The 121,896-nt window shown below is 33.0% G+C and overlaps 9 protein-coding genes across 12 annotated transcripts; 4 read left to right on the top strand and 5 right to left on the bottom strand.

Annotated features, from left to right (window-relative positions):
• The first annotated feature begins 13,148 nt into the window (after nucleotides 1-13,148).
• On the top strand, nucleotides 13,149-14,038 carry LOC124533695 (eukaryotic translation initiation factor 1A, X-chromosomal). The gene has a single exon (XM_047109139.1). It carries the CDS (start codon nucleotides 13,253-13,255, stop codon nucleotides 13,697-13,699), a length of 447 nt encoding a protein of 148 aa, XP_046965095.1. The 5' UTR covers nucleotides 13,149-13,252; the 3' UTR covers nucleotides 13,700-14,038.
• Nucleotides 14,039-17,042: 3,004 nt separating this feature from the next.
• LOC124533419 (A-kinase anchor protein 1, mitochondrial) lies at nucleotides 17,043-25,638 on the top strand. 3 transcript variants are annotated; one of them, XM_047108658.1, is made up of 8 exons: nucleotides 17,043-17,216; nucleotides 18,073-18,929; nucleotides 19,028-19,268; nucleotides 19,345-19,484; nucleotides 20,998-21,175; nucleotides 22,174-22,392; nucleotides 22,820-22,953; nucleotides 23,999-25,638. In XM_047108658.1, the coding sequence occupies exons 2-8, from the start codon at nucleotides 18,099-18,101 to the stop codon at nucleotides 24,068-24,070; spliced, it is 1,815 nt and encodes a 604-aa protein (XP_046964614.1). In that variant the 5' UTR covers nucleotides 17,043-17,216; nucleotides 18,073-18,098; the 3' UTR covers nucleotides 24,071-25,638. The 3 variants fall into 3 exon arrangements, with proteins under 3 accessions (XP_046964614.1, XP_046964616.1, XP_046964615.1); XM_047108660.1 differs by having other exon boundaries at nucleotides 17,044-17,216; nucleotides 21,004-21,175; XM_047108659.1 differs by lacking the exon at nucleotides 17,043-17,216 and adding an exon at nucleotides 17,235-17,792.
• A 3,060-nt stretch (nucleotides 25,639-28,698) lies between these two features.
• On the bottom strand, nucleotides 28,699-49,523 carry LOC124533330 (NADPH--cytochrome P450 reductase). Of its 2 annotated transcripts, XM_047108534.1 has the most exons (12): nucleotides 49,161-49,523; nucleotides 36,505-36,691; nucleotides 36,284-36,430; nucleotides 33,819-33,943; nucleotides 33,477-33,671; nucleotides 32,604-32,731; nucleotides 32,286-32,527; nucleotides 32,009-32,206; nucleotides 31,763-31,926; nucleotides 30,391-30,565; nucleotides 29,847-30,004; nucleotides 28,699-29,687 (listed from the first exon to the last, which is right to left on the bottom strand). In XM_047108534.1, the coding sequence occupies exons 1-12, from the start codon at nucleotides 49,343-49,345 to the stop codon at nucleotides 29,543-29,545; spliced, it is 2,049 nt and encodes a 682-aa protein (XP_046964490.1). In that variant the 5' UTR covers nucleotides 49,346-49,523; the 3' UTR covers nucleotides 28,699-29,542. The 2 variants fall into 2 exon arrangements, with proteins under 2 accessions (XP_046964490.1, XP_046964491.1); XM_047108535.1 differs by lacking the exons at nucleotides 36,284-36,430; nucleotides 36,505-36,691; nucleotides 49,161-49,523 and adding an exon at nucleotides 34,144-34,440.
• A 5,716-nt stretch (nucleotides 49,524-55,239) lies between these two features.
• Nucleotides 55,240-57,896, bottom strand: LOC124533697 (60S ribosomal protein L23a). The gene is made up of 5 exons (XM_047109143.1): nucleotides 57,775-57,896; nucleotides 56,894-57,318; nucleotides 56,305-56,432; nucleotides 55,699-55,875; nucleotides 55,240-55,366 (listed from the first exon to the last, which is right to left on the bottom strand). The coding sequence occupies exons 1-5, from the start codon at nucleotides 57,803-57,805 to the stop codon at nucleotides 55,282-55,284; spliced, it is 846 nt and encodes a 281-aa protein (XP_046965099.1). The 5' UTR covers nucleotides 57,806-57,896; the 3' UTR covers nucleotides 55,240-55,281.
• A 2,687-nt stretch (nucleotides 57,897-60,583) lies between these two features.
• Nucleotides 60,584-63,581, bottom strand: LOC124533582 (serine/threonine-protein kinase PLK4). Its single transcript, XM_047108955.1, has 3 exons — nucleotides 63,348-63,581; nucleotides 63,132-63,224; nucleotides 60,584-63,049 (listed from the first exon to the last, which is right to left on the bottom strand). The coding sequence occupies exon 3, from the start codon at nucleotides 62,950-62,952 to the stop codon at nucleotides 60,943-60,945; it is 2,010 nt and encodes a 669-aa protein (XP_046964911.1). The 5' UTR covers nucleotides 62,953-63,049; nucleotides 63,132-63,224; nucleotides 63,348-63,581; the 3' UTR covers nucleotides 60,584-60,942.
• A 942-nt stretch (nucleotides 63,582-64,523) lies between these two features.
• LOC124533458 (protein phosphatase Slingshot) lies at nucleotides 64,524-79,673 on the top strand. The gene is given in 9 exon segments (XM_047108742.1): nucleotides 64,524-64,869; nucleotides 65,796-65,857; nucleotides 72,802-72,973; nucleotides 73,616-73,779; nucleotides 74,379-74,444; nucleotides 74,968-75,162; nucleotides 77,126-77,395; nucleotides 77,478-79,395; nucleotides 79,397-79,673. Coding segments are annotated over 9 exon segments (2,937 nt in total). The 5' UTR covers nucleotides 64,524-64,815; the 3' UTR covers nucleotides 79,433-79,673.
• An 11-nt stretch (nucleotides 79,674-79,684) lies between these two features.
• On the bottom strand, nucleotides 79,685-83,789 carry LOC124533459 (uncharacterized WD repeat-containing protein alr3466-like). Its single transcript, XM_047108743.1, has 6 exons — nucleotides 83,506-83,789; nucleotides 83,192-83,415; nucleotides 82,925-83,114; nucleotides 82,616-82,817; nucleotides 81,193-81,390; nucleotides 79,685-79,934 (listed from the first exon to the last, which is right to left on the bottom strand). The coding sequence occupies exons 1-6, from the start codon at nucleotides 83,721-83,723 to the stop codon at nucleotides 79,761-79,763; spliced, it is 1,206 nt and encodes a 401-aa protein (XP_046964699.1). The 5' UTR covers nucleotides 83,724-83,789; the 3' UTR covers nucleotides 79,685-79,760.
• Nucleotides 83,790-87,617: 3,828 nt separating this feature from the next.
• Nucleotides 87,618-92,051, bottom strand: LOC124533503 (TAR DNA-binding protein 43-like). The gene has a single exon (XM_047108837.1). The coding sequence runs from the start codon at nucleotides 91,875-91,877 to the stop codon at nucleotides 90,642-90,644; it is 1,236 nt and encodes a 411-aa protein (XP_046964793.1). The 5' UTR covers nucleotides 91,878-92,051; the 3' UTR covers nucleotides 87,618-90,641.
• A 787-nt stretch (nucleotides 92,052-92,838) lies between these two features.
• Nucleotides 92,839-117,077, top strand: LOC124533420 (telomerase-binding protein EST1A). Its single transcript, XM_047108661.1, has 24 exons — nucleotides 92,839-94,210; nucleotides 95,187-95,329; nucleotides 95,548-95,708; nucleotides 96,533-96,802; nucleotides 96,891-97,017; nucleotides 97,119-97,402; nucleotides 97,885-98,019; nucleotides 98,116-98,222; nucleotides 98,664-98,832; nucleotides 101,153-101,642; nucleotides 101,722-101,832; nucleotides 102,721-102,882; nucleotides 103,501-103,562; nucleotides 104,535-104,686; nucleotides 108,454-108,614; nucleotides 108,941-109,014; nucleotides 109,092-109,189; nucleotides 110,087-110,249; nucleotides 111,730-111,847; nucleotides 112,949-113,119; nucleotides 113,520-113,673; nucleotides 114,267-114,572; nucleotides 115,106-115,245; nucleotides 115,843-117,077. Exons 1-24 carry the CDS (start codon nucleotides 93,157-93,159, stop codon nucleotides 115,882-115,884), a joined length of 4,854 nt encoding a protein of 1,617 aa, XP_046964617.1. The 5' UTR covers nucleotides 92,839-93,156; the 3' UTR covers nucleotides 115,885-117,077.
• Nucleotides 117,078-121,896: the final 4,819 nt, after the last annotated feature.

Here is a 121,896-nt window from a genome sequence, read left to right as displayed (position 1 = left end):
CGACTATTTTTCTTTAATTTAGATTATCGTAAGACATCATTTTCTTTAACTTCAATAAATTTCAATTAACGATTTTCACCAAATATTGTTATAAAGATTTAAGTAACTATAATTTCATAGTGTCTAACTTTGTCTATTGTTTTATTTAACATAATTATCAAAAAATAAAAACTTTATATTTTCAAATTTTTAATGAATAGATAATTTTAACTTTATCTGCGATCAGTTAATATTTTAAGATGATTAATTATAAATTTTCGTCATTTTATATCACCACGCCGCCAAATTTCGGTGGGTAAAAATAGATATAGGAAATTTGGCATGTTTTTTTTTTTTTTTTTTTATGGCATAGGTGGCAAACGAGCAGGAGGCTCACCTGATGGAAAGCGACTACCACCGCCCATGGACACCTGCAACACCAGGGGACTTGCAGGTGCGTTGCCGGCCTTTCAAAAAGGAGTACGCTCTTTTCTTGAAGGTTCCCATGTCGTATCGGTTCGGAAAAACCGCCGGCGAAAGCTGGTTCCACAAAGTGGTTGTGCGAGGCAAAAAATGTCTGAGAAATCGCGCTGTTGTGGATTTTCGGACATCAAGGTGGTGCGGGTGAAACTTAGAATTTTGGCGAGATGTCCGAAGGTGAAATTCAGCAGCCGGGATTAATCCGAACAATTCCTCGGAACATTCCCCGTGGAAAATTCGGTAGAAGATGCAGAGTGATCCGACATCTCTACGCAAAGCCAAAGGATCAAGGAGATCGGAAAGAGCTTGATCGTCGATAACTCGAGCCGCTCTACGTTGGATGCGGTCAAATGGAAGGAGCTGGTACTGGGGAGCACCCGCCCAGAGGTGAGAGCAGTACTCCATGTGAGGCCGAATTTGCGCCTTGTAAAGTTTAAAGCGATGGGCCGACGTGAAATACTGCCTCGCCTTGCTGAGCACGCCCAGCTTTTTTGAAGCCAATTTGGCTTTGCCTTCCAATTGACCGCGGAACTGAACGAGGCTCGAAATATCAACGCCAAGTATTCCGATACTACCTGTAGCGGCTATCGGAATGTTCTCAAATCGTGGAGATACGACAAATGGTGTTTTTTTAGCGGTTAACGCGCAAACTTGCGTCTTTTTGGGGTTGAAATGGACTAGATTTAGCCGGCCCCAATTCGAGACTTCGTTTAATGAAGACTCGATTTCAGACACAAGTTTGTTCCGGTTCTCTTCGACGTTTTCCCGAGAAATATTAGAGCGGCCGGTGTATAAGGTGTCAACGGTACTGTCGTCTGCATAGCAATGAATGTTCCCGATTTGCAACAAATCATTGATATGCAGAAGAAACAGAGTGGGTGATAGAACGCAGCCTTGTGGAACACCAGCATTGACGTATTTTAAGTCAGAGCATGCACCGTCGACAACGACCTTGATGCTCCGATCTGCCAAAAAGCTGGTAATCCAATTGCATAATTTCCCGGGAAGCCCATAGGAAGGAAGCTTCGAAAGAAGCGCTTTGTGCCATACACGATCGAAGGCCTTCGCTATGTCCAAGCTGGCTGCTAATGCCTCCCCCTTGCTCTCAACTGCTTCAGCCCACCTGTGAGTAAGGTAAACTAGAAGATCACCGGCTGAGCGACCCCGACGGAAACCGTACTGGCGGTCACTAATCAGCTGATTCTCCTCTAGGTACCGCAGGAGCTGGCAGTTAATAAGGGACTCCATTACCTTGGAGAGCAAGGAGGTGATGGCTATAGGCCTATAATTGGACGGGTCTGAGCGGTTGCCTTTTTTAGGGATCGGATGCACCAAAGCTGTCTTCCAGGAATTCGGGACGACGCCTAATGTGTAGGATTGCCGGAAAAGACGCGTTAAGACCGGTGCCAACTCGGGAGCACATGTCCGTAGCACGATTGGAGGGATACCATCGGGTCCGCTCGACTTATGAATGTCCAAGGAAAGAAGTGCTTTACGAACTGCACTTTGCCGGAATTTAACCTCCGGCATCGTGGTATCACACCGCGGAATTGTTGGTGGAGACTTTCCTTGGTCATCCAGAGTCGAGTTCGACGCGAAGAGAGAGCCTAAAAGATCAGCTTTCTCTTTCGCGGTATGGGCCAATGACTCACCGTCTCTGTGCAGAGATGAAAAAGATGGCTGACAGAAATTCCCTAAGACAGCCTTAGCGAGAGACCAGAACGCTCGTGTTCCTGAAGGGAGACGCACCAGTCTCTCGCCAATTCTGCCAATGTACTCCGTCTTCGCCCTAGCAATCACGTTTTTGAGGGACCTAGAGGCAGAGTTGTATTCCTTTTTAAATGCGCTGGTATTTACATCACGAGACGCAGATGCATTAGCCCAGGTTTGATAGCGTTCCCACTTTCGGCGTGATGCCGTTTTGCAGAAGCGACCAAACCAAGGCTGGGACTTGCCACCGATGGGTACTGCAGAGTAAGGAATGAATAGTTCCATACCCTGAAGCACCACATCGGCAACAGAGTCAGCAGCAGCGTTCGGATCATCCGGCGAGAAACAAATCTGCCCCCATGGGTAAGATGCAAAAAAAGACCGCATCCCATCCCAATCTGCTGACTTGTAGTGCCATACTCGGCGGCACCCAACAAAGCGAGGCCGTGAGTACCGCACAACCGGCACTGTACTCCGGACGAGACAGTGGTCCGACGAGCCCAGAGGGGGATCGACGGTAACCTGATAGCCATCCGGATGCGAAGTCAGCAGAAGGTCCAACAGGGAAGGTGTATGATCCTCCACATCCGGTATTCGCGTTGGTATTTTCACAATATGTTCCATTCAACATATTGTGAAGATTCACATAAATTATAACTAAGTCAGAATTTCCAATTACGCAAACGTAAATCTATATATATTTATTATTACTTAAAAGTAAGTTCCTTAACTTCCTTAAAGTTAAAAGAAATGCTCGTTTAAAAACTGACGGCAAATATATTTATAAATTCAATGACGTAGTATGTACATAGCAAAAATAAAACATTTTTTTCATTTGCAATACAATATACTCAAGATATGCTAACGTGTAAACTAAATAATTATTATGTACAGCGTGTATAGAGGAGCCCGGGAGAGGCTGCGCGTGTCAAGGCCGCGTCCCCGACCGTGACCGCCGTTAGCCCCCTCCCCGCGCCCCTGGCCCTCTGCCCCGCTAATCGCTGTTATCGCTAGGTTGTTTATGTATTCTAAAATTTAAATTACATTTGTTTAAAAAAATATGATGTAACAATATTAATATTTGTATTGTACGTTGATTATACTCGTGAAAATAATTAAATGATTTTACGCGGCTCTTTCACTGTAATATACTAGATTTACATATTATATGAACTTTTCATGTGTGTGTGTATATATATTAAGAGACTCCTAAGCGGTGGCACTGATTTCGATGTTTTTTTGTTTATATTTGATTGGACCGGGCTGGTTAATGGTTTAGATTGATCATGTAAGTGAATGGTAATACCACCGGGAAGTGATAAAAATTTCATTTAACCTGGACAAACGAAGAATAAATAACCTCTCTTCTAAACCACTTAATATATATTGGTGCTGAAAATGAGCGATAAACGCAGAAAAATTGTATGTATAACATGTAAATATTTTATACAAAACTTGAACTATAACTATATATTTTATACAAAATACTGTTTTCGTAAGCTTACACGGGTTACACTTTCCCCAGGTGTTGCAGATTTCCAATTTCCATGGGCGGTGGTGATCACTTTCCATCAGGTGAATTCATTCATCAGGTCTCGTTTACCCCCTATAACATAAACAACAAAAAAGTAATCATTAAACGTTAGCAGATATAACAAAATACCACTGTACTAGAAAATTGTACATCTTAAATCTTTCTTCATCTTTCACTTTTTTCTTTATCTTTCACCCAGTAGCACGGGTTTGCACCTAGTACAGGGGCCCTTGCAACTTGTCCTTACTTTTATGTGATCATCATTTTTAAGTGATGTCATCTAATTGACATACATACTATTTTGACGTAAACTATAAATTTTTTGCGAAGTTATTTCTATAATAGGGGATTCTGTTTAACATTAAGTCTAACTCTTTATTCATAAATCACAACCGTGCAAAGCTGGAGAGGATCACTATTATTTTATAATTAAGGAACAAAACTAGAGCTAGTAACTAGGCTACATAAATACCGACACATCTCAAAACTTAATTAACTTTGATGGAATCAATGTACGTTTTCGTTATTATTTATGAAATATGGACGCGACAAATAACGCAAGTTAACAAAGGGACAACACGTTTCCATGAAATAGAATAACTTATCGAAAACAAGGTTCGATCCATGACAAACAATGGGATTATATTGATACGTTTCGGTTTCAATGTACAAGGACTGCTGGGAGATATATTATAACGGGACACAGTTCAATAACGTAAACGCCTACGTTACCGATACACGTGCCATGTTGTTCAGTCAACAGGGTGAAGGTCACACGTCTCATTTTCTACCAAAGTAATCACCCTGAAATACGAACCCAGGTCATCGAACTCAATGAAAATCTTCCAGGGTATCCGACCTTGACCTTTCTTCGCGCAAGCGCCGTTCTCTTGGTACCCTGACCTTGTTACGAAATAATAGGCCTATATATTACCTATCTACTCTATTTATTGAATGGTCCCAAATTATCTTAGAACACATTCAAAGAGACATCATTAAGTATTTTTTTGTCTTTATTACAGAGCTGATTGTATTTAATTTACGAAGTCACTGGAGGATAATACAACCTGTCACTATAAGATTAGAGATATAGAGCAATCAAAATCCAAAACAATTGCTTGAACTACTCATTTTTGTCATTGTCAAATTAGAAGTCACTATATTTTTACAAATAATTTGATTTCAATGCTTCTTTAGAAACCAGGATACGATGTATATTTTCTTCTACCCTTCGTATTAATAGCTCGCTACCGATGAGATCCAGTATTAGTATCTCGAATATGGTCAAAACAAATCATTACATTTATTTTTTCTATAAAATAAAGTAGCAATTGGGAGAAAATTTGTCTTGTTATACTTCCGTGGCTAAGAAAGGAAGTAAATTCGAGAAATTCCCTCTCTCCTGAGTGTTGGTACAGGGTCGGCTCGCAGTATCATTGGACTATGGGAGTGGAGAAATAGAGATTACATTTGGTTACTCTCGCACTTGTGAACTTAATATATTATGATCCATACGGAATCAAAGAAGTAATATAAAGGAAGGACAATATTTACTGCGTTGATACTGAATCCTTGACAGCGTGTACGCTAATGCTACAACTTAAGCATACACGCGGTCAAGGATTCAGAGAAGGGCATAAGGTTCCAAACACCGAATATCCCGCCTCTCATAAGCGGACAAATGCGTAGGCTATATATTTAAGTAGGCTATATATACTATAACGCCCAAACGAGATTTAGGCATCGAATTACTATGTTGAATATGAACAGCTCCATTAATCCAATGAATTGATTGCAAATATCTAGTCAGAATGGAACTATAATATTTCACAATACAAATTAAGAAAGTCCAAATAAAAATAGTACTAATAGGATACTTGTCCTATTAATCATGTCATTATTATAAAATGGATCAATCTTAGATATTGGAAGATTATAAAAATATATCATAACCAGTTTGTTGGAAGAGATTTTTGATGAGACTTACTCAAAAATCCGATACGAATATGTTTGTGCATTAAAAAGAGCTAAGTCAGTCAGTGTAGTCGGTATTAATTAAAGACCAATTCGAATCTGTACGAGCACCCTTCAATTTTCGGGGGCTCGATTTTGTTTTCATTTAGATCGGAACAATACGCCGTGCTAGTCATGGTTAATGGTTTGGTGCGTTACGTACACTAATCCTTATTTTAATCACTCAGCTTAATAACTCTGTGAATAATTACTCCACATACCCTTAATAATAAGTCGGCGGTATAATATTTGTTGCCTACTTTATGCTTAATGAGTAATATTAAAATGATAAAACATATTTTGAACCTTCTTTATTTAACATGTCGTAAACATTTTCCTTCGAGTTCGAGATGTATATGAATCTAGGTGGTTATTAAAAATTAATGGTGCACGTTAATTGACTGGCTGACTGAACTACTAATTTTTTTTTTTAATTCTTTACGTAACAACTTCCTGCTTCTAATTTTTAATAGATATCAGTGGAAACTTGATTGGTTTGTGCATTTTTTTATTGTTTTTTCATATTAATATTCTATTGTACTGCTTTGTTTCCCGAAAATAAATATACAAATTTTCCAACCAACGAACGATAATAGCTCAGTTGTCGCGAGAAATTCGGTAATTTTTTTTCTGTAAAAATTCGGTAAATAAAAAGCTGATCAAATACGAGTATAAGGAAATCATCTTTACTTACTATACGTATATATGTACCTAATATTGAACTTAACTAAGCGTTTATAATAAGTTATAAATGCTGCCAATGGAGAATTGGCAGACCGGTGTTTGCGCAGGGGTCAAATTTCAGGGGTGCATGTCAGTCACCTCCTTGTGGTGCACCCTGGGCAACGGGGCCGGCTTGAGCTTGTTCGTCGGCCACGGCTAAGACTGGCGGGAGGTATGCCGCGAGGCTGCTCCTGGTACGTTCTTGGTTGGCGTCAGGGCGGACGATGTAAGTGGCCTCGTTGGCTAGGAGGGAGTGGGAGGGCTCGCTACTCGAGCCTCCCAGGTGTTTTACACCGGCGGTCAGCGGCGGAGCCTACCATCTTTTCCGCCGCAGGGCGTCAGCTTCGTTGACGCCCAACCTCCAGTGGCGGACTCGGTGTTACGAACTCTCCGTAACACGAGCACGTGGAGGATGAGGAGGAAAGCTGATGAGGAGAGATGAGAGGAAAGGTCGCGGTTGCATGTTCTGGGCGATCCTGTTGCCTTACCACTCGGCGGCATGGTGGAAACCCGAGGATGGTTTTAGGGGGTAGGACAGGGCCTTCAGCCCTGGCACGGGGCCCTTATGGCCCCGGTTGAGTCCCACATACCCGTCCCGGTCCCCCCGGCTGGGCGGGAGGCGTAAATGCCTTTCCTCCTCGTAAAACAAAGAAAAAAAAGGGTCAAAATTCAACTACAATAATTATTTAAAATTAGAAAATATGAATTTGATGGTGTGGAAAAAAAAATTTTTACCCTTATTTCATTATTTTAGATATATGTATCTATAATTTTTTTTTACCCTTATTTCATTATCATAGATATATCTAAAATAATGAAATAAGGGTAAAAAAAAATTTATAGACATTTAAAAGTAGGTATTTAAATGACGATATAAAGTTACCAAAAACATTTATACATTTGTCGATATTTGTCGTCTTTTATTTCAGTATTTTTTTAAGATAGATAGATAGATAGATGTTTAAATTAATATTTATTAAATCAACATAGTTTCATTATTCATTCTTCATTTACATTAGAGCACGCTGTTCTTTTTTATGCGTTTTCGTTACAATTTTTCAATCCCACCCGCTTCCTACTTTTAAACCAGTGTCGCGAACAAATTGCAGAATACATGAGCAATATTTTGAACTAAACTAATATACATTTTGTCCAATTTAAATAAACAAAAAATTGTTACAATAGATATAATAGAGATATACTATATATCTTTTAAAATAGACATATTTGTACTCACTCATTAACACTTAGAACATCAACAATCTCACAAAACAAACCTATCGCTTGAAGACCTACATTTTTCTATCTTTGCAAAAAAAATACTGTTTTTATAATATATAAATAACCAGAAACAATAGCTCACTATAATGTGAAGGTCCCAAATAGTTGATTATAATCAGCATTTCTTGCATGTTTCCGAAAAAGAAAGAAACAACCCTTATAATATTAGTATGATTTGCAAGCATAGATAGGCACGAAGGTAAACAAAAGTGGTATCAAATCATTTAATCTTCATAGATTCTAGAACAATTTCGGTCAAGCGATAGGGATCCGAAATCTTTAAACGTTAGGAATTAAGTAAAGTTATAAAAGTAAGGGTCTGATGTTTTATCTTTTTACTCGTCAAAGACGAAAAACCTACAAACGGAATACCTTATTGTCTTCATTAAATTGAGCATTTCTACAAAGGATATAATAACTTGTCTGCTCATTTGACGTCTCGCTAATTTGAGTAGGTAAAATAAGTATTCAGTAGCATAGAACGTAGGTGGACGAGCGCAGGCCGCTGCAGGGGAAGCGAGCATTAACCCTTCCTGCAGTTCATTCGCCGTCTGGCCTCACCCCTGTAGTCCACCCACGCTCGCCCCTTGCCGACCCAACTGCACGCTTATACTGCAACCTATCACTAAAGCTACATACAAATATTACCATTAGCCGAAAGTAAGCAAAATTATTTCTTGAAAAGTTAAGACAATGTTCGAAACAAGGCAAATATATTTTTTATCAAAATTCAATTATCTTACCTTATAAACATTGAGATATGTAATTCTTTTATTTTCATTTATATTTGGTACAAAAATATTAAAGGGGTGATTGTTCTATTTGTTCTTCTGTCCAACGGTCTTGCTGTCCCGTAATTCATCCTTATATCAACGGAAAATCGTGGTGATTTTCCGTACGTTAGGTAACAAGGACAGGACAAATTTATTTGAAATTCTAAAATAAAAATACGTATTTGTTTAATTAGTTATGTTATCAACGTTTTTGTTTCATTTTATCAAAATATTGGAACATTTTGTCATTAAATACACACAGACTTTTTAAGGACTAGAGTCATATTTATTCAATTAGATTTTATCCCACAACAAAATTTTATAAAGTATTAATTTGAACAGAATTATAAAATAACATACAAAAATACCATACTTGCTCTTAATTAAAATTCATGTCTTCTCAAAAAGACCAAATATATTTTGGAATTTATTGAAATGTTAAACAATTCCAAAAAAAATAACTTATTAAACTACCGTAAAAGTAGTTTTAAATAAAAAGATACCGCTTACAGAAAAGTATGAAAATTATACACTATCTTTATATTTATAATCTGACTTGTATGTAGTTTACATTTTTAATACCAACTTAATAAAACATACATTTAATAACAATAATCGTATGTATAAAAAAAAACGGTCAGTGGAATCCTCCTTCCATTACTCAAATAACTGTATTACTGAATAATAACGAGAGGCATAGCGCGCCACCGCACCGGTGTGTAATGGTAAAAAAGAGGTTAAAAATTTTCAAGGCGTTCATAGTTTAAACAGTTTTGTAGTACATAAAAACTCTTTTCATCACACCCTTTTGTGAACATTTAAATTTTTTATTGATATACATAGTATACATAGTATAATTGCATAAATAGAAGCGACTCTACTAGTCGCGGTCGTGTCGGCCAAGAAAGCTCTAAAGCTATCTCATAATCGTATTAATTTAACCGTCCGTTTGCTGCTCTTTATCTTTAGTAGAGCTATAAAAATTCTTCTGTCATAAAAAATAAACATTTAATAAATGAAAATATATTTTTGATGAAGAATAAGACAATTAAATTTCAGTCAAACGTGGAGAGGCGAGATTGCGCCATCGAGAGTCAATAAATTTATACCTACTGTGCTATACCTATCTTACTGAAAGACTTTCGATATAAGCGATAGAATATTAAAAAAAAATATTAAACAAGTAAAACAATCTTGTGGTATGCGTAATATTATATATAACCCCTTCTCTTTTAAATTTAGTATACTTAACAAATATGTAAATACTAAAATACTAGTCCAAGTTGCAAAGTGTAATATTTTTATTTGCGTAAAACTTTTAAAATTATTGTATGATTAATGTTGATAAAGATGAAGTTACTTCGTTTCAACACACATTACTTGAAGTTAGAGGAAAGTAAGTGAACGCCGCGTGTGCTGCATTAATAATGATTATATTAATAACTACGTAAAAAAAATGCAAATGCAGTTTAACCTTTAAACTATCAAAACCGGTTATCACATTATTGAAACATAAAACAAAATCTCTAAAACTATTTCCTAGCAAACAAAAATTTTATTTTATCTATGAAAGCACATCAATAAAATAAAATTGAAATGATTCAAACCGGGTCAGCTGTTTCAATGAAAGCGGTAGACACACAATAAAAGATAGAAAGAAGCAAAAAGTTGGTAAACGAGAAAATTACTTCCTAGGGCAAAGTATATGCGCAATGCAAGATTAGATAAATAAATAAATTAAATGCAGCTGCGTTTCTTGTTTTTATTTAGGATATGTATATGGTTATATAAATAATTTGCTAGCTTGTCCAAAAGGTAAAGTAAGTAAAAGTAAGAAAAAAAAATTATAACCTTAAATTGCAGGAATTGTAATATATTTTATCATTTTTATTCTATCTTAAGCAGCTCTCTGATCTAACCTAACAAAAATGGCTTGTAATTCTCAACTTCAAGTTGAACCCCACGCTCTCATCAGCCGGTGAAATTTTCAGAACTTCTGCTGGAAGTTAGGTGGAATATGATTCATGAAGTTGAATTATAATACAAAATCGTAAATTGAATTGATAAAAATGTATCATCGAGTATAATTATATACCTAAATATATCAATAAATGTTTATAAGTAAGAAGAGCACAGCAACAGCACTTTTGGATAGGCTATTTATAAAATTATAAATTATTTTTTGTCTAACAAGGCTTAGGAACAGTAAAACGGCAAGTTGCAAAAGTCACACAAAAGGCAAAATTAGTCTTCTAAAAGTTTCGTTAATGTTCAAAACGATATTTTATGAAACTCATAGTGAATTTCATAGATTATTCAAGCTCTCGACCAATTTGACGTCGAATGTTGTTTATTTAGCTTTTTTCCTAGTATGGTTTGAATAGAGTATATTGCAACAACTGAGCAATTCGATTACACACTGCTTACTATATTTCTTATTTTAAGCTTTGTCTATTTAAGAGTTGGCTAAGGCATAACTAATTACCAGTAATTAGAGCAATTTCACTGTGTCGCATACTATTTTATTATACATTTTTATACTGACAAATAGCTTTACTATGTACAAAATCATTCACCAAAAGGCTTAAAATACCTAATTCCTCTTACATAATATTTCAAAGTACCAATTTGGTCATAGATCCTCCGACAGTTAAAGATCCAAAGTACGCAGCGGATGTCAGCGATGTCCCGCACTAGGCTGACCCTAGTGCGGGATATCGCTGTACATCCTACAAGGCGACAACAGTCCTACCGTGCTTTCCGCCTTTGCGCTTTCGTGCAGTTTGCCTGTAGAAGGTAAGAATTCTAAATAGCTACTTAGTTTACTTCCACATCCAGGGTATTCTTCTGATTGTTTACATTACGTGAACAAAAATATTGAGCTATTTTTGTGATTGGTGAAACGCACTGTCATTACATTTTTGAATAACTATAATAGTATGCATTATGCAATAACATAACCTAAGAGTATGTGCGACTCGCTGGCGCTGTAGGGACCTACTAAAAAACCAACGGTACCCTATTTTCGAAGGACGTCGCAGGACGTCGAGATACCTGTGACACTGTGACGTCTCAGCGTTAGGCCCCATTCTGCGGAGTTTCAAATCCTAAGGGGTTTTTAGGCTACGAAAGCCCTTAGTCCCAGTAATACTTGTGGCGAGAGGAAAAAGATATGCATAGCACAGACCAGAGTCGGATTTAAAGGTGTGGAGGCCCCGGGGCCACAAAGCAGTGAGGGCCCTAGACAAACAGAAGCGTGAACACCCTAATAATTATATTATTATGAATTAATTAGTTTATTTTATGTTCAATCAGTAAGCTATGAATTGTTTCGTATTTGTATCGGTAACTTTTAAAATATTAAATGGTAACATTATTATAATTTGACTATATCTCAGTATTTGTTAACTTGCTGAAAACTGTGGCCCCCTCTCATGTGGAGGCCCCCTCTCATGTGGAGGCCTCAGGGCAGTTGCCCCGGTTGCCCTCCCCTAAATACGGCCCTGGCACAGACGCCTTCACCCCGATCTCCTTCGGCGAAGATGGTCAATAATAGGTCTCATATCACTCCACGGCCTCCTTTTGCGACATGATGAAATGAAAATGTTCCTTAAGATTTATAAATTTAGATATCGCATATGAAATGACGATTCAAAAGTGCTTGTAAAAGCCTACTTGAATAAAGTTTATTTAAATTTTGATTTTTTGATTTTGATTTTGCTATAGGCCGTTTAAAGGGACATGCTAATACTCGTCACAGGAAAATAAAATTAAAGAGAGAAAGTTTGATAGACACCTTCAAAAAAGGGTATTCTCAAAAAAGTCTGTTAATCAAATTTAATAATGTAAATTAATAAACAGTATAAAAGTTACATAAGTTTAAGTAATTATTAAAAAACAACAAAAATACGTCAACGAGACTAGACGCTAAGCACACTCTCTCGTATGTCGTTCGTGTTGCCATAATATTAGGTATTAAGTACGGCGGTAACAGACGCGACATGCAACATTCGAAGAATAGACTTTTTACACTAGTCACCATAATAATATGCTAAAGCTGGTCTATATAACTGTTTACGATTCATTGTTTGTCATTTAAATCTAATCACTAGACATTATTGATATCAATACATAGACAAGTTAAGTTAAAATACATATTAGGTTAGAGATGAAAATGTGTGATAAAATTAACTCTCGCATTTTTTAATTTTAAATAAAAATGTTTATCGTTTTTACTAATCAGAAGAACAAATAGATTTTATATTATACTTTTTTTAAATACAATTTTAAAGTTACATTTACGACTTATTTAAAAAAAAGCTAACAAACGTTCGAGTCGGAATAAAAATTACAATTTAATTACCCATAAACCCGGTATATACCATACTTATATAAAACAAACTAAATAAAACATTTTAAAAGTACTGTAATGACTCTACCGTTTAGGAAGCAATTTTTGTTGTAATTAATTTAAAAAATTAACGTAAAGATTTATGTAATAGGCCTTAAAGTTACTATTTATAAACACACTACACTACTTCTTCATTTAAATTTATAAAGATTAAAACATTTTAAGTATTTTTTAATCTGTTTCATGACGACCATGTTTTACAACAGAACGCAATCATGAATCAACAAATGATTGCTGTTTAATCTGTATTTAAGACTGACAGACCTGACAGCTAGGTCAGTCAACATAGAACTTATGAGATTTTCGTAGTCTTAATTGTATATGTTTGTACTCAAGATTATATAAATTATGCCGAAAAATAAAGGAAAAGGTGGTAAAAACAGGAGGAGGGGAAAGAACGAAAATGAAACAGAAAAACGTGAGTTAGTCTTTAAAGAAGACGGACAGGAATACGCCCAAGTCACAAAGATGCTCGGTAATGGCCGCTTAGAGGCCATGTGCTTTGATGGCATAAAACGTCTATGCCACATCAGAGGAAAGTTAAGAAAAAAAGTCTGGATAAACCAGGGAGATATCATATTAATTGGTTTACGAGATTATCAAGACGCAAAAGCGGATGTCATCCTCAAATATACCCCCGACGAGGCGAGGAATCTGAAAACGTATGGAGAATTCCCTGAAACTGTACGCATCAATGAGACTGTAGTGTATTCTGTTGATGGTCTGGATGAAGATATTGAATTTGGAGATGAAGTAAGCTCAGAAGACGAAGCTGACACTGTTGATAATATATAAGTAATTTTTATATGTCTTAACATACAGTAAGTCAATGTAAATTTATTTTCCGTTATGAATAAACTGAATTTGTGATTTTGATATTTGTTCTCAAAATTACATGTAGTCGTACACCTTAAGAAATGTCTAGATTATTTAGACACCCAGTATTGTCATAAATTTAAAAGTAAAAAAAAAACAACAATTAAAATAATACAATTATTTATTAAAACAAAATGTAAAAAAATATCTCTACATCATAGCAAAATAATAGATATGTTGCACAACATTCCTTGATCCATTAAGTCACCTTTGTCACATAAAATTGTAAGGAATGTATATAATAAATTAATAAATGTAGACATCTGTTTTTATTTGATTATATATATATAATACAACAGTTAGATTATTCACAGAGGTTGTTAAACTTGATAAATATAAGACATTAATATTTACTATTTAATGGTACTGTAATGTACTATATTTGACAGTGTTAAAATAATTGGCTAAGTTTACCAAATTCCACTAGTTTAGCTTTTTGGTAGAAGTGATTTCGTTTTTATTATAGCAACTAACAAACAGCCTTTACTATATCATATACCAAGCTAACTATCATTGCCCCTGTATCTTTTGAACTTCCCAAATGTGCTGTGTTATTGATGATAAATTTATTTAGATTTTTGAGATTTTAATAAGGGACCATGTATGGTACTCATAATGAAATCCAAAAATGATTCATGTATTATACACTTTGCTTTTTCTCAAATGTGTATTTATTTCGTCACTGAAACCTTTCAAAGAACATACATAGACGCAATGGTATAGCTTTTTTAGGAAAAAGGGGAATAGTACACAATATATGAAATAATCACAAAGCTATTGCTTTAAGGAACTTATTCCTTCCGACTAAAAACATTTAATATTTAAGTTTTATTTTATTGCTATTTATTACTGACTTAATCAATGCATGTGGTTAATTCGATTTAATTAGACATTATTATACTATAAATCAAATTAAAGAATAAATAATTGGTATAATTATTATAAGTCTTCTATGACTATAAAATATTAGTATTAATTTATTATTTATATATCATATGTTTGTTTCAATTTACCAGGAAACATTAAGTGTATCAGTTGTTAAATGTGTTTTTGTAACGGCAGTCACTTCTTTCATACAAATATGATTAAGTTACAATAACTACAATGCATTTTTGTTGGCCCACTGGCAATTGACACATTCTGGCATCTTAATGCCTCATTTAATGATGCCAAATTGATAATTATATGACTGCAATTATCAAGGTCTTGCATCAAAACCTCAGATTAAATTTTGAAATTTCAATTCATAATTTTTTTTGTATAAATTTTCTGTTATAGCGTGAAGTTGAAAAATTTATTTAGTTTACACTCTTTAGTTTACTAACCTCCCAATGCCACATAAAACCGTTGTGGCCTGAATCGATTAATCAAGAAGTTCCACGGCTCCTTTCCATTTCCTAGCGGAAATGTAAGTTCTCAAGGTATTCTCAGGCATAGATTATCCAATAGGATGGGGATGCATCTGCCTATGGTTCTGTTTGTTATAAGATTATTGATGCCACATTCTCCTGTCCTTTAAACAGGGTGATGGTGTAACTTCAAAATATAGTAAAAAACATGTTAGTTATGAATTTGAGAAAGATATGCTTAATTCCAAAAAATATATAGAGAAAATACCATTCACGAGTATGAATTTAAAATAGTACCTTAAGCTACTTTTACGTTATCATTAAAATTAACTATTTTTTTTGCAATACAAAAAAAAATTAAGGTATTTTTTAAGCTCCAAGGTGTAAAGCATTATGAACTAGTAAGCGATCGCCACCTTCGACAGCCGACGACACAGCTTACGAGAATTTGTCACAAGAATTGTGATTTCTATTTGGTAAGTACTGGAACTTAAATAATTAAATCGAAAAAAATAACTGTTTATTTTACCTACGCTATCAAAAATGTGCAGTAGTATGTATTTACTATTCGAGTTACCGAATTCCAATTGTAAGAGTATTAGTTTTCACTGAAAATTTGGAAATCAAAAGGTTTATAAAATAACAAAACTATAGAATATTTTCGAAAGTAAAATATAGATTATGAGATTTGTTAAAAATTAAAATACACGTAGAAATATACTTCAATATTTTTATTGTATCCCATAAAAGCGTATTATTAATTTATTATATTGAAATTAAGTAATTTAGTCTGTATATCACGTGACCTAAAACAGTAGGCGTAATGGTATGGCGTCAGATAGGCAAAAACTATCATTTCAATATCTGACGCTTTGATAAGCAACTTTTCTAGAGTTTTAATGCTAATATTTGAACATTTCACTCTAACGATAATTCATTATTACCCAAAGTTCACCAAATATTAAGTACTGTTAACGTTAAATGAGTGCCGTGCAATGATATTCTAATATTTTATTTACTAGAACATCTTGGTGCCATGTATGTATAATTGTATAACACATACACAACTGTTGTTTTTATCAATATGACGTCGCCAAAATGACTGACAGCATTTTTGCGGGATAAGAAAGGTCTGAAATTTAATTTTATTGACATTTAATTTAATTTATGTGACAAGAAAACAATATTTTGCCGAAATATATTTTTATAGAACATAATATATGATACTTATATACTGTGGAGGCAATGATCGCACTTCATTCACCAAAATAAATATTTTAAATGCACCTTAAATTATTATTTTTTGAAGAGTATAAATAAATATTATAAAAATCCTTTTTTTACTATAAGTTACTAACAAAATATAATATGTACATACGCAATAAACTAGTTATATTGGTTGTTATTACAAAATGATTTGTTTAAATAAAATTGAATAAATCAATCTTTTAACACATTTTTAATATCATAACAATATATATCTTATTTTACATAAGAGTGAAATGATAATTACCGTTTTCTTTAAATTCTTTATATAGCATTTTTTAAGTAATAAGGTTATTTGAAACCTCCTAACCATAAATTTGTTTTCACTTATGCCTTATTTATAAATTTTGAATAATAATTAAATATAAATCTTGATTATTTTCCTTATTAATTCACTGTTTTAGTCACAAATCATTCGATAGACAGGGATTTTTACAAAGACTCACGCAACAGTTTTAATCGAAATATCATGTATAATATTTAAATTCCCTAACATTTTACTACCTCTAACTTTCATAATATTTTATGGTGTTTATCGAAAGTGGATAGGTAGCATTATTATTTTTCGCTTAAGTGTTACATGTTATAAAAAATGTATTAAACGATATAATATAGTTGTGAATAATTTTGGAAGGTTGCCAGCCTGCCACCGCCATATTGAATTTTGTTGTGCTTCGGTAGAAAACATTGTGAGCACGTGGATTGTTGGTATTTTAGTTATTGAGCGAAATTTGTTAGTAGTATATATCAGTTAACTTGTATTTTGCTCATTTTGGATTTCTTATTTAAGAAGTGTTTATATTCGCACTTGGATTAATAAAGTAAGTACTTAAACTTCCTTGTTGCCGGTAACAATTCCAGATTTGGATCACAGGGTCGGTTCCGGACTAGGTCATACAAATAAATTCAATTATATTTCAATATTAAAAGGAATAATTGGCGATATCTATATTTTTTAAAATTTATCCCGCGTAGACAGATTTTTGGCATACAAAAAATTGCGTAACCTTTCATTTTATAATTCAGTACTAAATGCTTACGTGTTGTCCGTGAAGGTTTCCACACTGCTCGTGACCCTCACGGGGCAACGTAACATGTTTTCATTAAAAAAAACTACTGGCACATGGTTGTTAGCTACAAAGCATGGTTGAGAAAGTAATGTATACGTGTCTCGTTACTGTCACGCAGAGATTGATAGGACAACTTTTACATTTATAGACCATGCGTGCTTTTATTTCCGTATGGCATTGGCCGGCTTGAGAATTTGGTGCAGTTTATTGTATATCTCTAAATAATCCTGAGTGAAGTGTGTTAATCAATTTGCATTTATATTACATTTGTTTTGTGTACACAACATTGGCTACAAAACAATAACTCAAGGCTTTCAAAACATAATGGTTATAACTTATTTAAGTTCCTTTATATAAATTTATATATAAGTAAGTCATGTTGTCTTATCTATTATCACCTTTTGGTCACAATCTCGGGTTAGTAAGTTGTTATCAGTGTATAAAAAAAATGAGGACAACAACACAAACATTTAACTGATTTTTATGACATAGTTAAAGTTTCATTCTATTCCATTTCTATTTGTAAAATTTTTATAATTTAGGTTCAATAAAATCAATAATAATTAAATGAATTTAAAGAAAATTAAGCAATGAAATTTTGTTATAGTTTGCTGGTAAAAGTGGCTTATTACAATGGCACCTTGTCGTCAGCTACTTATGTGGTCAGTCCCATCAATAGCTGTTTTATTGGGAATTTTTTGGTTCAAGAAAAAGAGGGAGTACGCAAAATCTGACCCCGGTGGAAGAGAAAGGATAAAAAGCTTAAGAGATGAATTAGCTGAGGCTTTAAATGCTGAAGCTGAAATAATTAAATCCTCCCCAATATGCAAAATTGAACGTTCCCTCATAAAGTCTTCACCTATAGATATTATTCCGAATGGCAGTGGATCCCAAAGATCCTCTCCACTTGAAATGACTGATGAAGAAGTGGATCTAGAGATCGAAAAAATTATTAAAAAGAAATCTCTAGAAAAAGAGAAGAAGATGTCATTAACTTCAGATAAAAAAGTAGAAGACCTTAGTCTCAGAAATGATTGCATTATTGTCAAAGATTCTCAATCTAACCTCTATGCTTCATTTAAAACTGAAATAAGCAACAACATTATTGATAATGTTAGTACTCAAAGCTCCAATGATGGTGATGCTAATTATTTAACAGAAGATGTGTCTATTTATTCCGAGAATAACACTTCACAGCCAGGTAGTGTAATATCAGTAGCTGCAGTATCTGATAATAATGGAACTGAGGAGAAAGTAGCTGACAATGAAGACTTACATGTTAATGAAAGTAATGATAATGTAGCTGAAGAATCTAGTAATTGTAATGAACCTAGTGAAAGTGCTAATAGGTTCTCAGTACCACAAAACAGAAGAATTTCAGAAAGAGATTCAGCTAATCACAGTCCCGTTGATCCAATGCTAGCTAGTCCATCTATGTGTCACTTCTCAGACAGTCATAGTGAGGTAATTGAGACTATATTTTAAAGTAACATCATTATTACGAATAATATTGATTAAATATATCTAACAGGTATTATATTAAATATCTTTTTATGTTTTAGGGTTCAAGTGATAGTGGAAAAGGATGTTCTGAAGCAGCCAGTCCACCTCCTGCAAATATTAACATAGTCACTTCCGAGACTGGGTTGAGAATACACCAATTTATAATCCCACAAACTTTGGTTGGTCTATTAATAGGAAAATATGGTTCATTTGTAACTAAAATTAAAGCAAAAACTGGTGCAACAGTTTATGTAAGAAGGCACCCAGATTTAGTTAAACAAAAAATTTGTGCAGTTGAAGGTATGTTGCGAGTCATTTAAAATACAAAAATTTTTAAAATTGTAGCAATATTATTAATTTATTTTTTCTCCTATAGGTACTGAACCTGAAATTGAAGCAGCTTTAGAAATGATAAAAGAAAAATTCCCTGAAAAGAGGTTCCCAAACTTTACTACCCAAGAAATTAGTGCTGAATTATATCAAAGACTGACTCCTTTAGTACCAGAATTTCTTCAAGTAAGTTGACCAAAGATTTTATTGGATATTTACAGCATTTATGGAAGATATTATTTATTCTTTTTTTCAGTTTCAGTGATTATCTGATTATCTATAAATAGTGTAAAAACATTCTCATTACAATTTAAAAAAAGCATTTCTAGTTTTTTGTGTTATAATAAACTACTTAATTCATACATATCATAAATAAGCATTCTAACTTACTAAGAAAATGATTATTTTATTTTTTAGTTTAGTTTGATAATTATGATTAAATTAATAAATGAAAGTTTATCATCACATCAGTATATATGAAACTCAATTTTATAACAGAATTAGTTACTCTTTCTAATTACAAAAGGTTGTTAATTTCAAAACTTGTGTGTATGATTGTAAATTGTATGATTCAAAAACATACACACAGATCTAAAAATGTAGTCATTGAAAAATGTATCTATCATCTATCTGCTTATTAAATCTTTATATTTTAAAGGTCTTTGTCTTGGTTTTAAAGGTAAAATGCAAACAAAATAAGTTTGCTTAAGCTTTGTTAGCTAGTGTAAAGTGACTAAAAAGCAAACTCATTTTTTCATTTTATATTCAGTTTCCTTTAGCCTGCCACTATGTGGTATCATGTGACTTAAATTATATTTGTAAGAGCTTAAAACATTAGAAATTGATGACCCTTAATCCATAACAGATCTGGAAATTTGTGCGTTAATATGTCCAAATTGAATTACAAAATAAGCTTGCTTATTGGCACAAATTTATATAAACATGAATACTTAATATCAAGCTTCTGTTATCCAATGTTTTCAATGTCATCATAATATAAAATAGTATTTTATATTATGCATTTTATACTACTTTCTATTATTATTAATGTTCAAGTGTAATGAGCTTATTTATTTAACAATTTGTTATTTCATTTAAATAATATTATAATTTCGAAATAGTACAGTTTCTTGTTTTAATAATAAAAATAATATTTTTAAAATAAAATTGTAAAAAATATAAGACATTAACATATTAAATTTGATTAATGTAGTCATAACCATTCAATGTTTTCGAACCTCTTATGAAAATAAATTCGCTGCTTCTATCCTTGACGGGTTAACCTTGACACAATTTATAGTGATAAAAGTCACATAACTCAAAAAAGTTACACTGAATATCGTCCCATTTGCCCTGAATTCGGACGGGCACAAATAAGAGAATAATTCGCGTTCGGTCGTTTTCGTATATTCACTATAATTATAGCACCAAAATGATTTTTGGAATCTATCCAGTTATTTACTTTTAATACATATTTAACATTTAAACTTTTTTACATGCCTGGACGACTGCTTGTAAACTTTTGGCGCAAATTATTAAAATAACCCTTAGATATTTTTCATTCGAAAGTAGACTTAAGATTGGTTCTCAAAAACGAATATATGTAAATTATATACTATATAGGAACATAAAAGATTTTACAAATGTACATTTTATTGGTGTTATATAGTTAGCGAACATTGTATGCTAAAAATATTAGTTGCAGCTCGTTGAGTCGGTGAACAATGACACAATAATGACGTGCCTGGTGAGCGCGGGGCACTTCTTCCTGCAGCAGCCACTGCACCCCACCTTCCCCTCGCTGCACGCACTGCACCGCCTCATGGCCGCCACTTACCAGAATCCGGACGTGCCGGCGTTGCCGCGGCCAGTGAAAGGTGAACTACTTACACTAACCTTTACATTAACGTATCCATGCCAATTATTATTAATTTGTTTTTTTGGTACTCATTTTATATGTTTAAAAAACATTTTTTTTTTTAAGTAGACGTTTGTTATTTATATTTAATGATAGCTCATTCTACTGCGAAAAATTTCACCAGTCGTTAAATTTTTATTTCTCATTGCGAAGCTACCGCGTATTTATATTAAAGTTTTCAATAACACTGTTAATTAACAAATAAAGTTATGTTTACCCAAAATATCTATCGTTCCTAAAGATAATCTCGTTTTTATTTTTTTTAATAAAATTGGGACATAATTTTATGATTAACTGAATTCCATGTTTTTATAAGATTTTAAAATGGTTCAAAGGCAAAACACCGTTATCTTTTATCGAGTTTGGCTTTAGGTCATTTATAGAGCAACTGTTAATTGAGCGAAGTTACGTTTTAAAATCATCAATATAGATAATGAGTTTTTACAACAATTATTTTATCCTTTTTAATGTTGTTATTTTTCTGTAATTCATCATTTATGTCATTGAACATATTAGGACGGAAAGAAAAATGTTTGTTTTAACTAATATCACTAAAGCAACTGTTATAAAATGAGTGATGATTTAAATGGTATATTCAGTTTAATTAATTATATTCAATAAAATCATTGCAATGTATTTTCATTATAATGTTCACTTGACCGAGACTTAGGTAAAGTAGCTTCCTTTTTATACTTTTGTAATAAAATCATAAAAGTAATTTTTGTTTGTTTTTATGTCGACTGTAAAATCTGGATGTAATGACCCAATTCTAAAAAAATATAACTTGTAGAAAGCTATGTTAATCCTGAGTGCTATATGTGTATGAATTATATAATCATTTTTATTAATAACTGGCACTCATTCTACTCATTACACTTGTGTTAAATGTAGTATACAATATCATCAAAATCATATGAATTTAGCTGGTAATAATAAGGAATGTTTTATTTTTAATAGAGGGTTCTATCTGCGCTGCACCAACTGAAAACAACTGGTACCGCGCCCAAATCATATCTACGTCGGAGGAGAATGACACATCTGTAGTGAAGTTGGTTGACTTTGGCGGCTACCTCACCGTTGACAATGACCAGCTCAAGCAGATTCGTTCAGACTTTATGACACTGCCCTTCCAGGCAACGGAGGCTCTACTAGCTTTTGTCAAACCTGCCAATGATGGTTAATTTCTCGTTAATTTTTGCTTTTCTCAATTCTTTTTTCTTAATGACATAAATCGAATATTATTTTTTTCATAATTGGACATCACTCATCGCTTGCCTATTTTATCTATCTTTTCATTTTTGTACATATTAAATATTTTATAGTCAAAGATCAGTCTATGCTTGTTCTAAAAGAAATCATATAATTAAATTTAAATTAACTCTAAATATATATCGTTTTACTTTTCCATTAAAGCTTTTAAACACATCATAACAAATATGCCATTAGAACAAAGAATTATTTTAACATAATTCGAAGTCATTAATTTGATAACTTGGATTACATTGCTATTAAATATAGCTATTAACTAAATATCGAAAGTATTTAATGCTTGTTTGTTGCGTTCTATTGCAAAAATTTTGAAAATCGAATGATCGATGTTCAGAGGCTGAATGGAGCGGCGAGGCGCTGCGCATCATGGCGGGTCTGACTGCGGGGCAGCTGCTGCACGCTCAGGTCGCCGGCTACGACGAGGCCGGCCTGCCACTCGTGCACCTCTACCTCACCCTCAACCCGCAGGTACGCGACGCATCTCTATCACATTTAAATTAACTAATAGTTTAATTTATTTTATATGTATGTATATATATATAATAATAATAATAATAAATACATATATCACCATGCAAAAAGCTGCCATCCTAAATACATGCCGTATTGTCCGTCGTTTTCTTCAGGATGAACCTACATCGAACGTATTGCCTAATTAAATGCATAAATAAGATCATTTACTTGGCTATGCCCGTAAACGATCTACAAAATACCAGCTCTCATGCTGAGAAAAACATATATGCAGAAAATAATAATAATAATAATAATCGTTTATTTCAGACCATAATTTACATAGATCCATATAGTGTTAGTAAAAATAAATTAAATTAAATTAATTAATCTTAATACCTAAATTGGTTAGTAAGTTCACAAAAGCAATTTTACTTAATTATTTATGTATAATTGTATCTATTTAAGTTGAATGTATATATAATTATATTATAGATAAAGTTATATATTAATGTATTTATTTGTATTTAGTGTGTAATATATTCATTTATCGTTAAGTTTACTTGAATTTTTATAATATAAAACTAATCGATATTGTACCTACACCATAAATATGTATTACAAATAATCTCCACTAGATTCAGGGTATCTGGAAGAGATCTCTTGTTAGAGATAAGTTATCCCTTTGTACACATCTTTCATTTATATAATTTTCTGTATACTCTGTTGTTGGTACATAACTAAATAAATACTACATTTTATGCATATTTAAAGTAAGTTTGTGGTCAATATATTTTATCTACTTAATTTACAAACATTAAAAAATGTTCCGTGTGAAATACTACTAAACAGATTACAATAATCTGTTAAGATTAGATTAAAATAATAATGATGTATGTTATAAAAACCTTTTCAATCTCTTGGATCCCTAAGTTACTCAACAAATATTATAATTTATCATTTTCTTACCAGAAAAAATACTATGTTGGTTATAAATTCAAATTGAAAATTGCGTGGTTTTATGATATTTCGATTACCTAACCGGTGCTATTTTTGTTTGCAGCAAGTAATATTTTTAAATCGAGAGTTGGTGGACCGCGGCCTGGCGGAGTGGGACATCCCACCGGACTCGTGAGCGCCGACCTCAGCCATCATGCCGACGAATAATATGAGATTGCATTTCTTTTCTCAAAGCCACTATATGGAGCCAACTCATCGGTAGGCGAGGAAAAGCGATCTTGCATTATGAGTCGCGTACATCTTACGTTCCTCGGTTGGATTGGCACTCGTCGAGTAAATTAAACTATTCTCCGTGATCTATCGCATCTTGTTGTGAACATTTATGAAATATAAACTTATTTCATACGTTATATTTATATTTTAGTGTTGACTCGTTTCGACTCAAGAATGATAACTATCGACTGCTGTATATCGTTACTAGTTCATATATCTGTGGACAGATTTATTTATGTCTAAACTCCCACAAATTACACTTAAAAGTATAATACGCTTATGAATGAACATTTTATAGTAACGACAAATACTGTCTCATAGGTAAATTAGTAGTTATTATTTGGCGCTTACGTAAGTTTATATTATTTTTGCGTTTTTAGAACATTTTGTTGTAATCTTATTAAGAGTTGGTCAGGATGCTCATTATAATACATAATAGCACTGCCATTTGCATTTTATTACAATTTGTATCATTGATTGATTCAATATTTCTATAGTAATTTTTCATGTGCGCAGTGCCAATGAAAATCATAAAAAATTGACCTGATTTTATGTCATATTGTCTCGTCGATTTCGCCTTGGATGGTGGCCTTTTAAGATAAAGGATTCCTAAAAATTTCAGTACTGAATTGTATATTTTAGTATATTAGTTGTCAATTAAAATATAAATGACTTTGTAAATTTTGAATAATCGATTGTGTGCGTAATAGTACGAAACAGTTGTTATTTGCATAAATTAGTTGACTGCGATTATTGTACACTTGTTTGTGCAAAGTTAGTATTAAATATAAATTATTGTTAAATATATTGTAAACTAAAAAGTACAATGTTGCATTGAATGTTTGTTTTCCGCCGCGTATATTTGGGGTAACTCAATGAGATTCAGAACTTCAATTTGTACAGATTAAGTGACCTTTGTTACGCAAATCTATTCACAAACAACCCGACGTACAAGTTTGCGTTACTTAATTTTATGATATTGCTGTTTGGGAGTAAATGGGTAAATTTTTATGTTGTAATGAGCATGTATTATATGAGCAATATTCCTGACTTAAATATAGTGGTAATGTACATAATAGAATGTTTAAGTAGTTACTAAAAGAAATTTGATATTTGTTTGAAAAATTAATTCAGTATTTTTTAAATGTCGGATAAATTAGGCGTTATAGTGATTTTATTTTGTATGCAATGGCATAGTGAACTTGGCTGGCTATTAATTAAGTTAGACGATTTTTTTAAATAGTTTACTGGCATCAAGCTTCATGCGATGTTGCTATAATCAAGACTTTAATTTCGAGTTGAAATTGTTCACTACCATAGTTCACAAATTGAATTGCTGATATCAGAGTGTGAATTGATAATAATGTTTGCTAGCTGGCTCTCCGTTTGCATTTTGTTGTCGTCCTTACTGTACTGTATATAAACTAATATATTTGCGGTTAAATCAATAAAATGTCGTTTTAAAAATAACATCATTTTATTTATATACCTCCAATGATCAGAGTCGGATTTAAAGGTCTGGAGGCCCTGGGGCCACAAAGCAGTGGAGGCCCTAGACCAACAGGAGCGTGGAGATCCTAAAAATTATATCATGCTTGAGCTTTTATTAATTTGAATCAGTAAGTATTTCTTGACTAGTATCGGTAACTTTTAAAATATTAAGTAGTAAGATTAATATAATTTGACTATATCTCGGTATTTGTAAACTCACTGAAAATTTTTGTGGCCCCCACTTATGTGGAGGCCCCAGGGCAGTTGCCCCGGTTGCCCTTCCCTAAATCCGGCCCTGCCAATCATATTATCCTATAACTTATAACTATAAAATAAGTAGTCATCCTTTCCGACTTCATTTATAGTAAGTATCTTTTTATGGGTGGCTTTCATCCAATGATAACATTCTCAAACCGATTCTCGAGTTTATTCAAATATATTGAAATATATATTTTCCGAAACTGACCGTTCGACTAGTAAAGTGGGAATCTATGAACGAGAAAATTTATTTTGCTAAAGATTAATACTTTAATCTTGCCCTCGGGAGGAAGACGTCCACTGCTGGACAAAGGCCTGCCTAAATATCTCTAAATAATAACAAAATCCGCCGTTGCTCTACACCAAGTGGTCTCCCGCGATCCTCACCAGAACGTCAGTCCACCTTATAGGGGGACCTTCTCGAGCTGCGTTATCCGATTCGTTCGCCACGGCCAACGGTACTACTAGCTGTTTACCCCGCCCACTGCCACTTCAGTTCTGCTATTCTTCGCGCGATTCTCAGCGTGACAGAGCCTTCTTATACGGGGCTTAGTAAGCGACCTCGTCTATTTTCCATAAGTCATTACTGGCAACATATTATAATACTTTATGACGGCATATATTCGGCATTGTGAAGAAAACTGATGTTGTCGCGTGATAGCATGCCGATATGCGTATCCATCAAACTGTTTGGAGTGTGTGGAGCTTTGGAGAATAGGCTCTAAACCTTAAAAAAACAAGGAAGTCCAAGACAGTGGCGGCGCAAGATCAAAAATGAATGTGCGCAAGGAACATTTTGTGAGGTCTTCAACACATACATCACTCCCACTGGAAGTTTTTGGATGTGCCAGTGCGTACCTTTTCAAATTTATAATTTATTTTCGGGTGTGAGGCGCGAGGCCCTTTACACCGCGAGGCCGTGGGCGATGGCCCACACCGCCCACGCCTTACGCCGCCACTGGTCCAAGACTATTAATATGACTTTTAGAGGCATTTTATACAAGTATGTAGAGACGGTCATGTTGTCTTTTAATAAAATAAGTAGATGAAGTAATTTTGAAATTATTTTGTAAAATAATGCATCGCATGACAACTGGTATTTTATAAAAAAATATGGAAAATTAATTAGCGATTGTTTTCTATTTTTATAATTTCTCAAACATTTACCATTGAGTAAGAATTATTAAAAAAAAAACAAAAGGAAAAGATTATTATAAATATGAATAACTTTAAAATAGAATACTACATAATACATTGGCGCGAATTTTCAACCGCTTGATTTATAATTTAAGCCCTTGAATGCATCATTGAATAAGATTAATATTGGTATATACTTTTTACTCTATATATTTTATAATATTTGCAAATTATTTTTATTAATGTAATTAATTAATAAGCTAGTCTTAAACAATTATTAAATTGGAGGTAAGTAGACGAGATGCCTCGTGTATTCGTAAAATATATTCAAAGCTTCGCCATGACTCTCAATAGCTTCATCCGCACTTACAATGATAAAAGTACCTACATAGTTGATCATTTCTGATGGACACCATATTGACGTTTTATAAAGAATAAGATTTATTAAACTGTACTATAGCATTACCAATTTTTAAAAGTAGAAACATTAGCGATTCCTTTTATTATAAGCCTATTTGTATACTTCTATCGTTAAGCAATATATTTATTTCACTTTTCTATAAATACTATTTTTGAGGGGTCGCTCAGCAATTAATGCTGGATTGGCACTTCTTCGACATTTATACGATGCGTGGAAGAAATCACATAATGTTATTGACAGTTTCTGTGATTTATCTAAAGCAATGATTTTGTAGAGCACGAAACGTATTTGTACAAGACAAAATTATTTTTTTCTGTGTTATTGGTAAAACTCTCGAGTAAATTGTTTCATACTTGAATCAAATAATTTAGCACTCATATTGTGATATTGCATTGACTACTGATGATACCTAATTAATTAATATATTACACGTCACTTTTTCATAATCTACACTAAAATCTGGTAGCACTTCAAATCCAACAAGGTCAATCCCAATATTACCTCTCCTCAGTAAATTATTTCAAAACTCAAACTCAAAACCATTGGTACTATGGTCCCGCAGACAAATTCTTGGACCTTTGTAGTATGCTTTGAAGATGCCTCCTAAGTTTTAAAATTAATGGAAATTAAACGATCACCGGGCAAAGTAAATATGCAAATAAAAGTTATCAAAAAATACCCGATGCGTTTATATCGCCGGTTCTTCTTAGGTCAGGGTATTTTTTTCGTACCGGTGGTAGTGTTTAATTTGATTATCACTAAGTGTGATGCTTCTATATTGATTAAAAGATTTTCAATATAATAAAACTGAAAAGTTTAACTCAAGTGGTATAAATAAAAATGCTTATAAATAGTTATATATAGATAGGTAGTGTTATTTTCGCATCTATAATTTTAGTATAGTTTTACAAATAAAAAGCCAAACACATCAAATGAAAACCTTTGACCAAACGATATTTATAATTGTTTTTTTTTGTTAACTCAGAACGAGGTTTTCGCCTTGATCGCTTACAAATTAACCAGGAACCTTGAAGAATTAATCCACTTCACGTATTTCAAGTAAAATAGTTTTAATTAACTTTCTTGTTGTTTTATAAATACGTTTGTTTCGAACCAATTCGAATTATAATTACTCATTTAAAATTGTAATTTATTCTTGTAGTTAATATGACCCGGTGACTTTTAATTTTATCGAATGTTATATATTAAAGGATAAAAAAAAATAAGTGTTACGAAATATTTAATAAATCGAATAATGCACTTTATATTTATATAAAATTAAAATATGTTTATTTCTCTTATATATCCCAGTCCACTTATATAATAAAACATATAGCTACTAACTCAAAACTACACACGACGATAACAAACGAAGCTAAACGCAAAAATAAGAAACAAGTTGCACATAAATTGTACTAAGAGTCAAACAAAACGTAATGATAAGTTTATTCCTGTACAATCAATCTATAATTATAGTTTCTTTATCTCTCCCTTTGTACATACATATTATTCATGTTTAAACTTTATTGTAAAACATGTTATACAAAATATAATTAAAGGGCTGACATATTTATATTTCGCGAAAGAGAAAAAAATCTTGATACAATTATTATGATTAAATTATCCAACGATCAAGACTATTTCAACTAGTTAAACGTACTTGCAATAGCAAAGCTACTTTATAGTCGAAATAAAATTAATTAACCCCAACAATCGTGTAATATAAATAGCTATTACATTGTTTGACGTACTATTTCAATTTAAAATAAATATGTATAAACACAGTTGACAACACGACATTTTCTTTACGATCATAGATATTAAACACTTTCTCGTGACTTTGTAGGACACTGACGAATACGTATAATACAATAAATTATTATTAGGTATTATAAATGAACCCTATTTGCTGACGGTATAATACACAAGATGCGATTTCGATAGTTTGAAACGCATAAATATTTTTCCGTCGACCCTCCCATTGCCTGGCTTCTAGAAAATACTTATTTCATTGTTCCATTTCTCATATTATTTAACTATTATTTTGTCGGTATCATCAATTGGTATTTAACTCCAAACATCCGACGAATATTTTTTCATAGATTCCAATTTCTTGATAAATTGTAGCGCTTCTGCTTCGGTCCGTTCTCCCTTTTCCATAATTGCCTTAATCACGATATTGCGGACATCGACTGCCATATTTTTAGCATCACTAAAAAGAAAACACCAATATATAAATGCGATAGAGAGGGGACTGATAAATAAATATAAACAGTACAGTAGCGATGTTTAACGTGAAGAGCTCTATGACCCTATTCAGATATGGAGCTACTCACGTTAACAAATAATACAATAATATTATCTTGCTCACCCGCATATATAGAAATGTCCATTTCTCTTTCCAAGAACATCCCAAATCTGGTCTAAATTGTTTTCTAATAGGTGCGTCACATACACTTTCTGAGCTTGATCACGAGAGAAAGCAGTATGTAAGATCACGTCTCCATTTTTCTCGTACTCTTCTAATTCCTGTAATAAAATTATAACATTTATTAGGAATATATTTATAAGTAGAGTCGAGATGGCCCAGTGGTTAGAACGCGTGCATCTTAACCGATTATTAACAAGCAAAGGCAAGCACCGCTGTTTCATGTGCTTAATTTGTCTTTATAGTTCATCTCGTGCTCAGCGGTGAAGGAAAACATCGTGAGGAAACCTGCATGTGACAAATTTCATAGAAATTCCGCCACATGTGTATTCCACCAATCCGCATTGGAAGAGCGTGATGGAATATGTTCCAAACATTCTCCTCAAAGGGAGAGGAGACCTTTAGCCCAGCAGTGGGAGTTTACAGGCTGTTGTTGTTGTATTTATAAGTATGCAATCATAATAATCGATGTGTTAATGATTCCGACCTCCTGATAGATGTAATCTTGATCGCGGTGTCGGCAGCCGAAGTATAGGATGGTGTCGCCGACGGGCTTGCCATTGGCTCGGGCGTGTGCGCGCTCCTGCAGGAACCCGCGGAACGGCGCCAGACCCGTGCCCGGACCCACCATCAGGATAGGCGTCTGGCATTGCAGCGGTAACCTGCCAAGTACAAATTACATGAAGACATTAAAAAGATAAAACGACCCCTAATAACCTAATAAGTAATAATAATAACCTAACCTAATATTTCGGTTCGCATTTTGCCGCCCATTAAACCTAATTCTGTACAGCAAAATACTATGTAAGTGAAACTGATGGTCAAATTTACATTAGACAGGACGAGTAACTTCAAGTAGTGACGTAGCAAGTCGGAATAAATAAATTTGTATAATTAATTCGTAACACACAAAAATTCGAGTAACTTCGATACGTTACCTGTTTTAACGGGAACTGCTATAAAAAATGTATGAAAAAAAAATTACGCAAACAAAATATCAAGCAAAGGTCGTTTGAGTATATTATCACGATTGATTTCTTAATACACATCCTTGCATTAGCGTTATTACATGTCGCAAGGTTGTTCCTTTAGCCGACGCTACGGTCGTTACGAGAATCATCGAACAAGGTCGTCAAGTTAACCGATATATAACTTTAATCTGAATATGATTAACTGTATGCTTTTCAACAAACCCGCTAAAACCACGTTTAATAGTTACGTAGATCCGTGACAACAGATTTTTTTTTTCAATACGCGTTACATACAAATTGTACCAAAGGTAAGAATACGTTGGATAACCTCATAATATCTAGACTTAATTTAACCAAATGCGGTCGTTATGCATACGGTGACCTCTATGATTATATTTCAATAACGACAACGCAAATGATTTTTACAATTTTATTCTCTTGACGGGTAATAACTATGAAAGATTGTCCATAAAAATATTTATGGTTGGTATAAATCTTTGGAGTAGGAAGTCTCTAGTAAGTATTAGAAATTAAAAACCTACTATGTTATGTGCGTACATAACGTTCGTACCTACTTTTTACACGATTTTTTATAACGTATAAAAGTTAAAAAAATAAAAATACAAAAACTTTTTACAAAACCAGACGCTGACCTCGATTTACATGCTTAGATTACTTATAACGATCATAAACAAGGTTACTTTGTATATAAATGTATATAACTATTTGAAGAAAAATATCAAAACCAAAATATTTATGTTAATTTAAAACAATGTATGTTACCTTCAGTTGCTTAGTTTTTTTATTCAAAATATTAAAGCCTAATTAGGACACAATAACTTAATGAAATAATTGTGTAATAAGTTTTATAAATTTTATTTTATTCACCTGAATTGGGACTTTCTTATGTAAACTGGAACTCTGGGGAATGGTTTTCCAGGCTCTGGTTTATTCTCTGCAAGCCAGGTAGTCGTAACTCCTTTGTTGACTCTACCAGTGGGAGTTTTGTACTTGACTACTACAGCTGTAACATGCACTGTGTCGGGATACATCTGCATAAGAAATTTAAGATAAAAATGTGACATTACTGAAAGAAAAATTGCAATTTATAATTTACAATAGTAAAGAAGCTACCTTTGGACTTGAAGAAATAGAATAATATCTTGGCTGAAGTCTGGGCAACAGTTCGCAAAGATGATCGAGGGGTGGTTTACACGATTTGACATCTTCCAATATGTGCACAATATTCCTGCATGCATCGACAACAAATGACTGGTACAAAGCTTTACCTTCTTGAGAATTTGTAGCCATTAACAACAAACGTTTCTTATCCTTTAACAGAAAAATATTCATTTTATTTATCACTTCAAATAAGTAATTAAATTTGAATAATCTGAGAAAAATCAATTACCTCTTCATCTGTACAATATTCAACAAGCTCTCTTAGGATATGGGTACGAGGCAATGCGGTTATTTCAATGTAGTGCGACAGTGCAGTGCGATAGGATGTTGGGCAGGGGAATGGATTTTTCTTTGTACTCTCATGGTCTGTATTGATAAGTGAGAACACTTCGTCTAGATTGGCACCGGTCAAGAGAGCCAGTCGATCAACTAAATTACTATCATTGATAGGATATACAGCCACGTGATCACCTGTAGATGAATCATTATGTGAGAAAAGCACAATAATACAACATAAACAATATTTGAAAGGATCCACAATATTTACCGGCTTCATATCGCATATTGGAATTGGATATATCTAATTCTATATGCAAACATGATCGATCACCACCTTTGTGTAATTCTCTGTTAACCTTAACTTGCGCTAAGAAAGGATTTTTAGCATCATATGGTCTGAAAATAAGGAGAAACTGATTTTTGTATTGTAAAAACAGATTTATTTATTATTATATAACCTGTGGGACACCTGAATGTTTGTGGTCATCACTATCAATAGACAGTGGTACTGTAAGAAATAGAAACCTTTCCACACCAATGCAATGCTTCAAAATCAAAATCAAAATAAACTTTATTCAAGTAGGCTTTTATAAGCACTTTTGAATCGTCATTTTACAATTAAGTGAAGCTACCACCGGTTCGGAAAGTAGATTCTACCGAGAAGAACCAGTAAGAAACTCAGTAGTTACTCTTTTTTAACATTTAAAAAATACAACGTCATGTTAATTAAATACAATTATTTCAATTAATGTATCCTGCTTGGAAGTCAACAGGTATTAACTCCACGCTTTTTTATCATCTATAAAATCTTGTATCGCTTCCCTTAGGAGCTAAGATGTTATGCCCCCTAATTTTGTTCTTTCAATTTAAACCAGAACACAACACCTAGCTAGGCAGGCCAACACAAGCTTGCACAAAACCCAAGCACCAAGCAAGTATAAGAAAAATTTTAAGACTAAAATTATAGTGGCATATAGTAAATTGTAAATCACATCAAAAAAGGGTTAAAACAATATATCATGGTGTTACAGGCAGCCAGCTAATGAATCTCATTTACAGTTTTACTTAAAAAGTCATAAAATCAATATTGGAAATTCTCAATACATTGGATAATTAAATATTTGTAGTATATAAAACTTACGGGCGTTGATTCTGTAGGGAGAGTAACCTTGCTATCTCTCCAGTGAATATTTCATTTGGCTTCAATTCTTCTGGTACATGTGTAACCAAGCGGAATTGACGAGTTAACTCTTCTTCTCCAGTGCTTTCAATATTGAATTTCTCACAAACCGATGGCCAGAATTTCTCCTTCCAGGTAATAAAGTCATCTTCAATGCTAAAATGTATACATTACATTATAAACCAATAATATATCCTAAAAATGAACAAATAGAATCTATTTCATGTCTATAATTTGCACGAAAAGTTGACATAACAACTGTTGATTTATTAATTTAGTAAAATTATATTTTATAATACACACTTTGCATCATCATCTCCAAGACCAATCTCATAGACTCTCGATGCTCCGAGTTCTTCAAGGCGCTTGTCTACATAAATAGCCACGGCATTGTAATGTTCATATGTCTTATTCCCAAGTCCAAAAACCTAAAATAGTAAAAAATAAAGCAATTATTGTTAACAAGTTTATGTTATAAATATTAAAATTAATAATGAATAATAATATATTTAAAAGTGTATAAGTAATATTATATTTACTTGTTCCGTTATATATTATATTACATATATAAAAGCAAGACCTGCAACAGAGGTTAGACGAATAACAGTTCAAAAACTAACTTTCATACCATGTATCGTAACTTTAGCAGTGGTGTCAATATTTGTTTTCTATACATAAACTTAGTGACATAGCGAGGTAAAATCTTTAAAGAAGGTGCAAGAGTAAAAATCATCATTAGAATACTATTAAAATTGGAGACGATTTCCTTAAAACTATTATCTTTTATGACATTCGTCCATATTAATTTTTAAAAGTATTAAACTTATTATGTAATTATACATGTCTTGGATATCATTGCCAAGCAAAATGGTGTTAACTATATTATAACCTAGAATAAACAATAGAATCACCAGTTGATTCTTATTCAACAATCAATGATTCAAAGAGTACACAATCAAACAAAAACTTACGTAAGACACTGTTCACTGTATGACGTATATGTAGGTGTCAACTGTCAACTTGACAACTTTGACATTTGACAAAGTTCAAGCGCCCGACGGCAGTCCGTCCGTCAAAATAGAACTTGTACAATATGTACAGCATATACATATTTGATTAAATCAATGTCACAGATAATTATTATACGACATTCGATATGGTTTGTTGACAATTCCTTATCGCACTTAGGACTGGTTTCAGTTTTTGTGAATGATTTTATAATATTATCTTTTTAATAATTTTAAATTTTAGTACCCTTACTTGGCGTTTTTTGTATATATATACTTTTCAATAAAGTTACCTTCTTAAATATTAAATACACTAACAAACACACGTGCGACTATCCACCGACGCGGCACATTGCGGTTTGCCCTTACTAGGTAATAGCTAATGTAAGTTTATTTGAATTCACAATCGGATCATCGATCAGATAACCATTGAACAAAAGAGACAACTATGTAGTCCTTAAAGTTACGAGTTTAAATATATTATATATTTTTTAATTTAGCGTTAACAAAAGTTTCCATCTTGGTTATTTTAATTGATTTTCTCAAGAAAAACGATCTGCATAAAAGGCATAATATTATAGGTATTTTAATTATTGTATCTTTATAATTAAACATTTAATTATTATTATATTTTATTAAACATTTATCTTGTTGGTCAATTTTGAAAAATTTTATGTAAAATAAGTAGCGAAAATGAAAAGGAGAATTTATAAAAATATAGATTTATTCGCGCAGGTTTGCATGTATTTTTATAGTCGTTTTTTACCGATCGAAATTTTGTATGTTTAAATAGGGATAAACAAAATGAAATAACAGCTATCAGTAACGTTACATGAAAGTATAAGTGATCGTAACCATAAGGAGGGACTAAGGGTAATAGTTCTTTTATTACATTTTAGGGCTCAAAAATTAATTATTATAGTGTGAGAAAAAAAACGAACTAAACACGTACTGAATGATCGAGAAGCCTCACAGTCTCAATCATTTTTCTCGTTCTATAGTTTTCATGGATCTAAGTAAATTTAAAACTGCAGCACATGAAGCATTTCAGCTATAGACAATAAAATACCAAGCGAAATATGACAGAAAACAAAAGTAATAGATACAGTAGAGTATGCACAACGCTAAAAGTGGAAATGGGCTTGACATCATTATTTACACACAACTATCACTGGAGAGAATTGTGATATAGATATATCCCATAGGAGACTTGGCATAAAAATGTCTTTAGGTATACTACTAACGTATACAGTTTTGAATTATATCAGTTACTTTGCGTTTTTTTTGTATTTAAACATTTAGTTATTATTATTAAATTTAATAAAGATAAAAACTTTTACGTTCATTAAAAAACTCTATACAGTATCATCTATGCACTTTTTATAAATGCAATAAAATTTTATCTTGTCAATAAATGAGAAAAAAATGGATTAATTTTGTAAGATCGCCTGCTCACATGTATCCCGTGATGATAACTTACAAATCTTCTAATTATATTATTTCACTTCGAAAATCAATTACCAGGAATTTTAAATACGCATTTATTTAAATTGATACGACATTTTTTTTGGATTTTCAAACTATTATATCTACTAATTTATTATTATTATTATTCTACTAACATGTCCGTGAGTTTTCTATAAAATCCACACAATTTCTTTGATTACACCTTTTTCTATTAAACTAAAATGTATTTCTATTATGTTACTGTTAATGTTTAAAGTATTAAATATGTTATATTTTATCTGTTTTTTGACTTACAGCATAATTTAAGCCTGATAGATCCTGATCAGTTTTTAACCACTCGATAAAGTCCATTGCATTATCAGTCGGATCTCCTTCGCCGTATGTTGCTAAGCAAAATACAGCAAGAGAATTTGGTATGTCCCTTAGTTTGGTTAGTTCTTCCTAAAAATAAAAAAATAAAATTAACTTATTTAATTTACTCACAAATTAATAATAATAGTAACTTCTATACAAACCATATCACATTCTTCGGGATCTGCAACCATGCCTTTCATTTTGTAACGTATACCCTCTTTGGCCAAGCGACCCGCAAACTCCTCTCCAGTACCAGTCTGGGAGCCATAAAACACTACTAAACTTCTTCCCGATGACTGTAGTTTCTTTATGAAAGAATTTTCTGTCACTTGTATGGAACCCGCGGGCCTAGAAAAAATTAGTTTATTAAAAAAAATCCAAAATTTTAAAGAAAAAAATAATTAATTAAATTATTATATAAAAGTAATCTCATAGGGTAGGCTACTTTGTTTGATAAAGTACATCAGAATGTAAATTTTCCTAATAAAAAGCTACAAAAAATTGATTTGTAAAAGAAATACGTTTTTTTACCATAGAATTAAATTAAATTTTAACCTTTTTTTATTCCCACAAAAACGCTGTCAGTCATTTCAGTGACGTCACATTGATAATAATAACAGTTGTATATGTAAGACTGACACTCATTCAACGTTAACGTTTTTTAGGAAAATAATGAATTACAATCGTTATCGTTGGCGTGTAATATACAAATACTAGCAATAAAACTCCAGAAAGGTTGTTTATCAAAGTGCGAAATGATATTTAACAAACAGTATTTACCTATCTGACGCCACGCCATGGCGGCTGGTGTTTTACGTCACGTAATGTACAGACTATGAATTACGACTTCTAATTTTAATATAATAAAATGGTAATGCATTTTTTTGATTCAAAATATTTATGTGTATTTCTGCATATATTTAACTTTTATTACATTTCGTAATTTATTTTTCATTAACGAAAATACGCCTTTACTTGGTGGTGGGCTTTGTGCAAGCCAAGTCTGGTAGGTACCACCCACTCAGTTATTCTACCGCCAAACAACAGTACTCAGTATTGTTGTGTTCCGGTTTAAAGGGTGAGTGAGCCAGTGTAACTACAGGCACAAGGGACATAATATCTTAGTTCCCAAGGTTAGTGGCGCATTGACGATTTAAAGAATAGTTAATATTTCTTCATTGTCTTTGGGTAATTGGGCAATGTTGACCACTTACTATCAGGTAGCCCATTTGTTCGTCCGCCACACTATACCATAAAAACAAATAATGAAAAAAAAGATAGAAAATAAATACGCTATTAGTAAATAGTTCTCTTTCTTATCATACATAACCTATTGTCTTGTGTTTTTGTTTTGAATTGTCTATTTTTCGAGGCTACTTTTACAGTGACGATGTTAAAATAGAAATTATTATCGAACCTACAGCATCTTTCAATGACAGGAGTGAAGACAGATAAATATCTTTGGACTTTGACATTGAATTGACTTGATTTAATTGGTCGAGAACTTAATCAACATTATCTATTAAGGATTTGTGAAAAAAAAGGAAAAATTTAATACCGACAAAATCTTATCGTAGATTTTAAAGTAAACTTAAAGTAGATATAAATAATTAAATCTAATAGTACTTTATTATTTAAATAAAGGTATGTCTCTACATAAAGTATATATTTTATTAGTATAATATATAGTTGTAAACCATATGGTTTTGCTTGCATTGAAATTATATAAACACATAGAAAATGTAAATCTAACAATGGTTTAGTTTACCTTTACTTTTTAAATTTTAATGGCTTACATATATAGGATTACAGCGTATATTCAATTGTGGTCCGTGTAGTGCATTTTACAATACGTGAATGAAAACAGTGTCCAAGTACGATTTAATTAAAGTCGTTTAAATTCCCTAGCTCTTAATTTATAAAATTAGATATTAATATCTTAAGTGTTGTCGTGTTTTAAAAAGGCATCATTTCCTCGTTGTTTTATCAATTGTGATAATATGAAGAGATTGCTAAATAGCCTTGACAAGTTAATAACATTCAAATTATGATTACGATTACGTGAATCGAGCGGTATTTATTAATAATACTCGTCAGGGAAAAAATTAAGCAACATTTTAAGTATAAAAAGCTTGAACCTGTGTACTTTATATACTGAATGATTTATTTATAGTTTTCGGAGTTAAATGTTCTTACTTTGGTTTGTTACACAGAATAGGTCCGTTCAAAAAAAATAATTATCAATGCTATTTGTCGGTTCACTCAGAAATGTCATGTCTGTGAGTTGAGTTGAGTTTGAACTTTCCAGGGCATGTAAATGGCTCCAGAAAAGTCTGCGAGACTGAATGCCTACTTAGTTCTACCCGTGCCGAATGAAAAACAGCTGATTTGAATTTAAAGTAAAAATCCTATATTTATATGCAACCATAAAAAGGAATAGTAATTCGGAATAAATAGACGCGTGCAATACAAAAAATACATTCGATATGCGAAATGAATTAATAGTTTTTTTTTTATGTTTTATTACGCCAACGACACGATAGCTAAAAAAAGGTGATGGTCAAAACGTGCTATTTTAAAGATGGCTGCTAACGTTGGGAAGGAACAAAAACTTGGATTTACCTATATTCAGAGCAACACCTCATAAATTCCTATTTAAAAACAAATGATTATCTACATGTGCAAAGATCGCAGTTTTTGCGCTATTTTGCCAAGGCTCTTTTTCAAATAGTATTAGGATGTATTTATTATGTAGATGAAGAATAATATAGAAAATACGTAAAACGAAAAAAAAAGGATTTATTGACTTAATATTGGAAGTAATGAACACACTCCGTATAATAGGATTCTTAGGTCTTATTAACTTATTAGATCTATTCACTCAAAGGCAACGAAGGTCCCACGTTAAATTAGGTAGTATGAGCGAGTGACCGTCGTGCTCACAATAAACCTCGTTGTGAATGAGATGATTATATAAAGACATAATAAAAATTAGATTATAATAAAAAAAAAACTGAGAATTCATTCTCATATTTCCGACCTACAAAATAATGAAATTTACATATTTTTAAAGTTTGGGTTTTACTGGCTACTATTAAATAAAATTAATGTTAATGTTTCCGAGTTAAAAATAATATTTTTTATTTATAATAATGAAGGTGACATTATTATTTTTTTAACTTTTTCCAATCTTAATCATCGGTCGGTCGTTCATCTTAATCATCTTAATCATCCAGCAACAATGAAAATGAATAATTTTTATAATTCTTATTTTAAATTATTACAAGAGTAAAACTCAATTTCGTGTAGAGTCATCGCTAAATTAGTGCCTACAACACCAACTACAACAATGCTTTAGTAATTTAATTCAAACAAAGTATGTATCATATTTGTCTTTACGAATATTTCGTCGAGGCAAAATATACCTAGAATTTATTTACTTTCGCACCTCACCATACCGGATCTAATTGAAGCCATCCAGGCACCTTTTCAAACATAAAAAAATCATCGAGATCTATCCAGCCGTTTAGACAGTAAAGTTACATATACACATACAGAAGATTTAAGCACGTAAAGATATATTTTTTTTTTCTCAAAAAAGTAGTCACCAGGGAAAAAAACCGCTTGATAGACGTCCATAAATATTAACTATTCCATACATAGCCAATGCGTCACCGATCATGGTAACTAAGATATCTGATGAGTGGTTGGTACCTAACCAGCTGCGAATATGCAAGTAACTAACTACTTACGATAATTTGAATTATTCTTATTATTACTGCTTATATAATTTAACTATCTAGGTTATTTAATATAGCTTAGGCTTTCTCTTAACCTTGGACGTACAAAAAATGTAATGTTAAGCATAAATTAAAAACAATAGTCATTACAACACCGCCCCATTGAAATTAAATGAATACATAGAAACTTAACATTTAGGTAACCTACATTTTATAAAAAAATAAAATAAAAAGTACGCTTATAATTGTTATGATAAATATATAGGTAAATAAATATAATTATAAAACATATAATTATTATTGAACGTGTTATAAATTAGTATTGCTCATTATCGAAAGGATATATGTTTTTTCTATATATTATAGAAATAAATGACTATAAAGAGTTGTTATTCTTTAATTAATAAGAATTGCATTTTTTGTACATATTTGCTTAAAATTTCTTATGCTGTCGAATTTCGAACTAGCATTTAGAAAAACGCAAGACGGCTGGCAGGAGCTGGATGCGAGTAGCCCAAGAACGATCTCAGTGGCGTGCAATGGAAGAGGCCTATGTCCAGCAGTGGACGGAAATGGGCTGATGGATGGATGGATGGATATAGAAAAAACGATAAACAAATATATTCTAATCTAATGATTTATTAATCTGATATATATCTAATCTGATGAATATTTGCAGTGGTTCTTCCTTATTTTTTCCACGGTGGCTGATATTTCTCAGGGCAATGTTTCAACGCATGTAGCGCCGCAAACTAGGGCACGTACTGATTCCCAGGGAACTAGTGTCAGTCCATCAGGTCTCTTGCATGATGATTCACGACTATTTGAGGGACTTGGTAAGAGTATATATATAGTGGCAATAAAAGACCGTGTATACACGACCAGTCAGAGTCCAGTCTGGCAAAGCACAGATTTCCAGACTGGACTGTATCTAGTCAGAGATCCATTGATCTGCAGAAATAATAATCGTTTAAAAGTATCCCAATTTTTTTGGTGAGTAACGTTAAGTTATGTTACGTTTGCTATTATAATATTTTGAACATTCACATCGTTTGATTGATCATATGGATGGAAATATCACAGAAAAAATCCAGCATGTGCCAACAGTTGGGGGACAATTTTACTAATAATTAAGTTTACAATTTAACGCAAACGGATCGAAACTAATTGTTGCCGTGTAGCAATTTTTCTTGGTAATTAAAATGAAGTGATATTAATTACACGTGAACGCAAGAATATGAACAAGCAGAAGCATTCATATCAATGAGAAATATCAAATTTTAACACAGTGACAGTCGGCTTTTAGTTGCGGTTTTTAATCGGTATAAAAAGGAGGAAACGAAGATTCTTTGTGGTCGACCTCGTCCTGGGTTTATTTCAAAAACAAGATCGATAGACGTTATTAGGTTTTTCTCTCAATATTATTTTTTTCTTAAGCCTTGGTGTATATATATATATATCTCCGGTTTTCAAGCAAAAATGTCTAATTGTATAAGATAGTAAGTAATACATGAAAATATATTTTATTTTCCATGGAATCCACATTATTTAACCAAGCATTTTAGGAAATTTATATTTGTATATGAATTTGAGTGAGCTTTCATTGTGCTTGTGCTTGTAGGGCATAATCTGGAGTCCCTATTTCGGCATCCGTCCAGCTATAACGTGTCTGAAAAAACATCCCTTATATCCAATTGACCACGGGTTAATATTGAATATAAAAAGATCTTGTAATTCAATTTTCACCCACTTCCGGTTCCTGCATACTTTGGAAATTTATTTACACGTGTTAAAAACATTACCTATTTATATTTTTTCCTTATTGCGGAAATGACGCACGAAGTGTAGATCATATACTTACAGCTATCGTTTTTTTTTATTTAATATGAGAATACAAGCAAATGGACTGATGGTATGATAAACTGTACACTCGATCGATAGAGGGTATTGCCAGTATAAACCATCCCTTGCACATTCAATAGAATCACTGGCTGACTTGGCTTGGCTTGGCTTGCTCCTTAAACTGGACAACAAATTTATTAACAAATTGTTATTCTATTAAATTGCAGTCGAATTAAAACGTAAACATTTCCGTTCAGCTTCAGTTCATGTTCCTATTCAACTAACACAACATGACATCGTATCAGATTTGTTTCGGTATAATATAGGGATCGTATTATAATATATTCGTTATAAATTATTAAAATTAGTCCAAAGTTGCGAATGAGATATGACTTATTTTGTAATAAATTGACGAAGTTGGATCGGACTAGAATCGGGAACGTACCTACGAACCGCTATATAATATAATTTGTAGAATTGGCCCCTTGTTTAGTGCGTACTACACAACGCCCAGCAAGCAATTCGTGAATTAAATGGTCACCAGTTGCTGGGCGGTAGCGGATGGTGATAACGTTTTATAAGGACGTTATCATTCATAAAATCAATAGTATGAAAATACTAATACAAAAATTATACGTTTACATCTGCAGTGTGTTCTGCTTTTTTATGCTGGTCTGAACAAAGTTTAAGCACGAGCTATCAATTTGAAACAATGAAAAAACAATTTGACGATAATTTTTTAATGGTCTTAAATTCATTTCTATGAGAGTAAGCATTATATTTTGCGGTCGATGTTGCGTAATAAAGAACATTTGGACTTAATACTTAATTATCAGTTATAATTGTTAATTGAAGGACCCAAAAACGTCTAAATGAGTAATAACTACTTAGGTCAAATAGTTGATCGTTAAAAATAGCACAGCAGTCGTAGAGGAGTGCAACAAATACAAATAAAGTATTTACAAATGATTATAACTGATAAGGAGTTCAGAGCTAAATTGTTTCGACAAAGTCATTTGACGACGAGTACTTATTTTAGCTGATTGCCTACAGTGCGTTCTTCGTTTTTAATTGAAACTCATTTATATCACCAAATGCGAATAGAGTAACTTTTCCTCAAAATACCAAAGTCGGTAAACCTAATGCTCAATAATCATTGAAAAGGCTATTAAGTATTATTGTCTTCAATATAAATTGCATAACGAAAAGAGCACTAAAGTTGCTACGTTAATATGTAATATCAACATTTTGCGTACATAGTCTACGATTTATCTTTCGTATGTGATAAGAATATGTTGAAATACAGCACAATTAAAATTTAATTATTAAGTTTTATACATTTGTAAGTCGTCTACATTTTAAAATCTTTCATGACTTTTTAATATACTTAGGTGTGTGTAAACGAATGGCCCATTTATTTACACATATATAGAAAGTAGTAGTAGTAGTTTTGTATTTCTAAGTAATTGTATTAATTTATATATAATCTTTGTATTTAAAGGTACATACTATAAAAACATAAGTAGGTAGGTACTTACGTAGGTTTTATATCATGTATTTATCATATAATTATAATTTATCAATGATTCATTAATTACTTAGTTAGTGTATTTTTTATTATTATTATATAAACTTTTCTCAGACATCTTTAAAAGTATATGTCACACTAGTCCGAACGCGCGGCATCACAAATGAGAATTTAGATTCTTGTATTAATTAGTAAATTATTACAATGTTCTTAAAAACTTTTTAATCTACAATATTAAGCGGTTTCGAAAATTATTTCGTATTACAAACAGAACAACGATAGTCAAATTATGAAATTAAACGGAGTAATTTAATTTTAAACTGTTATTTAAAAAAGATACCACTCACTTTTATGGACTTTATTAATTAAGTATGGTCATGATAAAATACTTTTTACTGGATATTAATTTAAAAACTAACAGAAAAGTAATTTGTCATATCTACCAAAGAAATACATATTTATAGGTACAACGAGGAAATTTGACAAACTAAAAGCAGTATATGTTTATATTTTATTTTTATATATACATATAGGTATATTTGTATCATTAATCAGACACATTTTTGATAAAGTAAATTCTTAAACATTAAATCAGTGGCTTTAGTGTATAAAAGTGTCGGTACAACGATGAGTTGACAAATAACATAAAAAGATAATTATGTATATATTCAATGTCAAAAAAATGCTATATTTTATTTTGTAAAATCTATACGCGTCAGGGGAAACGCATTAAACAAATGAATTTTTTATTCGTTGACATTAATTTAAAATTTTGTAACTCTCGGAATACAATATATTCATCAGACTCATACATAACTGCTAAAATATTTAACGTTATTTATATTATGAATGGTCAAATCAAAGATTTAAATCGTTAGATACGCCCTCAGCTTAAAAAACTGTGGAATAATTTTTACAATGCGTGTGTTGACAAGTCCCTTACGCACTCACACGAATGCGTGCGAAGTACGGTCAACAAATTCATCAAATTGTAAAATGTAAGAAATTAGGTTGTTAAAGGAAATAATTTGTAAAAATTACAAAAATGTATTTTTTGCAATTTTTACACGTTATTAAGAAACACTTTTCATTTTAACAAAAAAAAATATATAATTTTATTGTACTATAAAAAAATGTATTATAATTTTATTGTTATTGCATAATATTTATTCTCCATGAAATAAAATCAATTTATCATACTTTTGACTGTTTGTTCTCTTAACATTTTTATGAATATGATGAAGGCGTACATCAGCGTAGCATTTAATTACAGACTTTATTAATTGTATTTTATGGTTCCAAGTTGCTGGTTGTTCTAGCCAGAACAAAGTTGACTAAATTTCGTAGGTAACGTTCGTGTGTCTTGCGGAAATCTAAATAATAAAAACGTAATTTGAGAAAGGTATTTTCAATTATTTAAATTTTATTCCAGCACCAAATAAGTTACTCTTGATTGAACAACTGAACCATTTTTAATAAAACATCCATAATTTACTAAGCTTCTAGATTTCTAAGAGCAAAAATATATTTTGACGGATTAATATTACAAAATATATTACGGTGCAATTTAAAACATTGTTTGTAATATAATATTTATAAAACATAAAATGCCGACGCTACCACAGGATTGCCGCTGTTAATGTCCATTTATAGATGATCCCTTTCCAAGCCGCTTCCGTAGTACTTCCGTGTATCTAGTTATATTAGTTATTAGAATGGTACTGAGACAATAGTTTCATCTCTGTTAATTACATAAATTATGCCATACTACTGTCTCTGTCGCACAATTTCTTTCATTTCGTGGTCTTGTCGAACATCGGAATAAAATAAATTCAATATTAAAATAAATATAAATAGTTACGAGTGAAATGTTACACCCTGGGCTTTATTAATATTTCTTGAGTTGTGATTGCACTTTCGAAAGGCACATGACGGCATTTTGCGATTTTTTTTGGATTATAATTAGCGCATTAATTACAATGGATGACGTCTGACTGTCACTACGTATAAATGAACACTGATTGCGAATGAGTGAGCTGACTCATTTGAGTATTGACACATTTTATAGCGGTTATACTATGGCAGGGGCGCATCTAACGATTTAAATCTTTGGGTCAAATGACATGTCTATTAAAATAAATACTTAAGTAATTATTTCCGTTTTGAAATGACGAAACATGACGTCATTTTACACTCAACAGTTGAATATCGATAAAATCAACTTACTAGGTACATGTATAAATAGTCTCTTACACGTTCTTAATATATAATTAAATTGTCTATAGATACCTAGAACTTAAGCCGCGTGTAATGCCACTCATTGTCAGCAAAATTAAAACACAAAAAGGAAATCAGCACACATATAAAATAATAAAATTGCTTACATGAAACGTTTTTTAAATATTAATTTCGTATTAATTTAATAATGTATATGTTCTGTTCAGCTCACATTAAAAAAAAAAAAACAATTATATTTTATCTTCATCATCGTTTTTACAGTCTCTTTAATAATTCTCGAATCTTCTTTTAAAACATTGGTTTGATCATGATAAAGATTCCTTAGACCTACCCTTACCGACACAGGCGTTATTATAGTGCTCAATTTTCTGCGCAAGCATAATTTAACTTACAATTCCCTTACTCCAACAACTAATAATCCAATGAAGCGTGATCAGGGAACATAGTGGATTAGGAGAGCTATCCAAGGTACGACAACTAGCAAAACTTCAATCTCCTTTATTTTATGTCCGAAAAGCGCAATAGTTTTCACTAAACCTGGACCTCAGGACATAAGCCATATGGACGTAACCCTCTAGACTGTAAAATCTATAATAAATATTACAAATACAAAAGTACATTTAAACACGTTTTTTACATTTTTATTATAAGTGCAAACTTAGATTTGCGAGTGAATAAACTTGAACTACAAGAAGGAAAACGATTTGCTACTTTTTATTCATCGCCCTTTGAGAAGCCGAAATAGGAAATCGAGTGCTTATTCTTCTATTTTGAAGATGAAATAAGTATGTGTAAGCGGTTTGAGAATAGTTTGAAAATTTATATGTTTAATACAATGTACTGATTTGAACACTAATGTTTAGGCTTCAGGTACAAATAAAAAACAATAATTGCAAGGTTTTTTGTGGCTCCAAATTGTCAAATGGGGATCCATTTAGAGTGATACAATAAATGAAGTACCTATATATTCTTCCATTTTGAAAATAGGAATGCATAAATTATTTTGTTGTAGTATATTCGATATTTTATTTGGGTAATAACCGAAATGAAAATCGAATTGAACAAAATGCAACTATAAGATTTTTTTAACATATAAGTTAATTTTCTTTATAGCATTCAGTCATTTAAATTATATACTTATGAAGTACATTATATTAAATAAAACATAAAGATAAAAAATAATTACAATAGCAACAACACCTGAATAATAATAACGATAACTTGTTTTTGTTTATATAAATTTTGTCAATACTGGAATTTGATTTATTAAATGTCTGTAATATAAAATAACCGCTTTTTACTAAATGCATACGTATGTATGTGTGTATACGGTACATATACTAAAATGTTTTCTTTTCCGATTTTTGTGTGTCTCTTTGTTTCGAGTCATCTCTGGAACGCCTGGACTCATTTTGAGAGGACTTTCAGGATAAATAGTTCAATTATGCAAATAATAATAATAATGTAAAGCCGCAGGTTCAGCTTCTTAAACATAAGGGTCGTAAATATAAGCACACATTAGATATCCCGCAGCAAAGTGTCGTAGATATTGGGTAGCAAAGTATCTTGACACCTTTGTAAAAGTTTCACCCGTACATAAGCAATAGCAAGTTAATACAAATTAAAATTAACAAAAAGAATGATATGTTACTTACATAAAAAAAAAAAATTACTTAATATTTTTCAAAAAACGAAAATGTATATATCGATTTAGTTGCCTGACACACTTAAAATATTTTATCAATTACACTTATTTACTAAAAAAATTGAAATAATTGTAAAATTACAGTTCAATATCGGCGAAAGTACGTACTGTGTACTACTTCAGAGAATACAAAATACCTACATTTATTTTCCAATAAAATAATTACGATATACCTATACTTTTTGCTTTTGTTATTTTAATAACATTTATAATTTATAACATTGACGTCATGCTTGAAGATTCAATAAAATGTTTAAATATGTGAGGTTTATTTTAAAATAACATCTATTGAACATTTATAAGCTCATAAAATATTAATCAGTTTTGACTGAAGTATTTTTTGTATTTTGGACTTTCGTAATTCTACACACACATGGACAAACTCGTAATTATATACGTAATACGACTGCCACGTATACTAAGTACTAACAGCTTCTTTTGGCTTCACTTGCTTGTCCTTAGCGATTTATTTACCTTTTATCTGAACTTACAGTACAATACATTAGGAAAATACAATGTTTAAAATTACATATAATGTCACAATTGCACAAGTGACTTGCGAGATTTCAAACCAAAGAATAATAAAATATTTGTAAATTTTATTTTTATCTTTTAATAGATTATATAAGTATAGTAACCAGGCCTGCGGTTCAAAGCCTCCCTTGCTAATTGGTTCAATATGTCAAAAGAATTTACATACTGGGTTATATAAAAACTTATATTTAAGAGTTGGCGTTAGTGGAGTTACTTTTCATCGGAACTATCGGTTTCACAAGGGTAAAAATAATATGCGTTCTACCTATTTTAATCGCAACTATATATTTTTATAGCACAAATAGTAAAAAAAACTTACAAACTTACTAAACTACATACAGTATTTTATAAATTTATTTTTGCACTAAACATACTAATGTTCAAACATTTACTGCTTTTATTAAACATAATATGCAGTATGTATAAAAAATAGTAAAACTATTCGGAATATAAAATGTTTTTATGTTTATTATATCAAGGTTTAAAGAACATAAAATAATTTGATAATTTTCAATTTTTTTTTTGTATGTTTTATTTCATTCCATCATAATGATATAAAAATTTAATACGCAATTACGCAATATGTTGATTTCCATAAGGCCAATGACAAGAAGACGCAAATCGGTGGTATACATTCGCCTAATGTATTGGCCTAGCACGCTGGCGGAACGTGTACTGGAGGTTTAATCCGTTGTTTTATATATCTGTGGTCCATACTTCTGACGTGACGTATAAAAGTGAAGTCAAACAAAACATTTAAGTGTAAGTTTGTAACTACGTATTTACATAATTATAATATGTTATTCAACAATTAAATTTAATAGTCATAAAATTAAAACCCTTCTATTGATAAGTATATGTATAAAAGTGACAATATGGTATTAACATTGAAATCTAATAGTATTTCTAGAGAATTCACGTAATTTGCCTATGTTAATTATATAGTAAATTAGAGGCCTATATATAGTATCAACTCAGTAAAAATATTCCAATGCAAACTAGTTTTGGAATGAGATGTCATTGTAAATGTGATTATTCCTTTATACTACTTATTTTTATTTTAACAATCACAATAATATGTGTTCATATTTGGTAACAAATTTACACTATCAATGTAATTTAATATTGTGCAATGACCTTTTTTAGTTTATTTTTTTAACTAATGAACTTAAAGTTTTCAACTGTATTACTTATACTTAGATTGTTAAGTTCAAGGATAATAATACTTACTGAATAGCATAATTGCTGAGTAGTAAATCATCCTTTTTACTTTCTTTTCTGGAACTATAAAGCCACCACACAGCTGCACCAAATAAGATGACAAGCATGATTATGTCAAAAGTACTAAACAGTGAACCACCGACAGCGGCTGCTGCCGCTGCTTCTTTTATAATATCCTGGGTGTTATCTGACATGATGCAAATATTGTCTTAACAACTTTAAGCTACTTAACTACTTTTGCTTCTTAGTTTCAAGGCCACAAGTAAACGTTTAGTACTTAACGCGAAAACCTTCTTTAATTTATCACACCCATTCACACGAGTTCCTTGTGTCACTACTTAAATTATACTGATGTGATGGACGATGGTGACTATATTCACAGTCATCAGTCGGATCCGTGACCGAACAGCGTCGAGCGGAGTGAGCGAGAAAAGCGAGTCGGCTTAATAACGACGACGTACACGTAACCGATTGCCAGACGAACATAAACGATCGCAATTTTGCGTACGTGAGCTCGACTCGACTCTACATACGGGCCGAGTAACGAGTTTACCTTACCACACGTGTCAGTAATTTAATGCCCTCAAAGACATAATAATTTAAAAAAATAATACAATGACGATATTATTTTACTTGCAAATAATTATAATGGACAAGTATTATTGACAAATATTATTATTTAAAAATTTTCTTCACACAAAACTGATCTCTACCAAAAAATGTTACTTATTAGTTGATTCTCAAAAATAACACGATCGAGCAAATGTTTAACTGTTTTAGTACTTGTCTTATTTGTATAATTTAAGATATTTTTTTGCAATTATTACACGAATAATTACTATCCATTTTTTAATTTGTCTGTTTTCCAAGGCTTAGTTAGAATCCATGTAGTGGACAAACATAAGTTATGGGGTTCTTATATTTTTAGGTAAGCATAATATTATTCTCACATCGGTATAAACCGTGATTTTACTAGAATAGTATTTAAACAATGTTCATTTCAAGATATTTCAAATAGCTGCTATATCTTGTATGTAAGTAATATATGTAAATATATATTATATTACTGTAGGTATTAAAAAAAAATAATCAAATTATTTCAAAAATATCTTGGATTGATTTATTATTGTTATTGTTTAATCACTAGAAGTTTTGATTATCATAATTTTTTTCAGAACTCGGTGTATACTTTGTGGGACGGACAAGAAAATTAACATTTATATTAAATGCAATTACATAATTTTTCCGTACCTGTCTTAAGTAGCACCATTATTTGCGTGTTCCATGATAAAACTAACATTAAGTATATTTATATATTACCTCGACCTTGCAGGTTCTTTGTTTACGAAATGACCTATACTTAATTTTTTTTTCTAGGAGTCTGATAACTGATTACCTATTATTATTTAGGTAGTGCACTTGTTATCGTATCGTATTATTGTATTGCAGCTACAATTACTTGAAAACACTCGAAATAACTTCCTTTAGTAGATTATTAAAGTTGTCAGTTATAGATATTTAATTTAATACAATACACCTGTTACTCGTTTTATTGTAAGTTTTGGACAATATTCAATGTGCTCAGTATCCAACTTATTATATATTATTATTATTAGTATAAGTAGGGGCACAAACAAAGAGATAAGGAAGAAGTGTGATAACATGTTGTTGAGTTGGGGTGACTCGGCACATTTACCAAAAAGCAAAGTAATTACAGATTGCAAAAAATCAAAATAATACAGTGGAAAAAACAACGCTTGACGATCTTAATTTTAATATGTATGACTGACGTGACGTAATAGGGGTCAGCCACTCAAGGTGAGGGCCGGTAGGGGAGCTACGATTATTTTATTGTGTCAAGTCAACGTGGCCATGGCTATAGCAATTGATGTTGAAGTCCTTAGAGGCCATTGACCAATTTTACACATTTGGTTTATCTACATCCAAGGTCATCTATATATTATAACATTAAATATTACAAAATCGTATTATTAAATACAGTGCAAACTTAATATAACGAATTCCCCGACTTATCAAATTCTTCTAAATCCCCTTGAATTGTCCAAAAGAGTCAATGTTAAATATACCTTTACATTGCGAACACTTTTTGCGAACAACCTCTAATTAACGAATCTTGTCAATCCAAAACCTTTATATAAAGTTCCCACCAAGATATGTACCCACTTTTACGGATTTTACTGCATTTCATTTTGATTACTATTAATGTAAGAAAAAGTTTTTGTTATCTACCTAATTGTATTTAAATAGAAAATACATACAGTAATTTGATAAAAATGTGTTATCATTTATTAGTAGAAGTTGTTCGCTATAACAAGATACGTACGTAATGTAGAGGTGATTTTTTTACCTCTTTATAACGAATTGCAGACAAACTTAACCTCAACGATGATTATGATATAACGAATATTTACTTGTTCCGTTCCCTTCATTTTTTATATCGAGGTTGCACTGTATTACTTGAATGGTCATGGTAGATAAACTTGTAGCAGAATTTTTATCTGACAACTCCAGTTTTATTTTACGATGAATATATACTTATATAGTGGTTGTAGATAGGATTTTGTGCAGAGTCGCCGTTTAAAATTTCTGCGATTCGTTTTATGAAGCATTACAACGTTCGAAAATGTCATGAGACATGAGATATGAAGAATCTAAGTTACAGGACTTGATATTATAAATATAAACCAAACTTGAGAAACGATTATTAAACGAAGCTAAGTAGTTTTTTTTTCTCTTTTTGCAGCAAGGTGAATTAATATCAATTAAGTATGATCATTAATTTTTTCAGGAAAACATGTAGGTATTCATTATAATCAGGATATTTAAGGAAATATTTATTTTTATAAGAATTATTAACACCAAATCCTCAAATGTATATAAATACTAGTTGTTGCCCGCGGTTTCACTCGCGTTTTAGTGGTTGGTTGTTGTATTAGGCAAAAAGTAGCGTATGTCCTTTCTTGGAGTTGAATTTTGCTGCGTACAAGTTTCATCAAATTCCGTTCGTTGCCTTTGTCGTGAAAGAGCGTCAGAGTTACTTTCACATTTATAGTATCAGTATAGATGAATCCACCTAAACTTTGCCAATGTATCATCAAATTCACATACATTATAATCAGGTTGATTAATCATTCTCAAAAAAGATCTCCCAGATAATTGAACATGTTTCTCTCAACGATGGATTTTATATATAATTTATTATATGTATACCTGATGTCAGGCCCGCCGCTAGCTGTTTTGACGCCCGCGTACAATACTTATTATGCCGCCCTTTTTTGCTGCAAAACGCATTACGCTTTTCCTCCACATGAGGTGGGGGGCGGACCCATTAAAAAACCAGCGATATCCTCCCACTCCGTCTTTTCGGCGGATGTCACGAGATCATTTGTGACGTCCTGACCGTAGGCTCACCTCTGTGGAGCTCCACTTCCTAGGGAGTTCTCAGAGTACAGAGACCCCTAACCCCTGTACACTTATGGCGGGAGGAGAAGACGTCCATAGCGAAGACACCTTCTCCCGGTCTTCTTCGGCAAAGCGAGTCACCAACACTGTTCCCATGGTTCCGTCAGATGAGAGCCTTGTTACCGGCACTGAGGGAGTCCACCCAAATGGATGCACCATACAATGCCATAGAGCGCACGCAGGCAAGGTGTTTCCGGTCCTCCTACGTTGGCATTGATGAGTTTCAAGATGAGTGGGACAAAATGTTGTCCGAGGCTCCTGGCGGGATAGACGGTCCTCGAGGAGAGCTCAGCGAGGACCGTGGATTAGGAGGGCCTCCGTTTTAGCTACAGAGACCCTCAAGCCCAGCATCTCGAATCGATCCACCGTGAGCGACACTCCGACCTCAGCTAGGCCTAGGGCCGCCTTCTGAAAGGTTCGCCCCGTCACCGTGATGAGGGCGTCGTCTGCGTAGGACAATATATACTACCATCCCGGGCAATGTCAGCGCCCGCAGGGGCCAGTCAAATCCAACGTTTCACAGTATTGGACCGAGAACCGACGCAGCTTCTTAGACGCCGGACAAGCCCAAAAGATCACCCGATCCTGGAGGTATGCCCCAATGGCCTTCTGAGATAGGAAGGTAACTCGTGATATCGAAGTACATCCCCAACAGGACGACGACGAGCTAGCGAGTCCAGCGAAGATCTGCTGATGATAAGTAAAAATATAAAATATAAAACGCCAAAATGTATAAATGTAAAATATTTTATATTTTACCATGGCCATCTTTACAACATCCACGGGTAACTGTGAGCCCGTGGATCTTATAAATTAAAGTAAAAAAAAAGAAAGGTAGACTATTGAAGACGTTGGCCACGTTTGGTGATACCGCTAGGACTATCTTCCCTTGGGCCACCGCCTCCGTTGTCGAGGTCTTCAGGGTGTTTTTTAGGCATCGACGGTTCAGTGATCTGCCCTGTTTCCCGGAAATAGCTCCGACCAGTCGCAGAAGATCTGGCGGTAGCGATTCCGTCACAGGAGCGCCGTGTGTCCGGAACTTCCCTCGCAAACCACGATAGGAGCGCCGCCATGGGACCCTGTTCAAGCCCATTAAAAGCTCTTCATTTGCTTTCTGTTTACTTATCGCCTTTTCTAACTCCTTTCTCAACTGGCGATGTGCGGCCCACAGCTGTCCCTCTAAGTTTGCGTTAAGCCCGTTGCGCCTGCGACAGTGAACGTATGACCTCTGCGACCACCAATATACCTGACGGCGCGAAACCCTTCAAGCCGCCCTACGACAACATCTTACTACAAGTAACTGATACCTAATCTACCAATTGATAAGGAAGCTTAAAGGGGATTCTCCAAACTTCGACAGTACTGTTTTTCAAAGGATAACAGACGACAGACTTTTAACTTCACTCAGTACAATATTTTCCATGCTTTGAATAATTTATTTTACTTAAGGATTTGTGGGTATTATAATAATAACTTGAATTAGGCACTTGATGTATTGCTCAATTAGCCGCCCCCTGGACGTGCCGACCGCGTGCTTTGCATGTGTCGCACACCCGGTTACGGCGGCCCTGCCTGATGTCAACGAAACGGGTCCGAAGGTTGAAACCAAACATCGAGCTCTCTATTGAAGTATATACATGCAAAATGTATAAAATGTGCAACACGCATTGGAGTAGCTTCGACCCTTCTACCAAAAAATATAGCTTAGTTCGGAAGTTGGATCACAAATGGTGTGCTTTACTTTACTTTAGAAGACTTTAGCCGTGATATATTTTTCACGACATTCTGTACTTAAATAAAAATACTTTCCGTAGTTATTGAATTTGGTAATAAATTAAAATATACGTAGAAATTTACCATACATGTTACAGTTTTATGTAAAAATTAGAAGTCGTAATTTTTAGTCCCTGTATCACGTGATCTAATATACGAGACACCATGTTGTGAAGTCATATAGGCAAAAACGATCACTTTACTTATCACCAGGCACATTTTTTGGAGCCTTTTAGTCTTGAGTATTAAACTATTGTTAAAGACCAACGATAGCGATTGTAATTTATTATTTTCCCCAAAATACACCACATATTTATAGTTGTTACCGTTGAAAATACGTGTAAATTTTATGACAAGAAAACGTATTTATTTTGCAATAATATTTTTTTGTGGCTTTTTCTGAGGATAATCAACATTTTGAAGTACTTTTTCAAATAAAGAATATATGTGGGACTGCAGCTACATCGACATTAGCGGAACATGCCTACTTCTAATATATAGAAATTTATCTCAAGTATGTACATATTTTAAGTTTATAGTAAAATAAAAATGCATTACTGGGAAATTGCATATACTTTTGCTACTTCACTATTTACACGAAGTCCATCTGTTAATTCTTTAAAATGTATTTATTACGAAAAATATATTGTTGCTTTTATTGGTGTATGCTTTATTCCATGATGAACAACTACAAGCCTTGATGTAAAATACTATTTTTGATATTTTTGTTAATACAAGTTGTAAGGTTTCTAATTTTTACTTTTTTTATAGTAAAAAAATATCTTCATTTATAAGGAAAATCATTGCTGAGACAGAATAATAAAAAAACAAATAAATTTTTGTTTTGTATTCTTAGAAAATATTGTACATATGCTTATATGATTCCAATCTTGTTGGCGACATCTAACGCATCATAGTCTCTTGCGAGTCGTACATACGCCTTCTTCTTGCCATCAGGTCTACAAAAAAGAACATTAAAGATTTTAGTATATATTCCCTTAGATAATAATACTCGTTTATCATAAAGTTAGTCATCAGAGTTGTGTTTTATTTTATTTCATCCTTATTCAAAGAGATTCCCACATAACATATCATCATTTTATTAAAAAAATCAAACAGCAAGATATTGTAATTTTAGTAGTCTTTTAAAATTAGTTTCATTTTCTGATTATGAAAATATTAAATTCAAATCTTGCATGATTTTAGAATAATTGACATTTTGATTTGCAATCACATAAATTTAGAATTATTGAAGATAATTTGTAACACATTTGTTACTGTTTTGTCATACCTTATAAGCGTGTTCACTTTAGCAACATTGATGTCATACAATTTCTTAACTGCAGCCTTAATATGATGCTTGTTAGAACTAGTGTGAACAATGAATACTAATGTATTGTTGTCCTCAATCTTTTTCATGGCAGCCTCAGAAGTCAACGGATACTTGATGATGTTGTATGCATCCATACTGAAATAAAATGTTAGCCATAATATAAAAGGCTTAACCAACTTAAAAACATTGTTTATTAGTAGGTTTATTTCATCTATTGATTGTATCTATTTACTTAAATAATAAAAAAAATTAATTAAATTAATATTTATTTTAATCATACAGTAGCACTGTTTATATATTAATATTCAAAATATGATTTAAAAAATAAATGATACTTAAATAAAATTTAGTTAAATGTACTTTTTGGTTAGTAACATGTCCTAAATAATCTTTTAAGAGTTAAAGAAATGTCAATGAAATCAAAATAAAGAAAGATTGTAAAAAGCAATAATTAGCTTAACATAAGTTATGTATTACAAAGAAAAAGTGGATACGCTTTGCCTGACTGTTGCAATCTGTTTATTTTTATCTTAATGGAAATTTATAAATACAGTTGTTACTTACCGATTTCTTTTAGGCAAAGATTTCCTGGGGTATTTAGGGTTTCTTGGAGGTTCAAAGGTTTTGGGTCTGCGGAAGTGCACAGATGTGCGTATCTTCCGTACACGTTTTCCATGTTCACCTTTCACAACCTGTAATTTTAAATATTATACGCACATGTACTCATTGCTACTGTGAGACCAAGAAATATAGAAATCCAAGTTGTAATCAGTAGTCATTTGCAATACATATTGTATTTTAACAAGAATGTTATGTAGCTCCGTCAACATAATCTACACAGATAAGAAAAAAATGCATTTGTTTTGTTCTAGTGTTGTTATACTTAAGAAACCAAAATTGTTTTAACGCTATTTGTTTTTACTGTGGTTATAAATAATACCAAATGACAACCTACAAATAACTACTGCCTTTTAACTTTCTCTTTTGTAACTGTTTGTACAAGAAAAGTAGATACTTAATCTAATTTAATATTCATATCATAATCTAAACTGGTAATTCATATCTATGAAACAATTGTCTCAACAGTTCCACTTTCTTTGTAATAAGAATGTTTTATCTAACAAAAATAAAAAATAAAATTAGAAGTACTGACCTTCCTCTGAGTTTTAAGTGCCTTTGCAACTGGTTTAACAACCTTTTTCTGTCCCTTGATACCAGTCTTCTTCGGCTTAGGTGCAATCTTTAACTTGGCTGCTGCTGGTTTGGGTTTGGAGGCAGCTGCTGCTTTTTTGACAGAGGGCTTTGCACTTGACTTAGCTTTCAATGCAGCAGCTTTAGCAGATCCAGGTTTGGCCGATGGTGCCGCTGCTGGTTTCTTTTCAGCAGGTTTGGCTGCTGGTGCTGACGCAGCTTTGGCTGCTGCTGGGGCAGACTTTGCTGCAGCAGCTTTAGGAGCTGGCGCAGGAGTTTTAGCAGTTGCAGGTTTTGCTGCAGCACTAGTAGAGGCAGCTTTAGGTGCTGCTGCCGGAGTCTTGGCAGTAGCAGGTTTCTTTTCCGCGGGTTTAGCCGCAGAGGACCCTAGAATAAAAAATCATTTAAAAAATTGTACTATGTTTTCATACATTATAGCTACTACTTTATAAAACCGAACCTATAACTATACCTCCAGTATAAGTCACATAAAGAGTTTATTATTATACAAAAAGAAACCTAACCTCCACATGTCATATTTACAATGCATAATATTAACGATAATTTCATCTATACCAAACGCTAACAACACTACTTACATCTAAAATTACTTACATTATTTAATCACTTCAGTAAATTATAAAAGTAAGTCAATCGTGTATACGTACAAAAACGATATTGACTTGTACCGCGTGGCTTACAAGTTCGAGAAATATTTTTGTGAAATAACAACTGAAATATCCTTTCAGTTATATAAATTTTGACTCGAACATAATAAAACTTAAACAAATATACAAAATGTATTTAAAACATACATTTTTTAATTAAAATACTAAAACATACCGGATTTCTCGGGCTGCTTCTTAGGAGGCATCGTGACAAAAAAGATGGAGACCTATTGAAATTGCCAGTCGCAATATTTATAATAGTAACATTTTATTTATTATCTGCTTAATCTAGTGCTACACATGGTAACTATTTAATAAAGTGTAATAGGTACTTCATTGCTTAATAATAATTTCGCTATTGTTTATTATTTGTTTGCATTACTATATAAATTTTTTATACCTACATATTCATTATATATTCAGTATAGTTAATTCTAGATGTAAATTTATTTTTTTGCATAATAAAATTAAGAAATTGCTTTCAATTAAAAATAATGGACACTTAAATGTATTAATTTTGTGGTATAAATAAAAAAAAAACATTAAATTAATGATTATATAAACACATACATATTAATTAGCTAAATTTGTTTTATAAAAGATGACCAATAAATATAAAAGTAATAAAAACTTATCAAAGCCGAATTACTACGTTTGAAATTTCCAAATATATAATACTAAAATTTCGTTGGGAAGATACAATATTTTATTGATTTACGAGATAAAATCCATATAATGGGAGTATTTTTTTGTATGTACGATTATAAAGGATGAAAAAAAGCTTATACAAGTTGTTTTAGTTTAGCAATTTAATAACATTATTTATATAATAATTACATTAAAAAAGGTGATTTTTGTTTCGATCGTAAATTATAATATGTGCATTTAAGCTTACACTTGAGGGTAATTTGCAAAGCTGTGTTGCAGAAATATCAATAATTTGACTATCATTAGTTTACTATAATTAGTTGACTTCGAAAACTATTCATGTCGGATATCGATAGCATCGTTTTGATCAATACTATCAATGGCTCTTCACGAGCAATACATTTGATAACGTCAATACTATCGATAGACTATCGATATTATCGCCAACACCTTAACTATCACTATCGATAGTCTATCGATATGCAACACTCTTGCAAAGTATCGAAATCATTCAATTATTTCAATTTGTTTATATGCTGCTTATTACTTTAGATCGGCAACTAATCATGATTAAAATAAAAAGGAAATCAAAAATTGTTTACTCGATACATTAGCATAAGAATTATAACGTAGTGAAACGAGTTTGTATACTCTTTGCTAAGCACTTCTTTCGTACGGTAATAATTTTTTTTAATACATGTCGAACTTCCAAGTTCCAACTGATCCAATTTGAAATACGTAAAACTAAGATTTTTTTTAATCTATTTTAAACAAAATAAGATATTTAGTTGAACTCCATTTACATACTTATTTTAACACATAGCGTTATTAGTCCATTGTTATTTTACTTTTTTCTTCTAATGCAAATGAAATCTTATACACACGGGACGTAGCCAAACACTAGTAGGAGCTAGCCTAGTCCAGCTGGGTAATGAGACTAATGGGTATTAGCAGCTAAGGTCATAAGGAACTGGCGGGTAAAGGGCAGGTATTGAGGAATGAGGATGATTGTGTTTTTCAGAGTAAATAGTCAATGTGATGAGGGAATCTGAAAGATTTCTAATAGGCTATTTGACATTGCGAAAAATAAATTGTGAATTATTGTAATCAGTGTATGAGTTTAAAAATGGGTATCTACTGACGAAACTTAAAAATAATACTTAATTTATTCAAAAATAAAAATGCATTTTTTCAAACGTTTGTCATGTGAAACAAAACGCTCCTGATTGGCCGGGCTTATGATGAAGTCACTTTCTTGTAAACCTTGTTTTTCTATTATATGTACCACAGATTAAAATACAGCAAAGTGACGTCAGCGACCTCATCGCAGCGTCATATTGTCCAAGTAGCGTTTTCGCGCGTTATTTAAATATAGAATTTTTAATATGATATTTTTCGGCAAATTTGTACTAGCAATAAAAAAACAACTTTTACTGGGTTCCTTAACCTCTACTAAATAATATAAAATGGATTTTAAAAACCAGTCAAATAGCCTATTGCCTGTTTCAATCAAATTTGAGTAAAAATTTAGTCTAGACGCCATGAATCTATTTGTATCGTCTGACCATATTTGTTATGCGCAAAGTGGAGATGAAATGGGTGTTTTATATGATTTGAATGGTGAATGTTAAGTTGAAATTATTTCGTGTAAGTAAAGAAATATATTAATTGTTTTATCGCCAAGAGTCTGTAGCTTCAACAGTGGGTACTTATTAAACTTTCAGCGATGGGCTGTAACACTTTTATTGGCGAGTGCCCGCTAGTTCAGGTCATCACTACAGTTTTCCCATGCTGAAGCATCAGTTTTATAGCATAGTTTATTAAATTTAATTTTAAATGTGTTATACTAAGATGCTGAGATGGCCCAGTGGTTAGAACGCGAGCATCTTAACCGATGATAGCGAGTTCAATCCCAGGCAAGCACCACTATATATATGTGCTTAATTGTGTTTATAATTCATCTCGTGCTCGGCGGTGAAGGAAAACATCGTGAGGGTGTGTCTCAGCAGTGGGAAATTTACAGGCTGTTACTTTACTTTACTTTTTTTATACTAAAGTGTTTAAATCGTGAACCCCCAATAGCTTATAGGTATAGCTCGTTCATACTCTCGTCGGACGCTGAGTATAAAAATATTGTTTAATCGCGTAAAAAAAATATTTAAAAATGTTTTGACGGCGCAACGAGATATTTTACGATATCCCGTCACCAACAGAGTACTTCCGCTCATTGTTTCATTTGTTTGCGGGATAATCAGGGACTAGGCCGCAATGAAACGATGTAAATAATTACGTAAAAGATTATAATAAAGTAATTTTAATACAAATATTGTTTGGGAGGCCTCTAAAAACAAAAATAAAGCAATAGTTTATATTCTACAATAAGTGAAGAAATAATAGTACAAAATTGTTGTTTCAATAAAACTAAATTTATTAAGTTACTACAACAATATTATATCTACATAATTAAAATAGTCATAATACTATTAAATAAATGTCAATATCAAGTTATTTATTATCCACCAAATTTGTAATATGTTTTAACAATAATGAAACCATTTTTTTTAGGGTTTAAGCTATTACATTTTGTGTCACACTATAATAATCTATTCTACAATAATAGCCTTAATCTATTTGAATATACTATAATTTACCTAAAAAAATAAGAAGAAAATTTATTATTTCTTTCAAATAGATACTATAACTTTATATCTTCGCTTTGTGCACGACTAGAACAAGTTGTTGCTCGGTGGAATGATCCTAAATTAAACAATGGGGTGCTATAATTTCGATCCGTATTTGATGACACTTGTCCAGAAGAAGTAACATTATTCGCGATTGGAACAGGCCTTTTGCCAATAATTAAAGGAAAACATTCATCAGAAATGCAAGAGAGTGCATTTTGTATTCTTTTTAAGCGGTTAGAACATTCTTCGAAGTGGTCAGTTAAATATTTTAAATCTGCAGCTACTGTTAAATGGTGATGAGTTTTTAAATTTTTGTCAATAATTTTTAGTCCATCTGTCGAAGTATATGTCACTTTCTCACCACCATAAAAAAACATTTCAATGTCTATGTTATTTTCCATTAGTTGGCACTTTGCAAGTGATGTGTATAGAGTTATTTTAGGTGTCTTAGCTTTAACAAGATCTACAAACCTTGCTGCATACAGATATTTTTTCCAATGTTTTTGTGGTAAATTATGATATGAGAATACCTCATCAGGATTTGAACTATGTTCCATATTAAAATTTCTCTCTTTTTCTTTGTCTATGGTATAAATAATTATTTTCATGCCATCTTTAGATATTTTACAAATTTCTACAATTCTTTCTTCCCTTTCTTTACCTTTTCTTTTAATGAATTCTACCACAACCTCAGAAGGTTCAATTTTAAGAATTGCATTACGTGTCCTATGAGATATTGTGGGTAATCTATCGGCACAAAGAGGTGGAACACTTAGTACATTTGAACTTGGCATGCATGGTTTTGTCAAATTTTCTTTGTTATCTTCACCTAAGCTGTGTGATTCAATCTGTTTATATTTTAAATCTAATTTTTTCATGTTTTCTGAAAGGCTAGTAACTTTACATGTGTCATCAATTTTAGGAGTTACAGTTGGTTCATTTATTTTATTCTGATTACTATTTAATAACTGTAATGGTTCACTTGAAGCTGATACAAAGTTATTTTGTCGTCTAGATTCAAAAAAATTATATGAATTTTGATCTAGGCAATTATTGACATTTATATTACCTTTGTTAAAATTGTGTTTATCACTAAACAAGTCAAGACCGCTTAAGTTACTTCTATCATTATTTCTTGGCTTTTGACTATGTTGAGTACTGTGGAGGGTGGTTAAAAAGCCTGAATCTCGTGAGAAGTCCTGTTTTGGATTATTCGTTATATCAAAGTATGTATTCAAAAATGGATGTTCCATTATACCCTTTAAAGTTATTCTTCTCGATGGATCCTTGCATAAAAGTTTCTGTAGCAAATCTTGTGCTTGAATTGACAACTCAATTGGTATTTTGTAATCAGCATTGATAACTTTATTAAGGGTAGTTTTAACATGTTGTGTGTGAAATGGTGGGCTACCAACTAATAATGTATACAACATACAACCTAATCCCCAGACATCTGCAGGCAAGCCATGAGTCTCCCTTGAAGCTACTTCTGGTGATATATAGTTAGGGGTTCCACACATGGTTACATGTTTCTCGTCAGGTCCATTTAATTGAGTTGCTAACCCAAAGTCAGCAATTTTTACACTAAGATCTTTTGTGAGTAATAAATTATTCAGAGACAGATCTCTATGTATAATGTTATGAGTATGGAGATACAATACTCCACTCACAACTTGTCTAAATATGTCAGATGCTGCCTTCTCACTAAGACCACGGGTACCTAACTTAAAATGTTTAGCTAACTCACCATTGTGTGCTAATTCTAAAACTAAATAAACATAATGTGCATCTTCAAAAAATGTAAACAATTCCAATATTGCAGGATGTTTTAAGCGCGAGTGAATGGTGACCTCTTGTCGAACTCTTCCTATCATTCCTGCACTTGCCATTAAAGCTTTGTCTATCATTTTGATAGCAACAAACAAGCCTGTTTTTTTGCATCTTGCTCGATATACATGAGCAAATCCTCCTTTCCCAAGATGCTCAAGTAGTTCATACTCCTCAATTCTTTCCCCAAACATCTTTTAAATTATAATATTTGTTTATAATAAATGAAATATTTTTTAAATATTCTCTGCAGACATACTTTTGTTATTTTGTCCATTATTTCTTAGAATACTGAAATCAAAATTATGAATAATATACTTATGAAATGAATTTATTCAGAAAATAAATTATGACATATGGCATTTTACAGTACCTTGGTTAAAATCCACTTAGCATCCTCGATACTCTTTTGTATTATTTCTTTGACTCTTTCTGGGTCTGTTTCTGATTTGTGTTGTTTATAGCTCTGAGAGGCATAAGTAAATTTGTTAAACAAGAATAGAATTTACAGCGAAATAAGCATTTTCTTTTTAATTTTTATATTAGCTAATGTAAAAAAAATAAAGTAACAATATACAATATTAATTACCTGTTTGACAGCAAATTTATAATGTTTACAAGCATCCAGTGGTAGTTTTTCACACTGGCGTAATAGGTGCTTGTACAATTGTAGAGACGTCATAACAATCTTAGTATCAACAGACAATTTTTTAATTAAGATAAGAAACATTGCATTTATTAAGTATTTATACTTAACAATATTACATTATGTAATGGCAGAACATTTGTTTGTAAAATGTTGACTATTAATCGACAATCGTGATGAGTGATGTCAGTGGTTAACAGACAACAAATAATTATTCATTGTATTTTTTTAATATTATACAGCCATCACATTAATTATATTAGACTTTATTATTATTTTTCACGCATTTTTGTAACATATTTTCCATTCGAAATGTCTTTATATAGTTTGTATACAAAAGTTTCGGAGTCTTACGATATTAAACCGGTATGATTTTTTTTAATAGTATAAGAACTTGTTGGATGGCTCATTAGACGCAGTCTACGATAAATTGTAATGTTATCGAATATAGACTTAAGACTGATTTATTAAACTTTTAATTAATGACTATTAATGCATGAATGTCAAAGATTCAAATGCTATATTAAAGTAGAAACTATTCCTGAGTGTAGGACGAATGTAATGTTTTTGCAAAGTGGACATCTACGCGAGGCATGAAATTTTAAACACTGCCAATTTTAAGGATGGAGCTGCTTCTAAGAATATCATTACAAAAAATCTAGCAATCTTTTAATAGCACCGATCAGGAATTGGAACTCTCTTATTAATACTTCGGGATATTCGACATTTTAAAGTAGGTGTTAGATCTCCAAGATAATCAAACATATATTTAAACTTATCAACAAATATATATAGGAACCTGATTTGTATATAAGTGTAGTATTCGAATAAAATACTCAAAAAAATAATAATACGTAAACTTTTTGGCTAAAAAATAGTTCAACTTAATATATATATAAATGTCACTTGCATAATGGTAATAAAAAACGTGCTTATACTGTCTATCACTTTCCTCTCAAGCCTTCTTTCGAAAAGCAAAAGTACTAAAATGTTTGTTTATAGTTTGTAAAAAATTCTAAAACGAAAAAATTGTTTTCAGATGTATTCTTATTGGGTTAACAAATGTATTGAATAGAGTTTATAGTCTGTATTGATCCTTTGGGTTTTATTTGTTTATCTGTATTTTATTAAAAAAAATGTGTCTATCCCATTGCATTGCATTGCAAATGCAAGTGAGTATTTTCGTTGTTCCGTGTTCGTAGATAAAGAATAAAAAATCCAAATAACATTTTATAAGTTTAAACAATACTTTGGTGTCATGAGTATAATTAAAGTTTACAGTGACTTATGTACGTTTATCCAAAATTTAGTGATTCATCTGTAGATTAGTATTATGATAAGTCTATATTAATTCACTTTATGTTTGTGATTGTGTATTACTCCGATAATGATTGGTTAGGACTAATGTGGTATGGCACTTGTAACTATTCGACGTACTCCGAGTGTGCAAACACCAAAGAAAACGGTGAGTAACAACAACGGATGTAAAAGTTAGGTCAATAATTTGGCACATGAACTAGCAACAGGAGACGGGATTGAGATAATACACACACGAGGAATTAATGATAAAAAATACAAAATTATTGTTTTAACTTGAATTTTGTTATTCATTATTGTAGTAATTTTTTTTATATGATAGTTGTTAAAACAGGAGCAGTAACATTTTGATTTTTATTGTGCTAGATATTTGTACAGTATTTGTTCTTGATTTCTGTGTATATTTTTAATATACTTATTATTGCCCTTTTACTTTATAAAAGAAGATCTAAACTACATTTTTAGCTGAAACACATTGGCATTGAAAACATTCTTTATAAAACTTTCATATATGGGTTAGTAGTAGTTGTAATGGTACTTTATTTTATTAAAAAAAAGTAATATACTACTTAAATTTTTAGAATTGTGGCCTGAATGATAATAAGTATAGATTATTGAACATGACAAACATTAAAATTAAAATGTATTTTGGCATTGAATTCCTCTATATGCCAACAAAGCCTAACAAAATAATTCATAGTCTTTAAAAACTGTACCTGAATCGGTAAAGTTTATTTTTGTTTACAATTTCAACATATTTTCAAAAATGTATTATTCTGTATCAATTATTTTAAACTTCTCACCTTAAATTTTATATTTATGGGATTTTATTGTAAAAAGTGTGTGTCATATATCCTCTTGGCTTTTCATGATTTGTCAATTATCGGGGTAATTTAAGGTACACGGCCAAGACATAGATATACATAAACCATTCATTAGAAGGATGTAACTAATATGCGAAAAAACTTGAAAATGGCAATGGTTTATTGTTAAATTTACTTATAAAGATAAGTATCACTCATTAATAAAAATAAATAATCAATAAAATAAGCGATCAATTATTCTTGACAACAGGATGAAGAAGAGAAGTCAACTGATGTTAGTGAAGAGGATGTCGGAAATCGTGCCAGCAAGAGGTAGGTAAAAATATAATTTATGTAACTATAATATATTAATAATAATATATTTTTAATCAGCATTATGACCAGTCTATCTTGCCATTGAAGACAAATTTTATGAAGATCCTGGTCAGAATTATATAGGATACAAACATAATCGTTATTTCTATGGAGCTATAATATAAGATATATTATAAGCACCATTATAAGCACCATATATAATATAAGCACCATCAACAATTTTAGAGATTTATTTATAAATAATTTTGTACACTTGACATATGATACATCCATCAGACTATTTATAAAAACTCCTTATTTGGCAAACATATGTTTCAAAATTTTTAAATCTTTAAAAGAAATAAACTTATAAACGTACACAAGTTATATTTCAAATATTTCTTTATGGATGTTAACTACCAATCTATTAAAATATTGTCACTATACTAGTCAGTGGCCAATTATTATCAAAGTAAACAAATTAAGATTTTGAGTTATTTAAAAAGTTTAATTTTATTGGCAAATTAACAGTAGGAAAATAAAAAACCTGAGTCTGTGAAAGTATTGAATGGCTACTTAGTGGTTCCTGTTATTTAAAATAATGATATGTAACTACAGTATTAAGCCAGTTAGAATTTAAAAAAAAATATATTACTCAACTAATTATATTGCAAATTATCAACATAAAAGTTAAAACATTTATGAAATTAATCGGAAAATTATAGACTTAAAGACTTTATTTAGTCTATATTTTTGGTTCATTTAGACTTTATTTAGTATATCTGTCTTCAATTAAATGTCTATCCTCATAATTAAAATACATATAATAATTATTATCTTAAAACTGCTCTAGGCCAATCTGTTCCTTCATTTCAAGGAAGTAACTATGTAAATTTTTAGCAATTAGTTGCAACAATAAATTTAGTGTTGCATGACTCAAACTAATAGGCCAAAAAGCAATAAAAACTGGTAACAATATTATTTTGAAAATGCTGTATTTTTTATACTCTTACATGGAGTCCCCATCTTGGTTCACAGCTATGTTAAATTCTTATAAATACCTGCTTTGTACTTACTTAACCATCTTGTTAATTCTAATAAGTAAGAGTTATTTGAAAGATGAAGAAAGAATCTCGCAAATAATTGTAACAGCCCTTAATTATATCAAAAATTTCTAACTCAAACCCTAAAAAAGAAAAAGACTACAGTAGAAAAACGCTATACTCAAAATGTAAAGAATTTCAAGCTCCATTATCTGCCATGGTTATTTATATACTTCGAAAAGTTATAATATAATATTTCTTAGATGATATTGGTGAAATAATCTTTGTCCTGTCGGCACAGCTAAAAGGCATTAAACCAAGAATTGAATCGAATTCAAATCATTTTTTTCTTTAAATATTGTACATGTGTATTGATTACAAACATAATTACTTTATTATTTGAACGATCCGGACGCGATCGTTGTAATTTCGACGTGAAACAAGCATAAACTCGTCTAAGAAAATTATTTATTTAACAAGCCATTAAAATGATTAAAATGAAACTCTTGTGCTCTAATACTGATACATCGATAGTGCAGGCGAGTCTGACACATTGTCAAGTCTATATTTGACTACTTCGTTGTTCGTTCACCTAGCTTATTATACTACAAATCCCGACCATTAAAATGTTGTTGGGGATTTCCGTCTAGAAATTCCCAATAATTTCCTAAAGACCAGGCCGAAGTCTGGAAATTGGCAGTGTTTACACTCGCGTAACTTGGAAAACACGTAAAGCCGCTACTCATGTGTGTACATCACAGGCTACTAGTGTCTCTTGAGCGTGGCCGTCGTTCCCGAAATCGGTCAGGAAGACATCTTTGTCATATCATGATAATGTTTCTAAATTAACATAAACTTCGGATTCTCTTGATAGTCATCCTGCAAAAGTTTTGTGAAAAGGATAACCGTAGGAACCGTAATAATACAATTTAAAAGAAGTCCGTTATTTTATCTAGTATTGCGTTTGAAAGAACAAATAGGAGAAATGTAATATCGTAAAATGTGAACATAAAAACGTTGTTTTCATTATTAAGGGGAACAACTTCTTAAATGGCTTATTCATATTATTATTTACTACCTTCGGTAGTAAGGTACTGCAAGGTAAAGGCAATAATGCTTAAAACCTATAATTTTATACAAATTGGAACAAATTTACTTACCTTTTTTTGTTGGTTTTAAATCTGGACATAGTTGTAATGGTATAAAGTAGTGAAATGTAACCAAAAACAACTAATCGAAAAGGCGAGAAGTTAGGTCAGAGGTCAGAGAAGGTGGAAGAATTCACTTTGATGTATCACTGAACATGGTAAATGATTTAGATTTAATGATTTTTGCTTGATTGGCCATTTATAAAACAAATAAACTGGTAACTTCACAATTTGTGTGTGTTATTGATTTACTGGTATTAGTTACTTAGCAGTTAAATTATACAGAATTATCAAAAAATATATGACAAAGTTTTAACTTGTTTATTTTGTGATATCGTGTATTTGTGTGTATAAATAAAAATGCCTGAAAAATTGTCAAATCTGGCATAAAATGATGGACTTCGTCAATAAACCACTTAAATTACGTAAGCGTTCGCTCTGATTAATGAATCTTATCATTAATGCTTAAAATAGATTTATTTGAAAAAATGAAGTCTTAGATTTTCTAAAATAATACTTGATTTATTATTTTAATATTAAAACCATGGAACAACTATTAGTCTAAACGCAATAATAGAGTTCGCGTGTAGAGCAAAGGCAAAGCGTGTTCTTGAACGCCTCGTGTTCCTGTTCTGTGTCGAGTTTCTATATTTACGCGGTAGTTCGCGCTCGGTTCAGAGGGAAGCTGTGACGTTACTCGACGGGTTGGCTCCGTGGGCTACGGCTAACTGCTTGCGCCTAGTGCGTGCTGTATTGTAACTCGGGACGCGCCGGATGATGCACCGAGGTGCGCTCAGCGGTCCGTGTGCCGTTTCACAAACCGCATCCGTTTGGAAAATTGCGATCGCAGACCCATAGTTTTTGTGCAGTGCCATATTCAGTGACTTGACATTGTGCTGTTTAGTTTTCATTGTCTCTGACATGGTTGCGTATAGGTAATATAAAAATTATGATTTTGCTGTTAAAAGTTAAAGGACTTTGTCAACACATACACTTACATGTTTAAATTTAGTTCAATTTATATGTCATTAAGAATTAATCTTTGTCAATATATATAGCATGTAAATAATGTTTTTATTTTAAAATTAATCATACCAGTTTATTTATTTAATTTAGAACATAAGGAATACATACACAAACAATTATATCGATATGACTTAATTGTGTCACACTTTGTTTGATTAATTGGAAATAATTATTGTAGAGAAGGATTTCGAAGGATATTGTTCTTAACGGCTACCGTACATTTGCTAATCGTAATTAGTTTATGTTAATGCAAATTAGCATTTTATTTTATTAGTAGGAGGAAGACTCATGTCTGGCATATATAGTTGTTTTTAAATCGAATGAAATTTCATATAAGGTACAATGTTTTCACATGTAAACAAACTGCGATTAACTGTTAATGTGTGACTAATATACGAGATTCCTACTCAACGATAATGCTCTTCCGAGAAAGACGTCCCTTATGTTTTGTTCCTTATCTTAACTACCTTAATTACGTTTAATAGTCAAATGTTTTAGAAACTTACTATATTATTAGATTAATTTTAATAATCATGGTTTTTTAAGTATAACATCCTTACATACTTATTACACGATACCATAAAATAATGACACACGTGACTATTGAATGAGAATTATTTAAATTGTCGCGATTGTCAGAAATTTCAATCAAGTCTGCGAACATCGCAATTGATTTTGCCTTTTAGATAATGTAGCTTGTACGTATTTTAAGAATTCATAATAAGAATGTATATTTCATTGGTTGACAAAGCATAGAATATATCGGAATTTATTTGGTATGTCATAAAAAATAAACTATTAACCGTTAAAAAAGATTAGGTGATGCTAGATTTTCTTAACTTTTGATTTACTTATAATTCTTATATTCCATTGCAAATGTTTTACGGAGAAAGTAACGCCAACTCGGATTTTTAATTGTTTTCTATCGAGAGAGATGTTGCTAATATAATATATTTAGATACATTTTGGTTTTAACATCCCGTATTAAAATTATTGAAGTATTTCAAAAAGTTATAATATAAAAGCGAATTGGATTATACCTAAATGAAATAAAAACACCTAAAATTCATACATTAAAAATATCAAAATTGTTAAGCAATAGCCGTTTAGTAAAAATAATAAATGGGTCGAGTACTTTAACATGTACAAGTTTTTAGATTTCAAAAGCGTTTTAAATGGTTTGAAATTTATCAAGAGCTTTCTAATTTCGATCAATATATCGAATATCTTGATTTCAGGACTAGAAATCTAGCCGAGATTAGGTACTCTACAAGCAATAAATTATTGTCTTTCCACTGCTTAGCAATAAATTAAATAAAATAACCTTTGAATTGTTACTTCGAGTAATTGGATATTTATGAAACAAGTTTGAAATTATATATAAGGAGTTTTAAATACAATGTGTTTATAAAAATACGTAGGTATATTAAGAATTTTAGGCTTTTGGTATTATATAAGAAACACAGCAACATTGTCCATGCTAAACTTCCGAGTGATATGAATTCACTTAGACTACATTTATTCAAGTCGCTAGTTGTATTGTTTTGACGCGCTTCGACGTCACGCCACATGGCTGAGACGCGCGCTGCCCTAAATTGGGTAAAGCGTTATGAAGAAACGGGCTGCAGATGCGGCGATTTAATATACGCGCAACTATAAGCGGGCAACGCAGCTTTGGCAACGCGCCGCCGCTCTATTTTTAACGAACCTTGAGATCAACCGCCCTTGCTTCGGTAATGGAAGTGACAACGTAAATTGCTGCAACTCGATAAGCACATAAAATTATTGATTGTTTCCAGCATTACAAAATGAGTTAGAGTACCTGTCGAAAATGTAAAAGGGATTCTAGTCCGTCAGAACAGACTTCGTAGCTAAAATTACTTTCTGTTGCATGATTTGACCTTCAAATAGTCATGATAACTGTTAAAAGGTAATATAAATTATAAGTACATTCATTTTTGTACTTGGATTCGTTTAATCTTTAAACTACGCTTCAGTAAATAAGTATTAATGTATTAAACTGTTTCCAAAAAGGTATAATACTAAAAATTACTTTTCGTTGTTATTATTTATTGAGGTAACTCTTAGAATATGGGTAGTTAGTAGTAATAATCGATATGTCGTAATGAGACAAACCCAACGACTCAAGGGCCAGCCAGCGCGTCTCCTCGCAGCCGGTACCGAGCGAACTTCGTCATGTGCCTGCGCTGCACACCGGTGAAAGGAAGGTAAACGCCGCGCCAAGACGGATTGCCGCAACTTTACTAAAAATGGCGTCATTCATACATTTCGCGGCAGCATTATTTAAAAAAAAAATTACAGTCCAATAACTTATACCTCGCGCGGCTCAATCGAAGGACAACTTGTTACGACTAGTAACAATAAGTTGACTTAATTGTAATGAGACAATTGATGAGACCGACCACTGGAATGATCTCTGTGTCGTGCGAATATGTTTTATTAAATTTTCTATTTTTGCTTTTGTTAATCAAGGTATCTTTTAATTATAACGGCTTTTGCAATACTGGTTTCGAACTAGACGTAAGTTCAATATTAAATTCTTAAACCGAACCATATGAACAAGAATTGTTTTACTGAAATTTTGCCACTTCAAAATATAATTTGCGATTGTGTAGTGTGTCTATCTATTTGTTGTGCTTTCTAGTCGACTTCAAAGAAATAAGTTTATAAGATCCGAATTAGGTGATCAAAATTGGGTATTGTGTTTTAACGGAAATACGTCGAATTACCAATAACAATGTATATACATATAAACTAAAGAATAAAATTAAAAATATAAGTTATTAATATTTTTACAATACATACTAATAATATTTAGAGTCGGTGTGATCCAGAGTAATAGCCATATAACTTTTGCAATGGCAAGGTACCTGAAATACTTCTAAATAATGATATAAATAATGAATAAAGATAAATAATGAAAACTTTTGATCATCGACAAAGTCTATTATTCTATTTCTTCGAAAATACTACAATTATTAACAATTTATTTTAATGATGATGATGATAAAATTATTGCTCTATTTATAATGACTTCGTCATAAAAATATATATTCGTTCTTTTATTTAAAAGTGAGATTGTCGTTATCGACGGCTAAACAATAATTTCACGAACATGCGATTTCATACATCCTTAGGTTTTCATTGGCGCTATTGTTAACATTTTTATCAGGTATTCTCATTTGCGATAATAGCGTGACAGGCATGATACTGTAACATAATTTTTTGTTTCGTTACACATTGAGCAATTCTTATTCTCAATTCCATTTAAAACCAAAAATAAACAGCCCTCTCCCGACGTGTCATTCGCCATTGTGCTATTGTTGACACTTGTCCAGAGTCACTCGAATGGACATCCTTTTAGACGCGGCTATGATATTGTCGGTACGTGTGCAAATATATTGAAAAGGATAGTAACTGTAATGCGTTGTATTATATATTATACGATACGGATTCGTAGTAAAATGTACAATATTATCAATCACGTATATTTACATTTATTTTATCGCCAACAAAACATTTTCAAATAATAAATTAAAAGGTGATGTTAAAAAATATGACTAGATTAACTAGCTTAACTTAATACTTGAGTCCACATATTCCTTCTAGTTAGTACAAATGCACTAAAATCTCTTTCACGACATTACACATGTACACTATACACATTCGAAAGGCCCTAGCCCTCGGTAGCCTTCTTGTTAATTAGGAATATCTTTTGTTGTAGTCTCAATGAATGCTACTTCGCAAATAAAGGTGCCGCGTTGGTGTTGGGTGGCGCGGAGCACGGGTGCGCCGACCAGCGGCGGTCACCTGCGCGAGCTCATCCCCAGCCGGACATTCATCACCACCTACAGTCCATGTTTTATTTGGTGCGCCCGGAGGAGACGCTCAAAATGGTAATTTATATTGTGAGAATATCATTAAACAATAGGCTATTCGACTGGTTTTTTAAATCCATTTTATATTATTTAGAAGAGGTTAAGGAACCCAGTAAAAGTTGATTTTTTTACTTTTAGTACATATTTGCCGAAAAATATCATATTTACAATTCCATATTTAAATAACGCGCGAAAACGCTACATGGACAATATGGCGCTGCAATGGGGTCGGTGACGTCACTTTGCTGTATTATAATCTGTGGTATATATAGCAGAAAAGCAAGGTTTACAAGAAAGTGACTTCATCATAAGCCCGGCCAATCAGAAGCGTTTTGTGTCACGTGACAAACGTTTGAAAAAATGCACTTTTATTTATTGATTTTTGAATAAATTAAGTATTATTTTCAAGTTTCGTTAGTAAATAACCATTTTCAAATTCATAATATACACTGATTACAATAATTCACAATTTATTTTTCGCATTGTCAAATAGCCTATTAGGAATCTAAAATAACGTACAACTGCCACAGATTTTATTTAGTTATTGGCCTATTATCATTTTGCATCAGATGAATTTAATTCAAAATGTTGTTACGTAATGCACTATATTTAGTGTTTTGTTTTAGCTTTGTAATCAATTTAAAATATTTATTCAAACAGGCGGTGAAACTAGAGAGCGGTCACCCGGGTCGTACGCGATACTTGGTAGTAGTATGTCGCGGTGACGAAGCCGCTTTACTGGGGATAGACTGCAATGAGCGAACAACGGTTGGGCTTGTTCTGCGAGTCCTTGCAGACACTTCCATTAAACTGGACGGAGATGGGTAAGCAAATTGTTTGTAATGCCCCTTTCTGATTAGGAGTTTTTCCTGAGGGTTGTAGGAATCTCAGTCACATGCCCATTTGCAAACTTCTCAATATAGTAATCCTAAAATCAGGGCGCATAAGTAGTATTTTAAGGTATAACAGAAATTACCATATTATCGTAAATCGGAGAGAATCGTAAAAGTGATTGCAATGCCCTTGAATAAAATGTTAATTCAGCGTTGACGTAGAAGTCATCTACGTATAAGGAGACGATTTAACGTGTTTCGTAACTTTTTAGGAAAATGTTTTTAATACTTACCCTTATTGCAAGCGAATAAGTATGTTTAATTAATATATACAAAGTTCAGTAAATTAACAAAAAGCTAGATCTCGATTTAGCTATATATTATTTAGTTGGAACAAATTCATTGAGTTCTAAATAGGTTATTTATTACAACGACTACTGAAACTTTTTCTTTATATATAAAAATCAGACCATTCTGCTTCTAAGTTACACTAAATAATGTTAGTTATAAGAATTCCTCTGGTTCATTAATGACATTTCGCCGTCAGGAACAATGAAGTCAATAACTAATTAAAGATACATTGTCCACAGAGGGTTTAGCGTATGCGTTTGCAATCAACAACATATATTCAAACCCGTATCTGTGCAAGCCATGTGGTATGTATTTCCTATTATCATTTAATTAAATTAGACGTATATTGAGCTTGTTTTATATTATTACTAGTAATGTATGTACTTAAAATTGTACCGGAATTAATAAAAGCTTACGGCGAAGTATAACGCTGATATAGCACCACAAAAAAAAAACAAACAACAGCCTGTAAATTCCCACAGCTGGGCTAAAGGCCTCCTCTCCCATTGAGGAGAAGGTTTTGGAACATATTCCACCACGCTGTTCCAATGCGGGTTGGTGGAATACACATGTGGCAGAATTTCTATGAAATTTGTCACATGCAGGTTTCCTCACGATGTTTTCCTTCGCCGCTGAGCACGAGATGAATTATAAAGACAAATTAAGCACATAAATCAGCGGTGCTTTAAACCGCAATCATCGATTAAGATGCGCGCGTTCTTACCACTGGGCCATATCGACTCTAAAGCACTCATAGATTATCAGGTTTATCTAGGTTTTGGTGAATGAATGACGATAATAATGGCTCTCGGGTCGTGCGGCTTGCAGGTCGGCGCTGCAGACGCTGCACCGCGCCAGTGCGCACGCGCGCGAGCTCAACCACTTCGCGGGCGGCGCGTCGCACGCGTGGTGCGCGCACTACGAGCGCCGCGTGGACTCGGACCGCTCCTGCCTCAACGAGTGGCACGCAATGGACTGCATCGAGTCCCGCCGCCCGCCCTCGCCGGATTCGCTCAGGCTCAAGTAATTTATCCGATTTGGTGCGCCGACGATCATGTCAACCCCCGCTCTTTATCCGACCCGAGACCCACTTTATGAAATACAAAGAGAATAATAGCAAATTTTTTTGAAATATTAATAATGAATGGTAAGTTAGAGTCATGACTTCTTCAAGCTACCATTTTTAAATCGGCGGTTGTCGGTCTTGTGTCCTGAAGGATGTGCGCCGACGATCATGTCACCCCTCGCTCGTTATCCGATCCGAGATTCATTACGAAATACAAATAGAGAATAATAGCTAATCTTTTTGAAATATTAACAAATAATGGTAAGTTAGAGTCATGACTTCTTCAAGCTACCATTTTTAAATCGGCGGTTGTCGGTCTTGTGTCCTGAAGGATGTGCGCCGACGATCATGTCACCCTCGCTCGTTATCCGATCCGAGATTCATTACGAAATACAAATAGAGAATAATAGCTAATCTTTTTGAAATATTAACAAAGAATGGTAAGTTAGAGTCACGACTTCTTCAAACTACCATTTTTAAATCGGCGGTTTATGCTCTTGTGTCCTGAAGGATAAGTAGATCTTCCTCCAAAAATATCGGATATATAATAGAGAACATCCTTGTTTCATTTTTACTTCAGTATAGTTAACTACCCTCATGATAACCCACGTTAGCCATAATTCATCGAATAGGTATATATGACAGAAAATATTGGTAAGCTAATCACTACCTCAAAGAATATAAACGTTATTGAAAACGAAACATAATTAAAAATTACAATAAAAAAGTTTATTGTAATATTCAGCGCATAAAGTTGTACCTAGACCTCATTTCTTGACCTCGAATGGAATCGGATGTTGGCAAATACGCTAATTAAACGCATTAGCTGCGTGCAATAGGTGAAGTGAAATAATTATTGTTATTTATGATCTCGTGAATACATTTTTGTTCTAAATATATATTAATATTTTTTCTCGTGGAAAGGCAAGAATGTAACTCTTCCCACCGCTTGGGTAGCATCCCGTAAAAGGCGAGGGAAACAAGCATGTAGGTGGTAGAGAATCTTCTTCTATCTAGCTCGCATATTTGAAGCTTTTTGGTGGCCCTGCATCTAACATAGTTTCTCCTCCCATACGACCAGAGCAAGGCTTTTAAGTACATTCGCAGAATTTGCAGGAGACTAGGCACTTTTTCATTGGGAAACAATCTGGCCGTCGTTGGGCTACCTTTTTCGCTTTTTAGACGGATTGCTGGCCTATTTCGTAAAAGAAACTGCTTGACTCCTGCAGCCGATTTCCTTTTGCGTTAAACTGAAATCCTAAATGAGTGGCCGTCATTGAGAGTAGAATGGGAAGTCATTGCAGTCAGCCTAGATATAGCAAAGACCTTTGAGATATCCTTAATTTTCCGCAAAGCTTCTATTTCACGGACTTCCCGAGATATTGTGCAAATCGGTTACCAATTTCTTAGTAGTATAAAGGTTGTTCTAGACGGGATATGTTAAGGGATCATGTCCGATGATGACGATGAGATTGGTCTCTCAGTACTCAGACCTCATTGAGCCTCAGTCCTGTTTATTAGGCATATCACTGATATGTTGCACACGAGTAACAATCGTTTCTATAATTTACAATACGACGATAGGCGATGTCATCTATACTGCTCCAGCAAATTTTCAATCCACCTTGCACTCTCTTTTGATACACTAAGATCTTTCGAATATGTTATTCGCGAAACGATGTTATCTAATACTTCAACAAATGTTTATAGCTGTTTCGTTAATCATTAAATCCTCAATTTTGGACCCTTTTGGATCGAATTGCTTCAGTTATCAACTTTGTAAACTGCTTTTAATCTTATGAGATCATAGCAATTACCATTTTTGACCAAAATACAACCAATAATGGATAAAACATTCCTTTTTTGCAAATGTTATGTGTTTCATACGTATGAAATTAAATATGTTTATATTTTTAACAGGCCACGTGAGAGAGACGAAACTGAACGCGTGATCAGGTGTACGCTAAAGGAAATAATGATGAGCGTAGACCTCGATGAAGTGACGAGCAAAGCCATCCGCGGCCGCCTCGAAGACGAGCTTGACATGGATTTAGCCGAATTTAAGTCATTCATTGATCAAGAAATGCTTACTATTTTAGGCCAGATGGATGCCCCTACTGAAATATTTGATCACGTCTATCTTGGATCCGAATGGAACGCGAGTAATCTAGAGGAATTACAAAGAAACGGGTATAAATTATATATCATATAAACTTTACTATTTATATATGTTTACACAGAGATAATTACTGAATTGTTTTTTTGTTTCCAGGGTCAGGCATATACTCAACGTGACAAGAGAAATAGATAATTTTTTTCCAGGTATGTTTGATTATCTGAATATTAGAGTTTATGACGACGAAAAGACTGATCTACTAAAACATTGGGATAACACTTTTAAGTACATAAATAAAGCAAGAAATGAGGGCTCGAAGGTTCTCGTTCATTGTAAAATGGGAATCAGTAGATCTGCCTCCGTCGTTATCGCTTACGCCATGAAAGCGTTTAATTGGAACTTTGACAAAGCTCTTAAGCACGTTAAAGCGAAAAGAAGCTGTATTAAGCCGAACACGAATTTTCTTAATCAACTCGAAACTTATCAAGGTATACTGGACGCCATGAAAAATAAAGAAAAGTTACAGAGGTCGAAGTCAGAGACTAACTTAAAAGCTCCGAAATCGGCTTCAAAAATGGAAAATAAAATAATGGATCCCACGCCATTGGTACTAGCGCTGACGGGCTCGTACACGGGCCGGCCGCGCTCCTGGTCGCCCGACACCAAGCTGGCGTCCGAGCTGCTGCCGCCCACCTCCGTCTCGCTGGAAAACTTGGCCTCGGAGACGCGCCACATGCTCATGCCGTGCGCCAGCGGCAGCTACAGTGTGTCTCCCAATCAGATCATGCGGCTGAAGGAAGAAGGAGCCCCCTCCGTCAAACACATCGTGAACGAGATTGAGAGCGCTGCGTCCATTGAGCGGAGAGAGTTCCCGAAGAGGCATCAGAGATTAAATTTTGGAAACTCGTGCGACATCTCTTTTATTCGAGCGTCGGAAGTTTCTGTTGGTATAGCGACGGATATTAGTAATAAGCTTCAGGATTCAACGCAGCGATATTTAGTTCAAAAATACCCTCAAACCGAGTTAGAAGTGGAAAAAATTCACACTTGGGATCCCGGGGAGTCGACGTGGTCGCGAAGCGAGTACAGGAACGCTATCGATAGTGATAATATAGTTAAGAGTGATAGTGGTATAATGGACGTGAAAATTAAACCAAGTGATGTGTACAATTCGTTAGAGCGTAATATAGACTCAGAGGAAAGAAAGGGCGGCGACGACGACGCGCCGCCACCGAGCAGACAGAGCTCGTGGAGTTCGTTCGATAGCGCCGTGGTGCCCGACCTGTCGCGGCACTCGTCGTGGGGCTCGTACGACACGCGAGCGGCGCGCCCGCCGGCCGGGCCGCGCGACGACCCCGCGCCCGCCGCGCCCGACCTCGGCGTCATCCGCGAGCAGGCCGAGCGGCCTCGCCCGCCGCCCGACATCGCGGCGAACGAGCGTAAGTTCAACGAAACCTGTGCCATGCTCGAGCTGTGCAACGCGGCCGCGCGCATGGAGAGTGCGCGGGACCGCGGCGCCTCCACGTGGGGAGGTCGCCTGTCGGCCTCCGCGCCCGCCGACACGTGGCTGCGAGTGGGCCCGCGCCGTCGACGCCTCGCTGCCGCGTCACACGGGGACTTGCCGCGCGCCGCACCCCCCACTGCCCCGCCTCCGGTCGGCCTCGTGAGCAATCTCAAGAAGGAGTTCGAGGCACGTTCTGAACTGGAGCAACCACGCCGATCCACATCACGCGTACGCCCTTCCACATCGCCCCCCGCGCAGGCCGTTCAGCCCGCCGAGGATCTTTCGGTGAAAGTACTAGTTGATCTTTACGACCAGCCGGGTCGAACCCGATCCGAATCAGGGGGCGAAGCAGGAGGGCGGGTCAAAGCTTCGCACGAGTGTGTTTCGAAGAAATGCAAATTGACTTCGGAAGGAGATGGGCGGGCCCGGACGCGCAATTCGTTCTGTGCGGTCGGAGCGGCGGCGCTGGCGAGCGGTGAGCGTCCGCCAATCGCTCCTACCGTAGTTGCTCTGGCGCCTCTCGACTATTCAAATGTGGTGGTTTCAACTGTGATGTCGAAAGCTCAAAATAAAAAACAATTACAACATGGGAAAACCCATCCTTTGACGAGGCTCAACTTGAACCGGTCGAATAATAGATGTTCGAATCCTGTGTATAATACTATGTAGTAGTTATTACGTTTTATTTATTATGAATTCTTGCCAAACTGGATATTTTATCTTTCTAGAGTTTTATATACTATTTACAAAATGAGATCACAGTGTATTTGTCTATCACGTAAAATTGTATTAAACGGCTGTTTGTGAGTAGAGAATGTTAAAAAAGAAAATAAATTCGATACAACGGATATACAACTTTTAAAAATATTTTTATTTTGTTTTTGTTGCCTTTATGCCATTAAATAAAATAAACACAATATACATTTCAAGACTATTTAACCAAAATCTACCGTTTGCAATCTTTTTCCAGTTACAAAAACAATTCGTGGCGTATTCTGTATTTCACTTATTTTTTTATAAGTGTCAGGGATTTTGGTTGGTTTTCTTCTCACTGTTCCGAAGTCAAAACCATACACGTTTCCTGGATTATTGCGTATTGAACACTCTGTCTGTATAAAAAAATAAAAATTAGATAGTTATGTAACCCACGTGGCAAAACCTATTATTAATCCGATTTTTGAGCTTGTAGCCATAATGTGTTGAAATTGTTTCATTAAACCATAGCAGGGTCACAAAATGTTTCTCAATAAAGGAAAGCAAGAAAGGTTTCAATTAGAAAAGTTCGGTTTATGGGGTATTCATAATTTGCCAAAACTTGTTTGTCAAATGAAAAGATGAAACGCTGTTACTTTTGTAAAATATTCTATAGACTAACCCTGTCCAAACAGTTATTCACTTTTTGACAGATGAAACAGATTCGTAACATATTGATTATCGATTCGATTATTGACTCTTAAATGATAAGGATAATATATATTTTTCCATTGAATCAATATCTTGTCTGATTAAAATAATATATTTGTTTTGTTGTTGATTTCTATATATCATTTTTCAGGTTATTTTGGCAAATAATATCGAAAAAATAAGTAAGTATCCATCTGCTTTTTATCGTTCTTTTTCCAAAATATGGTTATTAAGATTATTTATTTTATTAATATTTATGTAGATGTAAAAGTTTTTTTTAATGATGCACCAAAATGTAAAACGATTATTTTTAATTTATTCATTTGCAGTAAATATCAATAAATGCCGTTGAATGTTACTATATTTGCGACTCATGATCATTTTTGTTTTTAATAAAAACGGATATATTTAAATTTAGTTTACCTAGCTTAGATAATTCACAATTTTCGAAACCAAACATTTTAATATTAGCTTTTACGCAATCGGCAACAGTAACGTTCTAAAACTAAATTACTGTCAAAAAGTCAATTACTGGTTGAACGGCGCCGGCGTATGCCTACCATGTCTCTTCCATTATACTAATACATTTTCTCTTAGGGAAAAAGGTGTGCGTCTTTGGTCTTTTAAAAAAACAAACAAAATTTGGCATAACGTGTTATATTAACTAACAATGTTAATAGGTGATACTCAAAAAAACTGATAAACTGATTCGGCGTTGCAATTTTTTGGCTTCAATCGTCCTAACACTGAAAGTCTTTATATTAACATATGTATTATTTTGTACGTTAGCCACTTTACTACGAAGACTATTTCTTTCTAGTATCAACCCATTGTAGTGGTGTGTGGTAAATTAAAATATGAAGGAAGCAATAAAGTTTGATTCCATGGCAGTAAAAACGTATTATCAATATTAGGTTTGTATGACTAAACATTTAAATTTAACTATAATAAGGTTCTACTTACAACTTTCATATTGATGTCTACGACTCGCAAAATATTAGGATCTGAACCTCCACAAACGACTAAATTAGTTTGTGGTACCATTTTGCCACAATATAATTTCGACTGGTAAATATCGGGTACAATCGTTTCTATGAGCTTGCAAGATCCATAGTCCCAAATTTGAATACTATCTTTATCTTGCCAAGAACATGTCAAAATCTGAAAAATAACAAAACTGGTAATTGTATATCAAATCATTTAAAAGTAGCATAATAGTGTATTTCTAAATCTCATTGTTTACACCGAATAAATCTGACATTAAAATTCACAGTCACTTCACAGTCTTACAGTGAGTAAATTTAATTAAGACTTATAAACTTAATAGTGAGAATAATACAATTTAGTACAGTGTAATAGATATCTCCAAAGATAATATAATATTTATGAAAATTTTGATATTAAAATGTTAAAAACGTATAAAAGATGGGCCACTGTTTTGTATTTAAGAAAAATTACAAATTAGAGTAACGTGAAACGGAACGAATTTCAAAACACTAATATTGCGTTCAATGACGTCACTCCTGTTATGACTACTTATTTGAGGTTATAGTTGTAAAAAATTTAAAATTGAAACGAAAATTGCGTTTTTCGAATTAAAATGGAAGTTGGATTTGTCAAAGCAGACACCAGGTTCTTCTTTTCAGCTTGAAACCACTTTTATCTCAGTTTTGTGTCAGAAGGTCCAGTCAAAAACCATTTATTTGAAAATTTTATTGAAGTAGATGAACAAATTAGCACAAAACATACGTCAACAAAGCTTTTTCTCAGAGTATCGATAGTCCGTTTTAAAGTTTTATAAAAAAGTATCTCAAAGATCGAGAAAAAATGCATAAGTATGAAATCCAGCGAGGACAAGTCCGATCAATGGGGCAGTGACAGACAGCAGTGACGTCATACGAAATATAGTTTTCGCGCATAAATTGAAATTGATATTTTCAAACCGCATTTTTTGCAGTAAATTACAGTGTTTTAGATTTTTATCAAAAGACTCAGTAACATTCCGTAGTATGTAAGTTGGCAGTGTTCATACATCTTGGAAAAGTACGTAAAGCTATCGATCCTACACCCGATAAATATGTCTGCCACTTGTCTCGTTTGATTGTCATTATACCGGATTAAGGCCAAGGAACTCTGCAATTGTATTAGTGCATAAACTCGCATCTTTTTTAGAATACCTTATCCGAAGTTGGTTAGGTGGACATCAACATGTTAGACATTTTCATTCTATTCTCACTGAGCTCTTTAGTATTCAATTTTGTCAATATATGATGCGATGCAATTTTTAATAAAAGTTGGCTGATGCATCGTTTCGCAATCATTTAAGAGATAGTAATAAAATAAGAAAAATAATCGGGGTTTTTTTCTACTAAAATACTAAATTTACCTGCTTTCCAGGTTTATCAAAGTCCAATCCTTCGCCGCACATATGTATACCAGAAAAAAATCGTGTAGCATAGGGTTGCCTGTCATCCCAACAAAATATAGTATCATCCCAACCACCAGATATTAATTCGTGATGTGATTTAGGGTTAAAGACACAAGCAAAAATTCTGGATGTATGGCCGTCTACAATGTTTTTTCGCTGACTAAAATTTATTAAGAATTTAATACATATGTATTATATGTAAAATAAAATATATATGTATATTTAATACATATGTATTATATGTAATTTATTATTATTATAAGCTACCTCGAATAAAAAGATCTTTCTTGTGTTTGTGCTTCTTCGTCATACATATTAAGCTTAGCATCATCTCCGAATGTAACAAATTTGGTGTAACGTGGATGGTAACACAAGCCTAAAGTTTGCCGTTTTTCCCTTATCGTATATAAACATTGTTCGTATTTGTATTTCCAACATTTTATGCACCCATTGACATCTACGACAAATTTAGTAATTTTTTTTCATGAAATATTTTTTAATAAATGATATTGCATACTACTCAATGTTACTTACAAGATGATAAAAGCATATTTGTAACAGGATGAGCCTTGCTAATTGGCCTGTGTTTAATAGCCGTTACAGGACCAGGATAAACACGACACTCGTCATCTATTAGTGTATGTGTACAATTTCCAGTATTGCAATCAAATAATCTTATTGTTCCATCAATAAACCCTGCTGCGACTTCTTTGACATCTTCAGTGTATTTACAGCACATAATATCCTTGTTAGTATTACTAAAACAAAATATTTATATTTTTATAGCAACAGAGCAATAAAAGCCTATAAAAACAAATTTGTAGATTTTATAATTCACGTCATCATACATTATTGAAAGCACATTGACTTCGCCTTGATAAATTTGGTTTTGTTCGCTATGAAATGAGCGATGTTCAACGTTAGGGGTGCTAGTGTGAACTGTTACAATTTCTTTCTGAGGACTGACGTTTTTTATGTAGGTATTGCAAACTGCAAAACTTTTTCGAGCTGTTTTCAAACTGGACGGCGCCATTGGTCCAGCAGCTGTTTTTCTTTGAGGATCCATATTTTCAATTTAATTACACCCATTTATTCTCAAAAGTATAAAGAGTTTTTTTTATTAATAACAAGCATTATGGATTGTTGTCACGACATGTCACAACAAGACAAAGACAAGAGTATTACATATTCAAAAAGAATAGAATTACTACATTTCATATAAACACTTCGTAAAAACGAGTTTTTTATCTTTATTTCCTATATTTCTTATTTATAAAACCGCTTTTATTGCTTTAAGTTTAACTTATCATTATTATATACTCTGCCGATAACTTTATAGTTTTCCTGACGGCTGACTCATAGATGGGCGGAAGCAGTTGGCTCCAAAGAGGAGACATTAGCAGCTAGTTTCGACACAGAGAAGGCGTATTTGAAAGCGATCCTTTCGAAGTTTCGTTCCTATGGGCTTTCTTAGGAAATATGCAACTGGAGTACCTTTTTGGGAGATCGGGGGATCAAGGTTGTCGATGGTGCATGCTCTGACTTGAAATAATTCAATTTTGCTGATGCGTCAGTATTGCGTACTATTTCACCGTATTCAACGCAGTGCATTCTATCAATGTAGATGCAGAGGCAGCTTCTAATACCTTTTGCACGAGTAATGTTCCGAGAAATAGTTTTAATGAATTTCACCCGCACCAAATTGTCCGACAATCCACAACAGCGCTATTTTTAACACATTTTTTTTCCTTGTACAATAACTTCGTGGAACCAGTTTTTGCGTGGGTTTTTTTTTTTAAATAGTACTTTTTTTTAATATCATAAAGAAGATGATAAATCCATCGTGTTTCACGCATATGATACGTGTAATGAAAATTAATAAAAACTATTGATTCAAAATACTAGTATGTCGTGATAAACATTGTGATAGAAATAAGTAAATGAAACTTCTAGACTTCAGAATTTATGCCGAGTTGATCGTAATGGACTTAAGTCTTTAGTTTTTCCTATCATTTTTGTCTTGGCTATCTGCATATCCCTCAATTTTCGTTATAGACCAAGTCCCAGTCTGGTCTTAACAGGGAGTTCTCAGACACTGTATTAGTAGATCAAAATCCAATATATTTTTTCATGTATGTTACAAGGACGATGTTGATACATTAAGAGTATGTAGTTCGTTGTATCTACACTATGTTTTGAAAAAATTAAAGCACCTGTTTTTTTTGCTAATAAAGTAGGTATAAAGTTGTATTATTTACTTCTACATAATAAATCCTTCCTAACAAGTTGGATAGGAAGCTAATTATAATGACATAAATGCATTTGCATTATCACTTAAATATTTTGATTTCTAACATCAAAAAATGTATAGGAGATACACGTGCAGTTTCAAATTTTAAGTAAGTATATAAATATAATAGACCCATAATAAAAGATAACTGCACTGATTTGTTCAAATAACATATCTACTAATTAATGTAGAAGAATTGTGCCCATTAATCATCAGTAATCTTGACTAGAGAGCAATTTGTAAAACAATAGGTACCTATCATTGCCCACTTAGCTGATGCGTGTGTATACATTTTTTGTTTTCGCTGGAAAAACGCTTTACGCGCTTCCCCCACGTGATGAAAAGTGGGGGTGTGTGTGGGACTCCCCGGTTTCCTGAACGCCTAGTGCGCCTAGGTCCTCCGGGTTTACCCACTAAAAAACCAGCGGTACCCTCTCCGTCTTTCGGCGGGCGCCACGGGATCGCTTACGCTACCGTGACATGCGTGTGTATACATGCGTGCAAAGATGTTTCAGCTATATAATCAAATAAGGTATATGTAGGCCCTAATGACAACGAATATATTATCGGTAGGTAGGTTGAACATCTAAAATGAATTACAAACAACTTATTATGTTTGAGTGTTTTGACATTACATTGCCTTGATAATAAGGTAATCAATTATCAAATGAAAAAAATCTTAGTAGGTTTATAGAAATATTTCAAATATCTGACTGATTATGATATGCCAAACATTTTATGTGTTACCTTGTACCTTACATACATACATATACAAATGAAAAATTTATTAAATTTCATTTTTGATTTTGTCTTAATAAATTCTGCACATTTAATTTGAGAAATATTAAATTTAATACTTCATAATCAGTTACAACACCGTTTCTATATTATTAAATTTCAAAGTTGTTATTAAATTACAATAGATTTTTATATGAAATCTTACAGCGTTTGTTTGCACAAGTTTTAGTGTTTGAGGTTTCCTTAGCTGTGTAAATAGGTACTATGTATCATAGTTATATTGTATAGAGGTAAATTTTGTTCATTTGTTTGTGGCTTCAAAATGATTAAAAATACAAACAAATTCCAACTTTGAGCTTATAATAACGTAATCGAACGAGCATTTTTTAATTATACCAGATATCCTTATGATATTAAAAGATATCTTCGAAATTTTTATAGATGATATCTTCATTGTATAATATTTTAAAGTATAAATAAGTAATTAATAAATGAAGAAAAATATCAAATAGATCAATGATCAGCTGTAATATCCCAAATTACAGACATTCGATAATCGGACCTAGAAATTACTATGTTCTATTAACTATCATCCAGTACCTAATCAACTTTTTTCCAACACCTAATTGTCGGTAACGTTAATTTGCCTAGCTGTGATAATTTTGCAGTAGGTATTAGGTGATTTTGAAATATAAACCGTACCAACAGTCGCTTATCAGCTGTTGTTGGTCTATAAATCGCAGCATAGTTATTTATAATGGGCTATAGGCCTATAATTCGACGGAGGGATGGTTGATCTTATGATTATATTTATCACACATGTAAATGAAGACGGAGAAGTGGTCGATCTAGATCTAGATTTGTCTTAACACTTGCCACAAATCGTCCATATCGGCAATTTACCGGTATCTAGAAATGCATATTTTTATATGATACCATTATGCTTATTTCAGCGAAGATAAATCTAGCTGCTCAGAAACAATATATATTTTTTTTACAAACTAGTCTATTTTCGTTGCCTGTTTAATATCTATTTTATGAAAAAAATTATGTATTTTCATATATAAGGATATGTGACCTTTTAGAAACTACCTACATTATTGCTTCTTCTCTGAGTAGTTATGTAGCATGTCCGATACTTATCCTACATATATCATAAGCAACATCAAACAGTAGTCGTGCATAGCGACATATCATTATCTTCGATGTTTCAAGTTTTTAATTTTTGTAAATTACTGCAAAATTTACCGTTTTCTCAGTGTCTTAATTTTTACCTCTCAATCACCATTTTGTCTGGTTGTTTTCATTTTTTTATCTTAGTTCATCACGATAATATAATAAAATTTCAGTCATATCTACTAAAATAGGTTGAAAATATATATTTTTTTATGATTAAAATGTAACTTTATATTATTGTTAAAAAAAAATTCTGTCTTTTATTATAAAATGATTTAACTAATGAAATTTTGCACGTGTTTTGTGCACTTGTTGTGCGCGTAGGAAAACATTCAGGCCTCATCCTCACCAAGCTTCAATAAGAGAAATAGATAGAAACCTCTAACTCATTTTTTCTCTAAATCGTTACTAGCTCTTATACAACTATATACTTATATTACGTGATGGCTTATTATGTTAATTATTTTTAAATAAGTAATATAAATGAATTTCATTTTCAGTTCCATAATAAGTATCATTAAAATCTATTAAAATAATTTACTGTCTGTAATTTAGTTCAGATGTTGAGTTATTGAAATAAAAAACGTCGAGTGACTAGAAAATGAAAAAGTACTCACTAAATATAATAGCGAAATGTATATTATTTTTAATAAAAAATTACACAGGCTAAAATTCCTAATCTTTTTAGACGAATAGGACGGGAAGCTGGTTTATATATATAGAGATAATTTCTAGCGAAATCATGCCATACCATGCTATTGTGTTTTAAGTACTTTATTAAATCAACGCAGACACAAAAACAAATTCAATAGAATCAATGAAACTGGTGGAGACAAAGTTCAAAGTAAAAGCTAAAAAAAGGAAGCAGCGATGCTTATATTAACACATACATATAGAATATAAATTAATTAAATATATGATCAAATTTAAGTATATAAATGTTACTACAGTTTGTAATAGATAGAAGACTTACTAAACTAATGAAATCGAAAGTACAATAATTATACATATACAAAAAAAAAACAAATATTTAATAAAAGTAAACAAATATTTCATGTACAATAAATACAACATAAAAAAGCAGTTGCTTTTTTTTTTCTTTTCCTTTCGTAACAAATAAACATAATATATTAAATACGTACATTACACTCCAAAACAGACATTGGCTATTGACATCAATAGGTCCTTTACTTGAAGATATATTACATTAAAAAAAATTATGAATATTGAACGTATTTTACCCATGTCTGAAGATTAATTATCAAAAATGCGATTTCTTTTTTATAAAAAGTCGGTATTTTGGTAGTTGCTTTTATAATTACAGAACTTTTAATTTGCTTACGTTGTTGGTATTAACTTTATTGTATTTAATTTAAAAAAAAAATTGAATGCTTTTTCTTTTATTCAATTCAGATAAATTTTATTTAGAATTGATTTAATGTAATCAATCATAAGCCGAATGCTTTTGATAAATTATATTATATTTATTGACTATAAAATAAAACAAAAAAATATTTGCTATCGACTTTTAGCACCGTGTTTGTTTGATCCTATTGAAGTCAGTGGGATTTTAATTATAATGATATAATGTAAATCATGACTAAGCACACACTTGAAAATGGGTGATCCACGTTTAAAAAACATGTATGTGATAGCACTGTAGCATCAGATTATTTAATGGCAATTATTTACATAGAGTACACATTGCACTTTATGAATTGAACTTAAGATGTAAAATTATTGTTTTATATGTTAATATTGGTCAGTGCCAATATATACATTCGATTTGTCATACAATTTCATCTTTTTATTCTATTCTATATGTAATCAAATTGACATTTTAGCTTATAAAATTATATTTTTTCCAGGTTATATTCATCAAACATTAAAATCTATTCATATAACAGGCACTAATAAGAACCATATTTGGTCAATTTTAAATAAGTTAATAAAACAAATTCTCTTTAAATAAAAATTAAAAAAAAAAAACAAATTAATCAAAGAATTATAAATTTAAAAAAAAAAACAAAGCAAAATTATACAATTTGAAGTATAAATATATTGTTATGGTGAATAGGTACCCATAAATAATGTTGGTTTAGTGTTTTATTTAATTATAACTTATCAATACAATATATGTATAGATAACTCTTTTTTTACTTAATACAAGTAAAATGGATAAAAAAAAACAAGACAAATAAACAATTTTTTTAAAAACTACAAATAAATCCACTGACTTAAGTAATAGACATTTTAAATTTCAAGTGCAGGAATAGTTTAATTAAGTGATAAGTCTAATTAAATAGTCAATGTCAATCAACCCGGTCAAAATGTTTTAATATAGTCAAACAGTGTCATTTCACATTATCTGATGTAATAGTAATTGTAACACTACATTTTCATCTATAACATTTTACTACTGTAAACAATATACAATCAAAGTTTAAATAAACCTTTTATATATTTATACACTTTACATCACTTTTAAAGACCAATCATTTTTATTTAACGGTTCATTTTTTTACTTGTGTTTTTATATTTTCACCAAGTTGTAAATATATATTTGTAATGTTATAATCTATTTCTTTTATATAATTTATGGAAAATTATTTACAGTCTTAAAATTTGTACCAACATCATTTCAATCTTCTCTACAATTATTTTCACTTTTTCGTACTGCCAGTGGATTCAGTATATCTACAGCTAGGTACCCATTCTTTGAACAATTCCACATTGCTAAGTCACAAAAATATCTAGCCATTTATTTAGTCAAAAATAGACATTTACCCTCAATTTGCACATATCCTGAGGAAACACACATAATAAATTTATAATAATCAACATTATTTGATAAACAATGATAACAATCAATAGAGCTCTATCATTTACTATACAAGTATGAACCTTCAACAGTCTGTTGTAAAAACATATATCTATTAATGTACAAAGCACAGTACACTTAATCTATGATAGGTACAACTTATTTTTGGGATATATAAAATGTTGGGTAAGAAAATATGACAACACCAATGTATGTATAATATGTAGAATAAAACAAGCTCATATACCTTTGTATAAATTGTTAAATATTTTGAATATGCGACTCAAAATAACATACAAAATATAGCAACATATTTTTTAAGAGATAATTTTAATATTATGGTTTTAACAAAACTGTCCCAAATACCAAACTTTAGTTAATCATATCCAAAAGCCATGAAAGTGCCAAATAAAAGTCAGATGATTTGAATAACAGGACAGGAATGAACCAGAACCCAGCAACTAAAAATATATTAAACAACAATAATAAGAAAAATTAAAACTTATAATATATAACTTATAATCACTCTATTTCTTTGCTATACCACATGAAGAAATTTTAATATTTTCTTTTCTTTAAATTCTAAATGAAGTTCCACTCAAATTAAATATTTTTAAAACATTCTATTGTTGCAAATTTTTAGTTAGTGGGTTAAAAAGTTAAGTGTAAAATTTCTTGAAATTAAAAAGCACACAAACGATTACCTAATAATTGCAAAATAAAGACACTACCTACGGATTTCAATGTTTCCAACGCTTTACCTATGCAGTTTTAACAGTTACAGTATCAAGAAAACAACAAAACACAAGCAATTCCATAATAAATTAATAACATCATTAGCAAACCACTCTTCACCAACAGAACAACCCATTTGCTTTGTAGATAATGACAAATAATAATTATCTAATTCTTGCTACAATCACAGAGATTATTGTGAGCTTATCAAATCAGACACTGGATCAAACGGAGTGGCCTTGGGATTGATGTCTTTGTCCCCACTGACTAGAAGGTCCCTGTGCAGAATTACCTTGTTGCATCCACGACAGAAAGTTAGGAGGAGCAGGTGGAGCTGAAGATGCTGGTCCTGCGAAGGCACCTTGTTCTGAACCTCCAGATGGTATATTGTTAATCAAACCCCAACCAGCTGCTTGATTCAATGCGGCTGCTACTAGTGCCTGATTTACTGGTAAACCACCCATGCCAAGTGGCATACTGCCTCCTTGCCCTTGACCTCCGCCTCCAGCTACTGCAGTCTGACCATGTTGTCCAGATAGGCCTAAAGCTTGCATGTTTACCATGTCCATATTACGGCTACTCCAAGAGTTGTTATTCGATGCATTATGTGGATGTCCTTCTTCATAATTTCTGCTTGGTAAGTTTCGTTGATTTGATCCACTCTTATTTTGTTTAGGTGATGCATTTGACACATTAACAGACACTCCTTTTATAATGTGGTCTTGACCACAAAGACTTTGTGCGACTTCAGGATCCAAAAAAGTTATGAAACTGAATGCTCTAAAGGGCTTTGGAATAAAAACATCGGTAACTTCACCAAACTGTGAGAAATATTCTCTCAAATCATTGGCTGTTAGGTCTTCAGTGCAACGTCCAACAAAAACTTTGCAAGGCATTGATGTTACTGAACCCTCTTTGGAATTGGGTATCCGTACATCACACCAGCGCCCATCAATCATATGTCTCTGAGCTAATACTCTCATTTGCGATGTGTAAGATGAAAAACGTATAAACGCAAAACCTTTTGACATGCCAGTTTTAGGGTCGCGCTTTAATTGTGCCATTAAAACTTCGCCAAATTTCTCAAAGTACTCACGTACAGTTTGCTCAGTTGCTTTCCATGGCAAGCCCAAAACTATTAAATCAGAGCAAAGATTGTCATTTCGTTTACTTTTGATTGAGGAAGTTTCTGAACTTTCACCCGATTTTCGCTTATTTTCCTTCGGAAAGCTACAGATGTACAAGTAATTACCCCAACCTTCTGGAGGAGGGTACAATCTGCCATCTCTTAACCTGATACCTCTAAATGTTTTAGTCTCAGGATGTCGATACTTAAGACCACAACATCCAGGAAATTGCGCAGACACTGTTGTTAACATCAACGTTCCATCTTCTTCGATTGGAAGTTCTATGGGTTCTTCATTTTCATCTTCGGCCACGGGCAAGTACTCGAAGGACATTATTTCTTAATCATGAACTATATTAAATAATATTAGATAAAAACAAACACAGCTAATTCACTTATATTTTAAATCTGTACAACTTATATTTCATATAAATATAAAATACGTCAGCTACGGGTTAGGAACCCATTGCAATTTGATGGTTGACAACATAGTTTAATCAGTAAGTTTTGATCTTTCATCACATTTTATCCTCTATAATATCACATGAATTAAAGTATCAAAAGGAATTAGTCGCACTATATCATGAAACTAGACAACTTTCTAAAAGTGACATTTATTTTCGAATGTTACCGTTCGATTCATCATAAGAATTACATAATAATGCAAATAAAATTGCATTCTTAGTTTATCTGACAATGGGAATAACTGCAAATGAAATATAAAATAGATACTTTGAGAGTTATCCCTATGACTTTTTTATTTATATTTTTTAATATTATTTACAAATTAAAACTTAAACAGAGAGAAATATAACGTATAATGTTATAATAAACATTATGAATACCGGGGTTTAAAATGGTTCGGATAAGAGTTTGGTATTTGATGTGTAGACAAAGTTTGCCCAATTTTTTGCTTATAATTTAAATATTGAGGCATTTGCCTTTCTAATAAATCCGTTAAATACATTTTGATCAGATTTCATTAAATATAAAGCTATGCTGACCATATGAGTATATTCAATAAATAAAAGCTCATTACCTTCAATTAAAACCTTGCTTATATACTTTTATTTTTATATTATTTTAATTATGGTCTACAGAAGGCAGAAAGTATTTCTAACTTATTTATAAAGCTTATTTTACACATAATTATTTTATCTTTATATTTCAGCCTTTGTAATTTTTATTAAAAAAAATAATAAATACATAAAAAGTGAATCTGAAAGAGAAGCGACAGGGTAGGTATGTATAATATTATGTCTTTAGGGGTAAATTATATTAACAGTTGACAACTTTGTAATCCAGCAAATATTTTGGTTCTGTGGACAATGGACATAATACAAACGTATATTATTTGATGCATTGTTTTCATTATAATTATATTTATTTTTTGATAATAAGTTTAAACGTGGTGAGCATTTTCTTTAGAAAACTGTTGTTGAATTAAAAAAAAAATTGAATTGCACAACTCTGGTTATCGAGGCACTTAACATAACCTTTATGCCTGTAGTGAACTGTTAAATTTATGATAAGTATATCAAGTTAAATGAATTACAGTTTTTATTGAGAAAATGTTACAGTACTAAACGATTATTTCTTAATGTGTCATTGCTATGGATGATGACTGCAAAGATTATAAAAAAGTGAAACGTCAACAAAAACTTTATAAACCAGGTAGTGGACCCCTAAGACGATCTAGGTATGGTTTGGATGCTAAAATGGATTCCTATGATTTAGATAATAGTCCAAAAGGACGAGATGCTCATTACGGATCTCAGCACTCAGTAAACGGTGAAGATGTCAATGTCACATGTAGAGAAGTAGCAAACACTCGCCATAGAAAGCCTGAACAGCAACTTTACGTACCAAGAACGGGAGATTCGTACTCAGATATTGACAAGCAATCTAAAGCATCTATAAAATGTGATAATACTAGTCAATATAATAAGAGACGACCATCAGGAAAACAAGATAATCATACTTCTAGTGGTGATACAGGGCCTTATTCTAAAGATGCTTCTCAAAGAGATTGTCAGTATAGAGATAATGATGTTAATTATAATAGGCATTACAGGCAAGGCTCTGAAGCTAGATCAGTATCACCAAGTCAAAGTTTATATGACCAAAAATCATTAGACAGAAATAGAGACAGTAGAAGTATGGAGACATGGGCAGGACGCCATAAATCTAGGTCTGGTGGCAAACCTCCATCTGGGAGAAGAAATTCAGCTGGTTTTCCCTCTGACTCTCGACCTAAACACATCAACTTAGACAATATACCACCTCGATTTAGGAAAAAATATTTAGAACAATCAGGGCATCAAAGTTTTGATAGTGTAGACCAATTGAGTAAAGATCGTTACAGCAATAATGATATGACACAGTCATCTTATAACTCAGGCCCATTTTATAACTCTAGTAATACAAACTGGTCTCAGACCTTACCTTCCAGAGGAAGAGGCCGTTTAAGAGAAAATGAAAACTTTGATAGGGAGAAATTTATAAATTCATATTTAAAAAATTATGAAGTACAGAACTCCAGAAGATCTACACCAAGTAATTCATACATGAATTTATATGAACCTAATGCACTGGAAAAAAGTTCTTATGACAAATCAGATTCACTAAGCAGTGATTATGAAAATAAAATTAAATCAAATGATAGAGGTTAGTTATAAATTTTAAGCCAACAAATTCTCTGTATAATCAAAAATTATTTAAGTATTTAATATTTATAGGTATTTATATTTTTTTCATTTGTTGATATGTTATTAATCTATTCAGATTATATACTGGAAATTACACCTCTTACCAGTCACTTGTTTCTTTTATATATTAATATTAAATTTTTACTTGAAACTAGTTGTCACTGGAGCTTTCCTCATGTTTTAGGAGTTAGTTGTCAAGTTGGCATAAAAAAGTAGCCAATGTTGTTCCGTGAGGTTCAACCTTGTTTCATACCATATTCCTTCAAAGATTAGATTTTTGGCTGTGAAAGAGCAACAAGCAGAGTTACTTTCATATTCATAATTTTAATATATACCTAAGAAAGAGTTCAAGTAATTTGTTATGATTTTTATAAAACTATATTTAAAACTGTGGCTGTATAAAAGCAATTGATTTCAAAATATATAAATATATAATATAAAAAGTGATCAAAAATCTTTAAAAAAACATAAGCAACTGATGATTAATAAATTAAAAAAAATCTTGAATGTTACATATCTGTAGTTCATGAAGCTTTAGAAATTGATTTGATAAATTAGCTTATAAAGTAATAAAAATGAAATATATATTACTTGAAAACATTAAATTCTGTTGATACATAAAAGATTTCTGGATAAGTAATTTATTTATCAGAAAACTGTAAAATATTATCATCTTCATAATATGGTAACAAATCCATGTTAAATAAAATGTAGGTAGATTTTTTTATACATATGTCAGCTAAGATGGCATAGTTCATAGAAAATGTGGATTTTAATCTAAGACTAGGTTTAATTCTTTACAATAATTAAACCGAGAGTCCACATTTTGAATTGTAGTCCATCTCATAAAGGCATTGTCCAGTCGTCAGATGAGTCTATGTGTCATTATCATACTTTGATTGTGAGCATTAATTCAAATATATATTTTTTTTTAGGTTCAAAAAATGGTATAAGTAGAAATGAGACAAGATTTAATCATACAGAACAAGATAGTAGAGAGGTAGATAGTAGTGAAAACCATAATGATAGTGAATCTATTTCCCAAATATCTACAAATCTATCAGAAATGACTAATTTGGTAAGTTTAATTATGTTATTATACATTCTGGAAGTCTGCGTAATGTTTGTCTTATGTTCATATTATTTTTATCACAATATTCTGTTTTAAATATCTTGAGAAAATGGTAATTTTTTTTTGTATTATGGAAAGCATACTTATCATTTTGTTAATGTTAATTTTATATAGACTTTTGAAATGAAAGTTTTTGTTAAAACTATTGAGGTATATGATTACAGGATTGGACAGAAGAAGTGGAAAAGAATATTAAACTTGACGACTTGTGTGACTCATCCGCTTCATTTTCTCAAAGTACAAAACCTTCCAATGTCCAAGAAAACAAAACTGTTGAGCAACGTGACTCAAGAAGAAATGGTAGATCTCGTCGTAGAGACAAAAGGTAATTTTGTGTTCCAATTACAATCATTAATTGCTCTCAAGTCACAACCTGGCACGATAATCAATGAAAGCTTTTTTTAAGTAATGCTTTAATTTTTAAGTCAAAAGTCAAAGTCAAAAATCTTTATTCAATATGGAAGCTTTACATTTAACTTTTGGGCTCCAATGATATAAAGTTCTTTTTAGTGTTTTGCAAATGCAATAAGATTAATCGTTAACAACTTTATTTTATTCATTTTTTACGTATTTATTATATCGTAATTTATTACGTATTGTGTACGTATTTAGTCTGTTAGTTAATCATAATCTGTCTAATTTAAAGACACACTAGACATCATATTTTTGATTAAATTTAAGGCCATAGTAGTAGACTAAAGTGCCTTTTAATTAGTTGCAATTTTGAGGTAATATAATTTTAGTAATTGATTATTTATTTGTTAATCTTTAGTTCAAAAAACAATGTTATTCATGCACATATTATATTATTGCAAGTATTCATCTGAAATTGTTCAATGTATCTTTGGTTTAATCTGTAATATCTTTCATATCATTAATGTGTATCTCTATCTGTAATATGAATGTTGAAGGAAACGTATTACAAGTCTAAGAAAAATAAGGTGTGAGTGCCAAAGTACTCACGTGTGCAATATGTGTGTAAGCAAGTCTTACGCTGACGTCATCTGACGATCGAAGTCTCGCTTAGTCCCATAGTTACCGATCTCTAAGATATTTCCACGTCAGTAAATATTAATAGATTATTATTTACCTTTACATAAGGGAATTGGCAAAGATGTAATGTGAATATGATTTTTGTAATTATTTCAGGAGCTCTAGTCGAGGGAATCGGAATCCTGAAAAGAAAGAAAGAAATAGAAAGGACAGCAATGTTAGCATACAGTATGAGCCAGAGAGAAATAGGAAGGATAGCAATGTTAGTATACACCATGAGGCGATACCATACGGGCTGAAACAGCGAGAAAGAGAAAGACGTGACAGTCACCGGAGTAATCGTTCTTCTACCATTGGGAACAGTAGAGACGATTTAGATAGATGGAGATCGCTGCGATCTTACAGTAGGGAACAGAGCTCCGAGAGGTAAGAATATATAACAATATGTTATGATAAATTGTCTTTGTGTCGGGCAGTGAGTAGCTTATGTTTAAATTGTTATTTTCATTTATAGAATGATAGTGTCGCAGTGCAACAGCAGAGACACATCGACTCATAGAGCTGCAAGTCCCAAGGAAATCGATGGGTTTAGGGTTCCATCCTCAGCTAGTAAATCTGGTACCTGGGCTTTAGCTAATCAGGTACGCTGCATATGTACGGCTATACTAGTTTCTAAAAAAATAAATCACTACTATATTTTTTATAAATATATCCGTAACTTTGATTTTGTTTCCGATTTCAGAAAAAAAATAACTCATCATGGAATGGCGGGCGTGGGGCCAGTACAGAAAGGAAACACTCACCAACTCCGAGCGCAGTGAGCGAGGCGGGCGAGGGCGCGGGCGGCGGGGCGGGCGGCGGCGCGGGCGGCGGGCGGCGCTCGCGCAAGCGCACGGGCCGGCGCCGGCGCAACGCGGAGAACGTGCAGCCGCCCGCGCCGCACCCGCCCGGCGCGCAGCCCGCGCCCACCAACGTGAACTGGCGGGAGGAGATCATCGAGTCCAAGAAGCACCACACAGGCGACAGGTGAAATATATGCTTTATATCAATTGAGGATTTTTTTTGTGTTTAAACATATTCGACGACCTCCGTGGTCGAGTGGTGTGTACACCGGTTTTCATGGGTACGCCACTCTGAGGTTCTGGGTTCGATTCCCAGCCGAGTCAATGTAGATTATCATTTGTTTTCTATGTTGTCTTGGGTCTGGGTGTTTGTGGTACCGTCGTTACTTCTGATTTCCATAACACAAGTGATTCAGCTACTTACATTGGGGTCAGAGTAATGTATGTGATGTTGTCTCATATTTATTTATTATTTATTTATATGGATTATATCAATTGAGGATTTTTTTAAATGTTTAAACATATTAGCACACGGTTCATGGTAAGGGGACTGAGACTGAGTTTCAGAGTCAGAGTTGACGTCAGCTTAAACATATTTTAGATCCTCTTTTACTTTGTATAATACATATGACACATATATTAATTAAAATATTTTTTTTTCTTTAGACAATCTGAAAGTGCCAACCAGAGAAACAGATTAAATAGCGTTCTTTCGGAAAAATCTACGTCAGAATCGACTGCTCACCCCGGCTTGATCATCTTACCACAAAGTTCGATTACTCATATGCAAAAAGATCAAGGGTAAGGTGTTTTCTATAATATATATTTCGTTACTTAATGTAGTTTTCATAGTATATTCTATCAAAAAAAAAAACTATAACCTTTTAATGTTTTCAGACGTGGACCTTTAGAAACTCAAAAAACTTTATTCGACCATCATAACCCATCGAAACCAATAATAGTACAAACGAGTCCGACGAAACATGACGTTAGATTAGAACGCGGTAAGGACAACTATTATATTTATTAATTCATTTACTACCTAAACTTGTCACCCGTTAAATATGAAAAATAATAAGTGAGGGTTATGTTGTCTTAAGTTTTTATTACGCGATTATTACACATTGAAATAAAACAAGTTATAACGGGTAGACTGACCCGTGACCACGAACGCTGTAAAGTGTTCGAAACGTCGGGATGTCAAAAATAATTAATATATGCGATTTAAATCCGTTATAACTAGTTTTCAACCGACTTCAAAAAGGAGGAGGTTATCAATTCGTCTGTATTTTTTTTTTTTTTTTTTGTGTTTGTTACCTCATAACTTTTTACTGGGTGAGTGTTTTAATATTGTAAAAAGATTTCGACTCGGATGTAATCCAATGTATATGTGACTGATAAGTAGTTTCCGGCGGCAGCTAATGGTCGTACGCGTGTGCGCACAGGGTCGCGCGAGGCGGGCGCGCGCGGCTACGAGGCGGGCGACGCGCTGCGCGGCGCGCGCCACGTGGCGCTGCTGCAGAAGGTCGACCGCGCCGACGCCGTGCTCAAGATGCACACGCTGCGCGGCCCGCTCGCGCTGTGCCGCGACTGGCCCGACGTCGCCGAGACCAGGTCACAAATCAATTTTATATCATTTAGTACAAGTTAAGGAACACTGTAAAAGTTGTGTTTTTTTTTATTTCTAGTATAGTACGACACAAATTAGATGTAGCATCGGAAAATGGAATGGAATGAAAATAAAACCGATTACTGCCAATTTACACAACCAATAGAAATAGCTACCTATCGCGCCATTCGACGCTATTCGTTGCTATAGATTCAAGCGTCAGAGAAAGCAAGTGCATGTAAATCGACGCGTCAAATTGACGAATATATTAGGTCATATGATATTACAAGTTATTACGTTTGTGCAAAGATCATATTCGCATGAGTAATCAATATTGATAATTTGGGATAGTGTACTCAATTCAGATGTGATCGGATTTACGAATTTTGCCGATGCGACATCTATGTTGTGTCGTACTATACATATTTAAAATATCATATCAAAAATTCTATATTTAAATTGCGCGCAAAAACGCTACTTGGACAATATAGCGTTGCAGTAGGGTCGGTGACGTCGCTTAGCTGTATTTTAATCTGTGGTACATATAGTAGAAATGTTTACAAGAAAGTGACTTCGTCATAAGCCCGGCCAAGCAGGAGCGTTTTGTGTCACGTGACAAACGTTTGAAATCTTGCATTTTTATTTATGGATTTTTGAATAAATTAAGTATTATTTTGAACTTTCGTTAGTAAATAACCATTTTTAAACTCATAATATACAGTGATTACAATAATTCACAATCTATTTTTCGCATTGTCAAATAGCCTTTTCAGTATTAAATAATACTGAAAATCGACGATGTATTACAACAATAAATAGAGCCTCTCCTTCTATTCACGTGATATCGTTCTTTGCGTGTCGGAATTGTGATTGTTCCTTTTATATTCTTAATATCGTCTGTTCATCTTTTCATCCGTCAACCTCTTGATATTTTCCTATCCTTTAGTTGACGCATTATTTCTGCGTTTCGTTCTAAAATCCCTTGTTATATCCTGTTCATCTCCATTTTAACCTTATTTTCATTATTATGAGTTCAGTTACTTTTATATCGTCTTGCATCTGCGCTTTTTGGATCTTTAAGTGTTAAATATAATATTTATTTCCATACCCCTTTGGCGAGTCCTTAGCTTAGAAAGACGTTTCTGGGTTAATCAAGGTTGGCAATCATATGCAAGAATATGATAGAATACGCGAGTTGAACATCTTTATAATATCCCATATATTTCCTATACAAACCCAACCCTTTTCTCATAAACTTAGATGTATACTTTTTTATGTTTGTACGCAAATTTTCCCACTCCAGATCCCTGATTCGCTTATTGAGAAATGTTTTCAAGTGACCAGATTTCTCTGTCTTACATCTTTAGAAATATCCCCAATATTCCAAATAGGGCACTCTATTTCGGTACACAATGTACACTTTGTTGCATTAGAACTTTCCAGCGATTCATATTATTTCGAGGCAAATACTATATCTCATTATTATATATATCTACACAAGGAAACATACAAAGCCTTGCTATATTATTGTCATTTTTATTCTATTTGCATTATGACATGCATCTAATCGACTCTTGAGAAGCCTGCTCTACTAGTTTACTCCGTAGGTCCGTCAGTATTCCTGCTTGTACTCCTATTTAGTATGATTTAGAAAATATCTTGTAAATATTTGATTTAAGGCTAACTTGCCTGTAGTATTCGTTGATGTTCCTACCGCCTTTATATGTCATGGTGTAATTATGACCCTCATCCATTAAGATAGTATATATACTGTCTGGTATATTTCCGCGAGTTTTTTTAACTTTTTTTTATATGGTCACTGAATCTTTGATAATTTTATTTGTTATGTAGTCTGTTCCGAGTGCTTTATCAATCTACTGACTCTTAACAGCGTTTTCTATTTCTTATTGCAGGAAAATTGGTATATTTTCTATTTCGTCGTGTTTCAGATTTATGTTTAGTCTCAAGATATTATTTTCAGTACAAACTGTTCTATAGAGTTCAGAGGCAGTTAGGCACATTTTTATGTTGTTAGTTGTTTTCCAACTTTATTATTAACGAGGGTTATTTATTTATTGGTTTTTTGCTTGTTTCATTAAAAATGTTGTTTTGATTCCACCTGACCTTTTTGTGTGATAATTTAATGTTTTTGTTTTTATTACAATATGATATACTTTAGTTCTGTTGTCGTTAATTTTTGTTTTACTTAATACTGATATCGATCTAAGGTTCAGATTATCGTATAATTTTTTAGAAGCTGACTTTTTTCTGCGTAAAGTTCTTATATATTTATGAAATGTTATAATTATAAGTTTTATTCCTCAGGAAGTTTCTACAGGGTGCTCTGGAAAGGTTGTTGACATCCGATTTAAAATACTGCCAAGCTGATAATATTGAACACCAGTTTTGGAAAATTCTATACTATAACTTCATTGAAAATTTAAGAAAGAGTATCTCTACGGTGACTCCTGAAGAGAAGCCCGAAGTAGTGAAATTGATAAATACAATTATCGAGGAGGGAAACGTTTTCTTCGAGAATCTCGTTCAAACTTTAGAGAAGACTTACAAGTTCAACACTGAAGACTACATAAACGACAATCACGTTTTGCCGCCCAAAGGTCTCGGCTACGTCGGCTTAGCTTTAATTTCAGTTCAGAAGCTGTATGTGTTTCTTGGTGACTTAGCTAGATATAAGGAGCAAGTGAATGAAACGAATAATTACGCTAAAAGTAAATTTTGGTACACCAAAGCACAGCTAATAAATCCCAAAAACGGCAGACCATATAATCAGTTAGCTATTTTAGCAATATATGCCGTAAGTTGACAATATTTACAATGGTGTGACTTATTAAATAATACTATGTACAATTTGTAATTTAACGTTTATATTTCAGAGGAGAAAACTTGACGCAGTGTATTATTATATGCGAAGTTTAATGTCCTCGAATCCATTTCAATCAGCTCGTGAAAGTCTATTGTCGTTATTCGAAGAAAATAGAAAAAAGGTATTTATGATTTTGAGATATATGTCAATTATAATAATTAAATAATTGTTGATAAATAACGATAATTTAAACATTTCATATTTTATGTCGTCTTGCTCGGCATCCGGCCGTTCGGTGCCAGTGTTAATTTTTTTAATAGTATTAGTAAAGATCTATTGATTATTTTTATATGAGATTCTCGTGATTTAACTATATGAAGCAGATTTGCATAATCTTATTGACAAATACTTTGTAGCGGAAATTATAGATGCACATATATTAAAATTCGAAATTAAAATAAATGTTTCTCCCAGAATTAATGTCTTGTTTATGACAAAAAACTACCATGCGCTAGTATTTTCCATGTTTTTCAAATACCGTAATAATAATTTGAGTATTGATCAGCGCAATCGATGACGTCATCGATAGCGACCTCCCGGGCACTCCATCGGGGATGTAGCATACAGGGTTGCCAATGTGTGGGGAATTCCCCAAATTGCGGGGAATCTTAAGTCGATCGGGGATAAGTGTGGGGATTGTCACATGTGAGGAAAATGAGGGGAATTTATACTTATGCGTTTTATACCAAAACGATCAGTAATTGATTGTTTACCCGTCTTGTAGTCGATTGTTAGTTAGCATTGTAACAAAAACACATTGTATACAGACATTAACCACGACTAGTGTGATGCAACGAAAAAAAAAGGTCGTCAGAGTAACATCGAAAATTGGATTTTATTGTTAGGAAATGAAAACATGATTTTTTCCTTTATTACTGTGTGAGGAATTTGTGGGGAATTGGGACATTTATTTTCCCCAATATGAGGAATTTCGCTAAGATTTTTGGGGAATTAGGTGAATAGGCAACCCTGGTAGCATAGCATTTAAAAGCGTCCTCGTGTCCGACAGTACGAGGCGGCGGAGCGCAAGCGGCAGGCGGCGGCGGAGGCGGGGCGCGGCGAGAGCGCGTGCGCGGGGCTGCGGCGCGAGGTGTGGGTGCGCGCGGGCGGCCAGCGCACCACCACGCTGCGCCCCGCCGACGACGCGCTCGCCTCCATGACGCCCGTCGAGGTGCGCGCCCGCCATACGCACGACAACACATACTCACTTACATCGTACTTTTAAAAATAACCTATCACGGACAGCCGACATGGCCCAGTGGTTAGAACACGTGCATTTTAACCGATGATTGCGGGTTCAAACCCAGGCAAGCACCGCTGTTTCATGTGCAATTCAATTCATTTCGTGCTCAGCGGTGAAGGAAAACATCGTAAGGAAACCTGCATGTGACAAATTTCATAGAAATTCTGCCACATGTGTATTCCACCAACCCGCATTGGAACAGCGTGGTGGAATATGTTCCAAACCCTCTCCTCAAAAAGGGAGAGGAGGCCTTTTACCCCAGCAGTGGAATTTACAGGCTGTTGTTGTTGTATTGTATTGATAACGATCCTTGTGAGGAGTGGCGATGCCAGTATCAGATTTTTCTTTCGCTACGAAGGATAACTTGACTTTAATTTAACAATATCACTGATAGCATATATAAGTAGTTTAAATACAAAGTCTCGATTAGGCATTTTACATATGTCTCTTATTTCGTATACGTAACGTTCTGCATTGCATTCACTTACAGACAACACATTTGTTTGTATGTTGAGATTTTTAGGTTAATACTTATTTTTGTTACAGTTAAATAAAAATTTCATCACAAGTTATTTACATGTTCACGGGAAACTGATAACAAAAATTGAGTAAGTATTACTTATTTCAAATCCTAGTCCTAATGATTATTACTACAATACTATTTCTTTAATTATTTTATAAAAATAATTTTATGGATTAGCTATCATACTGATAGAAAAATAAAACCATAAGATTGATTTTACATTGTCTTCAAAAATATATATTTAATTAGTGATTGGCGGAATATAGGCCAAAAACCGAATACAGGGTTAGTTTAGGTTAAACCGGATTTTTTTAGGGTCGCTATATGATTAATGCACAGATTTTATTGTACGGAGCTTGGCTTGCGTCAGTCAGCGAAAAAAACAAAGAATAGAAACATAATCAATAGATACAGATAGCGGCGAAATAGTTTAAACGAATTACTCTGCCACATCACAGTTCCAGTGGGACCCGAATGTTTGGTCGAATGTGCCGAATAAAAATATGTAACGAGTATTTGACTCGATTCTGAACTAAATTGGCTTTTTACAAAGATAACCATTTCAAATTGATTAATGTAAGCATAACGCGTCTGTGAAAATCGATTTCTAACGGATTTAGTAAACAAATTTTATAATAATAAAAACAACGACGACGACGACGAGCTGAGATGGCCCAGTGGTTAGAACGCGTGCATCTTAACCGATGATTGCGGGTTCAAACCCAGGCAAGCACCACTATATATATGTGCTTAATTGTGTTTATAATTCATCTCATGCTCGGCGGTGAAGGAAAACATCGTGAGGAAACCTGCATGTGTCTAATTTCATCGAAATTCTGCCACATGTGCATTCCACCAACCCGCATTGGAACAGCGTGGTGGAATACGTTCCTAACCCTCTCCTTAATGGAAGAGGAGGCCTTATCTCAGCAGTGGGAAATTTACAGGCTGTTACTTTACTTTACTTTAAAAACGACCCACTGTACATAGAATAGTTTTTTTTTGTATATGTGACTTAACACGTGACCGTGAGTAACCGAAGTGTTGTCGGCGCCAGCATGGAGTCGTTCCACGCGAGCGCGGCGCAGATGCTGCGACAGTTCCGCGCTCTGTTGCACCGCCAGCCGCTGCCGACGCCCGCCGCGCGCCTGCTGCAGCTCACTGCGCTCAACATGTTCGCCGTCGAGACCACCGCCGCCTCGCTCAAAGGTATCTCTATCTCTATCTCTCTCACTCACTCATACCCCTCTAACTTCCTCCCTATCTATATATATATATAGGTCTTTGACGACCTCCCTGGTCGAGTGGTGTGTACACCGGTTTTCATGGGTGCGCCGCTCCGAGGTCCCGGGTTCGATTCCCGGCCGTGTCGATGTAGATTACAATAAGTTTTCTATGTTGTCTTGGGTCTGGTTGTTTGTGGTACCTTCGTTACTTCTGATTTTCTATAACACAAGTGCTTTAGCTACTTACATTGGGATCAGAGTAATGTATGTGATGTTGTCTCATATTTATTATTATTTATTTATTATCTCCCTTAATATCTCTCACTCTATCTTCATGTAACACCCCCCCCCTTTCACTCTTACTCTCTGGCTACTCTTACTTTTGTTTATAAAACAAAATGCATCTGCAATACAAAGCGCAATGTATTTGAGGTTGATAAAAAAGTTGCCATTTAGACTAACCTATGTTGTAAATATGAATACCTATATTATAAATATTTATTATTTACACCAATTCCATTGGATATCCGTTCGACATTATTGTGTTAGAGTTATTTATATTCTTGCTAACTATAAGCGGTTCCGTGAAGATACGTCGAACGTTAGGACGTAATATAATTTACAAGAGACACGAAAAACGATTTAGCGATTCACAAGGTTCGATTTCCGCTCGTAATTTGTATGTCATACATTTATTTATAGCGGTTCGAGTGTATTGTCCTTGTGACGGTCATGTGCGTGCATCGGATAGCATGTTATGCCGTTATTATTGCTCGGAGAAGCTGGAATCCGACCCGGTTATATCATTAACTTTAATAATTACTAAAAACTTATTACGATACATAAATTATTGAAAGCAAATACATATATTTTAGATATCAAATGATACGGTTCGTAGGCGATTTTTTACAAATGTAATAAATACAAATTAAATTTTTTTTTATTATAAAATTAAAAGTTAGACATTTAATACATATAAAATATAGTGATATTTAATTTTATCATTAAAAAACAAATGCTTAATAGCTGTAAAATTGAGTGTTCTACTCAAATAAAAACGTTTTTTTTTTTTTAATTAATAACTGTTATTAATTTGATCATGTCCATTAAATCTATAATTTTAGTAATTCAACACTTTTGTTATTTTCATTAATCTTATATATTCTATCTCTACTCGCTGAAGATATGTATCAACGTGATGAGACGCTAGCTTCTCATGTTTTAACTATAAATTATATTCTACTCATAGTTTTCACAAGAGAACCCAAAGCATTCATACGTCATAAATAAAATTTATAGGAACGATGATGAAAAAAAAATACGGTAACATGAAAACAAAGTGTGTATATTATACTATATTATTTCAAATAACTTTCCTGAATAAGTTTAATTTCATTCTTACTATTTTTGACATTTTACTGATATTTTATGAAAGTGAAAAGTAGTATTAAATTGTAAGAAATACTCGACGAAATCTATATGTTTTTATATTGTCTGTGGTGTTTGTTTGTATCTTAATAACCAACATATATCATTTTATAATTATAAAAATGTACGGTGTTACTACACTAATAGCCTCAGTGAACATGATAGCGAAAATGTAAAAAAAAAAACACAAATAAATATAATCTTTAGAAATTGATCAGTATCAAAGTCAGTTGCATTTAAAGCAAAACAAAGCTTTTTCCCTCACCACTTGTGTTGAAATTATGCCTGATGTGCTTCCAAAACATTAATTATCTCCTCAATCGCAACTCTAAAACTGCAAATAGCAAACGATTCTCGGAAAAAATATTTTAATTACTTCGGCGGTTAAGATTTATACATAATATTACAAGTTTCTTATAAAGTGTTTAAAAGCTATTTAATATGTTAAGTTTTAATAGCTGGAATTCTAGTTTTTGTGACCTTCTCAGACAAGCGAACCGAAACGAATACAATCGTTGCGAGAAATTATTCAATCGATAAAAAATGCTATTTTCTAGACTCACGTAATTAGCTATGGTAGACTATCAGGACTGCAATAATAGGTAATAGGGCGATAAAAACAAAGTAAAAACGGATTTGGTTGACGCCGTTTCGTTTGAATGATGTGTTTATTGCAGGTTTCTTTAAAAATACTTTATAAATATACGTTAGCGGTCGTATTTCCTGCAGTTTTGTGTGCAACAAAAGCTTATAATTACAAGCTGGAGGTTGTTGCACTGTAGGGTCAGCGCCGTCGCCTGCGTCGGTACACGTCGGTGAGATTGTAGACATGACGACCGAGGGTTAACAAACCGATTCCACTGACTCCGCTCTTTTATTTTTGCATCGACGGTTATTCATTAGAAAAGGATTTCGGTAATCGTTCTCAATCTGTTTCGAGATAAAGTTGATTTATTAATTATTGAATGTTTCCTTTAAATAAACACCTTGTTTTGCATACGGTCATTATCTATACACAATAAAACATATCGATGCAAAACATAAAATGACTATTAAAGTTTACAGTTGTTATTACTTCTCGGGTAATGGTTGTATAAAGATGATAAAATAAATTTTTATTTTATTTAAACAATCAATAGAAGGTATAAAATCCGCAACTACAGCGAATACCATTTAAAGCCTTAAAATTATTATGGCAATAACGACATCACTAATGTAACTGCTATTACTACTAGATTTTTATTTAGACTTAAGCGGTCTTAGTGTTATGCGTCTAGTTTTGCAAGTTTAAAGATAGTAAGCGACTCACGTTTGCAGGTGTAATCCGTGCGGAGTATTTTTAGCCGACTATTTCTATTTATAACCGGCCGGCTCGCTGGCGCTGACATGTTGTCCGTCATCGTCAACGCTGTCTCTATTCTTATCCATTAAATATGTCAATATTTCTCAGAGAAAACTGTTTGTTTTCTTTTAATTTAATTTTTTATACTTAATGATTATATAATATGTAATTATAATTCAATTTAATTGTTTTTAACATGTCCTTTTACAACGCAATAAAGAACTCCTAATGAAAGGTTTGCTCGTTAATTTAAACAAGCTTTGTATAACATTTAAACTGTCCTAGTGTTTTTTTCGCTGACGAGTAATAAATGTACTTATTGTTTAAGTAAAAAAAGGATATCTAGTAATATATTCAATTGGAATTGAAATGGAATTGGAATTCTCATCGTTGTAATCTTTATTCCCCGTAATAAAAATATTAATTTGAATTTAAATACGTTCAGTGGGTACTTAATTCATGCATATAGTAAATATAGCTATAGTACAGCTGTACTATGTATGAACTAATGTTTTGATTACGTACTGTAACAACAGACACTACACATAAACATTTTGTTGTATCTAATGTGTATATATATTACATTATACTAGCATATAAATTAGAGAATTTGAGAGCTGAGATGGCCCAGTGGTTAGAACGCGTGCATCTTAACCGATGATTGCGGGTTCAAACCCAGGCAAGCACCACTATATATATGTGCTTAATTTGTGTTTATAATTCATCTCGTGCTCGGCGGTGAAGGAAAACATCGTGAGGAAACCTGCATGTGTCTAATTTCATCGAAATTCTGCCACATGTGCATGCCACCAACCCGCATTGGAACAGCGTGGTGGAATATGTTCCAAACCCTCTCCTTAATGGAAGAGGAGGCCTTATCTCAGCAGTGGGAAATGTACAGGCTGTTACTTTACTTTACTTTACTTTTATAAATTATTACACGTGCCTTTGTCCATGGTTTAATATGATTTAAAATGTAGGAAAAGAAAATGGCGGCGAAAGAACAGCGTGGCTCGAATGCGCTTTGGGGGTGTCGCTGCTTATGTTCGGCGCGCTGCTGGAGCGCTGCTGCGCGTTGTTGCCCGAACCGGCGCACACGCAGCAGCATGCGGACGCACTGTTATTATTACCCGCTATAAAGGTACCTACTAATGTGGTGATCGAATTATTTATGATTAAATCTTTATCTCAGATTTAGCGATTCTTATATTATTCTCTGAAATTTATGAATATATTGATTGACAAAATACATTGCAGCAAAGGATTTATTGATACCTAAATATTTTTTGTAATTTTATATAATTCTCATTCAAAAACAAACGTTTTGAGATATTTTGCTAGAGATTTTTTAACGTCATTTAATAATCTGTATAATTTTTTTTTCTCACAACAAGTAGTTTCAAATCATTAATGATAATGATTAGCTTTTTTTAAAGTAAAGACGAAGGTTAATATTTTTCTTTTCAGGTGTGGTCAGATTGGATGTTATGTCACAGTAGCATATGGAATCCGCCACCATCATTGGACAGTTTCGAAATAGAGTAAGTACATTGAGATCGTGAAACAGGGGAGGAGTGGTTGAATATTTTTGGAATAAATATTGTTTGTTTGTGTTTAGAAACGACAGCGATCCTTGGGATTGGCTCGCGAAGCTTATGAATATACTCGAAGATCTCGACGACAAATCTATTGAATTCGAAAGCGAAATGAAAGAAGGTAACATTTACAGAGTTAATCAAAAGTTTTCATACTTAGTACTGATGGTAAATCAATATTGAATAAAGATGTTTTAGTATTTTAATGTGGAAGTATACTTATATGAAGTGTTTTTTTTACATGAGGCTAAGATTTAAGCGTCCTAACTTCTGTAGAGGAAATGTGCCACAGTGTCGATTTTATTGGTATTTAAATATTTTTTTAATTGTAAAGCTTGGACTTGTAAATGTACCCAAAAGATTGACGCTATAAAAAATAGTATTCCCTCATCATCAATACGCCACCAACATTGGGAGCTAAATATTTGTTATTTAGCTCCCAATGTTGGTGGCGTATATAAAAGACCCGCTGAGTTTCTTTCGCCGGTTCTTCTCAGGTCAGGGTGTTCCTTTTTCCGAACCGGTGGTAGTGTTTATTTGACAATCAATAAGAAAGTGTAATGCTTCTATATTGAATAAAGGAATTTGAGTTTGAGTTTGAGCTAAGATGTTAAGCCTGCTGTGACTGTAGTTCACGTACACGAGCTCACTCACTTTTGAAACGGGAACACAATAATAATAATAATAATAATAATCATTTATTTCAGACCATAATTTACATAGATCCATATAGTGTTAGTAAAAATAAATTAATTAATCTTAATACCTAAATTGGTTAGTAAGTTCACAAAAGCAATTTTACTTAATTATTTATGTATGACATTTTTTTTTTAACTAATTTTAAACTATTCTACTGGACTACGTGAAGTCGTATCCAGTGAGCTAGTATTGGTGAATCCCAGCGGTCCGACAATGCACGCAAGATGGTGTTATTGATAGAAGAATGGTGCAAAGTGTTATTATAGTGGCTCCTGTGCGGCGTGTGCGACGTGTGTAATGTGTGTGTGTGCGCGCGCAGGGCTGGCGTGCGTGCGGCTGCCGGAGGACGCGTCGCTGGCGGGCTTCACGCCGCTCATGTACATGGAGCCGGCGGCGGCGTGGCTGCGGCCCGCGCCCGCCGCCGCGCCGCACAGCGCCGAGCACGCGCTGCGCACGCGCAAGCTGCTGTTCTTCGGCACCGAGTGAGTGTTGCGCATTCGGTAGACAGGGACGACCGGGACAATTCTGGTGTCTTTTTTTGCCTGAAGCAATTTTAATTAAATTGAAATACTCCAAAGTTCATTTTTATTGCAATCGAATGAATGAAATGTTTCTATTTCAAATTTTGTTTCTGAAGTGTTTATTTATCGAGGCATTTTTTTTAAATACTCTTTTATTGATTAAAATTTTGTTATCATTGTTATACACAAAAAATAAAACAGATTTGCTGTAAAAGTATGTTTGCCTTCGAGTAGGAGATGCACAGCAACACAATTTTTATTATAAATAAATGTTCATATATCTAATCTATTAGCACCGTAATAACAGTTTCTGTCTATAATAAAAAATGTAATTATATAATTAAATTTTGCACAAAGGATTAATTTTTTACTCTACCTTGTTTAAAAAAGTCATATAATTGCTCATTGAAAATCTTCTTCAATATTAGAATCGAATTTAGAATTGTTGTTTCTGAGAAAAGTCAGGGTATGTTTGAGTGAAATGCGTAAAACCACGACAGGATTTACTATGAAGTTGTCTTCTATATGAAACATTATTTACATACACCATGTATTCGGTATTTTTTTTTCATTTGGACGTCTTATATTTTAGAGAAATTACTTCTCATAATGGTTGTTAGTCTGGGCCCTTTTCAAGCTAACGTTGAAGAATTACTTCGTGTTAGATATTTGTATCTAAACTTTCTAAAGTAGACTTTACTTTAGAAAGTTGAAATATAAATATTTGATCGCGATAACTGTTGGTACAATGTCTTTTTTTAGAATAAGTCGCAGCAGCCGTTTTTATGTTTAGAGATATAAGAAAAAATAAAGGTCAACTTTAGTTTGACATACAGTTCTCATTAAAATAAATAAAATATTCCTTTTATAATTTAAATATTTTCTGTCAAGACACGGACCAATTAAAGGCTTTAAAGATTAAAATATATTTGTATAAACGTATGGTTGTGCAGGACACAGTATGCGTGATTGTAATATGATATCTCATCAATGAAAAAAAAAGTTGGGTAAAGCCCTTGAAAATACGTTACAGTAAAATAAAATGATGACGTCCCTGGAGAATTATCAGAACGCCACACTTATTCATATACTTATATAAGTATTTAAGTACTTGTTTATACAAGAATTCTTATGAATATGTTTTAGTAAAAGGTTTTTTTTTTTAATCAATCAACGATCGATTGATAAAGTCTTACGTATACGCTCAGGGTTTGGTAAATGGGACAATTTTTTTAACATATTTTTGAATTTTACGATTGAGTTTCCGATTCGATCTATTTGGTTGCAATTAGAAAGCCTTTACTGTGAAGTTAGCTTTTGTATGAACATTTTATTCCTAGAAGATTTTTCCGTTGTTTCTAATAGAATAGATAAAATGGGCCATAAGCAATTGACATTGTTAAAAATGGCAACAATAGCACTACAGCTGTACTACGCACAGGTACCTCGTGGGCGTGGAGCCGCCCGTGCTGAAGCTGGAATACCCGGCGGGCGCGCAGCCGCGCTACGTGAGCGCCGTGCAACACGCCAAGGTCAACTACGCGCCCTTGCAGCAGCTGGTAAGCACTTCACTATGACTAAAGTTATTAATTTCGGGATATTTATCATGTTTCTTATTTTTGTTCGGTGGAACTCGATATTTCGACATTGTCTACGAATGTCATGTTCACGAGACTGAAGTTTGCGGGTAGATGCTGATAATGTTAGAGGTGTCCGTATCGAACTACCTCCTTTCTTGTACGTTTGCTACGTAAACACCGGTCACCATTACTGTTGTCACTTCCACCCCTACCATTGTCACTAGTTGAATTTATTTTATGTACACTCGACATTCGATCCCGTGTTTTGCAGACGAAACTCACCGTATCAATTCGCGAATTTTTTATTTTATTTTTCCACCGAACAAACATGGTAAATATCCCGAAATTAACAACTCTAATAATAAAAATAACCATGTTAATTTAAAAACTTCACTATGAATATTCTATACGCCATTGCGTCATTATTGGAATTAAATTTACTTATTAATGAATTAAAATGTGTGAAATGTTGAATTAAGTGACGTCATAATATTGACGTGATATTTTGATGAGAATTAATCTCTGCCAATTTCATTTGATTTTGCGACACAAAGCTCGCTTATTAAGAAGTCAAATATACATTGCGTCTGTCTGTCTCATAATCAACGCTAAGGTATAATAATTTTTAATTGATGTAAATTTTCAATTATTATAAACAAACTATTGAGCTTTTCAAAGAGATCGTCCTTGTTGGAGGCTGTCTGTATGAATGGGAGTGATGTTCAATTGTTTTTTATTTTAAAATCGTTCATTTCGTTTAGATTAAATTTAAAAATTGTTCCCTTAAATCTGGGATATATTTAAAAAAAAAAGTCGAACTAATTTTACAACCGAAGGGCATGACGACCTCCATGGTCGAGGGGTGTGTACTCCGATTTTCATGGGTACGCCACTCTGAGGTCCCGGGTTCGATTCCCGGCCGAGTCGATGTAGATTACCATTGTCTTGGGTCTGGGTGTTGGTGGTACCGTCCTTACTTCTGATTTCCATAACACAAGTGCTTCAGCTACTTACATTGGGATCAGAGTAATGTATATGATGTTGTCTCATGTAATTCAAAATTGTCCTCGTTTATTTTAGACGGAAGATTCAGGAGACGATGACAGTGCCAATGGTATAACGAGTGGCCCGACCAGTCTCAGCGAGGAGCTGCCGGAAGGTGCCGACGAAACCACACGAAAATTACTCAGGAGGAAAGAGCAACTCGAATCTCGGAAAGCGACGCTCGAACAACGCCGACAACGAATGCAGGTCTGTGACACATTGCAGAAACATTCTTTAAACAAGTTCGTGCCGATGTTATATTTTGAATACTTAAACGCGTATTACTTGTTCGGTTCGTGTAATTTTACGAAAAAATTATGGAAAAAACTTCGACGACTTTTTTTTCCCTCGCGATGAAATTGGTCGAAAGTAATATTTTTTGCTTCAATCTCTTGGAACCTTCTAACTTTTTTAGACCGGAACTGGAATTTTTCTTGAACCGGTATATTTTTTTTTTCATAATTATCTGATCGAGATCGTACGATAAGTTTGGCGTGAGCAAAATCCATAAATATGGTAATAGCAGTAATAATCGAGTGAATTAAAACAAGGATGCTTTGAAGGTTTATACGTAACACGGCGTCTACGATTTGTACTATTTTTACAGGAAATGCTCAGCAGCAGTTGGGTGAGCGTTGAAGTGGAGGTGCGTCCGCGCTGGCTGGTGCCGGACACCAACTGCTTCATCGACCACCTGCCGCTGCTGCAGGCCGTGGCCGCCACGCCCGGACAGCCCTACCAGCTCGCCGTGCCACTCGTCGGTCTGTGTCACATCACTTTAATATTTGTATTTGTTAACTGTAATCTTGACAAACTAAATGTCGGTGTCAAACAACGGTAGTATGTTGTAATGTGAATATGTTTTAATGAGGAAATTGATTTTGTTCTATAAGTAAAACATGAAACAAATTCTGTCTACAGATGTTTAATATACATATAACTTTGTATCGTAAAATATTTTGCTTAATAATGAGTATATATAGATCAAGTATTAAAAATTATTCCGTTAGTAAATAAAACGCAAAACAGTTTTCAAATGGTACACCATGAATATGTAATAAGTGTTAATGCCGCTATTTGATGATTTTACTTCGGTTCAAATTTATTCTAAGAACATGAAAAAAGCCATGACACCAGATAACGCTAAAACATGAGTCACGCATGTTGACATTCCACTTAACGGCAACGACGTCGCGAATAGTACATTTGGGGCTATTTTTTCATTAGTCATAATCACTCGAATGAAATGGCCCAAGGAGGCATCGGCTCCGAGGCCATACTACACCTGCACACGACGGCCGCTGGTACAAGGGGGTGAGGCTAAACGAGCGTGTTCTGTCTGTCTGTCGTGCAGTGGTGTCGGAGCTGGAGGGTCTGCGGCGCTGCGCGCGCGTGGGCGGCGCGGCGCGCGAGGCGCTGGCGTGGCTGACGGCGGGCGGCGGCGGCGTGCGGCTGGCCACGGCGCGCGGCTCGCTGCTGGCGGCGCGCGGCGTGGCCTTCGCGGCCGAGCACGACCAGGCGCGCGGCACCAACGACGACCGCGTGCTCGCCACCGCGCTCAACCTGCACGCCAACCTCACCGCCGCCGCCGCACCCGCCGACCCGCCCGCTAGCGCCGCCGCCGTCGCTCCCAACTCCGCCGCCAACTCCACCGCTAATGGTTTGTATTGTTTATGCGAAAGTATCCCAGTTAAGAGAGAGAGAGATGGCCCAGTGGTTAGAACGCGTGCATCTTAACCGATGATTGCGGGTTCAAACCCAAGCAAGCACCACTGTATATATGTGCTTAATTTGTGTTTATAATTCATCTCGTGCTCGGCGGTGAAAAAAAACATCGTGAGGAAACCTGCATGTGTCTAATTTCATCGAAATTCTGCCACATGTGCATTCCACCAACCCGCATTGGAACAGCGTGGTGGAATATGTTCCAAACCCTCTCCTTAATGGCAGAGGAGGCCTTATCCCAGCAGTGGGAAATTTACAGGCTGTTACTCTTAACTTACTTTACTATCCCAGTTAATAGATTACTAACAAACAAACAACGACAGCAATGTCATAAGTTTAGAAATAGACGCTGAGACAAGATTAAATATTATTGATTTTCTTGAGCAAGTTCCGATGGCTGGAGGGCTAACTAAAATGATCGCTTGTCTTTTCGAATGCAACATTTGTGACCAATCGTGTCCGGCACAGAGGGCGCGACGGGGCACGTGCGCGAGGTGGTGCTGCTGACGGACGACCGCAACCTGCGCGTGAAGGCGCTGGCGGCCGAGCTGCCGGCGCGCGACTTGCCCTCCTTCGTCCACTGGGCGGGCCTGCATCCCGATCGACTTGTGAGTTGTTTTGTCTATTAAGCTTACGTACTTACGTTTTGAAGGACTTTATTTACGTTTTGATGGGCTTTGTGGTAGGGCTCTGTGCAAGCCCGTCTGGGTAGGTACCACCCACTCACCAGTTATTCTACCGCCAAATAACAGTACTCAGTATTGTTGTGTTCCGGTTTGAAGGGTGAGTAAGCCAGTGTAACTACAGGCACAAGGGACATGACATCTTAGTTCCCAAGGTTGGTGGCACATTGACGATGTAAGGAATAGTTAATATTTCTTACAGCGTCATTGTCTATGGGTGATGGTGACCACTTACCATCAGGTGGCCCATATGCTCGTCCGTCAACCTATTCCATAAAAACAAAAAAAAAAAAACAAAATACCATACTTTAAAGGAGCGCATTAACTCCGATTCTCTGGTAGTGGGTTTTAAAAAAATTAACGAAGCTCCGGCAAAAGGCCGTATAATACTAGTATATGTTGTTCTATATTTTATAGCACAAAACAGGGCGAGCCGGTTTCGATTGAACTCGAACACGGTAATGATGCCATAACCGATTGTTGCAGTGAGTACGATCCTGCAATGTTTGTTTTTGCTTACAGAACACAAATGCTGAAACTGCTACCCCGAGTCCAGACGTTTGACTCAGTAGTTGCGACCCGAACACGACGCCCGCGTTTAGTTGATGTCCCTCATGGTTTATTGTGTTTGACGCGAATTTGTTACGTCACGTAAGTTAGATTTAGAAACGAAATGAATTTTTCGTCGCCGACAATCGTGCTCTGCAATCGAAAGGGCGACGCTTTAAATGTATCACTTAGTATAGGAATTGAATAGTATAAGTAAAAAATACACCAATAGAGAGATATAATAATAATAAATTTTGTTAAGAGCTTTAGGATTCCACCTCCGTGTTCCTGGGCCACATTTTCATTGTTAATTATATTTTTGTCTCTTATTTTTTTTATTTTAAGCTATTGATTAATTTTAGTACATCAATAAATTGGTGTTGCTGAGCTATTTTTATTTACTTTTTGTAATATATTAAGTGTATTTTTAATATTTTTAACGTAGTGATTTCAATAAATAAATTGTAATTGTTTAAAATCAAATGAAATGGTTTCTTGTCGTTTCCGTCTTTAGTTCTGCTATTCTCCTTGTTAACATTAGTAAGAGTTTTAGCTAAACTAATTCCTCCGCTTACTTGTTGCTCGCTGTTTTAATAATATAAGGCACGTTAATCTATCCTAGCCTGTCATGTTACGATGAACTTAATAATTCATTTTATATAATTTTATTCCGATCTTAATATGCGTATTGTGCCATTTAAAAATATGTTTCGCTCAGCAATTTTTAATTTTTTTTTCTATAAATCCATATTTATTTTTAAAAACATTAAAACGACTGCAGAGTAGATGAATTTTAGTAATAAGAAATAAACACTGAACAAAGATAGTCCATCATGACTTTATATCGCACTATAAATATACATATACAAACATATACTTTTGTTAAATGTTTAAAATATACACACTTTTACTATCTGTAATGAAATCATTTTATTGTAACGTATTCCAATGAGAAATTTATTATTATATAGTATATTCTTCTATTCGTTTGTTTTGCATGACGCAGAACATGTTTTGATGGTACACTCAACATAGGGTTTTATTTTACTAGATAATATGTAAAGTGTTTATAATGAAATGCAGAATATAATGATTGACTACTATATAGATAAAGAGTATTATTGTAACGAATTCTTTTTCATTTTTGAATAAAATTTGATGCTGTTACTTTTTGTCTTAATCATGATGTTAATAAACATTGATACTTATACATTCGTATTATTTTTACCCAACACGTGTTGTTTAATATTTATTTAATTTGTAATTCTAATATTACTGAGTTTGAAAATTGATTGTTAAGCATCCTTTAAATAAATCAAAGATAGTTTAACCTAAAAGTGACACTATGAGTAACATCATATTGGCGACTTGAGTATTTATTATTTCTTTTTTTATCTCACTTCTTGCATTCTAAAATCATATAAATATTGACAGTGCAAGATTCGTACATATCTCTATTGATCACGATATTTTAATTCCAATTTGAATTTTTGAATCCAATTGTTACGAATAATATTAAGGACAGATGACTATACTGAACTACCATTGCATAAGATTCCCACCTGACGGCAGCAAAGGTTTCACGGGTAATATGCTACTCAATTATGAAACGAATTTCAAAGGACTCTAAACCAGTGTTATTAAATAAGCATCTCTATACTGAAAATGAATAGTAAATCTATTTATGGCCGTACAAGTGAGAAATTCCAATGTTAAGACTTGAGCAATGGGAATTGGCAATGTTCCGAGGCGAGGCAGCGCGCACCGGTGCGGAGGTTGTAAAAGCACCGTTATTCTTATTTACCGTGCGCATCTCGCTTTGGGCGCTCTGTGTTAGCTTATTTACTTATTTTATATATGCGCGTACTGCGACATTGCGTCGTTCCCTTGATTTATTTTGTGGACAATTTATAACTCCAATACATTTCGGAATTAAAGAGTTTTTATTAGGAGTACAATATATTTATTTTTTACGTTGTGTGGAATAGCTAATTAGACGGTTTTTCTTTTTATATACGCTTATAAATATTATAAAGAAAGTCTACTTGGTATTAAATTATCAAATCGGATACTTTTGTTGGGTATGTAAACCTATCGCGTATATTAAAGGTATAATGTAAACAGTCATTCTGTGTGTTCAATTACATGAAGTGTAGGTACTTCACTGATATTTTGTTGTTTACTGTATAAGGTTGATATTTGTATTGTACCCTAACTAATATTATAGATGCCAAAGTAAGTTTATGGTATTTGTTCGTTACGCTATCAAGGTTTAACTACTCAACCGATCATGAAATTTTGCATACAAATTATCAGGAGTACCGAAAACCCTGACACGAATTAAAAGCGGAAGCGTTTTGAAATTAGTTCCTTATCGTTTTCATCTTTGGTTAGGTTTTGCAATTATGATGATAACTGTGACTTTTCGAGAGCTTCATATTAACCATTTTCAAAAAATAAACGTTTTCCTTAAAATATTCGTTTTCAGGAAAGGAATCTGCCATTGTCTCGCGAACCTCTATGATTTAATGGAACCCTAGGAAGTATTGGTTCTCGATCCATACTTCGAGCGTGGCAATATTCATAGGTGATGGTGATCACTTATGTAAATAAAAATAAATAACATTAAAAATAAGAAAAAAACATTTAAAAAAATTATAATAAAAGGGTTGTTTTTGTAGGTGCCGATTTAAAAATATATCTTGTCTATTCGCCTTTATATCGATCCGCATAAATTATAAAAATGAGTGAATTCAAACCTTATTGTCTATACATATTATAAAGAAAAATTCAGAAAAATCAAATGTAATGAGAATAGCGACTTGATAAACAAATTAAATCAAAATATAAAGTACTTTCTTTAAGTAGATTCTTGTGATTTCTTTTTTATAATCATTATGCTGAATCAAATTAAATCTAAAGCTGCCGCCCCGTCCGGAATGTAAATTCTACCGAGATGAATCGACAAGAAAATCAGGAGTTATTCTTTCTGAAAAACAGTTACATAGATTATTTATTGAATACCATAATTGAATTATTCAACCCGCTTGGAAATCAATGAATACATACTAATGTACACATTTTTATCATAATTTTTTTATAATATAGAAGCCTTTATCGAGCAATACGCCTTATCAAATAAAGTTTTTTAACATGTCCTTTAATTTTTTTTATTGGCAACGCTAATAGTTTTGGAGGAATTTTCTTATAAAGTATAAGTAAAGATACCTTGCCAAGGAAAGATGAATTGACTTTGCGGAAACGGAAATATGGTGTTACAGGTTTTTAATGCATCACGTCTTCATACAATGTTTCTATAAAAAAATCAATACCATTACGGAAATACATAATATGCTTGTAAATGTATTGTGATACCGTCATAATTAGGCGTACCAATTTTGTTAAAAACTTTCGAAAGGGAGTCTCGAGCTCTGTAATATATGAAGAAACTCTAATGGCAATATACGAAATGACTTGTTACTATGACAATATACTAACCTAATAGTATGAATCTTAGTTTGCTTTTTTTTTAGGGAAGTTACCTACTATAACCTGACAGTGACAATGTCTTTTGTCCTGTAATTTAACAACAAATGAAGTATAACTTATATTATTTCTCATTTGTTCCATTTCAATTTTAAGATAAAAAAAATTAACCGGATATATTTCGGGTATTTTTATTGTTATAATTTTATCATTACCAATGTTTTAGTAAGTTCGTACGTACACTTTAGGTTCTGGTTATTATGCTTCCCGCTAACAGTCTTAATTACATTCCATGTCGCACCTATTTTATCCTCAGGATTTATGAGTGTATTTATTATTTAGGTTACCACAAATACGTAACTATTGTATGAAAAGCAATGAACCGCGAAACACAATCTACAGATGACTGTGACGTTTTTGTTTTAAGTAAATTATATATTAGCGATCCACTCTGGCTTCGCACGGGTGTAATAACTGATACAAAAATATACTATAGAATTTCTATAAATAAAATATTAAAAACTTCTAATAATTTTAAAGATCTAAGCATATATATGGTAAACTTTTTTATACTACGTAATGAAGATCCAACAAATCTAGTTTATTTATTTTAGCCAATGCAATAACTGATTAACTTTATTATTATTTTTTTTAATTTATAATTAAATATTTTATCTTGGGCCGAAAATCTTTGAGGAAGCGCTACGATTCTGTAACAATTCACTCCGTATCTTCTTGAAATGTTGACAGCTAATTTACTGTATCTAATACGCTTTCTGAAGACGTGTATCATATAATTTGTATCATTATTATAGTTTACGTCCCATGTTACATTTTGATTTTTTACGCTTGTATTTTGCGATATTTTTCCAGAGAACCTTTGCTGGGTTCAGGGTAAAATAGTTATAATCGATATATCATTTATTCCATACTAAAAAATAAAACACATATAAGTCTGGTTTGTTATTCGGGTTGGGTCAAATAATATTAAAATAATGTTAAAGACCGCAAAGAGAGTGGCCAGTTTTACGGTTTACTTGGTTTTAATTAAATCTACTTTACAAAAAATAAATCTACATCAGTCACAGCCAACAATAACTCATTAACTACCATTAATATAAAATAACCTAAAGATGATATCTTTATTTTATTTCAGACAATAGGGTAATCTGCTATGTTTGAAAAAGTACCTACTACAGACTTGATTTTGCTAATAAAAAGGCATTAAAAATATATTTCGTTTTCTTGCCACAAAATTAAACTAAATTTTAAGTTTGATTTAAACCCATCAAAATGTTGTCAGTAATTTGATGACGTCATATTGATATAAACAACAGTTGTGAATGTAACATTGACACTCATTCAATGTTAACAGCTATAAATATTTGGTGTTTTTTGGGGAAAATAATGAATTACAATCACTTCTTTGGAATGTATAAATACTAGTACAAAAACTCCAGAAAGTTGTTTATCGAAGTGCAAGATGATATTGAAATGTCAGTTTTTGCCTATCTGATGCCATACCAGGCGGCTCGTTTTTAGGTCATGTGATAAATATATTATAAATGACGTCTTTTTAATATAATAAAATAATAATGCGATTTTCTGACTCCAAATAAAAAAATTTAAGTATATTTTTTACATATATTTTAACTTGTTTCAAATTTCATCATTTATTTTATCTTAACGAAAATACTCTATCCATAGTTACCTAAAAAAAGGATATTAAACTATTGATTCATTTTCATGGAGTTATTTGTACCTTGCTTTGTACCGTAAGCATGGCAAATAGAAATTCGTCTAAATTTATTGTTCTGCTTAGCTTTGTTAAAATTAGCTGTTTTATATTTTATAAATAAATCAGTGTAGCTACTGTTCGAAAGCACACCAATCAGGCTAAAAAGTTGTTGAAGAATGTTAAGAATATATTTACTAAATTTAAATATCTGACAAAATATATGAAAATAATTATTAAACTATATATTTTTAATTTGAGAAAATCGTCTACTATGTAGAATTAATTAGCTTATAGCAATATAAATAAATAGTTCGGTAATTCACGTAAATTCTTAGGAATCTGATTGGTTGTACAATCATATGGCCATAGCATATGTATGTATCTATTCCTATAATGAAGAGCACTTCTATAGCTTTTAACTTTTAATATTGGCCATCATCACTTGCCTTTTGATTAAGATGTTAGTTATTTCTATCTTCGAATTATGGCGATTTCGAAAATATACATAGCAGTCAAAGTGTGCACAAACATGTGCGAGAAACTGTTGGCATTTCGGGGCCTCCTCAGGATGAGGACCCTGGGCACATGCTCCGTGTGCCATTATTGTAAGGAGGGTAAAGCGTGGGACTCTTCTTAATTACACAACACTTTCGAATACAATTTCATTTAGCAGTTGAACGCACTGCATTTTATTATATTTTTTCCATGCAATTTTGCTTATGGTGTAAACATGTTGATGTTTATATACCTCATAGAGCATAATTATGCCACTGTATCAGTTGGAATTTTATAAATGTTTTTCT

Source organism: Vanessa cardui, chromosome 11 (assembly GCF_905220365.1).
Source record: "Vanessa cardui chromosome 11, ilVanCard2.1, whole genome shotgun sequence".
Taxonomy (NCBI): domain Eukaryota; kingdom Metazoa; phylum Arthropoda; class Insecta; order Lepidoptera; family Nymphalidae; genus Vanessa; species Vanessa cardui.
The sequence above is the reverse complement of the archived record's forward strand: the minus strand, read 5'-3'. Positions and strand labels throughout refer to the sequence as shown.

What these genes read in the sequence shown, in the direction of transcription:
- LOC124533695 (XM_047109139.1), top strand. Translation starts at nt 13,253, where the DNA reads ATGCCGAAAAATAAAGGAAAAGGTGGTAAAAACAGGAGGAGGGGAAAG.
- LOC124533419 (XM_047108658.1), top strand. Translation starts at nt 18,099, where the DNA reads ATGGCACCTTGTCGTCAGCTACTTATGTGGTCAGTCCCATCAATAGCT. An exon ending in TGTCAAACCTGCCAATGATG is followed by an intron (nt 22,393 to 22,819) that starts GTTAATTTCTCG and finishes ATCGATGTTCAG; the next exon opens with AGGCTGAATGGAGCGGCGAG. An exon ending in ACCTCACCCTCAACCCGCAG is followed by an intron (nt 22,954 to 23,998) that starts GTACGCGACGCA and finishes TTTTGTTTGCAG; the next exon opens with CAAGTAATATTTTTAAATCG.
- LOC124533330 (XM_047108534.1), bottom strand. Translation starts at nt 49,345, where the DNA reads ATGTCAGATAACACCCAGGATATTATAAAAGAAGCAGCGGCAGCAGCC. An exon ending in AATATTGTACAGATGAAGAG is followed by an intron (nt 32,207 to 32,285) that starts GTAATTGATTTT and finishes TTTCTGTTAAAG; the next exon opens with GATAAGAAACGTTTGTTGTT. An exon ending in GGACATTTCTATATATGCGG is followed by an intron (nt 29,688 to 29,846) that starts GTGAGCAAGATA and finishes TTTTCTTTTTAG; the next exon opens with TGATGCTAAAAATATGGCAG.
- LOC124533697 (XM_047109143.1), bottom strand. Translation starts at nt 57,805, where the DNA reads ATGCCTCCTAAGAAGCAGCCCGAGAAATCCG. An exon ending in GAAGCAGCCCGAGAAATCCG is followed by an intron (nt 57,319 to 57,774) that starts GTATGTTTTAGT and finishes TTTTTATTCTAG; the next exon opens with GGTCCTCTGCGGCTAAACCC. An exon ending in AAAGTGAACACGCTTATAAG is followed by an intron (nt 55,367 to 55,698) that starts GTATGACAAAAC and finishes TCTTTTTTGTAG; the next exon opens with ACCTGATGGCAAGAAGAAGG.
- LOC124533582 (XM_047108955.1), bottom strand. Translation starts at nt 62,952, where the DNA reads ATGTTTGGGGAAAGAATTGAGGAGTATGAACTACTTGAGCATCTTGGG.
- LOC124533459 (XM_047108743.1), bottom strand. Translation starts at nt 83,723, where the DNA reads ATGGATCCTCAAAGAAAAACAGCTGCTGGACCAATGGCGCCGTCCAGT. An exon ending in AAATATGCTTTTATCATCTT is followed by an intron (nt 83,115 to 83,191) that starts GTAAGTAACATT and finishes AATTTGTCGTAG; the next exon opens with ATGTCAATGGGTGCATAAAA. An exon ending in GAAAGATCTTTTTATTCGAG is followed by an intron (nt 82,818 to 82,924) that starts GTAGCTTATAAT and finishes AATAAATTTTAG; the next exon opens with TCAGCGAAAAAACATTGTAG.
- LOC124533503 (XM_047108837.1), bottom strand. Translation starts at nt 91,877, where the DNA reads ATGTCCTTCGAGTACTTGCCCGTGGCCGAAGATGAAAATGAAGAACCC.
- LOC124533420 (XM_047108661.1), top strand. Translation starts at nt 93,157, where the DNA reads ATGGATGATGACTGCAAAGATTATAAAAAAGTGAAACGTCAACAAAAA. An exon ending in CCCGACGTCGCCGAGACCAG is followed by an intron (nt 98,833 to 101,152) that starts GTCACAAATCAA and finishes TTTATTCCTCAG; the next exon opens with GAAGTTTCTACAGGGTGCTC. An exon ending in TCGAAGAAAATAGAAAAAAG is followed by an intron (nt 101,833 to 102,720) that starts GTATTTATGATT and finishes CGTGTCCGACAG; the next exon opens with TACGAGGCGGCGGAGCGCAA.